At 44.1% G+C, this 144,179-nt stretch overlaps 1 protein-coding gene across 1 annotated transcript; it reads left to right on the top strand.

The window, feature by feature from the left end:
- Nucleotides 1-60,053: 60,053 nt before the first annotated feature.
- On the top strand, nt 60,054-136,534 carry EDN3 (endothelin 3). Its single transcript, XM_033962788.1, has 4 exons — nt 60,054-60,281; nt 61,403-61,754; nt 119,731-119,901; nt 132,969-136,534. Exons 1-4 carry the CDS (start codon nt 60,230-60,232, stop codon nt 132,982-132,984), a joined length of 591 nt encoding a protein of 196 aa, XP_033818679.1. The 5' UTR covers nt 60,054-60,229; the 3' UTR covers nt 132,985-136,534.
- Nucleotides 136,535-144,179: the final 7,645 nt, after the last annotated feature.

Below are 144,179 nucleotides of genomic sequence, written 5' to 3'. Positions count from 1 at the left end.
TAAAGGGAAGCAACCAGCTAGAGAGGAAGTGGGACCGCTAGACGACGGAGACAGGAAGGGAGTGGTGAAGGAGGAGAAGGTAGTGGCAGAAAGGCTTAACATGTTCTTCTCGTCTGTATTTACTAACGAAAACACGTCCAACATGCCGGAACCTGAGCAATTCTTCAACGGAAGTCAAGCAGAAAAATTAACATTCATAGAAGTGAGCATTGAGGACGTTCGCAGGCAGATAGAAAACCTAAAAACTGACAAATCCCCGGGTCCGGATGGCATACATCCAAGGGTTCTGAAGGAATTAAAGGAGGAGATAGCGGAACTACTGAAGCAAATTTGCAACTTATCCCTGAAAACAGGCGAGATCCCGGAGGATTGGAAGATAGCCAACGTTATGCCCATCTTTAAAAAGGGATCAAGAGGTGATCCGGGAAACTACAGGCCAGTGAGCCTGACTTCAGTTCCTGGGAAAATGGCAGAAGCACTGATAAAAGAAAGCATTGATCAACATTTTGAAAAGCACGAACTTCTGATAGCCAGCCAGCATGGTTTCTGCAAGGGACGATCGTGCCAAACAAACTTATTGCACTTCTTTGAAGGGATTAACAAACAGATGGACAAAGGAGACCCCATTGACATCATATATCTAGATTTCCAAAAAGCCTTTGACAAGGTGCCCCATGAACGCCTATTCCGGAAACTAAAGAACCATGGGGTGGAAGGAGACGTACATAGATGGATCAGAAACTGGTTGGAGGGTAGAAAACAAAGGGTAGGAGTGAAGGGCCACTACTCCGACTGGAGGAGGGTCACGAGTGGTGTCCCGCAGGGCTCGTTGCTCGGGCCGCTACTATTTAATATCTTCATAAATGATCTAGAAACAGGGACGAAGTGCGAGATAATAAAATTTGCGGACGACACTAAACTATTTAATGGAGCTCAGACTACAGAGGAATGTGAAGAATTGCAAAGGGACTTGAACAAACTAGAAGATTGGGCGACGAGATGGCAGATGAAGTTCAACGTTGAGAAATGTAAGGTATTACATGTGGGGAGCAGAAACTCGAGGTACAACTATACAATGGGAGGGATATTATTGAATAAGAGTACCCAGGAAAGGGACTTGGGGGGTATTGGTGGACATGACAATGAAGCCGACGGCACAGTGTGCAGCGGCCGCTAAGAGAGCGAATAGAATGCTTGGTATAATCAAAAAGGGTATTACAGCCAGAACGAAAGAGGTTATCCTGCCGTTGTATCGGGCAATGGTGCGCCTGCATTTGGAGTACTGTGTCCAATATTGGTCGCCGTACCTTAAGAAGGATATGGCATTAGTCGAGAGGGTTCAGAGGAGAGCGACGCGTCTGATAAAAGGGATGGAAAACCTGTCATATGCTGAGAGATTGGAGAAGCTGGGTCTCTTTTCCCTGGAGAAGAGGAGACTTAGAGGGGATATGAAAGAGACTTATAAGATCATGAAGGGCATAGAGAGAGTAGAGAGGGACAGATTCTTCAAACTTTCAAATAATAAAAGAACAAGAGGGCACTCGGAAAAGTTAATAGGAGACAGATTCAAAACAAATACTAGGAAGTTCTTTTTTACCCAACGTGTGGTGGACACCTGGAATGCGCTTCCAGAGGACGTGATTGGGCAGAGTATGGTACTGGGGTTCAAGAAAGGATTAGACAAATTCCTACTGGAAAAGAGGATAGAGGGGTATAGATAGATTACTGCACAGGTCCTGGACCTGCTGGGCCACCGCGTGAGCGGACTGCTGGGCACGATGGACCTAGGGTCTGACCCAGCAGAGGCATTTCTTATGTTCTTATGAAAAACTAAACTTATTTAGCAGGTTAAACCAAAATCTCCACACATATATGATGACAGCCAGCATTTTGAGCCAGGTGAGGCATTGGCTAAGGGCATCAAAAAACCTACTTGACCAGCTCAGCTTTCACAGAGGCGAGACCATGTTTTGCTTTCAACACTGTATTCTCTTCTCTACAAGGCCACTGACACCGCTACAGGTTTACATGTGAGAACAGGTACTTTTTGTTCTGGCATTTAAACCTGGGGCTGTGCTGGTGACCAGACGTGGAGGGCAAAAACACTGATAAAAGATCCGAAGTACACACCTCACCACCTAGTTCTAACAAGGACACGAGGCCAGTCTTGATATTCAACTTATATCCCCAAAGCATTATGGTACTTGCAGTCCTTGAGTCTAACTACTGAAAGTCTCATAATGCATCAGGACGGGGTTGCCAGAAATCTGGGTCTGGTCTAAAAATCTCCCTCCTGGAATTAGGTAACTTGGTAAATAAGAAATTAATTATTAATCAGAAAAAGCCCCCTGCATTTCATTTAATTTACATGAGATGAAAAAATAGGTATTTCTCAATTTTTGGTTAATTGGTGCTTTTTAACTAGATTTTCAGAGCCAGGAATTTTTTTTTCTGACCGAGACACATTGATGTGAATAGCAAGAGTGAATGAGTGTTTCCAACTTTGGCAGCGAACTAGTACAACAGGAAAATCAGAGCCCTGTAATGCAGAAAAAATGTTCTGAAATAGAATCCTGTGTCCTGGGAACAGAATCTCTTCCAAAGCAGGAGCTATGGGAATATTCTACCCCTTCACCCCATAAAATCAGAGCCAAAATTTGTTTTAAAAAATTATTCTTTCACAATTACAAAGTGTTAGTATTGGAAAGGTCAGGACTTACAGAAATAGGCAAAATTCAAAATTTGTTGATGTGATGCCTCAAATTGTAAGAGGAAAAGCTGATCAAGCACTGATTTCAAGAAACACTGAGGGCCAGACAGGGGTTTCTGGTAAAGGTGATGTGTATATACAGAATATGTCATCGACTTGTGTTTCAATCCTAGGGACTTGAACATCATTAAGTTTTCATGGCAGAATGCAGAAGTACATTGCTGTGCTTTTCTTCTGCGCAGTACACATTCAATGTTTGTCTCTGTTGTCGCATCAAACATGATCTTCCACCTCCAACACTGCCCATCTGCTGCTGCCCAGATGGGTGGTACATGGTTAGTCTGACATCTTCGCTGAAACCTGTCTGCCTTGGGAGGCCCTGCTGGTAGTGAAACTACCAACGGCATAGTTTTCAGCTTCTCAGACGCCTACAAGTCCTAGTGGCATGACAAGTCCATGTATCATGACTGGAGTATATGGTACATTGTACTCTGGCATTAAGCGGTGGACTGAGAGCCAAGAAAGTCAGGGTTCAAATGCCCTGCTAATCCATATGACCTTGGACAAGTTAGTTAACCTTGACCCTCCATTGCTTCTGGTACAAACATAGACTGTGAGGAAATATCTAGTATACCTGAATGTAACTCACCTACCAAAAAAAATGGTGTGGCTAAATTAGTGATACCGGATGTCCGGATTTCCTTAGACATGTTCGGGGGTTCGGATGGCTTTTCAAAACCCAGCACTTTGTCCGGGTTTTGAAAAGCTTCCCTCGGGAAGGGGCATCCGCCCCTGGGAGCAGGGCTGGGGGGTGGAACAGGGCATGACACAGGCAGAATGGGGCGGAACTTGCTGGGCTTGGGGGTGTGGCCATGGGTCCGGATTTTCCTTCGGGGGAAATCTGGTAAGCTTCAAGTTTATTAAAATTTTGATTAAACGCAAATCAAGATTTCTAAGCGTTATACAAGTTATATTAAAAGGAGGGAGACATAATTTGACAGATTTCCACTGAACAAACATTTGACTAACAGAAACAGGTAGGAAAGGTGGGAGAACTACAAATTTAAAGAAAAGAATACAAAAAAGGGAGACCACAATGGGAAAGGGAGGCATTTAGAATTATCAAAGAAATTTGGCTATATTTAAGATCTGTTTAGGAGCCATATGCATCCTGGAAGAGGTAAGTGTTTAAATTTCCCTTAAATCTGGCTAAATTTTTCTCCTCCCTGATATATAGAGGTAAGGAGTTCCACAACGTAGGAGCAGTAATTGCGAAGGAAGTAGCCCGACGTGAGCCAATAATTTTCAATGATGGTATATAGAGGAGGTACTGCGAGGAGGATCATAAGACTCGTGTAGGTTCATGCGGGATAAGGAGTTTATGAATAAAGGCTGGGTCTTTAGTATCTAAAGATTTAAAGGAGAGAAGTGCTATCTTGTAAATGCTACGGTGTGGGACTAGTGGTGTCAGGTCAAAAGCGCGCCGGGACAAAGGCGCACGCAGACAATTGAGCACAGTGCGGAGGCACGTGCCGCAGAAAATTACTGTTTTTAGGGCTCCGACGGGGGACGTGGGGAGGGTACCCCCCCACTTTACTTAATAGAGATTGCACCGTGTTGTGGGGGGTTTGGGGGGTTGTAACCCCCCACATATTACTGAAAACTTCACTTTTTCCCTCTTTTTAGGGAAAAAGTTAAGTTTACAGTAAAATGTGGAGGGTTACAACCCCCCAAACCCCCCACAACGCCGGCGCGATCTCTATTAAGTAAACTGGGGGGGCTCCCCTACAAAAACCCCCGTCGGAGCCCCTAAAAACTGTAATTTTCTTCGGCGCGCGCCTCCGTCTTGCGCTCAGTTGTTGGCGTGCGCCTTTGTCTTACGCGGGGTTGTCTATGAACCGGGACTGGTAGCCAATGAGCGGATTTTAGCAGTGGAGTGACATGATCAAATTTTTTTCTTCTTTGCAATAATTTTTCTGGCTGTATTTTGTATCAATTGTAACTGGCGGATCTCTCTTTGACAGATACCCTTGTATAGTGCATTACAATAGTCAAGTTTGGATATGATGAGGGAATGAATTAAAATATTGAGAGATGGGGGGGTCCAGGATATTTGCCTAATCCACAGCAGAATGTTGCTTCTTCTCCTATGGCTCTTTAATTTTCTCAGGAGTCTCTCATAAGAAACTTAGTTGAAAGCTTTCTGAAAGACTAGATACACTATGGGGCTCATTTTCAAAAAAGATAAATGTCCAAAACGTGGCATAAAGGGGCAGATGGACATTTTTCTCACCAATCTTTCCAATTTACTGTTTTCAAAACCCATTTTATAGATGGATTTCTATGGTGGCTGTCTGCAGCGCATCTAAATCTCAAGGGGGCATATTAGTGACTTGGTTTGGGTGGAAATAGGGCGGACTTATGACTTGGATGTTTTTCTGCAGTAATCAAACATTTTTAACAATGTCCAGGGCTAGACCTCTTTTAACAATGAATAAGCGGCAAAAAGGTGGCCAGATGACACGAGGGATGAAGGCACGACCCCCCCCAAAGATGTGAATGAAACAGTACATACCTGCCTGTATGATAGCTTCAGATGTTATGTCCAGTCCTGGTAAAGCCGTAAGCAGGTTCCTGGAATAGCCTAGTGAGCAGTGTAGAGATGGGGAATCAGGCCCATAGTCCACTCTAAGTGCTGCACTGGTGGACTATGTGAGCCTTCCAAGACTCACCCAGATCCCATTGTAACTATGCATAGGTGACACCTGAAGCATAAGGGCTATTGGTGTGGTATTCAGTAATGTTCAGTAGATTTTGCATGGGTTTTGGAGGTCTCACCATAAATTATAAGGGGGTTATGGCAAGACGTGTAGTTCAGTGCTGTGTCTCGTAAGGTTTCCTAGTGCTCTGCTGGGATGTCTGTGTGGGTAGTCTACTACATATGTTAAACCCCTCTTTCATTTCAATGGCTTTTTTCTCAGAGTTTCCACAACTGGCATTGTGCTTTCTGCAGGTTTCCGGGTCTCGCTGCAACCTGAGAGCTCCTGATAAGCTCTCTCTTACCAGGTTACTAGCCCTGGGAGTCTTGTTTTCTAACCCCTTTTCTTCTCGGGTGAGTAGCGAGCTGCCAGGTATCTCTTCCTGAGTTTTAAACCCATGCAGTCTTCTGATAGCAGCTTCCTATGACAGATTCCTTCTTCAGGTTTGAGAATCTTGGTGACGGGGAGTATATCCTGACACAACCCCCCAACCCATGTGGCTGGAGGAGTGAGCAGATCGACCCAGGATGGAGCACCTACTTGGGACAGATTGTCTTGCCCACACAGGTCAGAGGAGCATGGCAGTGGCAGCGATGGAACACAGTGCAGTCAGGCTGGGATAATGAGTGTTGGGGCTGGACAGGGAGGGGGGGGGGGCACAGAACTGTTAATTACTTTGCAACATTTCATATTTAGCAATAATGAGGGCTGACTGCACTTTCACGTGGTGATGCTATAGCATAAACCAGTGTCTTTTAAACTTTCTCAAACTGGGGCACACTAAAAGTAGTGACCATGGCTTGAGGCATCCAGAAGTGCATGGACATCGCCGTGATGATATCATGCATATGTGTGACATCATCATGTCGACGTCCGCACATGTGCAGAAGCCCTCCAGATGGGCCCTGAGACGCCAGTAGGGGGTGCCTGCAGGGAAGAGGGCCGGAGAGAAGGAAAGGCACTGGTGCCAGCTGATTGCCTACAGCAGAGTTTCTCAGCTACTTCAAGCTAAGTACCCTCTAAGTCTAACAAATATCAACTGAGTACCCCAACCACAGACCTCCTTAGGCCCAACCAAGCTATGCCCCAGATCTCATCCCCTTTACTAATTGTAATGCAATTTTTTACATTCATTTTTCATATACATACAATATTCACAGCAGATATAAATTCTCAAAACTGACACATTGCAATCACTATATTGAAAATAAAATCATTTTACCTACCGGCAATCCTCTGCAAGCTGCTGTAATTAGCTTTAAAGGTGAGACTGGGAGGCCAGAGGGGAAGTCGGAGGACACTAGAGAGAAAGGGGAAGCATGCAGGCCTTCAGTGAATCGGGCAGCACTGGCGCTGTACCGTGTAGGGAAGTCAGCTGGCAGGCACCTCTCTTCCTCCTCAGTGTGCCATGGCACACTTGAAATCTCAGGAGGCACACAGTTTAGAGCAGGAGTAGGGAACTCCAGTCCTCAAGAGCCGTATTCCAGTCAGGTTTTCAGAATTTCCCCAATGAATATGCATGAGATCTATTTGCATGCACCGCTTTCAATGCATATTCATTGGGAAAATCCTGAAAACCCGACTGGAATACAGCTCTCAAGGACTGGAGTTCCCTATCCCTGGTTTAGAGTATGACGGCAGAAAAGGGTCGACGGCCCAACAAGTCTGTCACTCAAGAACCCTCCCTCCCAACTGTCTGCCTACTCAAGAACCCTTCCTCCCTGGAGCATCTATCGTTTGAGAATAACTGTAGTACTCCCACCTGTTTGTCCCATCGACTCTTGAAGTCGAGCACGCTACTGGTCTCGACCACCTGGCGTGGAAGATCATTCCATCAATCAATCACCCATTCGGTGAAGAAGTATTTCCTGGTGTAACCGTGAAATCTTCCTCCCTTAAGTTTTAGTGGATGCCCTCGTGTCGCTGTGGGACCCTTTAGAAAAAAGATTTCCTCCTCCACTTTGATGTGACCCGTGATGTATTCGAATGTTTCTATCATGTCCCCCCTTTCTCTGCGCTCCTCGAGAGAATATAAGCGCAGTCTGATCAGACGTTCTTCATATGGGATGTCTTTAAATCCTGAGACCATCCTAGTGGCCATTCTCTGTATCGACTCCAATCTCTTCACATCCTTTCGATAATGTGGCCTCCAAAATTGGACACAGTACTCCAGGTGAGGTCTCACCATGGATCTGTATAACGGTAGTATGACTTCCGGCTTGCGGCTTGAGATACACTGGCATAAACAGTTCTGAAGGGTTTACCTAGTTGGACAACTACTTTGAAAAATTGTGAGCCATGGAATCGAGGGTGAAATACTCATGTGGATTAAAAACTGGTTGGTGGATAGGAAGCAGAGAGTGGGGGGTAAATGGACAATACTCGGACTGGAAAAGATGAGTAGAGTGCCGCAGGGTTTGGTGCTTGGATCCGTGCTCTTCAACATATTTATAAATCACATGGAAATTGGTACGATGAATGAGGTGATAAAATTTGCAGACGATATGAAGTTATTCAGAGTAGTGAAGACGCAGAAGGATTGCAAAGACCTGCAATGTGACATAAACATGCTCGAGAAATGGGCCGCTACATGGCAAATGAGGTTTACCATGGATAAGTGCATGTCTGTAACAAAAATCTTATACACGAATACAGGATGTCCAGTGCAGTACTCGGAGAGACCCCCCAGCGATGGAGCAGTCCGCTCAATGCGCGGCGGTGGCAAAAAGGGCAAACAGGATGCTAGGAACGATTAAGAAGGGAATCACGAACAGATCGGAGAAGGTTATCATGCCATTGTATCGGGCCATGGTATGACCCCCACCTGGAATACTGCTTCCAGCACTGGTCGCCATACTTGAAGAAGGACATAGTATTACTAGAAAGGGTCCAGAGAAGAGCGACTAAAATGGTTAAGGGGCTGGAGGAGTTGCTGTACAGTGAGAGATTAGAGAAACTGGGCCTCTTCTCCCTTGAAAAGAGGAGACTGAGAGGGGACAAGATTGAAATATTCAAGATAATGAAGGGAATAGACTTAGTAGATAAAGACATGTTGCTCACCGTCTCCAAGGTAGAGAGAACGAGAGGGCACTCTCTAAAGTTAAAGGGAATAGATTCCATACAAACGTAAGGAAGTTCTTCACCCAGAGAGTGGTAGAAATCTGGAATGCTCTTCTGGAGTCTGTCGTAGGGGAAAACACCCTCCAGGGATTCAAGACAAAGTTAGACAAGTTCCTGCTGAACCTGAACTTATGCAGATAAGGCTAGTCTCAGGGCACTGGTCTTTGACCTAAGGGTTGCCGCGTGAGCGGACTGCTGGGCACGATGGACCACTGGTTTGACCCAGCAACGGTAATTCTTATGTTCTTATGTTTTATAGGTTTAGGGACCCTTTTACTAAAACAGTATGTTTTTGTGCTAATTGTGCCGTAAAAGCAAAGTCACTAGTAGGGTATGTACAGCATGTCCACTGTTGTTACTGCACTGAAATGTCCTTTATTACATGTTAAAACTATTCACAATTAACAGGGATGCAGTTCACATCTGCTCTTGAGGTGTCAGTACATACCTGCGCAAACTGCACAAGTAGAGTTCATGCCTGTTCTTTGGCCCAGACCCAGTGGCGTAGCGAGGAGGGCAGTCTACCTTGGGTGCCATGATGGTGGGGTCACGACACCACCTCTTCCCATTCCTCCCCTCCACAAGTGCACCTCCCTTCCCTTCCCCCATGCCTCTAGATGAAGTTGTTCTTTGCAGCGGTCAGCAGCGTGCTCTTTGTGACCCTGTCGGCTCTCCCGCTGACGTCACTTCTGGGTGCCGTGTATAGGAAGTGACATAAGAGGGAGAACCGATGGGGTAACGAGAAGCATGTTGCTGACCGCCGCGAGCAACAACTTCAACTAGAAGTACGGGGGGGAAGAGAAGGGAAGGCTAGTCGTTTTCACTGGGGGGGGGGAAGGGTTCCTTGCTGTGGCTGCTAAACTGATTGCAGCAGAGAGATTCCCTTGCTACAATCAGCTCAGCAGCAACACGTTTCTCTAACTGGCACCTATTACATGGATGAGGGTTAGAGAATCGTGGTGGTTAGGCATCTCTCCATCAGGACGCCCTTGTGCGATTCTCAAAAACTGCTTAGGCGGCTGCTGAACCCAGACATCCTATACAGAATCCGGCCCTTAGTGTCTACGCAGGATTCCTCTAACCTTAGTCTTCGATTTTTACAAACTTGTCTAGATTCCATAAATGATTGGTTAAAGGAGAATCAGTTGAATCTTAATCCTACAAAATCGTCTGCTCTTTGGGTTTCTGGTTCCAGTAGTTCCCATTATCCGTTCTATGCCCATTAAATTGGGCCAACACTATGCATTATTTGGGTGTTCTTTTTGATAAAGCGTTTATGTTTGCTCCACAAATCTCTTCTGTTGTAAAATCATGTTTCTATTCACTTAGAGTTATCTGGCCTATTCAGTCGTACATAGATGACTCTTCCTGTGCAACATTACTTTATGCTTTGGTTACTTCAAAACTTTGACTACTGCAACGTTGCCTATGAAGGTCTTTCTTTGCTTTCCCTCAAAAAATTTCAAACTATTCAGCATACCTCAATCAGGCTTACTAACTCATGCACGGCATTTTGACCCTGTTGAAAGAACACCACTAGTTTCCACTAAAACATCGCATTGAGCACAAAATTCTTACACTGGCTTTTAAGACATTACACATTGGACTTCCTTCATATTTGGCCTCTTTCATCATCCCTACTGGCCAGTACGTTCACTGCAATCTGCTTCATCACACACAATTAACTATACCTCCAGTACACATGACTAAACCTACTTTTACACGTCACTCTTCTTTCTTTACTTTGGTTCCATCATTCTGGAACTCTCTTCTCTCTAACCAATTGCCTGCCCAGATAAGATCACAAGACTCGCTGATAATTCACCTCTTCAATTAAACAGCCCCCTTGGATCGCCTTCTCTGTGCTCCTAGCTCCCCTTCCTAACTCACGCTCTCCTGCTCTCTCCCCTCCCCCTCCCTCTTTGCTCCCCCTCCTCCTCACCCCTACGTCTCTCCTCCTGTCTTTCTACGACTGCCTATAAACTTTATCCTATAATTTTATTGTGAATGTCAATTGTAACCCGTTCTGAGCTCCCAGGAGAACGGGACAGAAATCTAAATAAATAAATAAACATTGTTTGGAATTGTCTTACCCTAAATTCCGTGCCCTCCTTAAAAGTTCTCTTTTTACTCAGGCATTTGGTCAGGATGGCTGAGTATGCTGCCGTGTAATTCTATGCTGGATAGAAATTTTTTTTTCCGTACTTTCTCCTATCTTTTATTTTTTAATTTTATTAGTTTATTCAGTTATTACAACAAATAACAACTTCAGGTAATTACAAAAAAAGGTACAAAATAGAAATAACAACCTTAAAAGTATATATCAAGTCTACATTATTAGGGCTGATTATCTCCTGAAGGAGTCCCACAATTAATAAGAAAATAGGTAAATCATAAATATCATAAACTTCTCATGTCAGGCAAAAATATATTTTAAATGGCTCACTCATTCTCAACCTCTGCATTAGTTACAGGTAATATATCTAATTTAGGTTTATCTTGAAGAAATATTTCTAATTGAGCTGGATCAACAAAAACATACTTGCTATTCTGATAAGTCACCAAACATTTACATGGAAACTTCAGAAAAAATAAAGCTCCCACAGCCAAGACACAAATCTTAAGTTGTAAGAACTGTTTCCTCCTGAACTGTGTCGTTTAGAGACATCTGGAAATATATATAGCTGTTGCCCACAAAACAGTGCATTTTTATTAGCAAAATATCATTTAAGAATAGCTTGTTTTTCTATTTCAGTACTAAACTTAACCAACAATGTTGCCCTTTTGGCTATATAGTCTTTAGATGACTCTAAGAATTGGAAAATATTTAAACTATCAGGTGATCCTAATTGATCTATTCCCCCCTCTTCTGATAATTTTCTTTCTTCTATCTTTTAATGGATTTTGCTTTGATATGTTTAATTTGTAAACCACCTTGATGGTTGCCGAAGGGCAGTCTATAAAAATTTTAATAAACATAAACATAATTGATACTAATTGGCCCTAATTAGAAGATACACACACAGCTTGGTAGGTGCGCTCTATAAAATGGGGAGTGTCAGTTCTAGCTCATGAATTTCAAAAGGGGGCATGACCAGGGAAGGAGGATGGGCAGATCATGGACATTCCTAAAAATTACATGCACTGTTATAGAATATGCCCACTCTGTGTACAACTTATGTGCAGGTATCTAGGCCTGGTTTTGCGTGGTCTAAATGGGTGCACCTAAATGTTATGCCGTTTATAGCCACTAAGCGTAATTCTATGGGGTCTTTTACTAAAGCGCACCAGCTGATGTAGCGCCCGCGCTAAACGCTAACACGCCCATTATATTCTATGGATGCGTTAGCATTTAGCGCGCTAAATCGGCTAGCGCACCTTAGTAAAAGACCCCCCTATATATGGCACGTGCCTTTTATAGAATCGCACTAAGCGCCATTATGATTGGTGCTGATTTTTGAGGTGCTGTGTATAGAATCATGATCGAAACATTCAAGGTACTGAAGGGGATAGACTTAGTAGATAAGGACAGGTTGTTCACCCTCTCCAAGTTTAAGAGAACGAGAGGACACTCTCTAAAATTGAAAGGGAATAGATTCCGTACGAACGTAAGGAAGTTCTTCACCCAGAGAGTGGTGGAAAACTGGAACGCTCTTCCGGAGTCTGTCATAGGGAAAAACACCCTCCAGGGATTCAAGACAAAGTTAGATAAGTTCCTTCTGAACTGGAATGCACGCAGGTAAGCCTAGTCTCAGTTAGGGCGCTGGTCTTTGACCTAGGGACCGCCGCGTGAGCGGACTGCTGGGCAGGATGGACCACTGGTCTGACCCAGCAGCGGCAACTCTTATGTTCTTAAACATTTCTGTGGTTACAATCAAAGTGGTTTACACATTATATACAGGTACTTATTTTGTACCTAGCGCAAAGAGGTTAAGAGCCACCAGAAGTTGCAGAAGAAATTGAACCCGGTTCCCCTAGTTCATAGACCACCACACTAACCATTAAGCTGCTCCACCATTCCAGTAAACAATTGTTCCCTCCACTTCTATCATATCTCTTTCAGCTATTTCTTCTCCAAGCTGAAGAGCCCTAACCTCCTTAGTCTTTACTCACATGGGAGTTCTTCCTTCCCCTTTATCATTCTGGTTGTCCTTCTCTGTATCTTTTCTAGTTCTTTGAGATTGGATGACCAGACCTTCATCCAATATTTGAGGGAGAAATACTTGAGTGCCTGAATGTAAACCACTTAGGCCAGGGGTGCCTGTTACCCGATGGCGGCGGCAGCTTGGAGGCCTGTTCCCCGAAGGTGGCAGCAGTGGCTTGGTGGAGGGCAGGGAGAAAGAAAGAAAGAAAGGGGGCAGGCAGGGAGACAGAAGGAAAGAAGGGAAACAGAATAAAAAGAAAGGGAGGCAGGGAGAAAGAAAGGGCAGGGAGAGAGGAAGAAAAGTTGGGGGAGGGAATGAGGTCTGGAGGAGAGGAAGCATACAGGTTGAAAGAAGGGAAGAAAGATTTGATGCACAGTCAGAGGAAGAAAGTGCAACCAGAGTCTTATAAAATCACCAGACAACAAGGTAGGAAAAATGGTTTTATTTTAAATTTAGTGATTAAAATGTGTCTGAATTTTGTCACAAACCCTCTGCAGCGGCGGGCTGTCGTATGACAAACACAAGGATTCTGGCGTGTCCCCTCTAACCAGGGGTACCTTCAGGACTTTTCAGGTGGCTCTAGGCGACCGCCTAGGCCTATGAGAGACAAGGCAAGCAAAGAGTTTCCAAATATCACCAGTGAAACCAAGTTCTTCAAATAGGAATATGATGTTTATTCTGACCCAGAGGTCAAAAAGATGCAGCATAAAACAAAAATCACTTTTGCATTTCATTCAAAAATAAAGTCAATTGTAAAATAAAGATATCACAAAACAGCAATCTCCTGTAGTTGATTATTCCTGAGGTCATGTGCTCTGACTCAGGATTGCTTTACACTGGTGTTCACTCATAGTTCAAACTTTCTCTCAGCATTAATATCAAAGGCATGTAACAGCAGATTTCAGCAGCCAAATAAAGTTTGAAATAAACCTTTGCTGTAAATCCAAATTAAACCAAAACTCTTTAGGCAATATAGCTCTTGCAAATGGATCAGCTTTTCCCTCAGCTCCCTGTGCAGGCAAAAAAAAAAACAGCTGACGGAGATAAGCTAATTAGCTCTTCAGGAACGGGAGCCACAGCAGGATTTCTAAAGTTCAAAACACAAACTTAAAATGTTCTATCTTGAGCTTCTTGTTTCCAAACTTGACTAAATCACTTCCATAGTTTAGGATTCAGGTAAGTGTTATTCTTAACCCAAAAATACTCATAAAGTCCAAACCTATCTCACATTCTTCAGGCTTGTTTGCACAGCAGAAAAACATAGGCAAAAGGGAAAAAAAACCACAAACCACTAATGGTTTCCCAGTTACTCACTTTCTTCATTCAGTTTCCATACATTCTGTCTGGCTCTCTAGCATAGGGCCAGCTACTTGTACCTCCATGCTTTCCACACGGTCTGGAATCTGGAAGTTTGAAGTGGGAAGGATTTCTTCCAAATCCTGCATGGGCCAATCTGGCACGGTTGTCTCTCCTGCTCTGCTCCACAGCTCCTCACCTGCCTTAGGCTGTGGGAGTGACTCACCCTGGTCACTCGCTCCTCCTCCTGCTGCTTGTCTCAGCCTGCTTTTAAACAGCTCAGAGCCAATCCCCTTCAGCCTGTAGCGGGGGATGGGCTTTGGCTCTAAAGCAGCTTTTCTCTGCTTTTCTCTTTTTTCTTTTTATCTAATGCAGCTATATTCCTTGTGGCTTCTCTAACTGCCCTAAAGCCCGGAGGCTGCTGTTGCCAGTCTGCCTGCCTCTGCTCCAGATCACTACTGCTCTGATCATAGGGGCAAGAGAGGTCAGCCTCAAGTTGAGCGCCAGAATCAATCTGATCAGCTCTTCTGCACCCGATCCTATTAGGGACCGAACTAGTGCTGGTGCTGGGTTTGTCACAATTTATATCTGCTGTCTATATTTTACACTATGGTCCCCTTTTACTAAATCGCAATAGTGGTTTTTAGCGCAGGGAGCCTATGAGCGTCAAGAGCAGCGCTGGGCATTCAGCGCAGCTCCCTGCGCTAAAAACAGCTATTGTGGTTTAGTAAAAAGGGAGGGGGGTATATTTGTTTATTTTTGTATGGTTGTTACTGAGGTGACAGTGCATAGAGTTATCTGCCTTGACCTCTTTGAAAAACCCCCGGAATAGGAATAATAATTAACATTTTCTATGCGTACGGTATGCTTTGTGTTTTTTTTAAATTTTATTGTTGGTAGATCATTTTGACTTGGTTATTTTAAAAGTAGCTCAGAAGCTCAAAAAGTGTGGGCACCCCTGACTTAGGCTATAAGTGGTCTATAAATACTAAAATAAATAAATTAAACGAATGTACTTGCAGCATGGGTCAATAAAGAGACAATGTAATTTATGATCCGTTTATAAATGTTACAAATAATCTGTCCCAGTACAGAATCATGGGAAACCTCACTACGGGGTCCTTTTACTAAGGCGCGTTAACTGATTTAGCGCGCACTAAAGATTAGCGCACGCTAAATGCTAAGAACATAAGATTTGCCGCTACTGGGTCAGACCAGTGGTCCATCGTGCCCAGCAGTCCGCTCACGCGGCGGCCCTTAGGTCAAAGACCAGAGCCCTACTAGAGTCTAACCTTACCTGCCTATGTTCTGGTCCAGCAGGAACTTTTCCAATCTTTTCTTGAATCCCTGAAGGGTGTTTCCCCCTATAACAACCTCTGGAAGAGCGTTCCAGATTTCTAATGGGCGCCTTAGCGTTTAGCGTGCTCTAAATCAATTAGCGCGTCATGGTAAAAGGACCCCTATTTTCCTTTCTCCACTACGAAAGCTGATCATTTAGCTCTAGTCTGTTTCTTACCTTTTAATCGGTTCCCAGTTCCAAGTAGGCATTGCCTTCTGTGGTGACGGGATAATCGCGCGCCAGACGCCAGCACGCCAACAATCCAGCGCCAACAATTCGGCGCAAGACAGAAGCGCATGGGGGAAAAAATAATTTTTAAAGAGCTCCGACTGGGGGTTTGGGGTGGCAACTCCCCCACTTTATTGGTTAGTGTTCGCGCTGCTGTTGCGGGGGGGGGTGGGGGGTGAAACCCCCCACATTATAGAGAAAATGGAACTTTTCCCGAAAAAAATCAGAAAAAGTTCCGTTTTCGCTTTAATGGAGGTTTCCAACCCCCCGAACCCCCTTCCAACAGCAGCGCGAACACTAACCAATAAAGTGAGGGGGGTTGCCACCCCAAACCCCCCGTCGGAGCTCTTTAAAAATTACTTTTTCCCCCGCACGCTTCTGTCTTGCGCCGAATTGTCGGCGCTGGATTGTCAGCGTGCTGGCGTCTTGCGTGCCACTGACTATGAACTGCCTTCTATTCCATGACTCTTTAATGTCCTTAGAAGTCTCTTATGAGGAGCTATATCAAATGCCATCTGAGAACAGCTCCTCTTTCTTTGCAATTTTTCCATCCATGTGAGCTGAATACATTTTTGTATGAACATAAGACCTCTATCCTGGGCGTCTGCACCATTTTCCTCTGACTCAGATTTGTTGAAAGAAGGTATTGCTTACTGGTGTCTCAAGAGAGATGGTTTCCTCTTAGGGCTATCCTGGGATATGTAATACTTAACGAAGTACTTGAGCAGGAAGCCTCTTGTGTCAAATTAGCAAAACTGATTACTTACAAGTGATGTGTCTAGGTGTTGACCAGCACTACGTCTGAGGTTATTCAAGAGGTTTCGTTCTAATCTATTCAAAATAGTATTCTGGGACCAGGGCAGGATTAATTTATCGAGGGCCCCTAGGCACCCAAATACACTGGGCCCCCTTCCCCACCCACCCCACCATGCGTCCAGGCGGAAACAGGAAGCTGCGTCAGATGGAAACTTTGGACAAGCAGCACTGCTTGCACAATTACAGTTCCCGTTGCCTTTCTTACCCGTGCTGCTTGCTTGTTTTACTTTCTGTCGATTGGGGGGGAAGGGGCGCGTTGCCGATCGGGGTGAGGCCCATATTGCCGATCAGGGGAGGGGAGCCCGCATTGCCGATCGATACTGGAGGGGCCCATCGCCGTTTGGAAAAAACAATGTTGATGACCTTCTTCATCGGGCCCCCCTGACCATTTCGGTCCCTAGGCACGTGCCTACTTGGCCTATTGGTTAATCCTGCCCTGTCTGGGACTATATTAATATGCCACATAAGTTTGTCAGTTAAGAATCTGTAGCAGAGAAAGGGTTGTACTAATGAAAACTGGTAAGGAAACAAATGGTTGCTTATGAAGATTCATGTGGAGGGCAAACCTAATTTGTCAAATTGATCTGTTTAAGTAATAAAAAAGGTCCATTCTCTTAGTATCTTTCATCTTCAAGCAACAGGCACTTGTTTACCTCAGTCTGAAAGCCAAAGGGCGAAAGAAAGGTCGGGAAATCAGCCGCGTCAGCTCTGCACATAGATGGATGTGGCTCAGCTGTTGATCCCTGGAAAAGGTGAGGCTGGAGAAGCCTGCAGCCCCAACTCAACGCAAGGCAAGAGGCAACATCAAAAAGACATTTGGGGCCAGGAGGATATATAGGTCAGCTTTGAAATGCGTTTTGTGGGTTTAACTTTTGTTCTTGTTTATCATGCATTCTGAACGCCTGTACCTTAAATATATGGACTGACACCTCCGGGTCTCGTGACTTGTGCATGCTATTTTCTAGAAATGCTATTTAATTCTTACTGCTCTGTGTACTTATTAACACACTGTCATTTTATTTTCATAAACATCCCGTTTTTTGTACTATTTATCCCCCAATAAACTATTGTCATGAACAAGAATCGTCATATGACCTTAAATCAATCTTTAATGTTTTCCTGTTCATTCCACTCCCCACCCCCACCCCCTTTTTCCTAAGCCACGGTAGAGGTTTCTACCGCAGCCTGGCATGCTAAATGTTCTGACCCTGGTCTGACGTTCATAGAATTCCTATGAGTATCAGAGCATTTAGCGCCCTGGGCTGAGGTAGAAACCTCTACCGTGGCTTAGGAAAAGAGGGGCCCTAATATACAGCCTGCAAAACCACAGCAAACCCGGATGGTAGGTACAAATTATGGAGCAGTAATTAATAAAGGATGGAAAGACAAAATGCCCCTTCATAGTTCCTTGCAGCATTGACTGGATTCCATTAATCGAATTAATAGCCTTTTTTTAGACTGATTCTGTATGACTGTTGCAGATTGAAGAATGTTTCTATGACTCCTTGTATAAGCCTTTTTGACTTTTATTTTAGAGTGGTGTCCTGAGGATTATTTGTTTATATCTGTTTGATTTTATTTTTTACAGTTTTTGTATAAGTAAAATTATGTAAACCGTTTAGGTCTAAACGGTATAGAAATTTTTTAAATAAATACATTTCTCATTAATCAAGCAAACCACACTACACTGCAAGTTAAACATGACACTGAAAATATTGTTTACAAGTCAAATCGGCAATATAGTAGCGCAAATCCTTTGCAATGTTTTCCAGCTCGCCTCTGTAAATGCCAGAATGGATTTTGTTTATCGAAATGTTCCTGGAAGCAGATAAAAATGATCCCAGAAGCAGACTACATGGCAGTAAAGTAAAACAAATATCAATTTGGAAGCACGTGTAGAGAAACTGTATTTGTTGAGATCTTAATACAGGTTCATTACATGTGAAGGCCCATTTATATGGAACATTGAAGATTGGAATTGAGGTGTCCAGTGCTTAGTTCTGCTGGTATTTTACAAATGGTTATGCTGAAATCAGAGCATTTTGTAAAATATTTACAATACTAGTCTTTAAGCCCGTTACATTAACGGGTGCTAGAATATATGTCTGCCTTTCTTTCTGTCTCTCTCCCTCCCGCTGTCTTTCTTTCTGTCTGTCTCACTCCCTGGCCCCCTTTGTCTGTCTTTCTGTCTCTCTCCCTACCCCTGTGTTTTTCTTCCTTTCTTTCTGTCTCCCTCCCTACTTCCCTGTGCAGTAGCCGAAGCAGCATTCCCTCCCCCCCCCACTTCCCTGTGCAGAAGCCGAAGCAGCATTCCCTCCCCCTCCATTTCCCTCCCCCTCTATGTCCTTGTGCAGCAGCATTTCCCTCCCCCCCCCACTTCCCTGTGCAAAAGCTGAAGCAGCATTCCCTCCCCCTCCATTTCCCTGTGCAGCAGCATTTTTTTCCCTCCCCCTCACTTCCCTGTGCAGGAGCCACAGCATTCCCTCTCCCTCCATTTCCCTGTGCAGCAGCAGGATTTCTTCATCCCCCCTACACTTCCCGTGGTCTGGCCGGCTCCTTTGCCAGAGTTATTTTTAAGTTTAAAGGTGCCGTGGCGGCTCCTCTAACGATCCCCTGCATCGGAAGTGTTCTCTGACCCAGGTGCAGCTCGTGAGAGGAGCCGCGGTGGCACCTGTAAACTGAAAAATAACTCCGGCAAGGAAGCTGGCCAACTGGCAGTTCAATGAGAGCAACAACTTCAAAACGGAGCCCTTTGTCGGACACTCTCCTACCACTGCAACCGCCACTCTCCTGCCAGTCCTCTAAGCCGACCGCCATTGACAGAGCTGCATGCTCATACGCCTCCAGCCACCGCATGCGCCTCCAGCTAGCGCAGGTGCCATGAGGACTGGCACCGAAGCACACCTCACGGTGCCAGGAATCACAAACTTTCAACAGCGCATGCGCACTCTAGGGTTTTATTATTATAGATAAAGAAGTACACTGATGACTATACATTATGAGAAAACCAGGCCTTCAGTTATCTCAGTGGCAGGAGTATTATTATGGAACAATTTCACAGGCCCCTTTGATTGCTGTCTGGCTTACTGAAATTTAAGAAGGTTTTGCAGAGGCTTTTGATTGGCTGTCATATGAACAAGGATGTGCATTTGTTTGAAATGACATAGAAAATGCCAGTTTGGTTTTTGGAGTTTATTCTTTTTATTTATTTATATCCTGCCCTTACCCAGGGTGGCCTACAAACTTACATACAAAAATACAAAATGACATACAAAAATACATACAAGATCGCCAATAAATACACCCACAAAACAGAGCAAAAATACAAACAGTAAAATTTATAGCCCCTTACTGTCATCCTCTTTTCCTCATTAGCCACACAGTCTCATACCCTGTATTTCATCTGGCAAAAAAAGATGCCATTTAAGCAGTCTTTTAAAGTTCTGAATGTTCTATTGCCGACGAATGTACTCAGGGAGATTATTCCATTCCCTAGGCCCTATACAATGGAATATACAATCCCTCGACCTTGTTAGCCTCAGCTCTTTTACACGTGGAATTTGCAGCTCTAATTCTGCAGATCGAAGTGGACGAGACAAAACACATGGCAGAATGCTCTCCACAAGAAGTTTGGGAGCCAAGTTGTGCAAACACAAATAAACAGTTATCATGGTTACAAGCCCTTATTGATGAGGAAAACCGAGATCATAGAAACATAGAAATAGACGGCAGATAAGGGCCACGGCCCATCTAGTCTGCCCATCTAGACCCTTCCCCACCTAACTCAGTGAATAGATCCCACGTATCTATCCCATTTGGCCTTAAAATCAGGCACGCTGCTGGCCTCAGTGACCTGAAGTGGAAGATTCCAGCGGCCAACCACTCTTTCAGTGAAAAAGAATTTCCTGGTGTCACTGTGCAATTTCCCTCCCCTGATTTTCCACGGGTGCCCCCTGGTTGCCGTGGGACCCTTGAGAAGGAAGATATCTTCTTCCACTTCGATGCGACCTGTGAGATATTTGAACGGGACTCTCTCTGCGTTCCTCGAGTGAGTAGAGCTGTAACTTATCCAGCCTTTCCTCGTAAGGGAGATCCTTGAGACCCGCGATCATCCGGGTTGCCATTCTCTGGACCGACTCTAGTCTCAGCACATCTTTTCGGTAATGCGGCCTCCAAAATTGCACACAGTACTCCAGGTGTGGTCTCACCATGGATCTATACAATGGCATAATGACTTCAGGCTTACAGCTGACGAAACTCCTGCGTATGCAACCTATGATTTGCCTTGCTTTGGAGGAAGCTTGCTCCACTTGATTGGCAGCCTTCATGTCCTCACTGACGATCACCCCTAGGTCACGCTCTGCTTCAGTTCTTGTTAGGATCTCGCCATTTAGGGTGTAAGTCTTGCACCCAGCCAAGATCAGGTTGCATAGTAAATCTGCCCTTATCCAGTCCTTATGCACCCTCAGTTCTAGAGAGGCATTATAAAGGCCAGCCAGTGGAGCCGCCAGAACTTCCTTAAGTTTCTTTAGTACCCTCGGATAAACACCATCTAGCCCAGAGGTGTCAAAGTCCCTCCTCGAGGGCCGCAATCCAGTCTGGTTTTCAGGATTTCTCCAATGAATATGCATGAGATCTATTAGCATACCATGGAAGCAGTGCATCCTAATATATCTCATGCATATTCATTGGGAAAATCCTGAAAACCCGACTGGATTGCAGCCCTCGAGGAGGGACTTTGACACCCCTGATCTTGCCCCATTGCTTTGTCCACCTTCAGTTTAGCTAGCTCCTCATGAACACAATCCTCTGAAAATCGATCAAGGTCTATCTCACCTCCATCCCTACTTGCATTTGTCTTCTGCGGTCCCACTCCAAGCACTTCAGCTATTTGATAAGCAATTCAACCTTTTCTTTATCAGCTTCTACATATTTATCCCCTTCATCTTTGCGTCTCACAGTGCTACTTTTGCACTTCTTCTTATCACTAATATACCTAAAAAATGTTGTCTCCCCCTCCCCATTTTACTGTGTCAGATATTTTTTCTTCCATTTGCATCTTTACTTGCCTGATTACTCAATCAGCTTCTCTTAACCTTTCCACCGAATTAAAAAAATCAAGGAAGAACTACTACGGCAACAAAATCTGCAGCTCCAACAACCAAAGTAACACTTTGTTCAATATTTGGCATTCCATATCCTCTAAACACGATTCCTCCTCACTCCCCTCTTCTCCATCTGCTAACGATCTTGCAAAATTCTTCAATGAGAAAGTGACTACCTTACGATGCTCCTTTCCCCCAACCCCCGCCTACAACTCTCTGGTGCTCACTACCTCCACACTGTGACAGGGAAGTGCCTGTCAGCAGTGTAAACCCGGTTTTAAACCCTGCCTTGCAAAGGGCTGTCCCTATTCCTAAGCCCAGGAAACTGCCTAGTATCCCTGTGCCTATCACTAAGAGCCAACAGGCAGGGCAAGGCAGAGAGGCAAGGACAGAAACCATAACATCTAGTTTAGGGCACTATAATTCCTTTTATGATCCCTTGGGCAAAGCTCTGACAAAACCTCTGAGAAAGAAAACCAGCACAGGCATGGTTAATGAGGGGTGTGTGGCTAGCAAGCAGGACGAACCCAGAGGGAGAGTGAGATTAGGCTTGCAGCATAAAATGAGCCCAGGTGGAAACAATAGGAGGAGGGCTGAGGAGATTACGAACTCTGTGGAGAATACTGGAGAGAAGACTGGAAGGAGGAATGCAGGGAAGAGCCAGGCTGCACTAAGCAGGATAGAGCCTGCCAAGAGGTCTCTGTCCCAGACCTTAGCCAAATCACAGCTGGTCTTACAACCCTCCCGAGTGGCCAGACTTCTAACTCCTCAACAGCAGTGCAGGGAAGTAGCGAGACTTCCAGGACAGGGCTGTTCGTTAGCTGGCCCTGAAGGGAGTTCTTACCCTGGCTCAGAGAATGGTGATTCCCTAATGGAATTAGAAAGGGCGTTATCTGAGAGCAGTGACATGGAATGCAATCTTGCAGCATGGGATCTCCAGGAGAGTCACAGATAACGAGGTATGAATGGGGGAGGGGAATGAAAGTGAATGTTTGGAAGTAGCGTTCTTTCTCCCTTAGTCTGACTGTGAACTAGTATGAATAAATTACTTAGAGCCCGAGAGGAAAGCCTGTGAAGATAAGGAAGGAGGTGAGAAGGTTAGTAATTAACCTTCTCAGAAAGCTTGCATGGAACTTAGAGTCCCGATAGTTCTTAACCCTGAAGCAGGAACTTTGGGAGGGGACTAACAGCAGTCTGAAACGGTTGGGTGATAAAGTTCCCTAGCCCTACCCTGAGAGCTTGGGGTAGTGGGGGCATTGGGCTTCAGGTGGGACAGTGCTAAAGCTTCCTAACGATTTTTCAAACAGAAAAAGCAAAATCAGGAGAAAACGTTTTGGTTTTATTTTTGGCTTTTCTGCCTGGACATCAGGCTGGACTGTATGAAAGTATGTTTTGTTTAAGTCTCCTCAACACAGAGGGACTGCTGGAACCCTAGTGCTGTAAACTGAGGGAAATAAAAGAAAAGCTGAACTTTACCACTAACGCAGCCTCCATTAATTATTTCACTGTTTCCCAGCGGAAGTCCTCCTGGGAGCGCTTGGTCCTTACGCCTGGGGCGGGAGCTGGGTTGCCAGCGCTAGGCTTACCCCCGGCCCCGCCACAACACCTAATCTAACCGAGGCCAACCATATCCCAGCCGACAGATCCTGGACCGCCTTTGAGCTCGTTTCCGACTCCCAAGTCTCTAAACTCTGCCTCAAGTTAAAATCTTGCAACTGCACCTTAGATCCTTTCCCCTCCTACTTATACGAGAACATTCCAGCTCAGGCCATCTCATCTCTCACCAAACTCTTAAACTCCGCCCTGCTCTCAGGCCTATTTTCGACAGAAATGGGACGCATCTCCTTATCCCCTCTCTTGAAAAAAGCTGATCTGGACCCCTCCACTCCTTCCAGCTATTGCCCAATAGCCAACATTCCTCTCCTGACCAAAATGCTGGAATCTATCATAGCCACCCAACTCTCATCCTATCTTGAAAGATTCTCCATTCTTCTACCCTACCAACATGGATTCAGACCCAACTACAGCACTGAATCTCTCTTAGCCTCTTTGATCTCAAAGGTCCAACAACTCCACTCCTGCAACAAGTTCGCTGTCCTTCTTCAATTCGACCTCTCTGCAGCTTTCGACGTTGTCCACCACGACATACTAATCCTCCAACTCTCCGAAATTGGCATAAACTCCACAGTCCTAGATTGGTTCTCAAAATTCTTACGTTCCCGCTCCTACTTCGTTAACATGAATGGTACCTCATCCTCCCCTTGGAAGCCGCTCTGCGGAGTCCCCCAGGGTTCACCTCTATCCCCGATTCTTTTCAATGTTTATATGTCCTCCCTGAAACTCCTCCATCTATCTACCTCTGAGACATTTTACACCTACGCCGACGACATCCTTGTCCTTCTCGAAACTGACTCTAACCTCACCAACCTCTCTGACAACATCTCAACTTGCATAACAAATCTCCAATCCAGGGCTCTCACCGTCCAAATGAAACTAAATGAGACTAAAACAAAACTTCTTTGGCTTGGCCCGAAATTGGATCAGCTACCCTCCCTCATCCCACTTCCCTCTGGCACCACTCTGCAGCTTGAGCACTCTAGCAAAGTTCTGGGCATTATCATTGACTCTTCATTGTCCTTTAACGAACACATCAACTCCCTAGTAAAAAAATGCTTTTTCAGTCTTCATATGCTAAGGAAAGTCAGATCCTGCTTCCACCAGCAACATTTCGCTGTCCTTGTCCAATCCATCATTCTTTCCAGACTGGATTACTGCAACTCCATCTACCTAAGCCTAACAAAGAAAAGTCTTACCAGACTTCAACGGATTCAAAACACCGCAGCTAAACTAATCTTCGCAAAAGGCAAATTCGACCATGTCTCCCCTCTTCTGTCTAAGTTTCACTGGCTCCCAGTCTTCCTCAGGGTTCGCTACAAATGCGCCTGTCTTACCTTCAAATCTCTTCATGGCATCCTTCCTCCCCTCTTTCCTCTATCTTGGCTCTCGAGTACTCATTCCACCAGATCCACTCAGAAATTCAAACTATCCTTCCCTTCGCTAAATGGCATTTCCCACACAGGAAAACTTGGAACGTCCCTCCTCTTCAGGATCACCGAACTGTGGAACAGCTTTACTGCCCATCTTCGGAGTTCTGAACACTTCAGAAAACATCTGAAAACCTGGCTCTTCTCCAAAATGTAACTTCCCCCTCCCTCCCCCCCTCTCCTTCCTGTTTACCAAGCCCTCCTTACCTCCATTGGAGCTCCTTTCTTTGTTTTTAATTCCTGTAAACCGTGTCGAGCTCCACTTCTGTGGAGATGACGCGGTATATAAACTTAAGGTTTAGTTTAGTTTAGTTTAGATAGTAAATGAGAGCAGATAAAGACCTGAACGGCCCATCCAGTCTGCCCTATAATTACATGCTTTACAACAGGGGTGCCCAATACGTCGATCGCGATCGACAGGTCACTCGCTCAGGCGACCCCAGTCGATCGCAGAGCGGGTTCCCTTCTTCCCTTCTCTTTTTTCCTCTCCTGACTGGCCCGCTCCTGAATTCTGCTTCTGCCGCCGCTGCTCAACATTAAAAAAAATATGGCTTGGAGAACTTATGCTCCGGGGGCTAACGTGTGCTTGTACCGGCTTCCCTTCTCTTCCCTCTGAAACTGGAAGTTATGTCGGGGAGGGGGGGGAGAGAAGGGAAGCCGGCACGCACATGTTAGAGCCCCATTCGCGGACTAAAGCGGGAGACAGGTCAGTGAAGCTTGCGATTTGCTCTTCTTGCTGCCAGGTCCTGCTTACTTTCTGTTTCCTCAAAGGCAGGACCCAGCAGCATTTCTCCCAATAGGTCGATCTTGGGCCGATCAGCCTTCCTCTCCCCGACGTCAATTCTGCCGTCGGAGAGGAAGTTCTGGCCAGCGGAACTTCCTCTCCGATGGCAGAATTGACGTTGGGGAGAGGAATGCTGGTGGGCCCGAAGCAGGGAGAGCTTGGCCGGCGGCGGGCGGCTTTGGGGGCCTATTATCCGATGGCAGCGGCAGTGGCAGTGGCTTGGGGGAGGGCAGGGAGGGAGAAAGAGGGCAGGCAGGGAGACAGAAGGAAAGAAGAGAAACAGAAAAAAAGAAAGGGGGCATGAAGAGAGAAAGAGAGGGCAGGGAGAGAGGAAGAAAACGTTGGGGGGGGGAATGAGGTCAGGAGGAGAGGAAGCATACAGGCTAAAAGAAGGGAAGAAAGATTGGATGCACAGTCAGAAGAAGAAAGTGCAACCAGAGACTCATGAAATCACCAGCCAAGGTAGGAAAAATGATTTTATTTTAAATTTAGTGATCAAAATGTATCTGAATTTATATCTGCTGTCTTATTTTTACACTATGGTCCCCTTTTACTAAACCGCAATAGAGGTTTTTAGCGCAGGGAGCCTAAGAGTTTCGAGAGCAGCGCTGGGCATTCAGCACAGCTCCCTGCGCTAAAAACTGCTATCGTGGTTTAGTAAAAAGGGAGGGGGGTATTTGTCTGTTTTTGTATGGTTGTTAGTGAGGTGACAGTGCATAGAGTCATCTGCTTTGACCTCTTTGAAAAACCCTGGAATAGGAATGATGATTAATATTTTCTATGCGTACAGTGTGCTTTGTGTTTTTTTTTTATTTTATTGTTGGTAGATCATTTTGACTTGGTCATTTTAAAAGTAGCTTGCAAGCCAAAAAGTGTGGGCACCCCTGCTTTACAATTTCATGATTAAAGTGTCTCTTTTCTTTGTTATTTCTGGGCATCCCTCCTGCCGGGAAAGATTGCGGGAGGGGGGGGAGGAAGGGAGTTTTGGGGATGTCTGGCAGGAGGGACTGGGCATCTCTCCTGCCAGGGAAGGTTGTGGGAGATCAAGGCAGGAGGGATTGGGCATCCCTCCTGCCGTGATTATTGCTGGAGGGGAGGTGGAACAGTTCCATGATTCTCTAACTAGTGTTTATGATAGACACCGGTTAGAGAATCATGGGTTTAGGCAAAGGACTGGTCCCTCCCATGCCTAAAAGGTCTTGTTTTAGGCGTTTGAGACTGGGCAAATTTTTTTTCAGGAATAGGGCTTAAAGAAAGACGTACTTTCGTTCTGGGCGATTAAATGCCTGAACGTACAGGTAGGCCATTCTAAAAAAAACCAACACATTTTGGATGTTTTTTTTGAGAATGGACATTTCCCAACTGCCTACTTTGGGCGCCTAGGGCCTTAGGCCAAAAAAAGGGACTTAGATGTTTTTTTTCCTTATTATTCCTTTATAGGTGTATATGTGATATTATTTATCCTTTCCTATTTGAATTTGGTAATTAAAATCACCCATTATTATACTGTTGCCCAATTCACCAGCTTTCCTAATCTCTGAAAACATTTCATCTGTCTGCTCATTTTGTCCTGGGGGATGGTAATATAACTCTGCCTTTATATTCCTTCCCTTCACACATTTAATTTCTATCCATATTGATTCCACACTGCTATCTATGCCATGCAGAATGTTTATTTTATTTGATTCAATTCCCTCTTTTAACATATAGTGCAACCCTCCCTCCAATTTGATCTACTCAATCCTTATCTATCATTAGTGCCAACATGGATGAGTAGCATTGGATAATAGTCTTTAGGCTTGAGGAGTCTCGACAAGCTCTCCCATAACATTTTGGATTTTGGCATCAGGCAGACAGCTTATCTCCCAGGACATCATGTCTGTTCTGCAGATAGACACTTCTGTACCCCTCAAAAGGGAATCTCCAACCACCACTACCTTATGCATCCTGGTGGTCACGGATCCAGTAATTTTAGTGATTTCAATCTTTGGTCCTTCCTCTCCCTGGGATGCTCACATATCCTTCACTTCCAGGGTTCTTCAGTTCAAGGGTGGGTGAAGTCACAGTACCAATCTTCTAGGTTTCTTTAATCTGAGTCCAGCTGTCTTCCCTCAGCACAGCCTCTTCTTCCCCACTGCTAGAAATCTTTGACGCCTCATGAACCATTTCATTGATGTACCTCTCATTCTCATGAATGCTTCTCAGTCTTGCCACCTCATCTTTCAGTTCCTTTACTTCTTTAATGAGGGATTGAAGCTGAAGACAGATTGCACTTGGAACCACTCCCTCTGCTTAGGTAACTTTTTCTGCACAGAGACAGAAGCTGTAATCTAAGCAACAGCTTTGATGACATGATGTTTCCCAACCATACTGTGGTTGCAGAAGTGCTTGCACCTTTTCCCAAGTTTGAATATCAGCAGGTGAGATATTCCAAAATGGAGTTTTTCTTCCCTTTAGCAGATCCTAGCTCAGCACCTCTTCAGTACAATGCTTAATGTTAGTGCGTAAATGCTGGGTATGCCTCTGCTCTGACTCACCTATGCCCCTATATCTGCACACCCTGGCAATTGTGCTAAAGTGGGAGAGGAAGGATCCTTCTCTTGAGTTTCTATTATTCTTCAAATTTTATGGTGTAGGCAGTTAAACTCAGAGTAATTTGTTGGTGAGAGTCCAGGGCCATGAATTCTGGGCAACCAACATCTACTCCATTCTCTCTCATGAAGCAACCACAATAGAGATCATCTCTTTGGCGCTGCTTCCAGTTTCTATAATAGAATTTGCTCTACCACACCCACCCCATGCTGAGGTCTGTGATACTGGAAGCAATAATTTCTGGTCATGCTAAATCACATTATCCCCCCTCCCCCATCTCTGTTTCTTTATCAGAAACTATGCCAAGAAGATTCCAGCACTGTCCAAACTGAGCAGGAGTCGGTGAAGCCAGGAATGGTATCTTTTGCCTTCCACAAAATAGGACATTTTTTGTAACACTAATATCTCCAATAATCATTCATAGAAAAAATTCACACAGCCCTGAGTCTACTTTTTCAGTAATATGACACAGATTTCACATATGGCATACATGTGTTATGGGAGAATGTATGTACAATTAGCTGGGCAGGCAGAAACCACTTTAATACTGTGTTGACCTAAAAACATGTCTTTTGGGGCTATAGAATGCTCTCCAACTGAATTATAGGTTTGTTGTTTATTGTAAGATTCTATTGTTTTGTCTTATAAAATAACAAGGAAAACATATCTGTCTGCCATGGAAGCTACCTAACAATAGCTTGAACTGAGGCTTTGAGTCATAGAAGCCAACTTCAAAATGAATATGGGGAGGGGGAGAGGGGCCTAAACTCATAACATATTGCTCCTCATTGCACAAAGTAAAGGAATTTGCTCAATATTGGCAATGCTCGAGCACTCACAGAACTGAGACATATTGGGGCTCATTTTCAGACAAGAAAACCATCCAAAAAGTGGCCTATAGATGGTGTTTATTTTGTAAAACCCTTCCAATTTGTTATGTTTGAATTCTATATTCTAGATTTAGAAGGATATCTATGCAGTTGATCAGTGGTTTGCCTAAATCTCAAAGGGCATGGTGTGGGCGGGACTAGGGCAGGCTTATGACTTGGACATTTTTCTGCCATAATCAAACATTTAAGAATGTATCCAGGCTACAGTTTGGACATTTAGGACTAGAACTGTTTTAATAACGAATAAGTGTCAAAAAGAAACCCAAACTGACCAGATAATAATAATAATAATAATTTTATTTCTTATATACAGCTAAACCATAAGTTCAAAGTGGTTTACAACAAGTTACATACAATGAGAGTAAGAGATGTTTACAACAGGAAGTAAGAGATGTTTACAACAAGATACATACAATGAGTGTATAAGATGTAAGGGGAACAGAAAAAGTACTTTCTGGGATACAAATTGCAAATGGAAGAGAACCAAGATGGTTTGAATCAAAAGGAAGTATCTAGTCAGATTGGGATGCAGGGGAAAACAATTTGGGTGGAATACAATTACAAATGGGAAGAGCATGAGTTAATCTAAAATCAAGAGAATTGGGGATTGGGATGAGGATAGATGAGGGGGATTGGGCAAGAATTGGGAATTAGAATTTGTTAAAGAGACGGGTCTTCAGTGATTTTCTGAAGTCGGTGTAAGAAGTGGCCTCGAGAATGGGATGACCACTGGAGGGATGTAAACATGATTCCCCCCTCCACCAGTGGTCAATGACCCTCTACCGCCCCCCCCCCAAAAAAAAAAGACGTAAATGAAACAGTACATACCAGCCTGTATGAAAGCTTCAGATATTATGGCCAGTCCTAGTAGAGCAGCAAACAGGACCCAGGAGTAGCCTAGTGAGCAGTATAGTCAACCATAGAGATGGGGACTCAGGCCCATACCCCACGATAACTACTACACTCATGGTGGACTATGTGAGCACTCGAAAACCCACCCAAATCCCACTGGACCCACATATAGATTATATGCAGGCATGAGGGTTATTGGTATGGTGCACAGTTGGGTCCAGTAGGTTTTGGGTGGGTTTTAGAGGACTTACCATACAATATAAGGGGGCCATGGTGAGATGTGTACCTGGGACCTTTTATGTGAATTTCATTATTGTGCCCTCTAAGGTTCCCCACTGCTCATTTGGGTTGTCTGTGTGGCCATTCTACTAAAAATGCTGGCCCCTCCTACATCCCAATGACTTTTTCTATGCACTGAGCACCAACATATCCATTAAAAAAAAACCCGACAACAGACAACCCAAGATAGATTGCTTGCAGTTTTAAAAATGGCCATGTGTGGTACTGGATTTTTGTGCGTGTTCTGCAAAACATCTAAACTCGGATTTAGACGTCATATCAAAAATGGCCCTAATTGTCAAGGAGGTTTTTCATTCCAGCAACACCGATAATAATAGATGAGAGCAGATGCATATCAAATTCGCCCCTCTTTTGGCAACTGTACGTATAAATTGCCATATGCGATCCAATACCAGTTGCTTTGCCTCAGTGTTTTTTATCCAGTCTCTCAATCCTCTTTCTGCCATGCCTCCATATCTGCCCACATACACTTGTTGCTTTTTTTTAAGCAATACTGGCTATTTCACATTTAATTCTTTATCTTATTTACAGTGCTTGATATATTGCAAAATATCAATCAATGACATCTATGTGGTTTTTACAATGATTACATAGTAACATAGTAGATGACAGCAGATAAAGACCTGAATGGTCCATCCAGTCTGCCCAACCTGATTCATTTTAAATTAAAATTTTTTTTTTCTTAGCTATTTCTGGGCAAGCTCTACCCGGTACTGTGCTTGGGTTCCAACTGCCGAAATCTCCATTAAAACCTACTCCAGCCCATCTACACCCTCCCAGCCACTGAAGCCCTCCCCAGCCCATCCCCCACCAAACGGCCATACACAGACACAGACCGTGCAAGTCTGCCCAGTACTGGCCTTAGTTCAATATTTAATATTATTTTCTGATTCTAGATCCTGTGTTCATCCCATGCTTCTTTGAATTCAGTCACAGTTTTACTCTCCACCACCTCTCTCGGGAGCGCATTCCAGGCATCCACCACCGTCTCTGTAAAGTAGAATTTCCTAACACACCTTTGCAGGGCCACATTTTGGATTTGTAGGTACTTGGAGTGCCTCGGAAAAAAATAGTTAATGTCTTATTAAAGAGTTTGAGACCACTGAGTTAAGGGGAACGGTTAATCTGCTGGCTGGGTTGGAGGGCAGAGGGGAGAACAGGACAATCAAGCCATTGTGACATCACTGATGAGGTTGGCTCTTATTGGTGGAATGAGGCATTATGACATCACAATCTCAGCTCTGCTTCCCAAAGACAAATAGGATGTCATGGTTACAGTTAGCCAGTGGTTTCAAACTCAAACCCTCTGCAGGGCCACATTTTGGATTTGTAGGTACTTGGAGGGTCTCAGAAAAAATAGTTAATGTCTTATTAAAGAAATGACAATTTTGCATGAGGTAAAACTCTTTATAGTTTATAAATCTTTCCTTTTCCTTTTGGCTAAAGGCTCCTTTTACTAAGCTGTTCTATACTTTGCTCACTTCTGCTATTGTGGTGCAGTGGTTAAAGCTACAGCTTCAGCACCCTGTGCTGCTTCCTGTGACCCTGGGGAAGTCACTTAATCCTCCACTGACTGCCTCAGGTACATTAGACAGATAGCGAAAATGCTTCTGCATGTAAACCGCTTTGAGTGTGGTTGTAAAACCACAAAAAGGCAGTACACAAGTCCCAATCCCTTTATTTATCAGGATTTATTTACTGCCTTTTTGAAGGAATTCACTCAAAGCAGTGTATATAGCTTGAAGCCCTCTACTGCCAAAGAACATTAATCCAAACTGTTTTAAATTATATTATATGGATTTTTCAGCCCCTTTTATCAAACTGTGGTAGATAAGAGCATTTTACCATGGGCTGGCAAGGTAAATGAACATCAGAGCTGGGAGAGTGTGGTGCAGTGGTTGAAGCTACAGCTTCAGCACCCTGAGGTTGTGGGTTCAAGCCCATGCTGCTCCTTGTGACCTTGGGCAAGTCACTTAAGGGCAAATTCTATAAGAAGCACCTAATTCGGCACTGTTCAGTGCAATTCAAGTAAAATTGGGGCCCAAATTCTGTAACCAGCGCCTAAAGGTAGGCACCTATTTCGGAGGCGCCCAACTAGATAGGCACCTATCTAAATTTAGGAGTAATCATCAGTGCAGACATGAAAACTGCCAATCAAGTGGAGAAGGCTTCATCTTTGGGTTGTATCAATAGAAGTTTCGCCAGCCGAAAGCCTGAAGTCATAATGCCGTTGTACAGGGCCATGGTGAGACCTCATCTGGAGTACTGTGTGCAATTCTGGAGGCCACATTACAGTAAAGATGTGCGCAGAATTGAATCAGTTCAGCGGACGGCCACCAGGATGATCTTGGGGCTCAAGGGTCTCTCGTACGAAGAGAGACTGAACAAATTGCAGCTCTACACTCTCGAGGAACATAGGGAGAGGGGAGACATGATCGAAACATTTAAGTACCTCACGGGACGTGTTGAAGTGGAAGATGATATTTTCTTTCTCAAGGGACCCTCGGCCACAAGAGGGCACCCGCTCAAACTCAGGGGCGGAAAATTTCATGGCGACACCAGAAAGTATTTCTTCACAGAGAGAGTGGTTGATCATTGGAACAAGCTTCCAGTGCAGGTGATCGAGGCAGACAGCGTGCCAGACTTTAAGAATAAATGGGATACCCATGTGGGATCCCTACGAGGGTCAAGATAAGGAAATTGGGTCATTAGGGCATAGACAGGGGGTGGGTAAGCAGAGTGGGCAGACTTGATGGGCTGTAGCCCTTTTCTGCCGTCATCTTCTATGTTTCTATGTTTCTAAATTGATTAACAAGCTCAATTAAGCTTTTTAATCAGCACTGATTGAAACATAGGCGCCTAACATGAAAGCACGATTCTGTAACAAGGCACCTCTAAAAATTTAGGCAACCTTCAAAAAAAAAATAGGCGCTATGCATGTTAGGCGTGGGCGTGGCTACATGTTAGGCACCTTGTTGCAGAATCACTGCTCTTAAGCGTGTTTAAGTGCTCAACTAGGCGCTTAACTTTTAGTTGTGCCTGGAGCTGGCCTATTTCTTGGGCACCTCCAAAATAGGTACCGCTCAGCGTGATTCATTATGTTGAATCAATTTTTATTATCAAAATATACAAAAACACCAACCAACAAACACGAATCACAATTACAAAGAATAATCAGATACAAGAGATCGGATTCAACACCCCTCCCACCCCACCCCCACCCCAAACCCCCTGATCTGAAAAATAGCAGAACCCTAGTGCAGTAGGCTTGGACTCAGATAACCCACTGCCAACGAGAAAAGCTAAACTCCAACACTGAGAAGAGATAAAAAAAATAAAAAAAAAAAAAAAAAAAATAAAAATAAAAACAATAAAAAAAAAGGGGGGGGGAAGGGGGGGGGAAAAGAAATAGAAGGTGCCCTGGTGCCCGCACAAAAATACAACAAGCTCGGGGCCCAGAGAGAATTACAATAAATTCAGGATGTCACTTCGAGCACGTGGTGCTAATGAAAAAAGATAAGAATCCCAGATCCGCAGAAATTGGCGTTTTCTTCGCAGGCTAAAAGACGCATCCTTCCGCTCCAACAGCAGCAGAGCATGCAAACGATTCCTCCAAGCCCAAAAGGAGGGCAAGGTATCTCCAATCCAAACAGCCAGAATCACCTTCTTCCCCAGGACACCCACCCGTCTCATAAACTGCCGCTGACCCGAATCAGACAAACAAAAGGCCTCATATTTATCCAGCAGGAGACCAGCAGCAGAAAGGGGGAGTGCTTTACCAAAAATGCGCTCCACATAAGATAAAACCCGTCTCCAGAAGAGTTTAATTTTCACACAGGACCAAAAGGCATGAATAAACGAGTGGGGTTGCTGGAGACACTTGGGACACAACGGAGAATCCGTATAACCTGAATAATATAACTGACTTTTCGTAAAATAGCCGCGATGAATCACCCTAAATTGACACTCCCGGAGATCTGCATTAACAGACACTCCTGGAATTCTGGAAATTAAGGAAGGGAGATCCAAAGCGTCCTGAGCCATCCCCAAATCTTGACACCAGCGAGCTTGGAGTGCAGCACGATCAGCCGGACCTAACCAACGCTGGAGATCTTTATAAAGACCTGAAACCGTAAACCCAGTCTCCAAATAGGGATCCAGTAGTGTCGCAAATCTATCCTCAATCGGAAACGCCAAAGCGGCTCGGGGGAGAGATTGGATATAATGATGAAGTTGCCGAAACGCAAAGAAGTCACCCACAGAAAAAATTCCAGACCGGACTAGAACATCCCAAGATTTTAAAGAGCCATCAGCCTGTAGAACATGAGCAAGCAGCGTATAATCCCGAGATGCCAGTTTACGAAAACAAGCATTCTCACTACCAGGGCTAAATTGCAGATTCCCCTGAATAGGTAAGTATCTGGTAGTCGAGGGAGTACCCTTCCAGGAATGCAATACATAAGACCAGATGATGCGTAGAGAGTGTAACAACACACTTCCCCTAAATGGCACCGGTAAGGCAGAACGAGGCGACTGCACCAAGGACAAAATATGCCAAGGGGCAAAAAAATCCTTCTCATAAGGTTTCGGAGTAAAATCCTGGCGATCCGAAAGCCACTCCCCCAGGTAACGCAACAAACAGGCCGCATTGTATAACCGGAACTGCGGTAACCCCAGTCCCCCGCTTCCCCACGAGCCAAACAGGTAACGCAACGCCACCCGTGGTCGTCGACCCCCCCAGCAGAATCTAGAAAGCATAGAATGCAATTTAGTAATGTCCCGTTTCAAAAGCCACAAAGGAAGTAATTGCAAAGTATAAAGCCATTTTGGAAAAAGGATCATGTTAAACAAATGGATCCTGCCTAATAAAGACAGTGGAAGAGGAGACCAACGAGCAAAACACGCAGTCGAGGAACAGAACAAAGAATCAATGTTGACGCAATATAACGTCGAAGTGCAAGGCGTCAACAAGATCCCTAAGTAACGAAACGAAGAGGAAGCCCATTGAAGCGGGAAGGGCCCAGGCCAAGAGTCCCGTAACGACGAGGACGTGGCCAACGCTAAAGATTTGTCAAGATTAAGCTTAAAACCAGAATAATCGCCATATTCCTGAAAAGTGGCCATCAGATTGGAAAGAGATACAATGGGATCTGAAATATGAACCAAGAGATCATCCGCAAAAGCTGAGATCTTGAATTCGGAAGAACCAATTCGAATGCCTGAAATAGCTCTATTAAGCTGAATATCACGGATCAAGGGGTCTAACGACAGAGCAAAGAGCAATGGAGAAAGGGGACAGCCCTGACGCGTACCACGACGGATGGGGAACAGAGGAGAACTATGGCCATTGACCCAAACGAAGGCTGTAGGTGAATGATAAAGCACCCGAATCGCATCCTGAAAAAACCCTGTTATGCCATACCGAGTTAAGACCGCAAATAAAAAGTTCCAAGAAACACGGTCAAAGGCTTTTTCCGCATCAAAGCTGACCAATAGGGAAGGAAGCCGGGTCCTCTCCACAAATTCCAAGGAAGCCAGTATGGATCTAATGTTTTTCACACTAGTACGCCCCTGCACAAATCCCACCTGAGGGGAAGCAATCAAATCAGGAAGAACACAAGCCAATCGATTAGCCAAAACCTTGGCAAACATCTTGGCCTCCACATTCAACAGTGAGATAGGACGGTAAGAAGAAGAAAGGGCAGCATCCCTATTAGGCTTCAACAGCACGATTATTTGAGCAGAGGAGAGAGAATCCGGAAGGGTACCCCGCTGGACAGCGGCCGTGAAGGTCTCAGCCAGTACAGGTGCTATGGTGGGATGGAGGAGTTTATAGAATTCCATCCGGAAACCATCCGGCCCGGGGGCCTTCAGCAACGACCCATTCTGTATTACTCCTGCTACCTCCTCAGCCGTGATAGGGGCATTAAGACGCAGCACTGCCTGAGCAGACAGGCCCGGAAGGGAAAGGCCATCTAAATAGGCCGTGCCATCCATTAAATCAGATTGTGGTGAATAAAGTTGTCTATAGTAGTCATAGAACACCGCGTTGATCTCGGCATCCGTCCGGACCATGGCCCCCCCATCTGAGCGAAGTTGGAGGACAGGAGTACGACCCGCTGACCGACGGACCACCCTTGCCAAGAGCGTCCCACGTTGGTTCCCATGGCGAAAAAGTTGATACCTATAATAAGCAAGCGACTTGACCGTTCTAGCATGCAACAATTCCTGAAGCTTGCACTGGGAGGCCAAGAGCTGAGAACGCAAAGAGGAAGTGTGAGAATGACCGTAAAGCCGACGTAGGTCACCTACCCTACGTTCCAAGTGTAAAATCTCCCTATCTCGAGCACGTCTTTGATGGCTGGAATATGACATGATCTCACCGCGCAGCACCGCTTTCGCAGCCTCCCAGAAGAGAGTAGAGTCAGCCCGATGTTCCATATTATGATGTTGATAGGCAGACCATTTCCGAAGCAGAAACTCCTGAAACTTCGGATCCTTATACAAACGGAGCGGAAATCGCCAGCGGAAGGAGCCCGGGGAAGAGACATCCAAATGCAAGGTCAACAAAATCATGGTGTGATCAGAGACATCAAAGGAACCAATCGTGGCCGACTCAATCTGAGAAAACAAAGAGCTAGAAGTCAACCAGTAATCAATCCGGGATAAAGAGGCATGAGCCCTAGAAATGTGAGTATAATCACGCTCACCTGGATGAAGCGTCCGCCAGACATCAAGAACATCCAATGATGAGCAAAGTAAAGAAATACCCCTAGTAGGATGCACCCTATCTTGGGGAGTAGGAAGCGATTTATCCAACAAAGGGTCATGAACGCAATTGAAGTCCCCTCCCACCAATAAAGGAATATCCGAATGTTGACCAAGAAGGCGAATAAGCGAGGAGAAAAACCGAGAGTCATAGCTGTTAGGAGCGTAAACATTACAAAGAATCACAGGCTGACGATGAAGAAGCGCCTTAGCAATGATATACCGTCCCCCAGGATCCACCCACTGCTGTTGAAGGACAAAGGGCAACCCCTTCCGAATCAAAATCAGAACTCTCGCCTTACGGTTGTTCGCCGGTGCGCCCAAATGTTGACCAACCCACCAAGTCTGGAGTTTTGCATGCTCTGCCGCTGACAAATGCGTCTCCTGCAAGAAGACAAGATCAGCTCTCTGACGGTTCAAGGCTCTCAAAATTTTTTGTCGTTTAATAGGTGAAGTGACCCCATTTATATTCCAGGAAATACATCTAAGAGGCTTCATAAATGAAATTAGAAAGACAAAGGACAGGCAAAAATCCAAAAAGAGAACCGAGAGCAAGGCCGTCCCAGCCAGCGACCAGCTCCCAGGACCTCAATCCAGACCCGAGCTTCCACCACCAGACAAAAAGCCAACTGTAGGGCACCAGGAACACACAAAAATAAACAAAAGAAAAGGGAAGAAAAAAGAGAAAAAGAAAATAAAAAAAAGAAGTAGAAAGAGAAAAACAAAAAGAAAACCCCACATACCCTCCCACCCACCCGCCCCGTCCTCCCACCATCCCCCCCCCATCCCTCTTGTGACCCACTAGTGGTCCAAGGGCCCTGTGAAGTAGCTCCCAACCCCCCCCCCTAGCAGACCATATGTTCAAGAAACAACCCTCGCCGAGTCAAAGCAACCCCAGCCATAGGCAGTCAAAAAAAGTGCAATGCACCCCAGTATCCACCCCAAACAACACAGAAACAATCCCAACCACCCCTCGCCCGCCCGATGCCCCATAACAGACTAGGCATTAAAGTTGGGCAACCACCAATCAGGAAACAATGCAATAGAAATCAACAAGCAAATGCTCAACGGAGCCACCATAGGTACCATCAACCCCCACTACCCAACACTCAAATATTCCCTCCCCGTCTTACCCAGCCACGCTAATCCCTCAATCATACAGTCACTCGGGAAGGGAGAAGCGCTCCCTATATACAAAACACTCCATCCAACTCAACAGAAACATGCACTCCCCTCCCAATCATCCACCCAGTCCAGGCAGGATAAGAAAAAATATTGTCCGAAGGAAGTCCAGATCGGTCCATCGCGCCTGCACCACATCAAGGTCTGCCAGCCCTCAAAATAAGTACTGCCCAGAGCAGACCACCACGGGAGCTGGCCATCTGGCATCAAGGCTTCCAGGACACATCAGACAGAGGAGGCATATAACGATCAGTGGAACTCCAGCTGAAAAGAACCAATGGGCTATCAAGGAGCAGGGTCTGGGGCCTGCAAGGATTGCACGAAGCGAAGCGCCTCAGCCGCCACCACAAAGAAGTGAGTCTGACCAGCATGTCGGATCCGCAGACGTGCAGGATACAGCAAGGCAAAAGATATTTTCATCTGAAACAGCTGGGAGCAGATGGGAGTAAACTCCTTCCGTTTGGCTTGTAGAGCTGGGGAATAGTCCTGGAAACATAACACCCTGGAGTTGTCATACAGCAGAGGGCCCGAGGTGCGAATGGCTCGCAGAATCTCTTGTTTATGGGCAGAGTTCAATAACTTAAGGATGACAGTTCGAGCTCGCGAGCCTGGTGCTCCCAGCGGGCCCAAACGATGAGCGCGTTCAATTCTCAGGGGACCATGTGCTTCAGATAAGGTTAAAGAGCGCTGCAGCCAAGATTCCAGAAAGGAATGGAGCTCACCATCCTTCACTGATTCAGGTAAGCCTACCAGTCGCAGATTCCCCCGACGGGACCTATTCTCAAGGTCCTCCACCTTTGCTTCCATAGCGGCCAGCTGAGCTCGCAGTTGTTGATGGTCCCCCTCACGTTGCTGAACTCTATCCTCCAACGTGGTGAGACGCTGCTGATAGGAGGAAAACTCTCCCTGCAGCGTCTCCAGCCGAGTGTCCACAGAATCTAATTTGTCCCCGATCGGTTGCAGTTTCGTGGTCAGGGATCCCTCCAGCAGCAGTTTCACTTCGGCCACTATTTCAGACACCCACGCGGTCGGCGCCGGGAGCGGCGGAGGAGACTCGCGGTCGGCCATCTTGGACTCACCCGCGCGACCGCGATCCCTCTCCCGGCGCGGCAGCTTGCTGGTCATAAAGCCCCGATGGCAGGAAAACACTGGGAGAGAGTCACACCACCTCCAGCGCCAAAATCTGCGGCGAAATCGCGGCGTTCCGGGGTCAAGAATCGCCGATGGTGGGAACGGGATCGGGAGCTAACCCCACCGACGTCTGCTCAGCAGCTCGACATCACGTGACCCCCCAGCGTGATTCATTAAACAGCACCCAATTTTACTTGAATTGCGCTGAAAGGTGCCTAATTAGGCGCCTAACTTTTGGGCGCTTTTAGCATTTGCGCATGCTCAAAGCCTTCTGGTCTCGCTCTCAATCTCGGAGAGAGTGAGACCAGAAGGCTTTGAGCATGTGCAAATGCTCAAAGCCAGTCCAGCCCAGCCCAGCCCAGAAGAGGGAGGATCTCGAACGCACCGCCCAGCCCAGGCTGCGCCAGAAGAGGGACGATCTTCGGGCACTGGCACTGGTGCCAAGTCGGGTAAAGGAAGTGTCATTGACATGCTCGGGGGGGGGGGGGTGTAAGTAGGATCGCGGTGGAGGGGGAGGCAATGCGAGTTGGGGGAGGATGCTGGTTTGCAGGGAGGGGGAAGCCGGATCGCTGAAAGGGGTTTGGAACAGCGTCGGATTCCTCAAGGGGGGTGGGTGGGGAGAATGGAGCAGCGCCGGTAGCTTCGGGGGGGGGGGGGGGGGGAGGAGGTGGAACCAATCAAAGCAGTTTCCCTTACTTCCTATGGGGAAACTTGCTTTGATATACGAGCAATTTCGTTTATGAGCATGCTTCTGGAACGAATTATGCTCGTAAACCAAGGTTCCACTGTATTTTGATTTCTAGAGTGGTGCAGTGGTTAAAGCTACGGTTTCAGCATCCTGAGGTTGTGGGTTCAAACCCACGCTGCTCTTTGTGACCCTTGGCAAGTCACTTAATTCCCCATTGCCCCTGGTACATTAGATAGATTGTGAGCCCACTGGGACAGACAGGGAAAAATGCTTGAGTACCTGAATAAATTCATGTAAACCATTCTGAGCTCCCCTGGGAGAACAGTATAGAAAACTAACTAACTAATTAAATTTACCTTGCTGACCCATGGTAAAATACTCTACCACGGTTTGATAAAAAGGGGCCTTAGTCAAGAGGAAGACCATGAGTCTCCAGCTTAAATTCAGTGGCAGTACAAATGAAGATGAATTGCTTCAAAGTGAATTTAATGTCAATACAGATAAAAGTGAATTGCTATCAAAGAAATATAATTTTAAGAAAAGGATTAAAAATAATAATTTTAAAAAGGCAGACAAAAAATGGAATCTGAGCAGATCAAGCTGTCTTACAATTCCATTTCCTTTTGGTTTTATTTTGTGGAAACATGGAGAAGAACAATAAACTGATGAGAAGCCTAGTGCTAGTACCGTGGGCTAAGAACCTAGAGAATTGGGTTCGATTCCCAGCGCAGCTCTTGTGATACTAAGCAAGTGACAACTCTCCATTACTGTAAACCCACTGGGAACAGAGAAAGTAAGCCACTTTGTACCAGAGAAAGGTGGTCTATCAAATCCTATTGCAGTCACCCTTTCTATAAGGGCGTCCTTGTAACTCAAACATAACTTAGCTATAACAGCAGCAGCTGCAATAGCACCTTTTTAGTAAGATGAGTTTCTCTGTATTGCAGTGATACACACATTATAGCATCCATTTGTAATTTTGAAAGCAGACCCTTGGAATTGGACACCGCCCTGTTTTGTTGTGCAGTGGTTTGGCTGGCGGGGTTGCATCTCTTTTGTCTGCTATAATAAATCTGTTCAGTTGATGCTCAGATTCTGCTTGGTAAAAATCTCTGAAGACTTTGGATGAGTTTTTCAGGAGCTGGCTTGATTACAAAATTCTCTTGAAATCCTGAAAGAATCATTGTTTGAATTGCAGTGAAATAACTTTTCTCAGACAGTTATAATACGTCCTGTACATATTCTTTGGTTATTTAAATCACTGTATAAAAAAGAGACCATGAAATTATCCATCTGCGACTACTCAGTCACTTCCAGTTAAGATTCATTCTACCAGTTAAAATCTCCTTCCTTGGACAATGGTTATATCTTGTTCTTCAGAATTGCATTTTTAAGATATCGTATCAGGCAACAGGCTTCTCACTAGACATCAAGAATAATCCTTTTGGTTTGATTAGTTGTATTCCAGTGCCATCTACTGGGCTGCTTTCACACCCCCCTGAAGAAGGCTACCTTAGCCGAAACGCAGACCTTGTTGTGGTCCAGTATGAAAAGGGATTGAAGGATCTATTTTTATGCCTGCTTCATTTTATGTATATGCTATATGTGTATTATTGATTTGTAATGTTCTAATAAATTGATTGTCCCTACAGTTGTTTGATTGTGTCCTTTCCCCACTTCTTTTTTTTTTGTTCTATACCTCTTTCTATGCAGTCTAGCATCTTTCTGGCTACAGCCACTGCCTTGTTGCATTGTTTTATTACAAGCCCCTTTTAACATGCTCTTGGCTTCTTTGCTGGCATGACAGCTTATCCCAGTGGTCTTCAAAAGGTGACCTCAGATCCATACATAGCCCCCCAAATCCTCCATTGTGGCTCTCAAACAGTTGTCTGAAATGCTCTTCAAATCCTGTAAATGTGTTAATTTTAATCGTGTGTATTTGATATAGTAACTGCAAAAAGTCTCTTGTGTTACTCAGTTATCTCATTTATGGAATTGGATAATCAAAAATAAAGTGAATTTTGAAAATATATAATTGAAGTGTTGTAGAATCAATATTAGTATTGATTTTGTAATGTTTCATCCAAGCAGGTCAAGGTGGTTTACAAAATTAGTAGTATGTGTAAGCTTGAAATTAGAGAATGACATAGGGACAAATTTTTCCCCGTCCCCATAGGAAATCATTTTCCCATCCCATCCCGATGAGTTCTTTTCCTGTTTCTGCCCCATTCCTGCAAGCTCCACCCTCATCTGCACAAGCCTCAAACACTTTAAAATCATAAGTGTTTGAAGCTTGTGCAGTTAAGGCAGAGCTTACAGGAATGGGGCAGGGACAGGGAAATTGAGTTCCTGTGGGGACGGCGATAAATTTGTCTCCATGTCATGCTCTTCTTCAGGGTACTATAAAGCAGTGTTTCTCAATTCGGTCCTGGAGTACCCCCTTGCCAGTCAGGTTTTCAGGATATTCACAATGAATATGCATGAAAGAAATTTGCATATGATGGCAGTGTATGCAAATTAAGTTTATGCAAATTCAGTGTGGATATCCTGAAAACCTGACTGGCAAGGGGGTACTCCAGGACTGAGTTGAGAAACACTGCTATAAAGTACTTACACGGCTCTCATAACACAGGCCAACAGCAACAAAAAAGTTCTTGGTGCTTTGGGGTTTTTGACCTGTTCCTGGGGTTATTTGGGGCACTGATTCAGAAAATTACATTGGATAGATTGCATCAGCTCTAGTTTCTTAGATATGGTGGTTACACAAAGTATCCTTGCTTTTTATGCCTTTAGGATAATAGAGCCAAACATGAACATTGGGCAAAAAAAGATTGGTGGTTGGAGGACAAAATGTAATCAATGAACCTTTGGTAGCACGAGATAGAATCATACTGCCACCATTACATATAAAGCTAGGCCTGATGAAACAGTTTGTAAAGGCTTTGAATAAAGACAGTTCGTGCATTGAATACATAGCGCATATGTTACCTGGACACCATGGAAAAACTGAAGGCAGGAATTTTCGATGGTCTACAGATCAGGCAACTTATAAATGACCCATATTTAATGTGACCATTTATTTTTTTCATCAAAACGGGACATCTATTAATATTCAGTCCCACCCCAAATCCCGCCCTAGCCCCACCTCCACCCCCGCCCTAGCCCTGCCCCCAATTTCTTCCATTCATTTTCTTGTACACGCAATATCTTATTAATTCATAATTGTAAACATAAAATATAAAAAAAACCCACAATGCACACTGTACGCAGAGAAAATATTAATTATCATTTACGAGTTTCAGGGTTTTTTCCAAAGATGTCAAGGCAGATTACTTTAAAATATGCAATGTCACCTCAGTAACTATAGAAAAATAGACAAATATAGTGCAAAATATAGACAGCAGATATAAATTCTCAAAACAGACACATTTTGATCATTAAATTAATAATAAAATCATTTTTCCTACCTTTGTTGTCTGGTGATTTCATGAGTCTCTGGTTGCACTTCCTTCTGACTGTGCATCCAATCTTTCTTTCTTTTGCATTCAACATTTCTTTCAGAATCCAGCCCCATCCCCTTTGGGTCCAGGTCTCTCTCTCTTTTCCCTCTGTTACCCTCCCCAGATTCAGTGTCAGTTCTCCTTTCTACCTTTGTTCCAGGTCTCCCTCTCTCTCCCCCTCTGTTTGAACCTCCCAAAGTCCTGCATCTGCCTCCTGTCTTTCCACTTTCATCAAAGCCTTTTTCTCTGTAGTCGTTCTAATGTGCTTACAACCCCCCCTTTCTCTGCCTCTTTCTCTCCTTCTTTCCTTCCTCCTTCCCAGCAGATTTTAGTATATCTCTTTCCTCCTTTTTGTCCCTCGGATCTAGTATCTGTCTCCTTCCTCTTTTCCTCCTCCCAGGTCTGGTATCTGTCTCCTCTCCTTCCCCCCTGCTCTGGCATCTCTCTCTCCGCACCCTTCCTCCTGTTCTTCCCTGGTCTTCCTTCTCAATTTATTTTCTGCCTCTCTCTAAATTCTTTTTTACTATTCAGTCCTCAATTTCCCTCTTTCACTGTGTCTACCTATAGCTTGCCACCTCTTTCCCTCACCCTTCCAGTAACTAACTCTATCCTCTTCCCTCAATCCTGCATATGCCCTTTTTTCTTTCTCCTCCCCACATCCTTCCAGTGTCTGCTCCCCCTGTCCCTCACACTTTCATTCAGCGGCTGTCCCTTCTCTCCCCCACAATTCCATTCAGTGTCTGTTTCCCTCTCTCTATCCCTTCCATCTACTGTTCACTCTCTATCTCGCCCCTTCCATCCACTGCCCTCTGTGCTCTTTCCATCCAGTGTCCGCCCTCTCTCTCTTTCTCTCTCTTCCATATGGCATCTTCCCTCTTTCTATGCTCCTTCCATAAACTATCTATCCCGTGCCCCTTGTCTCCTTTGTACATGATTGATTTCAGCTCTGTCACCTCTCTGTTTTTCTCTCTCTGTCACCACCCCTTCCCCTATGCTCTGGCATCTCTCTCTTCTCCTTTCTTTCCTTCCCCCATGGTCTGGCATCATCCCTTCCCTGATTCCCGGCATCTCTCTCCTTTCCTTTTCTTCCATCTCTCCCTCCCCCTCCATGCTCTGACATCTCCTCCTTCCTTTTCCCTTGGTCTGGCATACCTTCTTCCCTCCAAGCCCTGGCATTTCCTTTCATTCCCTCCCTCATCTTCCTTCAACACTCTCCCAAATTCTCTCCCCCTCTGCTCCCTTTCCTCCTTGTCACCCAAGGCCTGGTGTCCTGAACTTCATCGGGCAGTAGCAGCATTCACAATTCACTGCTGTTGCCGGCTTCAGGCCTTCCTCTTTGTCGGGTCCTGTCTTCATGAAAACAGGAAGTGGGCAGGATCCAACAGAGAGCAAGGCCTGAAGCCGGCAACAGCAGCAAATTGTAAACGCCACTGCTGCCCGAAGAAGGTAATGGAGCACTGAGGCAGACCGCTTCTCCCCCCTCCCAGTCGAACCCTCGCTGACCCTCCTATCTCTCCCTCCCGACCCTCCCAGCGAGTTGACAACCTCCCTCCAGTAGCATTGGCAGCCGCAGCAAGCTAAACAGGCTGCTTTGCGGCTTTCTCCTGCCCGCGAATCCCTCTGCAACGTCACCAATGACATCATCAGTGATGCTTCGCCGGCAGGAGAAAGCCGCGAAGCATCCTGTTTAGCTTGCTGCGGCTGCCGATGCTACTGGAAGGAGGTTGTCAACTCGCTGGGAGGGAGTGATAGGAGGGTCAGCGGGGCCTGAATCCAGGCTGCGATCCCCTGTCCCGTTGTCCCCACTCACAGCTTTGGGACTCCCTCTCTGAAAACGGGACATTTCGGGCGTCCTGAAGCTGTGAGTGGGGACAACGGGACAGGGGATGTGAAAAAGGGACTGTCCCATTCAAAACGGGACGTATGGTCACCTTACCCATATTTCATAGCATCAATGAATGAAACTGAATCATCTACCTGGTCTTCATTTGTTCTTGTGAAAAACTTTCATGGCAACAAGAAGGCAGACAACTACACACAATTAGTAGAGGATATGCTTTTTAATTTCAACAGGCTTGGCTGTAACATGAGTGTTAAAGTCCATTATCTGCATAGTCACTTAGATCAGTGTTTTTCAACCTTTTTACACCCGTGGATCGGCAGAAATAAAAGAATTATTTTGTGGACTGGCAAACTACTAAGACTGAAATTTTTAAAAAAACATTTCCTCCCCATCTCCGTGAGCTCAGTCCCCGCAAACCATCTGATCCCATCTGCACAAGCCTCAATTATGATTTTATATTGAACGTATTTTATTAAAATATAAAAAGAAACAATATTCTGTACAATTGTCATTTTATAAATACAAATATACAGAGCAAGGACCAACAAAACCCCTGTCTCGCCTCCCCTTCACATATATCCCTTCTACTATCAAGAAAACTGAACAAGCCAAGTTATTACGGAATGCTACACAGAAATATGCTAACAGAATACTGCAGTCACACATGACAGGAATAGTGTTAGGGGAGAACCCCTTGGTCAGAGAGAGCCCTAAACCAGCTGGAAGCTAAAGAACCACTGCCTGGGCTTTGCAGTCCCCAGTTATGTCTCTAGCAGGATATATATTTCAAATCTGATATATTCTGACAAAATAGAAATAAAATGATTTTTTTCTACCTTTTGTTGTCTCTGGTTTCTGCTTTCATCTTCTTTTCACTCTTTTCCTTCCAGCATCTGCCCTGTCTCTTCAATCCAGCATCTGCCCATTCCATCCACTGTCTGCCCCTTCTAGAAACTGTCTGTCTCCCCCTGCCATCTCTCCTCTAGACACCCCCCCTTTGGTCTGGCATCCATACGGTGACCATTTATTTTTTTTCATCAAAAGGGGACATCTATTAATTCTCAGTCCCACCCCCAATCCCGCCCTAGCCCCACCCCAATCCCACCCTAGCCCCGCCCAACCCTTCCCTAGCCACGCCCCCAATCCCGCCCCCAATTTCTTCTATTCATTTTTCATGTACACATAATATCTTCATATTAATTCATAATGGTAACCTTAAAATAAAAAAAAAACTACAAGGCATTTAAACTAGAAGGTGGGGGTGGTGTATGTACGAAGGACAATTATAGAGACCACCCCCGGCAAAAGAAAAGATGTGATAGTAGTAAAGGCTGCAACATAAGCAATATCAGCAACTCATTTCTTAGTATTGCAACGGAAAGTGAAACGACACAAAAATCCATACGAAAAAGGAGATTATTGCTGAAAAATAGCTGGAAAGCGATGACCACAAATGCTCGCAGTCTAAGCAACAAAGTTCATGATCTGCAAGCCCTGATATTAGAGGCAGATCTAGATATTGTTGCTATCACAGAGACATGGTTCAGTGAATCACATGGATGGGATGCAAACATACCAGGATATAATCTTTTTAGGAAGGACAGAGATGGTCATAAAGGTGGAGGAGTAGCTCTCTATGTAAAGATCAATATCCAAGCGACCGAAATGCAAGGGACCTGGGGAGAGGAAGAAGCGATATGGATTGCTCTGAAAAGAGAAGATGGAACTTCTATCTACGTGGGTGTAGTCTACAGACCTCTGACTCAATCGCAGCAAATTGATAAGGATCTGATTGTGGATATCCAAAAGTTTGGAAGGAAAGAGGAGGTTCTGCTGTTGGGAGATTTCAACCTGCCGGATGTGGACTGGAATGTTCCGTCTGCGGAATCGGAAAGAAGTAGGGAGATTGTGGATGCCTTTCAAGAGGCTCTGCTCAGACAAATGGTGACGGAACCCACAAGGGAAAAAGCGATATTGGATCTGGTCCTCACAAATGGAGAGAGTATCTCTAATGTTCGAGTGGGTGCTCACCTGGGTAGTAGCGATCATCAAACGGTTTGGTTTGATATAACGGCTAAAGTGGAGAGCGGCCGCACGATACTTAAAGTCCTAGATTTCAAACGTACGGACTTTAATGCAATGGGAAAGTACCTGAAGAAAGAGCTGTTAGGATGGGAGGACATAAGAGAAGTGGAAAGACAGTGGTCTAAGCTGAAAGGAGCGATAAAAATGGCTACGGACCTTTATGTGAAGAAAATCAATAAAAACAAGAGAAAAAGGAAGCCGATATGGTTCTCCAACCTAATGGCTGAGAAAATAAAGGCGAAAGAGTTGGCGTTCATGAAATATAAAAAAACCCAAGAAGAGGAGAGCAGAAAGGACTATAGGGTGAAATTGAAAGAAGCCAAGAGAGAGATACGTTTGGCGAAGGCACAGGCGGAAGAACAAATGGCTAAAAATGTAAAAAAGGGAGATAAAAATTTTTTCAGATATATTAGTGAAAGGAGGAAGATAAAAAATGGAATTGCTAGGCTAAAAGATGCTGGGAACAAATATGTGGAGAGTGATGAGGAGAAAGCAAATGTGCTAAACAAATACTTCTGTTCTGTGTTCACAGAAGAAAATCCTGGAGAAGGACCGAGATTGTCTGGCAAAGTTACACGAGAAAATGGAGTAGATTCTGCGCCGTTCACGGAGGAGGGTGTTTATGAGCAACTTGAAAAACTGAAGGTGGACAAAGCGATGGGACCAGACGGGATCCATCCCAGGATACTAAGGGAGCTCAGAGAGGTTCTGGCGAGTCCTATTAAAGACTTATTCAACAAATCTCTGGAGACGGGAGTGATTCCTGGGGATTGGAGGAGAGCGGATGTGGTCCCTATTCATAAAAGTGGTCACAGGGATGAAGCAGGAAACTACAGGCCGGTGAGCCTCACTTCAGTTGTTGGAAAAATAATGGAAGTGTTGCTGAAAGAAAGGATAGTGTATTTCCTTTAATCTAATGGGTTACAGGATCCGAGGCAACATGGCTTTACAAAAGGTAAATCGTGCCAAACGAACCTGATTGAATTTTTTGATTGGGTGACCAGAGAGCTGGATCGAGGACATATGCTAGAAGTAATTTACTTGGATTTCAGCAAAGCCTTTGATACAGTTCCTCATAGGAGGCTGTTGAACAAACTTGAAGGGCTGAAGTTAGGACCCAAAGTGGTGAACTGGGTCAGAAACTGGCTGTCGGACAGACGCCAGAGGGTGGTGGTTAATGGAAGTCGCTCGAAGGAAGGAAAGGTGACTAGTGGAGTCCCTCAGGGTTCGGTGCTGGGGCCAATCCTGTTCAATATGTATGTAAGTGACATTGCTGAAGGGTTAGAAGGAAAAGTGTGCCTTTTTGCAGATGATACCAAGATTTGTAACAGAGTAGACACCGAAGAGGGAGTGGAAAATATGAAAAAGGATCTGCAAAAGTTAGAGGAATGATCTAATGCCTGGCAACTAAAATTCAATAAAGACTCACAAATTCCCACTCTCTCAGAAAAAGTGCACACACTACTACTAACTAACTAGAGGGGCCTCAGTTAAGGAGCCTACGCAAGTCATAGACTCTGACCGCACTAGTCTGCGTAGATTTCCAACTCCTTTGCTCCAATCATCGGCACCCTCTAGTTCCTACCTACCACTCAAATTAAACTTTAAATTTTATTGTATATATATTCTTAAAAATTTTTTAATTCTCCTACAAAATTGTTGTTACTGTTATGTAAAATCTAAATTTAAATTCAATTGCACTGTTTCTTTAAAGTGAGACTAAATTTTAACGTTAATTGTTTATAGTTGAATTTAAAGGTACTTAGCTCTACACTCAATGTATTTTCACAGCGAATTGCTTCAAAACATGCCAACGTGGCCAACGTTTCGTGGGAAATCATTAAATCCACTGCTTCAGGGCCGGTTAGTAGAGCATGCTGTAGAAAATAGAGCAAAATTAACCAGGAAAAAGTCAGTAATCGTTATTCTATACTAATCAGCTAAGGAACCACACTTGCCTGCTGGAATGTCTCTACACAGGAAAAGTCTCAGTATAGCAAAAAAATGGCGACAGCCTCTTTTTCAAGGGAATAGTTGGCGTACTGACGTCATACATGGGATCAAATTACATTAAAGTCACACAAGCCATGGGAAAAAAACGGGAAAACCATTGATACAGTTGAAAAAGAATATCAATAAAAATGTTGCCATTCTATATGTTTATTAAGGCCATCTGGACATAAACATTGTAAACGGGTAATCCAGCGTTGCTCATGTTGAGCGAGCCTACGCCGAAAATTCCCGCCCCTTTTATCTGGTTTCACTATTTCTATAACGATGACCTTTAAAGAGGAAAAGTCGTGTTTCTTATCTATGCAGTGTTTTGCTAAAGGGGCATTTCTATTTAAATTCTTGATGTTGCTTTTATGTTCGGTCAAACGAACATTTAATTTACGCGAGGTTTGACCGACATAGAGAAGATCACACGGACATCTCAAGATATAGACAACCCCTGAAGTCTTGCAATCTGAATAATGCTGCAGTACATATTTCCTATTATCTTTTGGATTTTTAAAGAAATCACTACAATCCATTAGGGGACACATTTGACAATTCCCACATATATGGTGCCCTACATTTCCAGAAATACAGGTGTCTCTACATTCTCTCAACATGGAAGGGCATAGTATTTCTTTAAGGTTCCTATTCCTGCGGTACGCTATCCTCAGGGAATAATCTTTAAATGTCCCTGCTATTTTGAGGATTTCCCAATGTTTTCTTAAGCTATTAGCAATAAGATAACTATTCTTGGAATAAGTAAGTACGCAGGTCATGATTTTTTCATGTGAGTCAGAGCTCTCAGCAATTTTATCAGATAGCAGATGTTCGCGGTGGTTATAGTACGCTCGCTTATAGGCAGTGTTAACAATCTTCGGCGGATAGCCACGTCGTAAGAATTTATCTTTCAGGCGATTAGCCTGAGATCTGAATTCACTGTTTGACGTACAAATTCTCCGAATTCGCAAAAATTGGGAGAAAGGGAGGCTCTTTTTGAGATGTCCAGGATGAGCACTAGAAAAGTGCAAAATAGAGTTGCAATCAGTAGGTTTAGTATACACTGACATTACAAATTCATCTTGCAACTTCGTGACTAAAACATCCAGAAAAGAAATACTTCTAGCACTAACGGTATGTGTAAATTTGACTTTAGGATGACAGTTGTTAATATAAGTCAAGAAAACTTCCAATTCAGCAAGTTCTCCATTCCAGATGAGAAAAATGTCATCTATATACCTAGTCCATAATTTCACTTTAGCAAAAAACCGGGATGAGTAGATCCAACGTTGTTCGAAACAGTCCATGAAAAGGTTAGCTATGGATGGGGCCACTGTAATACCCATCGCTATCCCTGAAGTTTGTTGAAAAAGTTCATTCTCAAACATAAAAAAGCTGTCCTGAAGTACTATAACAGCAAGTTGATAAAGAAACTCAGTAGGTACTTTTGGATTCAGTCTGGATTCTAAGGTAGTACGAACAATTTCCAAAGCCTCAATTTGAGGAATGATTGTATATAAGGAGCATACATCAATGGTAACCATGATTGACTGAGGATCAGGTTTAATATGCTCCATTTTTCTCAAAAAAGCAGAAGTGTCCTGTAGATACGACGAAGTCTTCTTAACAAATTCTTGAAGAAATTTATCCAAGTATATTGAAGAGGCCTCCAGTGTATACTAAACCTACTGATTGCAACTCTATTTTGCACTTTTCTAGTGCTCATCCTGGACATCTCAAAAAGAGCCTCCCTTTCTCCCAATTTTTGCGAATTCGGAGAATTTGTACGTCAAACAGTGAATTCAGATCTCAGGCTAATCGCCTGAAAGATAAATTCTTACGACGTGGCTATCCGCCGAAGATTGTTAACACTGCCTATAAGCGAGCGTACTATAACCACCGCGAACATCTGCTATCTGATAAAATTGCTGAGAGCTCTGACTCACATGAAAAAATCATGACCTGCGTACTTACTTATTCCAAGAATAGTTATCTTATTGCTAATAGCTTAAGAAAACATTGGGAAATCCTCAAAATAGCAGGGACATTTAAAGATTATTCCCTGAGGATAGCGTACCGCAGGAATAGGAACCTTAAAGAAATACTATGCCCTTCCATGTTGAGAGAATGTAGAGACACCTGTATTTCTGGAAATGTAGGGCACCATATATGTGGGAATTGTCAAATGTGTCCCCTAATGGATTGTAGTGATTTCTTTAAAAATCCAAAAGATAATAGGAAATATGTACTGCAGCATTATTCAGATTGCAAGACTTCAGGGGTTGTCTATATCTTGAGATGTCCGTGTGATCTTCTCTATGTCGGTCAAACCTCGCGTAAATTAAATGTTCGTTTGACCGAACATAAAAGCAACATCAAGAATTTAAATAGAAATGCCCCTTTAGCAAAACACTGCATAGATAAGAAACACGACTTTTCCTCTTTAAAGGTCATCGTTATAGAAATAGTGAAACCAGATAAAAGGGGCGGGAATTTTCGGCGTAGGCTCGCTCAACATGAGCAACGCTGGATTACCCGTTTACAATGTTTATGTCCAGATGGCCTTAATAAACATATAGAATGGCAACATTTTTATTGATATTCTTTTTCAACTGTATCAATGGTTTTCCCGTTTTTTTCCCATGGCTTGTGTGACTTTAATGTAATTTGATCCCATGTATGACGTCAGTACGCCAACTATTCCCTTGAAAAAGAGGCTGTCGCCATTTTTTTGCTATACTGAGACTTTTCCTGTGTAGAGACATTCCAGCAGGCAAGTGTGGTTCCTTAGCTGATTAGTATAGAATAACGATTACTGACTTTTTCCTGGTTAATTTTGCTCTATTTTCTACAGCATGCTCTACTAACCGGCCCTGAAGCAGTGGATTTAATGATTTCCCACGAAACGTTGGCCACGTTGGCATGTTTTGAAGCAATTCGCTGTGAAAATACATTGAGTGTAGAGCTAAGTACCTTTAAATTCAACTATAAACAATTAACGTTAAAATTTAGTCTCACTTTAAAGAAACAGTGCAATTGAATTTAAATTTAGATTTTACATAACAGTAACAACAATTTTGTAGGAGAATTAAAAATTTTTTAAGAATATATATACAATAAAATTTAAAGTTTAATTTGAGTGGTAGGTAGGAACTAGAGGGTGCCGATGATTGGAGCAAAGGAGTTGGAAATCTACGCAGACTAGTGCGGTCAGAGTCTATGACTTGCGTAGGCTCCTTAACTGAGGCCCCTCTAGTTAGTTAGTAGTAGTGTGTGCACTTTTTCTGAGAGAGTGGGAATTTGTGAGTCTTTATTATTATTTTTTCCCACTACGGGTTCTAGAATATAGTGTGTGAACTAAAATTCAATGCAAAGAAATGCAGAGTAATGCATTTGGGGATTAATAATAGGAAGGAACCGTATATGCTGGGAGGAGAGACGCTGATATGCACGGACAGGGAGAGGGACCTTGGGGTGATAGTGTCCGAAGATCTAAAGGCGAAAAAACAGTGTGACAAGGCAGTGGCTGCTGCCAGAAGGATTCTGGGCTGTATAAAGAGAGGCGTAGTCAGTAGAAGGAAGAAGGTGTTGATGCCCCTGTACAGGTCATTGGTGAGGCCCCACTTGGAGTATTGTGTTCAGTTTTGGAGACTGTATCTGGCGAAAGACGTAAGAAGACTTGAGGCGGTCCAGAGGAGGGCGACGAAAATGATAGGAGGCTTGCGCCAGAAGACGTATGAGGAGAGACTGGAAGCCCTGAATATGTATACCCTAGAGGAAAGGAGAGACAGGGGAGATATGATTCAGATGTTCAAATACTTAAAGGGTATTAACGTAGAACAAAATCTTTTCCAGAGAAAGGAAAATGGTAAAACCAGAGGACATAATTTGAGGTTGAGGGGTGGTAGATTCAGGGGCAATGTTAGGAAATTCTACTTTACGGAGAGGGTGGTGGATGCCTGGAATGCGCTCCCGAGAGAGGTGGTGGAGAGTAAAACTGTGACTGAGTTCAAAGAAGCGTGGGATGAACACAGAAGATTTAGAATCAGAAAATAATATTAAAGATTGAACTAGGCCAGTTACTGGGCAGACTTGTACGGTCTGTGTCTGTGCATGGCCGTTTGGAGGAGGATGGGCAGGGGAGGGCTTCAATGGCTGGGAGGGTGTAGATGGGCTGGAGTAAGTCTTAACAGAGATTTCAGCAGTTGGAACCCAAGCACAGTACCGGGTAAAGCTTTGGATTCTCGCCCAGAAATAGCTAAGAAGAAAAAAAAAAAAAAAATTTAAATTGAATCAGATTGAGCAGACTGGATGGAACATTCGGGTCTTTATCTGCCATCATCTACTATGTTAAAGCACACTACCGTATTTTCACGCATATAACACGCGCGTTATATGCGTTTTTACCTACCGCGCATACCCCTCGCGCGTTATACGCGTGAGCGCGGTATGCAAAATTTTTTTTACATAGTTCCCACCCTGCCCGACGCCCGATTCACCCCCCCCAGCAGGACCGCTCGCACCCCCACCCCGAACGACCGCTCGCACGCGCTCCCACCCGCACCCGCATCCACGATCGGAGCAAGAGGGAGCCCAAGCCCTCTTGCCCGGCCGACTCCCCAACTCCCCGACAATATCGGGCCAGGAGGGAGCCCAAACCCTCCTGGCCACGGCGACCCCCTACCCCCACCCCGCACTACATTACGGGCAGGAGGGATCCCAGGCCCTCCTGCCCTCGACGCAAACCCCCCTCCCTCCAACGACCGCCCCCCCCCAAGAACCTCTGACCGCCCCCCCAGCCGACCCGCGACCCCCCTGGCCGACCCCCATGACACCCCCACCCCCCTTCCCCGTACCTTTGGTAGTTGGCCGGACAGACGGGAGCCAAACCCGCCTGTCCGGCAGGCAGCCAACGACGGAATGAGGCCGGATTGGCCCATCCGTCCCAAAGCTCCGCCTACTGGTGGGGCCTAAGGCGCGTGGGCCAATCAGAATAGGCCCTGGAGCCTTAGATCCCACCTGGGGGCGTGGCCTGAGGCACATGGGCCCAACCCGACCATTACAAATTACAAGGCCAGATAGAGGGGGGCCACAGCCACGTGGTGAAAAGCACACCACCAGAAAAACAGCCTTGGTGAAAACTAAGCGGCAAGCATGCTCAGACCATTGCGCATGCTTACAGAGCTGGGAGCAGGGCAGGGCGGGTGAAAGGAGAGTCGGGACAGCGCACGGAGAGGCGGGGCAGTGCACGGAAAGTCAGGGCGGGTGAACGGAGAGTCGGGACAGTGCACGGAGAGGCGGGGCAGTGCACGGAAAGTCAGGGAGGGTGAACGGAGAGTCGGGACAGCGCACGGAGAGTCGGGGCAGTGCACGGAAAGTCAGGGAGGGTGAACGGAGAGTCGGGACAGCGCACGGAGAGGCGGGGCAGTGCACGGAAAGTCAGGGAGGGTGAACGGATAGTCGGGACAGCGCACGGAGAGTCGGGGAGGGCGAAAGGAGAGTCGGGGTGGCCAGAGGAGAGTCGGGGCGGGCGAAAGGACTGTCGGGCTGCATGCGCGGTATACCCGTGAGCGCGGTACACAAAAGTTTTTGTACATAAAATCGTGGTTTCTGCGCGCTATACCCGTGTGCGCGTTTTACACGGGTGCGCGTTATCTGCGTGAAAATACGGTATACGCAGAGAAAATGTTAATTATCATTTATATTGGGGGGTTTCAAAGATGTCAAGGCAAATGACTTTAAAATATGCAATGTCACCTCAGTAACTATAGAAAAATAGATAAATATTGTGCAAAATATAGACAGCAGATATAAATTCTCAAAACTGACATGTTTTGATCACTAAATTAAAAATAAAATAATTTTTCCTACTTTTGCTGTCTGGTGATTTCATGAGTCTCTGGTTGTGTTTCCTTCTGACTGTGTATCCTTTCTCTCATTTTTTTCTTTCTGCACTCAGGCCCAACAATTGTCCCTTTCTATTTCCTCCTTCCTTCCTTCCTTCCTATGTCCTTAGTGCCCCCAGTGCCTGTCCAGTGTCCTTAGTGTCCCCAGTGCCTCTTTCCCATGTCCATAGTGCCCTAGTGCCTCCTTCCCATGTCCCTAGTGCCCCCAGTTCCTGTCCTGTGTCCCTAGTGCCCCAGTGCCTCTGTCCTGTGTCCTTAGTGCCCCCAATGTCTCTGTTCAGTGTCCTTAGTGCCCCAGTGCCTCCTTCCCATGTCCATAGTGCCCCAGTGCCTCCTTCCTATGTCCATAGTGTCCCCAGTGCCTCTGTCCTGTGTCCCTAGTGCCCCCAGTGCCTCTGTCCTGTGTCCCTAGTGTCCCCAGTGCCTCTTCCCCGTGTCCCTAGTGCCCCCAATGCCTCTGTCCTGTGTCCCTAGTGCCCCCAATGCCTCCTTCCCATGTCCATAGTGCTCCCCAGTGCCTCTTCCCATGTCCATAGTGCCCCCAATGCCTGTCCTGTGTCCCTAGTGCCCCCAGTGCCTTCTTCCCATGTCCCTAGTTCCCCCAGTGCCTGTCCTGTGTCCCTAGTGCCCCAGTGCCTCCTTCCCATGCCCATAGTGCTCCCAGTGCCTCCTTCCTATGTCTTCCCTTGCCTTTGTCCCTCCTCCGAAGCCAGCCTGCCTGCCTACCTCCTTCCCTCCCTCCAGTGCCTGATTCAAACCCCCCCCCCGCGATTCACCCCCCATGGATTCAACCCCCGCCCAGATTCAAACCGCCCTTCCGTCCACCCGTGTACCACCGCTGCCTCCCTGCAGCGCCGATTCAAACCCTGGGCCACCGCCGCTGCTTCTTCCTTTCTTCCCGACGTCAATTTTGACGTCGGAGAGGACGTTCGGGCTAGCCAGGCAGTGATTGGCTGGCCCGGAACATCCTCTCCGACATCAAAACGGGACATATGGTCACCTTAGGCATCCATCATTTTCCCTCTGTTCCCTCATGGTCTGGCATCTTTCTCCTTTCATCTCTCTTTCCCTCTCCCCTGTGGTTTTTAGCTTCTCTCTCTTCTCATTTCCTCCGCTCAGACCTGATATCTCTGTCTCCTTACCCGTTCTCTGGCATCTCTCTCTCCTCTCTCTCTTCCCTTCCCTTCTCTGGTCTTCCTTCTTTATTTTCTGCCTCCATCTAAATTAAATTTTTTCTTACTATGCAGTCCTCAGTTTCCCTCTTTTCACTGTGTCTACCCACAGCATGCCACCCTTTTCCTTCACCCCTCCACTATCTCACTAACTCTATCTTCTTCCCCCATCCAGCATATGTCCTTTTTCTTTATCCCTCCTTCCATTCAGTATGTGTTCTCTTACTCCACTTCCATTCAGCATTTGCTCTCCCTTCTCCCCACTTCCATCATCTGCCCTCTTCTCTCTCCCCATTCTCCCCACTTCCATCATCTGCCCTCTTCTCTCTCCTCACTTCCATCATCCGCCCCTTCTCCCCACTTCCATCATCTGCCCTCTTTTTTCTCCCCCTTCTCCCCACTTCCATCATCTGCCCTTCTTTCTCTTTCCCTCCACTTTCATCATCTGCCCCCTTCTCTCAATATCTCCATCCACCACAGGCCCATCTCTCTCCCTTCCTCTCACCTTTCTTTCCAATTTTGGCAGCAAGATCAGCAACGCCCCCCCCCCCCGCGATGACACTCAAGATCGGCAACGGGCCTCCTTCTCCCCCCGGCATCAACAGCACTTCAGATCGGCAATGCGGTGCTCAATCCAAAGCTTCCCTCTGACTCGAACTGCCTGGGCGGAAACAGGAAGCTGAGTCAGAGGGAAGCTTTGGATTGAGCACCGCATTGCCGATCTGAAGTGCTGTTGATGCCGGGGGGAAGAGGCCCGTTGCCAATCTTGAGTGCCGGGGGGGGGGGGGAGTGCTGTTGCCAATCTTGAATTGCGTCAAGGGGGGCGCCAATGCCGCTCATCGCCTTTGCATCCCAGATGCTGCAGATGGCCCCAATCCCATCGCCGGCCCTGTGCAGACCGGCAGGAATTTTCCGCGGACCGGTGATTGAAGAACACTGACTTAGATCGCTTTCCAGAGAACCTTGGTGACTTAAGCAAAGAAAAAAGTGAAAAATTTTGCCAAGACATTTCACCAAGACATAAAAACAATGGAAGCCAGACCAAGGAAGATGGGATGCACACATGATGGCAGACTATTGTTGGAATCTTAAGCAGGATTTTCCTGGCAGATCCCGTTCTCGGAAATCTTCTTGTGTGTCGAATGACTGGAAAGTTTGTATCATAAACTTGTGCTTTTGGTATGAAATAATTAGATTTTCATGTTGTACACTTTTCTTTTAATTTTTAATATGTTTCCTTCATGCTTAAAAGATATTAATTTAAGCACTACATTAAAATATCCTGATTTTTTTAAATGGGTGAGCAGAATGAAGAGTGGTATGTGGCACATGTTCTGTCTCTCAAAAACTAGGGTTGATAGGAGAAAACTGGTGCCATTTTTTTTGGAATCAGCAGGTTAAATATACCCAGAAACAGGTCTAACATTTGAGGGACCAAAATGAGTGCTGGCCAGTGTAATCTGTCTTCGGTTTCAGGATGTGTACAATGACTGTTCATAAGATTAGTTTACATACACTGAGTCTTCATTGCATATAAACAGATCTCATGAGCATCCATTGCGGATGTTCTGAAAGCCAGACTAGCTGTGGGGGGATGCCTAGGACAGGTTTAAGAAGCTCTGATCTGGAACTTGAACATTAGCTTAAGCTGCACTAAAAATCAGAAATTTATGTGAGCATTTAAAGCCATCCCCATTATGAATAGCAGGTGAAGAGAATGTGGTCACCTTTGATGTCAGGTCAAAAACGCGCCGGGACAAAGGCGCGCGCAGATAACTGAGCGCAATGCGGAGGTGCGCGCTGAAGAAAATGACTGTTTTAAAGAGCTCTGACGGGGGGCATGGGGGGGAACCCCCCCACTTTACTTTATACAGATCGCACCGCATTGTGGGGGCGTTGTGGGGGATTTGGGGGGTTGTAACCCCCCACATTTTACTGAAAACTTCACTTTTTCCCTAAAAAACAGGGAAACAGTTAGTTTCTAGTTTAATAAGGGCAGTTACAACCCACAAACCCCTCACAACTCCGCCGCGATCTGTATTAAGTAAAGTGGGGGGGGGTGGTTTCCCCAACAAAACCCCCCGGAGCCCCTAAAAACACTCTTTTTCTTCGGCGCACGCTTCCGTCTTGCGCTCAGTTGTCGGCGCGCGCCTTTGTCTTCGCCAGTTTTTGTCTATGAACCATCACCTGTACAATTCTAGCGAACATTGATGGGTTTAAAAAAAAGGTTTGGACAAGTTCCTGGTCCATAGTTTGCTATGGAGACAGACATGGGAAAGCCACTGCTTGCGCTGGGATTGGCAGCATGGAATGTTGCTACTATTTGGGTTTCTGCCAGGTATTTGTGCCCAGGATTAGCCACTGTGAAAACAGGATACTGGACTAGATGGACCACTGGTCTGACCTTCTTATGAAAACTACCTTTTCAAAATTAATAGAACAACGTTGCAGGGAAGGGGTAAAACGCGGACCTCACGGACCTGACAGACCTCGCAGATCTAAAACTGCACATCCTTAAAAATCTGAGGTCCGTGCCACTTGTAGTTAGTCTCTGGCTCTGACAAACCTCGATGACAATTTAGCGCTGTAGGATCCGTCTCAGCATAGGGAGGGAAAAGTATTAGGATCCGTCAGAGCTAAATTGTCATTGAGGTCTGTCAGAGCCAGAGACTAAAAGTGCCGTGGCTACTTTGCTGGCAATAATTGAATGTTTATAGAGCCCGGACGGTTGGGCCAGGTCCCTGCCACTGGTATCTTTTGCAGGAGAGATTTTCTGCAAAAGTTCATTAAGGGGAATGGTTTTAGTCTCTGGCTCTGACAGACCTCGATGACATTTTAGCGCTGACGGATCCTAATACTTTTCCCTCCCTATGCTGAGACGGATCCGTCAGTGCTAAATTGTCATCGAGGTCTGTCAGAGCCAGAGACTAACTACAAGTGGCACGGACCTCAGATTTTTAGATCTGCGAGGTCCGTCAGGTCCGCGTTTTACCCCTTCCCAACGTTGCACTCTCAAAGCTCCATTTCAAATGAAACAGGATATTTTAAGCAGTCTCACCTTTCCCTTAGTTCTCAAAATGAAAGAAAAAGGAAATAAACTTACTTTTGTTTCTTTTAAAAAGGTAGCCCTTCCCCCCAACTTCAATATTTTCCCCAGGGGGGCTGGCCAGTGATTTCCACTGGCTTCTGCTATCGCTTGAACAGAAATCACGAGGCGTTGGACTGGGAAAGGGAGTTTTGTAGCAGCATGACATGTTTTTGTTTCATTAATCCAAATATTTATTTTGAAATAAAATGAAACAGCAAACCGAAAAACATTTAAATAGCCCACTAATTAGGGAACACATTTTGTTTCAGCCTATCAGATATCGTATGCGCTCTTTGCACAACGGGGATTTAAAGAACGCGCTGCAAAAGAGCGTTAAAAAGCTGCGGTTAACGCAGTTTAGTTACTAGGCTGCTTAGGCTGAGCGACTTCAGAGTTTGAGCATGCATTTCAACTTCTTACTACGAAAAGGCTTCCAAAAATGCACTACCTTATATAATCCCGAGAAAGACCAGAGGCAGGAGGATATTTATGCCAGGATCAGATCTGTTCAGGCACTGTTTCCCTTTAAATAAACCTTCTAGTCTGTCACCCCAGTAGCCCCAGTAGTGGCTGACCACCCCTCCCCCAACTGTGCTACAGCAGAGGCAGTGATGCAAGTGCCCTGTGGGAGGCGTCTGGAGCTCCAGCCTTAAATAAATCCAGAGCTGCCGCTTCTGCTCCCAGTTAGAGCTGCAAAAATCTTTGTGGAGTTTCAAGCCCCCTTTCCAAGACATCTGCTGGGAGAAGGGGGGGGGGGGGGGGAGAGCAGGCCGGCTGAAAATCCCACCGCACCGATCTTGCATGTTAAGTGGCCCAAGGGTGGAAAGTGACCTTTCGGCGGTCTGAGGCTTCCTAGGAGGGAAGCTGAGCCTCTCGCCGAAGTCCGTGTTCATGGAGCTGCAGTTACTGCTGCTATTGGGACTTACAATTACCTCGAACACAGGTAAACGATTCCTTTGCTTTGGATGAGCTCTTGGGCTGCCTTTCTTCAAGCTGCGTAAGGTATGAATCGCGCTGAACAAGTGGAGATACAGTTCAGTCTCTCCTTATTTGTGCATTAACGACCAGAGAAAGTGGATTTAATAGAGCGCCGGTAGGATGAAAAGATGCGGAGCGAGGTGGCTCTGCCAAGTTCGAGCTCAGACTTTTGGGTTTGTTTGGGTGTTTTTTTTTCTCGCTTTTACTCTGTTTTGGAAATCCAGTTCTGATTTATTTAGTTAGTTCTCCCAGGAGAGCTCAGAATGGTTTACATGAGTTTATTCAGGTATTCAAGAATTTTTCCCTGTCTGTCCCTGCGGGCTCACAATCTATCTAATGTACCAGGGGCAACTGGGGGATTAAGTGACTTGCCCAGGGTCACAAGGAGCAATGTGGGTTTAAACCCACAACCCCAGGGTGCTGAGGCTGTAGCTTTAACCACTGCACCACTCTAGAAATCAAAATGTAGTAAAAGTGAGCCAAGTACAGGACAATCAAGCCATTGTGACATCACTGATGAGGTTGGCTCTTAGGCATTGGTGGAATGAGGCATTATGATGTCACAATACCAGCTCTGGTTATCAGAGGCTGAAGCTTTTCACACTATTTATTTATTCAATTTTCTATACTGTTCTCCCAGGGGAGCTCAGAATGGTTTACATGAATTTATTCAGGTATTCAAGCATTTTTCCGTGTCTGTCCTGGTGGACTCACAATCTATCTAATGTACCTGGGGCAATGGGGGGGGGGGTTTGAGTGACTTGCCCAGGGTCACAAGGAGCAGCGTGGGATTGAACCTACAACCTCAGGGTGCTGAGGTTGTAGCTTTAACCACTGCACCACACTCAATTCTCTTAAACTGTTTCTCTCTTTAAAAACATATTTATTTTATATTTTTGCAGGGTTTTGTTTTGGTTTTTTTTTTTTTAGATTATTAAAACAATTAAAAAGTCAAGAAATATTTGAAATCTCTCCACCCTAACTTTAAGTATGAGACCTTTGATGAATATTAAAAAAAAAAAACAACAAACAAACAATTTAGTTTGTCAACTTCGGCACGTTTTTCTTTTATCTCCTAAACTACAGGCTTCTCGCTGGCAGTGTCTCTTGCCCAGGCATCAGGTGAGAGCAGGCTGATCCCTCAGTTCAGAGAAGGGGCAAAGAAGGGGGGTAGAGAGGAGCAGGAGACGGGACCTACCCTTCCCAAGTTGGAGGGGGAGCTGTTGCTGGCCCCCACACCCCTGGCCCCCATCCGGAGCTCTCTTGTCCCTGGCAGGATTCAAGGACAGACTGGGTTCCAGGTGTATACATCTCAGACCCAGAGCCCCAGAGATCCAGAGCGGCACAGAAAGGTGAAACGTTGCACGTGCAATACATATAAAGACAAGGAATGTGTCTACTATTGTCATTTGGACATTATATGGATTAATACACCAGAGTAAGTCTTGCTGTGAATCTTTACCTTGAGCAATTTTGTTTTTGGTGTGTAGGTCTGTATTTATTTATTCATTTTTATAGTCCGTCCTCCCCAGGAGCCTAGAATGGGTTACAAGGATACATACACAAAGTTTTCAGGAACAGAGATACGTACTTTACAGAGTCAATAACATGCTACAGGATCAAACACACAGCTGTAGAATCAGTAACTTACCACTTATAGAGAATGTGACTAAGAACACATGCTTTGCAGAATCTAAGAAAATAAATCATAGAGTCACGAATGGGTATTAACATATCTGCAGTGAATGGTAGAAGAACTGGTTAGCAGGCATAGGTGTTCTGAAGGTAAGGTACGTTGAAGCAAGGTCTTTTGACGTTTGAGACTAAAATTGACCCGGTTCATGAAAAGAAGCGTCTTTACTGCTTTCCGGAAGGTCAGTAGGTTATCAATTGCCCTAATGGCAGGAGGGAGTTGATTCCATAATTTAGTATGCTATAGGAATATGATCGCTTTCGGGCTGTCTCCCAGTGAAGGCTGTTTGCTGGAGGGTTGGAAAGTCTGAGTTCCCGTTGCGAACGGAGGGACCACTGAGAGTGGTATATTGGAAGTTTCTTTGCTACCTACTCAGGTGTCATGTATTCTATTTCAAGCTTTTAATGTGGCAACTAGGAGTATAGTAACATAGTAGATGATGGCAGATAAAGACCTGTACAGTCCATCCAGTCTGCCCAACAAGATAAACTCATAAGAACATAAGAATAGCCTTACTGGGTCAGACCAATGGTCCATCGTGCCCAATAGCCTATTCTCATGGTGGCCAATCCAGGTCACTAGTACCTGGCCAAAACCCAAAGAGTAGCAACATTCCATGCTACCGATTCAGGGCAAGCAGTGGCTTCCCCCATGTCTTTCTCAATAACAGACTATGGACTTTTCCTCCAGGAACTTGTCCAAACCTTTCTCAAAACCAGCTACGTTATCCGCTCTTACCACAACCTCTGGCAATGCATTCCAGAGCTTAACTATTCTCCGAGTGAAAAAAAAATTTCCTCTTATTGGTTTTAAAAGTATTTCTGTGTAACTTTATCGAGTGTCCCCTAGTCTTTGTGATTTTTGACAGAGTGAAAAATCAATCCACTTGTACCTGTTCTACTCCACTCAGGATTTTGTAAACTTCAATCATATCTCCCCTCAGCCATCTCTTTTCCAAGCTGAAGAGCCCTAACCGTTTTAGTCTTTCCTCATATGAGAGGAGTTCTATCCTTTTTACCATCCTGGTTGTTCTTCTTTGAACTTTTTCTAGCGCCACTATATCTTCCTTGAGATAAGGAGACCAGAATTGAATGCGATACTCCAGATGAGGTCGCACCATAGAGCGATACAGGGGCATTATAACATTTTTAGTCTTGTTAACCATCCCTGTTTTAATAATTCCTAGCATCCTGTTTGCTTTTTTGGCCATCGCTGCACATTGAGCAGAAGGTTTCATCGTATTGTCCAATAAAAGTGTATGATTTTTATACACTCTTCATCTGACCTCATATAACCATTCTTCCCCCACGATCCTCAGAAGTACCACCTATGACTCAAAAAATTTCATAGTCCCAGGCTTTAAGGACTACTTCCTCACCGGATCCTACTATTGCACTATTAATAAATACTTGATTTATCCTTGCCCTTAGCAGGTCACAAATCGTAGAAGTCTGCCCGACCCTGACCTTATTTTCCCAAATACTGGAGTTGCCATTGAAGCCCCACTTCAGCCCATCCAAATCTGACTAGCCAAGATCAGGGCACGGACCATAGGAGTCTGCTTGGCACTGGTTTTGCTTCCCAATTGCTGGAGTTGCAATCTAAGCACTGTTGAGTTTGTTTGGTTACATTCTCTTTCCATACAGTGTTTATCCCATGCAATTTTGAATTCCATTACTGTTTTCATTTCCACTGCCTCTTGTAGGAGGCCATTCCAGGTTCCCACCCTTTCCGTGAAAAAGTATTTCCTAATGTTATTTCTGAGTTGACCCCCCCTCCCCCCCATAACCTCAGTTCATGTCTACTAGTTCTTCTACCTTTCATTACAGAAGAATTAACATTGCATTAAAAAGAGTAACTCTATTGAAATGTTCTGGATTGTCAACTTGAGCTTTTGATATTATGGGATGAGGTGCAATCAGCTTGACCTTATCTGGTGGAATTGCGCTGGATGGAGACTCTAGGCCTTGCAGCCCCTCCTCTCCTGTTGCTCCTGTCCCTGGCCTACCCATCCCCTTTCCAAGCTCAACAGTTCTGCTTCATGTTTGTCTGTAAATTAAACTTTATATCTAGCTTTCTCTATATGTTTTCTTTTGAGGGTTTTTATTCTGTTGTTGTTGTAAGGAGGCTATGCATCAAGAGAGACTTATTTAATCCTGGTTGAATTATCCTCTGGTCAGCAGACTCCTTTTTCTGTTCTGTAGAAGGTTCTTTCTTGTTTGTTTGGAATTGTCTTTCTGTTGTTCTGGGGATGGTATTTACCTTCCAATTCCTTAGAAAGTTTGCAGTCTTTCGCTTCCTCTTTGCCCTGTGTTTATCCTCTTATAGAACTGCAGGGAGGCAGTGTGAGAACATTGTCCCTGTTTAGGCCTCCGATTGTGATGATCTGCAGAACAAGATTCTTCCAGAGTTAGATGGCTAGCAGTAATGGGGAGTGATGGGCGAGACTTGGTTGTCAGTTGAATCAACAGTCGGAAGTTGTGTATTCCAGTGAATTGACAGGTGAAGCTTCAGCTGTGAATTTCTTAGGGATGTGCTGACAAAAATTATTTATTTTTATTTGGTTTTATGTGTTTCATTCTTTACATGTTTATTAAAGAAAGTAAAAACAATATTTTCTGCTTTCACCCCCCAAAAGGAAGAACGAACCCACACATGGCAAACTACCCTGATCCCCATCCGTGATCCCCCCCTCCCCTCAGCCTTGGTGCTGTACTGGGAACAGGAATGAGCCCCATTTTCTCCTGCTCATTACCATGCTGGGTTCAAGATGATGCCTTTGACCCCTCCCCTATTATTACAGTTCTTACTATTCAGAGGAGCTGGAGTACTTAACAGGTCCCTAGGCTAGTTCTAGAAAAAGTATCTTGGATTGTGTAGCACAAATACCTGCGAACCAAAGGGTAAAATCATTTTCCTCTCAAATAATCCATTTCCCTGAAATTTGTGTTCAGCAGAGCCTTTAGTATGGAGGGAATGCAAATGTTCTGAGCTGGATATTACATTTCCCATGTTGCGCTCATATGCAATGTGAGCCTTCACTTATACTGGAAGCAGTCTGAGGCAGTTGAAAGCACATCAAAGCTGGAAGTGTAAACAGATAGCTATGTGAAAATACTTATCTCCCAAGTGACTATGTGCAAACCAGAGTTGCACGAGGACAGAAATTTTACCCATCCCCAATGGAATCTAATCCATAAGATCCATTCCATCTCCACAATTTATTTCCTTCATCCCTAACCACACCTACAGGAGTCAATAATATTATTTTACTTTCTCGCAGCCATCTGTTTCCTCCTAACCCTAACGTCTTCCAGTGGGGTTTTTTTGGACGGCATTCACCATTCAACCAGTGAGTGTTCCAAGCCTCACTCTTATGTTCTAGTTGTCTTTCTGTGCATTCCAAGCCTTGTTCTGGTATTTCAATTGCCTCTATGGACATTCCAAGCCTCATTCTGGTGTACACAGGTTGATATGTTTTTAAGTTCAGCTAATATTTTAAAATTTGATCTGTTGACTTAGAGCCTGTTCTGATTTCAAATATGTTTATTTGGATTTTCAAAAAGCAAATAACAAACAGTATAGAACAATAACAGAAATGATGTAACCATGCCAGAGAAGGACAGGTCGACAACGCAACATACAACATAAAGGAATAATCAATGTCAAATTACAAGAATGCGCTGAGTAGTCCTTACAAAGGCAGTATAGCAATCTGGAGAGGAGAAGAAAGGGGAAATCGAGGAGGGAAGAACCCCTCCATCTAAACAGTAAAGACTATTATTAAGAAGAATGTGAGAGTGAAAATCTATGATTCAGAACAGGGCGAGCATCCATACTACAAAGTAAAAGAAAGAAAGACATCAAAAGGCAAGAATTGCGATGAAAAAGAAAAGAGATATAGGAACTATCAACGGTTATAGAGAAAAATGTTGAATAGGATCCCAAATCTTGGAGACAGTGGGTAGTCTATTGGAAAATTCTGCCGCTTTCGATTCGTAAGAGTGTATAAGAAGGATTGTGTTCCACCAGAAAGTGATGTTGAGAGAATCCGCAGATTTCCAATTATGTAAAATCATCTGGATAGTTAGAGCAATGAGGATATTGAGCAGAGATCGATGAGAAGCGGAGAGGGCATCATGAATAGCCAATGCTCTGAATAGAAGGATGTCCATAGAGAAGTCTGAGCGTATCGGTAGAATAGCTTTAATAGTATTCCAAACTTTGGACCAAAAAGCGAAAACAATAGGGCAAGCGTATATCATATGTTGGATATCCCCTATATCGGAAAGGCAGTGCCAACAGAAATTAGAATCGCGTAAACCCGCACGGAACAATTTATTAGGGGTCCAAAAAACCTTATAATTTAAGAAATACAAGGACTGAGACAAGCTAGAGGAGGCAGTAGGATGAATAATTTTAGTAAAATAGAAGTCCCAGTCCTTGTCAGTGCCACTCCACGAAGACTCCGTGGACCAGATATTCGTAGATCTCTTAGATCGAGGAAATTGGTGATAATGTTACCAAACATTATCTAAAACCCATAATTATCCCTTAAAATTTTATCTCATCGTTTATTCTATTACTTCAAAGTTGAAATGTAATTCTTGTTTTTAGTTTGGATGTAATCCGCCTTGAACCGCAAGGTAATGGTGGAATAGAAATCACTAATGTAATGTAATCTAAGTTCCTTGTAAAAACGAGAAGTGGAGTGGCTTAGAGAGACACTCAGTTGAGAGAGTGATCAGAGCAGAGAAGTGTGAGAGTACTGAAAGACAGATGGAGAACATTTCTTTAGGCAATGAGATAGTTGGAGCCAAACTTAGAGCCTGTTCTAAAATACATAGTGAAATGGATGTTTATCTGAAAACGTGGCTATTTTCAAAAATGTAAATTCCGCTGCTCTCAATATAATCACTAATTATATTTTCCTTTCTTTAAAACTCTTGCAAACCATGCCGAGCTCTATCTTTATAGAGAAGATCCGGTATATAAGCTTAAGGTTTAGTTTAGTTATATTACTCAGAAGCATCCATTGTGGAATCTAAAATATGCAAACAATTCAAAAAATTGGGAACTTTCTATATCAGACACCCTTGAATCCAAATGCTCAAAACTAGTGTCTGTTCAATAAAAAGCCATACTTAACCATAAAAATGAAAATGAAAACCTAAATAAGAGGTCCTTTGGGGCTTTGGGAGACTGACTTATGTTCCAAATGCGATGGGGCGAAGGGGTCTTTTTTGCATTCCTTTTTGGAGTGTCCCACCCTTGCTTTGTGGAACCAGTCTTTTGCGCAGCTTCACTTGGTCTTGCAGGTGGAGGTGGAATGGGATTATAGGACGCTGCTTTTAGGGGACCAGACCTTGCTTGAGGATCAGGGTCTTACACTGCCCCAGCGGCGCTTTATATACTTGATGTTTTTGGCTGTCAAGCGCACTATATTGCATTACTGGACCCAGGCTGGGGATGTTCCTCTTGAGAGCTGGTTGGGACAGATGTCTGAATTGGCTCGTTTTGAGCTTACCTATTACAAATGCTCACTTAATCTTGAGGTGCTGGCATATCTGGCTCTCTGGCAGGCGTTTCTGCAGTTGCCCTTGGTCGCACGTTCTAGGGGAGGGTTGGGGGGTGTATGAATGGGGTGAATGTTTTGTGTTTTTGATTGTGGTGTGTATGTTTGTTGGCATGTATGTCTCTGGGGTTGTTGAGACTGGGTGCGTGTGCTTTCTTATTAAAAAATGTAGAGGGTTGGCGGGGTACCTGGGTTCGCCTTTTGTATTTTCTCTTTTCTTTGTTCTTTCTTTTTGGCATTTCTTTATGGGGGTGTTGCTCATCCCTATTTTGCTCTTTGCTCTTTGGTGGTTTATGTTTTTTGCTGCTGCTTGCTCACTATCTGCTCTCCTTATGGATTTGGTGTATTGCAGCTGTGGCTACATAATTTTCTGTACTATTGTACTTTTCTTATCTCTTTGTACATGAACATTGTTTTTTTTTTTTTTCTTTGTATGGTCAGTTGCCTTGTTGTACCCTTTATTATAATAAAAATATTTCAAAAAAAAAAAAAAAAAGAGGTCCTTTTACTTAAGTGCGCTAACCGATACGCGCTAATCGATTTAGCATGCGCTAAAGATTAGCACGTGCTAAATGCTAAAGTGACCATTATATTCTGTGGGCGCCTTAGCATTTAGCGTGCCTTAGTAAAACGATCCCTAAAGGAGGTTTTAGGAATAAAGAAAAACAATATTGCTGTCTAATGATGGCCTGGAATTTGAACCCCAAACCTGTGCACCAGGGGCCAGGACTCTAACCCCTAAGCCAACTGCACTCAATGCATATGAAAAAATATATTTTTTTAATATCATGAGCGTGCTCAGTACTCCAACTTAAAGGTCATATAGTAAAGACCAGTGGATTCAGGAACCATCACTGCATCACTACATTCCCACCGTTATTCATACACTTCTCCCTCCGTATCCAAAGGGGTTAGGTGCAGAGCCAGACCGCGAAGTGTGAAAAACTGCAAATAACTTTTCAGCCGGCTCTGACCCACCCCCGCCTCCTTCTGGACCTTCCCGCCTCCCTCCCGGTATCCCAGACTTTACCTGGTGGTCTAGCGGGCTTTCGAGGCAGGAGCGATCTTCCTAAGCTCCTACCCCGTGCAGATTACTCATAGCAAATGCCTGCCATGAGTTCCTTTAGTTTCTCAAGACCATGACGGGAACTCACAGCAGCCATTTTCTATGAGCGATCTGCATGGGGCAGGAGCATAGGAAGATTGCTCCTGCCCCGAAAGCCCGCTAGACCACCAGGTAAGGTCTGGGATGCCGGGAGGGAGGCAGGGAAGGTCTGGAATTAGCTTTAAAAAAAAAAAAATTGCGAATAACCGAATCCGCGGATACTGAAACCATGGATTTAGGGGGAGAAGTGTATTTCAACACTAAAGCTGGATAAAATGGCATTACCAATACCTCAAAAGACACCCAAAGGAGCAGAAAAAGTCACTTAAAGCAAAATGAACAAACAAAACCAATGACAACTTTCAAAAATATAATTAACGTGAGAGGTGTACCCTCAGTGTGAGGAGTTAGCGAAGTGGAGAAAATTCCCCAGCGATTAACTAAATTGGTAAGTGAGCTCGCATTACTCGCTACACCTGCAAACCATCACTGGGTACACCACGTGTGCATTAAACAATTAGTGATCAGTGTATAACTGAAAGTGATATTTACTAATTTAATATGCTTTAAAAGTGCAATAAGGCAAAGCCCCCACTATGAGAACCCCCCCCCCCAGCTGTACCCCAGGAAAAAAATTCCACCCTTAGCTTATCAGTCTTCATCTGGGGAACCTAATTAAAGTTGAGGCATTTGAAATCATAACGACCCCATTGAAAGGTCCTCTCATTGTGAGAACCCATTAACTTTTTCTGCTCCTTGGGATGTCTTTTGAGTTTCTAAAGCAGAATTTTGGGGAGATTTTTCAGCAGCATTACCAATACCTCAACAACAAAAATCGATTTGCATTCTGATCCTGATCAGCATAAAAAACTACTGCTTATCTGAAACTTGTTCCAGTGTCCCTGGAGGTTGCCTCATTTGCGTCTGTATCATGTATCTGAATCTAAAATATGACCATGTTTATTTATTGGGATTTAGGATATATTAACTGCCTTTATGAAGATATTCACCCAAGGCGGTGTACAGTAAGTAGAGTCCAACATAAAGCTTACAATTTTAACAGCATAACAGTAGTAAAAAGACCAAATGTAAGCATAAATACAATTAATGAAGTACAGTACCCACGGATTCGGTTATTCGTAATTTTTTTTTATTTTTTTTTTAAAGAAACGCTGCATCCTGGACCTTCCCTAGACCTTACCTGGTGGTCTAGCGGCGATTGCGGGGCAGGATCGATCGTCCTACGCTCCTGCCCCTTGCAGAGCTGTCATCAAAATGGCTGCCGCAAGTTCCCGTTGTAGTCTCGAGATTACAATGGGAACTCACGGCAGCCATTTTGATGACTGCTCTGCATGGGGCAGGAGCATAGGATGATTGATCCTGCCCCGTGTCACCACTAGATTACCAGGTAAGATTAGGGGAAGGTCAGAGAAGCAGGGGGGAGGCTGGAGTGGGTTAGAGTCGGCCCTAAAAATTATCCGCGGTTTTTCAATATTCACAGGCCGGCTCTGCCCTTAACCCCCACAAATATTGAGGGTCTGCTGTATAGTCAATCACCCTCTGTATTAACATGCTAACATGGGTACATGAATGTTTTCTGGTATGATATAAAAATATTTATTTACCAGAACATAAATGTTTGTCAGCCATATTAGAAAGTTTGTCAGCCATATTAGAAACACCAACCTTTATTTTTCCTGAAGTTGTCACAGAGCATGCTTTCCTTGCCAGTTTTACTTTTGGGATGGGGGTGAGGGACATCAACAACTGGGTAATTAAGTGAGTGACCTTCCTTAATTGCTCTAGTGGAGTGCTGCTCAGTAACGGCACTCTTTTTTTCTTCTGAAACTTGATTGTCCTGTTTGAACATAAGAACTGCCATCTCCGGATCAGACCTTCGGTCCATCAAGTCCAGCGATCCGCACACACGGAGGCCCAGCTAGGTGTACACCTGGCGTAATTTTAGTCAACTGACAAGTTTCTGGAATACAATCGTAATGGCTAATAAATATATGTCAAACACGTATTGTAGGTAGTAGTTAGTAGCAGGGAATCATTCAGGCCACATAAACACGAATTGCTGACATAACACACACTGTATGAAAAATCATAATATAACGGAGAAAAATAAACCTCAATTGTGGAAGGCTGGGACTACACAAGTGCCCAAACCTAAGCACATCATCATGGGTTTATAAAAAAACTCCGTATACATGTAAATAAATAAATAAATAAATCACTTCCATTCATACAGAATCAAATTTCTTCAGGAGCTTTTTGTAGTGACAGCAATGTGCACAAAATTCAATGTATTATTCGTGTCCGAAAAATAGTGACCAGAATCCCAAACTTAACTAAATTATTAGCGAGGGCTACAGCTCAATTTCACTTATGTAAACGGTTGTGGAGGTGTGGAGCAAACAGTCACAATCAAGGAAAAATACACTCATCTGAAGGTGTAGAACTTCAAAAGAGGCTTTAAACTCCTAGTAATTTTAGTCACCCATATCCCTCTATGCCACTCATAAGGAAATGTACATCTAACTTACTCTTAAATCCTAGAACGGTGGATTCCGCAATTACCTCCTCTGGGAGAGCATTCCAGGTGTGCACCACCTGCTGCGTGAAGCAGAACTTCCTGATATTCGTCCTGGACTTGTCCCCCCTCAGCTTCAGTCCATGTCCTCTTGTCCGTGTCACATTGGACATTGTAAATAATTTTTATAATTTTTTTTCCTGCTCTATTTTGTCGATTCCTTTCAGTATTTTGAAAGTCTCGATCATATCTCCTCTTCTCAAGGGAGAACAATCCCAGTCTCTTAAGTCGTTCCTCGTATTCCAAGTTCTCCATACCTTTTATTAGCTTTTTTTAAGATATAGGGCTTCTTTTACTAAGCTGTGCTAGCGGTTTTAGTGCACGCTGCAATGCTGCACACGCTAGATGCTAATGCCTCCATTGAGCTGGCGTTAGTTTCCCCGCATAGCGTGGGGGGCAGCTCGCACTAATCTGCAGCTCGCGCTAAAAATGAACTTCCGCTTCAGGTGATTCAGGCCAGCAGCGTGCCGGATTTTAAAAAGGAAATGGGATACACATGTGGGATCTCTAGGGGGGGTAAATTCAATGGGGTGGGTTGTTAGAGTGGGCAGACTTGATGGGCTATGGCCCTTTTCTGCCGTCATCTTCTATGTTTCTATGTTTACCGCAGCTTAGTAAAAGGAGCCCACAGACACACATTCGCCTTCTGAAATGGGGAATACGTATACAGTGGTGCCTCGCATAACGGCCGCCTCGCACAGCGAACGCTGCGCACAACGAACTTCTTGTCTTGATCCGTACAACGGACTTCGTTTCACACAACGAAGTCGCCCGAGCTGCATCGCAAACCTCCCCCCGCCGCCACCGCATAGTTTTAAACCTCCCCCCGCCGCCACCGCATAGTTTTAAACCTCCCCCCGCCGCCACCGCATAGTTTTAAACCTCCCCCCCGCCGCCTGGGCCTGCGCTGATCTCTGAATGGCTGCAGTCAGCTCTCGCGGGACTCACAAGAACTAACTGCAGCCAGCTCTTGCGGGACTCACAAGAACTAACTGCAGCCATTCGGAGATCGGCATGGGCCCACACAGGCGTGCAGAGGAATTGCTCCTGATCTCTGCGCTTCTGGCCTGTACGCCACTGGCTGGGAAAGATGGGAGGAATTAAAAAAGGTACTGGGGGGTATGTGGGGGGTGATTATAATACACAGCAAGGATCAACAAAACCCCTGTCTCCCCTCCCCTTCACATATATCCCCTCTATATCATGCTAACAGCTCTAACAAGGTAAATTTATCTTTTTTTATGTCATCTTAGCATATTTTATGCTACAGAACGAATTATTTTTTTTTACATGTATTGTTATGGGAAAACGCGTTTCACATAACGAACTTTTCGCATAACAAACTTGCTCCTGGAACGAATTAAGTTCGTTGTGTGAGGCACCACTGTATATATATTTTTTGGCCTGTCCTAGTCCTGCCTGGGGCTCACTCAAATTATGCTCCTTTGCCAAATGCACATCTTAGAATCTTAGACTTATATATTGCAACTTAGGGCTCCTTTTATCAAGCCGCGCTAGCGTTTAACGCACATAATAGCGCGCATTAAACCGCCGGCCACGCTAACCGCTACCGCCTCCTCTTGAGCAGGCGGTAGTTTTTGGCCAGCGCAGGGGTTAACGCGCTTGACTTTTCATCACACGCTAACCCCTGCGCTGGCCAAAAACTACCGCCTGCTCAAGAAGCAGCGGTAGCGGCTAGCGCGGCCGGTGGTTTAACGCGCGTTAAACCGCTAGCGCGGCTTGATAAAAGGAACCTTTAGATGTTTATGGAAACTAAATGGCTAAATGACGGTTTATGCATGTTTAAAACCTGATCAGTGCTTCTGAAGTAAATACCTCTGTATTTAAGTTGTTACCCACCTAGCCTTTTTTAAAAGTGCAGGCTAAAAATGTTTTATAATAGAAAAACGTTAGGTTTAATGTGTTTTTATGGTAAAAGCCATTTATGAGTATTAGGGCTAGATGCACTAAAGTCAGTGATCGTCGCTGAACCTTGTTTTCGCATCTTTAGCGACGATCGCTTTTATTGATGCACAAAACGGCCAACTGCATGTTTTTCCCCTCAATTGTCCGTTTTACAATCTGGTCATCCAAATTAGCTAAAACCCCATGCAAAGTAGCCAAGTGATTGATGCACTAACATCGCTTGACTATCCCCCCCCAAATGGGGTTTTAGCGATCGGAAAACCCGACAGGTCTTTCTATTGTTGGTTTTTTTTTTTTATCAATGGCACAGTTATTTTGCTTGTGTTACACATGCAAAATATCTGTCCCATTAAAAACAAAAAAGAATAAAAGTCCCCCACCGCCGATGAGGGTCCTCCCCAACAACCCCTGACAAATACGACACGAGAGAAAATTGGCAAGAGGGATGCCCACTCCCTCCTGCCACACATAACACCCCTGTGCCATGGGCCTCCCCCACCCCCCTTCATGACAGGCACTCCTGAGCCACTGTCCCCCTCTGAATCCAAAAAATGGTCAGGAAGGATGTCCACTCCTCCTGTCACCGGACGCTCCCCCACCTCCCCCCTAAACCTCCCCTGTACATTTAAAAAAAGTTGGAAGCAGGAAGCCTGCTCTGAGACTCCTGTTTCAGGCTCGCAAATTCTTAATAACGGGCCTTCCCCTCCCTGGTTCATCAGGTGATGTACAGGGAGGGGGCCAAAGGCCCTGATTGGTTCAGTCACCTGAGGCCCCTCCCTAGAGGAGGGGACTTATGCGTCTGAGTCAATCAGGCCTTAAGCACCTCCATCTGTATCCAGGATACTGAGGGAGAAGCCTAAGGGGGCATCTGGTGGCATTGTTTTTTGGTTCGGAGGGACGGTGGTTCAGGGGTGCCTGGTACGGGGGTGTTTTGCGTGGCAAGAGGGAGTTGACATCCCTCCTGCCTATTTTTGGGGAAGGAGAGGGGATTGATTCAGGGGAGTCAGTGGTGCAGGGGAGGGGGGACAAGACGGAGGGGCATGGTGCGGGGGTATTCGGCCACACAGGAAGGAGTCGGCATTTTTGCTGCTGTTTTGTGGGAGAGTGGGGAGGGCCATCAGTGCAGAAGGGGGGCTTTTTTCTTTAAATGGGGCAGATTGTGTACGTGTAATGCCAGTAAAAAAAAAAAAAAAAAGAAGCCCTGCACATGGGTCATTGAGCGATTGATCTGTCTGGTTTGCATGCACATGATTTGCACCTCTGTGCGATCCAGTCAGTCCAGGCCTTTAGTGTGTTAACTAAGGAGCTCATTTAGTAAAAGGTGCTAAGTAAAGTCCTTAACGCATGATTAGTGCTTGCCGACAGGATACCGCAGAGATGCATTAAAAATGTTTTCTGGTGTTTGCTTGTGTGAGGGTGCTAATCTGTTGTGTTTTAAAAATATGTGCGGGAAGAATGTCGTGGGTGGAGAGTGGGCATTCCCATGTTAACCAGCTAGCGTATTATGATTAGTGCCTCTACGTCAGGGGTGTCCAATGTCGGTCCTCGAGGGCCACAATCCAGTCGGGTTTTCAGGATTTCCCCAATGAATATGCATGAGATCTATGTGCATGCACTGCTTTCAATGCATATTCATTGGGGAAATCCTGAAAACCCGACTGGATTGCGGCCCTCGAGGACCGACATTGGACACCCCTGCTCTACGTAGATAAAAATTAACACAAGGGCACCGGTGCCTCTTAAGTGGGCATTAACTGCAAATAGTATAAAATTAAAAATTAAAAAAAAAAAAAAAAAATATATATATATATATATATGTGCAGGGGTCTCAAAGTCACTCCTTGAGGGTTGCAATCCAGTCGGGTTTTCAGGATTTCCCCAATGAATATGAATGAGATCTATGTGCATGCACTGCTTTCAATGCATATTCATTGGGGAAATCCTGAAAACCCGAATGGATTGCAGCCCTCAAGGAGGGACTTTGAGATCCCTGGCTTAGTGCATGGAAAAGACCTGCATAAAAACGAGTTAAGCCTAGATGTTACTGCACTTGGGCCCCTAAATGCTTTAGTGAATACGTGGGTGGCATTTGAATAGAGATGAATTCCTGATAACTCTTGTTTCCTGTATGATATTTAAGTCACAGCCTGTTCTGCATTTTAGGGAATATTATTTATTGCTTTTGCTCTTAGTGTCATGCCCTAAGAATGACACTGGTTGTTGGTGTCTAATTCTGAAGAGGTCTGCTTTATCTGTTGCTATGCAGTGCAGTTCTGGATCTGTGGTGATGGCTTTAGTTGTAAGGTTTATCTTGAAGGAAAGGACAGCTGTCTCCTAATTTATAGAAATCTGTAGCTATGCTGTTGGCACAGAAGTGAAGCAGAGCATAGAAGGACGTGGAAATCTGATTAATTGTCTTGATTGTGGTTAGTTTACTTCAAAAATCTAACACTTTTGCTTTAAGATTATTCTATTGTGTGCTAGCATTGTTATGGAAAAGATCATTGTGTAAGACTAATTTCCAGAAACATCTTTATGGTGTTAAAACATCTCTGGAGACCATCCTGGGTCTGACTTCACAGAGCTGTATAAGTTTTTGCCGGTTACAGCTGTTTCTTAGAAGTCTTTGCTGTATTTTCAGTACATGGTCTGTTTTTAGCCTGAGAAAATAACATTTTATCCCTCTGGTTGTCTCACATTATGGGCCAGATTCTGTAAATGGAGCTCATAGATGTTTACTTAAATATGCACATTAAGCTAGTATTCTATAAAGGGCACTCTGCGTGGAATGACCTTGACAGAATACTAGCTTGGCGCACCTTTCATGCCTAACTTTGGGCTTGAGCATTTTTGCCTGTGGATTAAAAACTGGCTGGATCATAGGAAACAGCAAGTGGGGGTAAATGGACAATACTCAGACTGGAAGAGTGTCACCAGCGGGGTGCCACAGGGCTCTGTGCTTGGACCCGTGCTCTTCAACATCTTTATAAATGATCAGGACATTGGTACGATGAGTGAGGTGATTAAATTTGCGGACGATATGAAGTTATTCAGAGTAGTGAAGACACAGGGGGATTGCGAAGATCTGGAACATAACATAATCAAGCTCGACAAATGGGCATCGACATGGCAAATGAGGTTCAACATGGATAAGTGCAAAGTGATGCATGTCGGTAACAAAAATCTCATGCATGAATACAGGATGTCCGGGGCGGTACTTGGAGAGACCTCCCAGGAAAGAGACTTGGTAGTTCTCATCGACAAGTCGATGAAGCCGTCTGCACAATGTGCTGCGGCGGCAAAAAGGGTGAACAGAATGCTAGGAATGATAAAGAAGGGGATCACGAACAGATCGGAGAAGGTTATCATGCTGCTATACTGGGCCATGATGCGCCCTCACCTGGAGTACTGCGTCTAGCACTTGTTGCCGTACATGATGGAAACGGTTCTACTCGAAAGGGTCCAGAGAAGAGCAACTAAAATGGTTAAGGGGCTGGAGAAGTTGCCGTACAGTGAGAGATTGGAGAAACTGGACCTCTTTCTCCCTTCAAGAGAGGAGACAGAGGGGACATGATCGAAACATTCAAAATACTGAAGGGAATAGACTTAGTAGACAAAGACAGACTTTTACACTCTCCAAGGTAGGGAGAACGAGAGGGTGCACTCTAAAATTGAAAGGGGATATATTCTGTACAAACGTAAGGAAGTTCTTCTTCACCCAGAGAGTGGTGGAGAGCTGGAACCCTCTTCCGGAGTCTGTTGTAGGGGGAAACACCCTCCAGGGTTTCAAGACAAGCTGGACAAGTTACTGCTAAACTGGGACGTACGCAGGTGAGGCTGGACTCATTTAGAGCACTGGTCTTTGACCTGGGGGCCGCCGACCTGGGGGAGCAGATTGCTGGGCAGTTTGGACCACTAGTCTGACTCAGCAGCGGCAATTCTTATGTTCTTAAAGGATGGCGTAAATGCTGACACGCAACTGATAGAAGTCAGGCATGCAAATACAGATATTCTATAACATCATATTTAATTTCTGGGAACACCCCGGACCCACTCCCTCCCATGGTCAGGTCCCCATTGAAGTTGCATGCTTTGAAACTTAGGTGCCCACATTGTAGAACAGGGAAACAGACAGATCCATGCACAACTCCTAATTATTATCTATCAAGTGTTTTAACACTATTATTTATCACCTTATTATCTAAACTAGTCTTTAAGCCCGTTACATTAACGGGCGCTAGAGATGTCTGTCTGTCTGTCTGGGTTTTTTCTTTGTCTCTCTCTTCCTCCTCTGTTATGATCTTCCATCTCTCTGTTCTTCCTCAGGGCCCCACGCGGAGCCTGGTTACGGCGGCGAAGCCCTTTTATTTGTGTTTACTAAGCGGCGGACTTGGCCGCGCCACAGCGCTCACGCTAACTGAGAGGCTGAGATGGGAAGACGCAGCCCGTCGCGAGCGCCGAATCCCCCAGTGGAGACAAAACTTTTTTATCCTTCTTGCCTTGGGAGGACGATTGAGCCAGGAGGGAGGAGTCGCTGGCACACGCGCCTCCAGCTAGCGCAGGCGCCGTGAGGACTGGCACAGAAGCACACCTCACGGCGCCAGGAATCACGAAGCTCTAGAGTTTTATTATTATTATTATTCATGGAGTTCTGTGATCCACACCCAACATTTGATGATATATATAGAATCTGGAGGTCTGTGTGTTCTTGTACTTTTTTTTTTTTTTTAATAATTTTTACAATAGCAAAAGATTCTTGGGATACTTAATCCTCTACAATGAGGCACCTGTGTGTTTACATTTTGATTGTGATTTTGTATGAATATATAGCGACAGTGATATTCTAGAATTCAGTTAGAAACATAGAAACATGATGGCAGATAAAGGCCAAATGGCCCATCCAGTCTGCCCATCCGCAGTAACCATTATCTCTTCCTCTCTCTAAGAGATCTCAAGTGCCTATCCCAGGCTTTCTTGAATTCAAACACAGTCTCTTCTCTCTCCACCACTTCTTCCGGGAGACTGTTCCACGCATCTACCACCCTTTCTGTAAAAAAGCATTTCCTTAGATTACTCCTGAGCCTGTATCGCCTCTTAACTTCATCCTATGCCTTCTCATTCCAGAGCTTCCTTTTAAATGAAAGAGACTCGTCTCATGCGCATTTACATCAAGTAGGTATATAAATGTCTCTATCATATCTCCCTTCTCCTGCCTTTCCTCCAAAGTATACAGTACATATTGAGATTTTTAAGACTGTCCCCATATGTCTTATGACATAGACCATGTACCATTTTAGTAGCCTTCCTCTGCACCGACTCCATCCTTTTTATGCAAGAAAAACCACATGAAGAGCCTAGAGAAGTGATTTAGTAAAGACATTCTTCATTCATGTCTACAAAGTGTCCACATACAGGTATATCCTCAAATTCTATATATAGCGCTTTGAATTGTGCGCACAAGTTAACTGAATAACAAGCCAAATCGTGCTGATAATTGAGCCCTAACAATCGTTATTGGTGCTAATTGGCTCTAAAATTTAGGCGTGTAAATATTAATTAAAGCCAATTAGCACCAATAAGGGGCATGGCCAGGAGATGGTCATGGACTGATCAGGGGTGTTTTAGAATGACAGGGATCCGTGCGTAATTTGGACATGAGGATTTACATCAGTTGGTGCGAATGCTGGTTCTTTAACTTAGTTGCGGGTGCTGGCTAGAGAGTGATACAGGAATGGTTAACCATGGGGAAGGGACGGGATCAGAGCCTGCAGGGATGGGACGGGGACAGGGACAAATGTCCCCGTGTTATTCTCTAAAAACGTGATATGTGGAAACGCATCTTAGATAATTGTCAACCAAATTCAATCATAAAATCCACCCCCCCCACACCAGCAGAAGCTGCTTTTGGATTTAAATGAACTACTGTTAAATGACATCATTTGTGACTTGTCTGCCTTTGATGTGGCAGCAAGAATCTTGTCTGCTGATCAGACTGCTACCATCTACAAGGTCCTTCCATCATGTGTCCAGCTGCTCCGCCATCGTAGCTAGCCTCAAGGAGCGTTTCCAACATTTACTGGACACTTTATTTTCCTGTTCATCCTCTAAGCAGTTTTGGTTCTCTTCTACACCCAAGTCTGAAAGACAATCCCATTTACTGTCCCAGAAATACAGACTTCGGCAACTGAAACTTTGGGAAGGTTGTGCCAAAACCAGATCGAAATGGAAGGTTCTATTTATAAACAGTTGTACAGAATATTGTCCCTTTCTATACTTGTAATAAAAAGATTTAAATATGAAACCATAAGTGTTTTGAGGCTTGTGCAAATGTCCCCGTGCCATTCTCTAGTCCCAGTGTAAGCACTCTTATGCCTATCTTTGAGCACCATTTATAGAATAGATTTAAGCACTATTTCTTTTGATGCTACTTTTTTTTAGCAGCCATTTATAGAATTTGGTCCACAGAGAACAAGTGTAGGGAAACCTCCCCCCCCCCCCTCAACTGATCAATAACACTTACTAATTTGCCTTTTTAAAACTATTGCATTACTGGTGGATTGGTGGAACCAGTGTTAAGGATTATATTATAAAGCTGTTCTTAAAACTGATACTATGACAAGTGATTACAGGAGTCATTTAAAATAATATTTTAAAAAGAAAACATATCTCCCTTTATAGGTTAAAATAAAAAGATGAATACTATCTAATAAGATGATACACAATGTGAACAGCAATTTCTTGACTCCATATGGAGAACATTAGGCATTTATAAACTGTTATTCAGGGTTCTGGTTTTTTTTATGTGTCCCCTACTTGTCTTCTCTGCTTGATTTTGGATTGTTTAAAGGTTTTTCCTTATAGCAGCTGGCACAAACTGAATCAGCTGCAGAAAGTGCACAAAATTCAATCTGATGGAATATTCTCTCAATAACAACATGCAAAATCATTTAAGAGGTTCAGTGTGGCCTAAATGAATCCTAAGCTGAGTGTACGCATAGACCACCTAAGAGCTAACATTCGCTCTGGCAAAGTTATATCGCCAAAATATAAACATGAAAGCAAATAGCTAATTTTTGAAAACGTTGTATGGAAAAGCTGTCCTATCTTTTATGCAAGAAAAGATGAAGGTACAAAGGGGGGGGGGGGGAGTGGTGGTCTTTAAAACATAACGAGTGCTATCTTTGAAGGTGCACTTCTGCCTGTGGGCTCTGGGAGAGCTTCCATTCATCCTCTATTGCAGGGCATTGTTAACCAGTTGTTGCGCAGAATGTTGCATTTGAAATGCTTGAACCTGCTATCATCCGGTCCACCCGAGATTTTTGGTATATACTTGCTTTATTTGGGACAAGATTTCACTTTCTCAAAAGAAAAGTGCTGCTCTGGTTAATTTTTAGATATTCTCTAGATTCTACTAAGGATGTGGTGTTTGATGTTCAGGAGGACAGAGTTTGCATAGCTAATGGTCATATTAAAATATGAAAAAGAGTCGTGCAGCCTCTCAGGCCACATTGAAAATGGGAAACCTTTGTTCTGCTTCTGAACTTGCTCACTGATGAATGGCATGTTTTGTACTTTTAATGGCTTTTAACCATGTTTTTAATTTGTGCTGTTCTTTTATGCTTTTCTATTTGATAAGCATCCTGGTAATTTAATTTGACATAATGCTGCACTTTCAAACGGTATTTCAAAGCACTTTCTGTTTACTGCACTTCAGAAGTCTACATGTATTCTCTTCCAGGACAGATCCTATAAGCATCTACATTTTTCACAAACTCTACTGCTTTGTAATCCCAGAAAGCACAAATTAGAACACAATTCTACCCAGAAGAAGAAGAAGCAGTGCTGGGCAATCATTCAACAATTGAAATGATTAATTTCTTCCTCTGGCTCCTAATTTATTGAAATTGGATTAAAAAAAAAAAAAAATCTGTTTGGGGGGCAAATGCTTCAGTGGTTTGTATTTCAAGTGTTATTCTGATTTGATATACTGCCCATCATGGGGACATCTAAGCGGTTTACAGTAATACTTCTAAGGAGAAAAAAATGAGAGAGAAATTGAAAAACATAAATCAAAGAAATAAAAGGGAAGGGTAAAGAGAGAGGAGGAAGAGGAACTACAATAATTTACAGTAAAGTTGGGGCGGGGGGGGGGAGGGGAATACAAAAATGTCATAGGTGTTGGCAGAGATTGTCCTGAATGAAAGTGACAACAAAAGGAAAAAGGGCTGGAGGTTAATTATAAGCATCATTAAAAAGAAAAGTTTTCAGAGTACATAAGAACATAAGAATTGCCATCTCCAGATCAGACCTTGGGTCCATCAAGTCCGGTGATCCGCACACGCTCCGCCAGGTGTGCCCTGGCATGGATTAAGTCCCCATGTCACTGTATGTTTCTCAAGGGAGATGTGCACCTAATATACCCTTACCCGTGTCACTCTATGCCACTCTTAAGGAGATGTGCATCTAGTTTACCCTTAAACCCTAGAATTTGAATTTGTCTAACATGGGTTTATAACGTGGGTGTGGAGGCAAAGCATTCCAGAGTGTGGGTTCCATAACTGAAAAGATAGTGATGAAACTCAAACACAGTCGACTCCGCATAAGCGCAAGCCCTTTGCCACGTGCGCTTAATTGGAGTGCCATGTGAAGTGAGTCGAGCACCGTCATTTTTCTCGCGAGATCAGCAGCTCGGGGGCAGGATTCCGTGCTTGCATCGATCACTGCCATCACATATCTTAGGACGAGTGACCTGTAATCGCGTTTGAAGTTTGCGATTGTCCCTTGGTTTTTGTTGCTTTTAAATTCAACAGGCAGGCACCTTGAAGCCAACAGCTTTGCTGTTTGAAAGTGGTGTATAGGTCTCTCTGGCTTTAATTGGGAGAACATACATGAGCAACTGCAGAAGGACCTGGAGTACACTGCTCTCAGGGGACAGGCCCTTCCAATTTATGTTCAAGTACTGTAATAACGCTTAAGCGGCGTCTGACATCAGCATGGTGGACACATTCCACCAAAGACAATGATGTTAGTCCACGTGATGCCAAGGTGCAGTTCCAAAAGTTCAAACAGGCCTAGACTGTTGTTCCGAAACACATAGCTCATCTACACGATTGCTTTTAACCGGAGTGAATGTTACGTGAAAGAATACAGGTGGGACCTATGACATCAGTGCGCATAAGCGGATTGTGTGCTTATCAGAATTGCAATTTTCCGGAGTTTACGTCCATTGACTTTAATGTAAAAAAAATTTGGACCATGGTGATAGGCTGCAGATAACCGAAGCGTGCGCTTAACCGACGTGCACTTAGGTAGAGTCGACTGTAATTACAATCCCTAAATCTGTAACATTTCGAGTACTATGTGAAACATACTAATGGTATACATGATATGCAGATCTGGCAGCGGTGGTTCTAGTACTATATCAATGTATAGAGAGCCTGATTCTATACACTGTGCCCAAAAAAATCAATGTCAACTAGAATGGCACTTATCGCACTTCTATGAAAGATGCGGGTCACTTGTAGAATCGCGTTTAGCAGCCATACACATCACTAACATTTAGTGCACCCATTTAGGTCAAGAAGAATCAGTCATAAATACCTGTACCTCAAGGGTGTCAAAGTCCCTCATTGAGGGCCACAATCCAGTCGGGTTTTCAGGATTTCCCCCAATGAATATGCATGAGATCTATTAGCATACAATGAAAGCAGTGCATGCAAATAGATCTCATGCATATTCATTGGGGAAATCCTGAAATCCCAACTGGATTGCAGCCCTCGAGGAGAGACTTTGACAGCCCTGAGGTACATAAACTCTGTGTGGATCGGGTGTATTCTATTCCATTCCTTAGAAACTAATTTGATCTGGTGGTAGAGTCGCTGCCTCTATACCCAAAGGTTGTGATGTCAAACCCCCAGCAGGTCACTTAACCCTTCACTACTATCCACTATGAACAGGGAACCACAAGAATATAATACATAAATCCCGTTCCCTCTTCCTACTACAACTATGGCAAAGAAACCTGCAGACCTTACAATAGACTGTTCCTGATCTTCCTCACCCCATCTATCTTTTGGTACCCTTCTCCTCGCCTGCCAATTCCCATAACCATCCCTTCTAACTTGCTGCGCTGCATGCCTAGATCAAGCTGCCTGGCTCATTATGTCAGACTCCATCTCTGGCAGTGTTAAAATCCAAGCTGAAAGCCCACATACCGTATTTTTCGTTCTATAAAGACACACCCATCCATAAGAAGCACCCCCCTGTAGAGGAGGAAAAACCAAGGAAAAAAAAAATTTCCTTCTCTACAGGGGTGTGTGTCTGGTGCTGGGAAGCCCGAAGCAGACCGCCCGCAGCCGAAGGAGCCTACCCGCAGACTGAAGCAGCCCACAGCCGAAGCAGCCCGCCTGTAGCCCACAGTCCTCCTGATACCTTTTTAAAGTTGCCAATTACTGAGCGATGTAGGACCAGGCAGGAAGCGCAAAGGTCACGCTCTGCTACCAAAGCCAGAGAGAGAGAATGAGAGAGAGAAAGAATGAGAATTTGGGGGGAGAGTTTTGGTTTTAAAGTGTGTAAACTGGCTTTCTGAAACTGCCCTACCTTGAAGTAGATCAGTGGTTCCCAAACCTATCCTGGGGGATCCCCCAGCCAGTCAGGGTTTCGGGATATCCACAATGGATTTTCATGAGAGAGATCTGCATGTAGCAGAGGAGCTGCACAAATATTTATTATGCATATCCTGAAAACCTAACTAGCTGGAGGCTCCCCCAGGACATGTTTGAGAACCAGTTGTAAGTTGTATCGTGATGTGCCGCTTCTCAGTGTAATTAGGTTATCAGGGATTCGGAAGACTGTGTTCACAGTGCAGGGGCTGGTTTGTTGGAATATGCTGGCACTGGAAGTGAGACACGCACTGGGTATTTTGCAGTTCAGGAAAATGTTGAAAACAGTGTTATTTGAACGTTCTTATGCTAAATGAGTTTGGAAGTTGAACTCTGCTTTTTTAATGTAACAAGCTGACTGGTTTTTGTTTTGTGTGGTGGTGGTGTGTGTGTGTGTGGGGGGGTGTTTGGGTTGCAATCCATGTCATGTTATGATTGTTTTTTTAAGAGTTTGTATGATGCTGTGTAGTGTTGTTTTTAACATGATTTTAAAGTGTATTTTTATGTTTGTTTCTTTGTTACTTGGATATGTGGGATATAGATTTTTAAATCAATCAATCACCAAATGTAGCTAAAGACATGTGAGGTGTTCCATAATGCCTGTACTTTTAGCTCATTTAAGAAGTGGGATACAAAAGGGCACATCCAGATTGCATTTTGAACCACATGCATGTTTTTTTTCTTTGAAAGAGTACCAACAAGAAAGAAATTCAAATGTTGCAGGTAATTTGCACCTGTATCAATTTTCAAAGTGATGTACAGGCTTATGTTTCTCTTTGAAAATTGGAGTAAAGTCTCTGTAGGCTTTGTCCTAAAATGGACCATTGGCTCCTTAGTAAATATGTAACTGATCATTGGTATGAATTTATAAAATTTCATACATCCTATCAGTCCCCAATACTTTTTAAAATTAGATGTTTCAGATGCATACATGCAGTCAGCCATTTTCTAAGCAAATGGGTTACAGTTTCCAACTTACCAATTTCCAGTAGAAGCATTTCAGGGCAGCCCTGGATTTCTGACGACCCTAAGGAGCCAGAAACATTGTATTCTGGGACTACAAAGACCACACTGCACTGGGGATGTAAATTACAAACCAGGACTGGCCTAGTGTGTGCTAGTGGAATTGGGCAAATTGGCAGCTATTATGGTTTTGGCAATACACTTCAGCGGGGATAGTTTCCAAAAGGAATAAGAGGAAAAGAAACAGTGTGTCAGTGTTGTGTTTTTGTTAATGCCCAATTAATGTTGGTTAGACTGAAGCAGATGGAGACAGAGTGATTTACCCTGGCAACGAGGAGTGGGTTAGCTGTAGAAGCTGGAATCTAAGCTCTTCTGATGTCAAGTGTGCTGTCAGATGGGCTCAGCTCAGAACATCTATTATATTCAGACACACATAAATTTAATGTATACCACATAGTTGGTTTTTTTTAAAAATATAGATGTACTGAGCTGAGACCACTTACCAAAAAAATGGGCATGTTACTTGGCTGTCTAAGTAAAAATTCAAGAATTTCCAGTTATTCTTGCTGTTTACCTTATTCGATGAATTTTCAGTACATAAATTTTATAAAATAAGTGTTTCAAGCTTATTCTGGAAGCAGAGTCCTGAAAATTTCCCTCTTGGAGCTTATAACCTGATCAGCTTCTTTGACTGGGTGACGAGGAAGCTGGATGTTGGGGAGTCCCTGGATATCGTATACCTGGACTTCAGTAAAGCATTCGATAGCGTACCACACTGCAGGTTGCTGAGCAAGATGAGTTCTATAGGATTGGGCGACACATTGACGAAATGGATTGGGAACTGGCTTGGAGGTAGGCTTCAGAGGATAGTGGTGAACGGCACCCCCTCTGAAATTACGGAGGTAATCAGTGGAGTGCCGCAGGGCTCGGTCCTGGGCCCGATCCTATTCAACATGTTTATAAGAGACTTGGCAGAAGGGCTGCGAGGTAAAATAACATTATTCGCCAATGACCCCAAACTAAGCAATGTAGTGGGCAAAAGCACAACAGACATAAATTCAATGATCGACAACATGATGCATGACCTACTCCTACTGGAGCGCTGGTCTAGGTCCTGGCAACTCAGCTTCAATGCCAAAAAATGCAAAGTCATGCACCTGGGCAGCCAAAATCCATGTAAGACTTACACCCTTAATGGCAAGATCCTAACAAGAACTGAAGCAGAACGAGACTTAGGGGTGATCGTCAGTGAGAACATGAAGACTGCCAATCAAGTGGAGCAAGCTTCATCCATGGCAAGGCAAATCATAGGTTGCAAACGCAGGGGTTTTGTCAGCCGTAAGCCTGAAGTCATTATGCCATTGTATAGATCCATGGTGAGGCCCCACCTGGAATACTGTGTGCAATTCTGGAGGCCGCATTACCGTAAGGATGTGCTGAGACTGGAGTCGGTCCAGAGAATGGCCACCCAGATGGTCTCAGGACTCAAGGATCTCCCGTACGAGGAACGGCTGGATAAGTTGCAGCTGTACTCACTCGAGGAACGCAGAGAGAGGGGTGACATGATCGAGACATTCAAGTATCTCACGGGCCGCATCGAGGTGGAAGAAGATATCTTCTTTTTCAAGGGTCCCGTGGCAACAAGGGGGCATCTGTGGAAAATCAGCGGCGGGAAACTGCACGGGGACACCAGGAAATTCTTTTTCACTGAAAGGGTGGTTGATCGCTGAAATAGTCTTCCACTTCAGGTTATTGAGGCCAGCAGCGTGCCTGATTTTAAGGCCAAATGGGATAGACACGTGGGATCTATTCACAGAGAAAGGTAGGGGAGGGTCATTGGGGTGGGCAGACTAGATGGGCCATGGCCCTTATCTGCCGTCTATTTCTATGTTTCTATAACAAAATTCAAATTTATTTCTTTACAATAATTACCAGCTTTGCAAAAAGTGATGTTAACTAGAGTTATTTTTGCTACATTAGATCGGTGTATCGCAAACTGTGTGCTGCGGCACACTACTATGCCTTTTGAGATTTTAAGTGTGCCGTGGCTCACTGGGCAGGAAGAGAGGCTCCAGTGCCTGTGTCAGCTGACTTTTCCTACTCTCGCGTCGATCGTATCTGCCGGGACGCCTGCCTTCCGCATCTCCGTGTCCCCGGATCAGCAATGGCATCTGTGTGCTTTTAACTTCGGCACACAGCTGCCCCTAGCAGTAGTTTACCCCTGGTATCATCAGGCATCCTTGGGGCCTTTACTAGGCTGGCCCACTTCGATGATGTGATGCGGACTGGCCTAGAAAAGGCCCTGAGGCTGCCTGATGAAACCGGGGGTAAACTACTGCTAGGAGCAGTTGTGTGCCAAAGTTAAAAGCACACAGTGAGCTGCCGCTAGGCTAGACAAGAGAGGTATTGCTGGACAGGGAAGGGAGAAGAAGTACTGCTGAACATGGGGAGCAGGGAAGGGAGAAGTGGTACTGCTGGACAGGGGGGGGGAGAGGAGGGAAGAGAAGGAGAGAGATGTTGGACCACTGGGAAGGGAAGGAGAGAGATGTCAGACCATGGAAATAGGGAGGTAAGGATAGAGAGAGATAGGAAAGGAAGGGAAGACATGGAAAAGTAGATATTGAGAAGAAAGCAGAAAAAAAAATTGAAATATTTAATTTTAAGTTAATGCCAAAGATGGATGCAAAGCAGAAAGTGAAGACAGAGAGAAAAACAGACACTGGATAAGAAGGCCCTGGAAACATAGTTAAAAAAATAGTCACCAGACAACAAAGGTAGGTGAAATGAGTTTATTTTCAATATAGTGATTGAAATGTCAGTTTTGAGAATTTATATCCGCTGTGTACAGTATATTGTGTGTATATGAAAAATGAATGGAAAAAAAATTGCATTATAATTAGTAAAGGGGATGGGATCTGTGGAAGAGCTTGGGTGGGTCTAGGGTGGAGCTTGCATGAAGACACTTTGTGGATTGGTCGCCCGGGAAGATGGCCTTGGATCAGATCGCTCAGGTGAATATAGTGAATCTAGTCCCTAGACCCTTCTAAAACAGTTCTAGTTCCAAACGTATAAGTTCCATCCAGGATGTCTTGCAAAATGTTTGATTACCGCTGCAAGACATCCCTGTCTAACTTGCCCTTGAGACTGTCCAAAGCCCGCCCATAACATGCCTCTATCACGCCCACCTCGTGCTCCGAATGTACAGAGGCTGAAACACCTTGCTAGTCGTACAGAAAAACGATTTTGATTATTGGCACTAGGACGTCCTGGCGATTAGGATGTCCATGTGCTGATTTAAGATGTTTTTTGGACGTCTATGCCTTGATTATGGGGCTTCTTTGTGTTTGAGACGGAAATCAACAAAATTAGACAGTGCTCCAAAAGAGAGCCAATGCCCGTTACCATGGGATATCCAGGAGGGTTCAGCTCAGATTTATGAATTTTAGGAACAAAGGGGTCCTTTTTTTAAGGTGCACTAACTGACTTAGTGCGCACTAAATGCTAAGACATCCATAGGAATATAATGGATGTCTTAGCATTTAGCGCGTGCTAAATCAGTTAGTGCACCTTAATAAAAGGACCCCAAAATTAGATAACAGGACTCACTGGATGCTGTTGTAACAGAAGCTATTAGGGATATTGCCATAGAGCTTAGCATTTAAAACACCCCCTCTTTTACTAAGGTGCGTTAACCGATAAGCATGTGATAAACACAAAAGTGTCCATAGACTAACATGCATGCGTTAGCGTTTACTGCACGCTAAATCAATTAAAGCACGCTAAACAGTTAGTGCACCTTAGTAAAAGAAGGCCTATATGGTGATGTCTCTAATAGCTTCCCCTGATTTACTGAACTATTAGGTAGATCTGTGGACCAATAAACTAACAACCTGACCCTATTATTCCCAACTCTGAAAGATATAAAATACAAGACATCTCTTTTCCTGATTTTAACTGGAATTTTAACTGGAATTGCGGTTCAAATGATCACAAAAAACTGGAAAAGCCATGACAGATTAAATTATACGTTTAGGTGGGCAAATGTATGTAGTACATATAGATATGAGAGAGTGAACGCAGAATGTTTAGGGTTTAGTGTGTTATTTAACAAAATATGGAGTCCATTGGCTATATTTGCTGCTTCAAAGTAAAAGATAATGTATGGCCTGAGTTTTTTCACTACACATCTGGGATGGGATGGGGGGGTGTAAGGTAGGGAAAGGTACTAGAAAAATAAATGTTAAATTTTCATATTAAAGTAATAAAGATGTTTAGTATTATTAATATTAATAATTAATGGAAGGAGGCTGGGTATAGTTAATGATTCTATTTAGTATTTATTCGAAATAGTGTATTCTCTGTAATATTTTGCTATTTTCAATTAAATGTTTTACACTATTGTAATTTAATAAAATAATAAAAAAGTTAAAATAAAAAGACATCGTGCAGCAAAAATCATTCCACTACAAAGCGGCAAAATATCAGATTTGAAATGTGTATCCTGCCAGAGCTGGTGTTTGATATAGCTGGGGATCATAAAGCCCACCGCTAGGCTGTGCCTTCTTCAGTATCCAGCAGGCTTAGGGCTCTCTCTGGCCAGGGGGCAGTTGCTCTAGTTGCATTCCCCTAACACTATCCCTGCCATGTGTGATCTTTATGTTTTGCACAATATAGGAGGCAATGCCTATTTCTATTTCTTTGGTGTTATACTACATTGCAAGCTGTGGCCTTTTGGGATTTTGGTTTAATTTGTTTATCATTTTTGGTCAGCTATTATGGATTTTGCATTTGTGTTCTGTGTGTGTGATCGAGGAATTCTGTTACCATGTTTCTTCTACGCAGCATTTTATCGTAATTTGGCTTGTTCAGTTGTTTCAATAATGGAGGGAATATTTGTGAGGGGGGAAAGGGAGACAGGGGTTTTGTTGATCCTTGTTCTGTATTTGAGATTTATAAAATGACAGTTGTACAGAAAATTGTTTCTTTTTATATTTTAATAAAAATGATTTCAATATAAAATGACTATTCAAGGCTTCTGCAGATAGGATCAGACAGAGTTTGTGGGGATGGGGACAAATTTTGTCCCTATGTCATTCTCTAGATAGGAGTTAAAAGTGAGTAATGACATGTGATTCTAGCACTTGTAAGAATATAGCTGCAATCATATCTGATAGTTCCTGTATTGGATCATAAAGTAATTCCTTGTAATATGGTACTTAGCTTCAGCTACATATGCTTCCATATCTAAAGCAACTACTCCCCCCCTTATCAGCTGGATGGATGACCATGCTAACATTTTCTGAAAGAGATTTAAAAGCTTTTGTTTCCAATGTGGTTAGATTTCTCTTAACTACCGTATTTTCGCGGATATAACGCGCACCATTGTAAAACGCGCACAGGGGTATAGCGCGCAGAAATCACGATGATATGTACAAAAACTTTTCTATACCGCGCTCAGGCATATAACGCGCATGCTGCCCGACTCTCCTTTCGCCCGCCCTGACTTTCCGTGCGCTGTCCCGACTCTCCGTTCACCCCCCCTGACTTCCGTGCACTGTCCTCCCTTGAAGTCCTGTCCCCCCTTGAAGGTCTGTCCCCATCCTGAAAGCCTGATGCCCCCCCCGACGTCCGATACATCCCCCCCCGGCAGGACCACTCGCACCCTCACCCCGAAGGACCGCCGACTCCCCAACAATATCGGGCCAGGAGGGAGCCCAAGCCCTCCTGGCCACGGCGACCCCCTAACCCCACCCCGCACTACATTACGGGCAGGAGGGATCCCAGGCCCTCCTGCCCTCGACGCAAACCCCCTCCCCCCAACGACCGCCCCCCCCCAAGAACCTCCGCCCGTCCCCCAGCCGACCCGCGACCCCCCTGGCCGACCCCCACGACACCCCCACCCCCCTTCCCCGTACCTTTGGAAGTTGGCCGGACAGACGGGAGCCAAACCCGCCTGTCCGGCAGGCAGCCAACGAAGGAATGAGGCCGGATTGGCCCATCCGTCCTAAAGCTCCGCCTACTGGTGGGGCCTAAGGCGCGTGGGCCAATCAGAATAGGCCCTGGAGCCTTAGGTCCCACCTGGGGGCACGGCCTGAGGCACATGGGCCAAACCCGACCATGTGTCTCAGGCCGCGCCCCCAGGTGGGACCTAAGGCTCCAGGGCCTATTCTGATTGGCCCACGCGCCTTAGGCCCCACCAGTAGGCGGAGCTTTAGGACGGATGGGCCAATCCGGCCTCATTCCTTCGTTGGCTGCCTGCCGGACAGGCGGGTTTGGCTCCCGTCTGTCCGGCCAACTTCCAAAGGTACGGGGAAGGGGGGTGGGGGGGTCGTGGGGGTCGGCCAGGGGGGTCGCGGGTCGGCTGGGGGGGAGGGGGGTTTGCGTCGAGGGCAGGAGGGCCTGGGATCCCTCCTGCCCGTAATGTAGTGCGGGGTGGGGTTAGGGGGTCGCCGTGGCCAGGAGGGTTTGGGCTCCCTTCTGGCCCAACTACACAAAGGTACGGGGAAGGCGGGTGGGGGTGTCGTGGGGGTCGGCCAGGGGGGTCGCGGGTCGGCTGGGGGACGGGCGGAGGTTCTTGGGGGGGGGCGGTCGTTGGGGGGAGGGGGTTTGCGTCAAGGGCAGGAGGGCCTGGGATCCCTCCTGCCCGTAATGTAGTGCGGGGTGGGGTTAGGGGGTCGCCGTGGCCAGGAGGGCTTGGGCTCCCTCCTGGCCCGATATTGTTGGGGAGTCGGCGGTCCTTCGGGGTGAGGGTGCGAGTGGTCCTGCCGGGGGGGGATGTATCGGACGTCGGGGAGTCGGCTGGGCAAGAGGGCTTGGGCTCCCTCTTGCTCCGATCGTGGATGCGGGTGCGGGTGGGAGCGCGTGCGAGCGGTCGTTCGGGGTGGGGGTGCGAGCGGTCCTTCTGGGGGGGTGAATCGGGCGTCGGGCGGGGTGGGAACTATGTTTAAAAACTTTTGTATACCGCGCTCAGGCATATAACGCGCGAGGGGTATGCGCGGTACGTAAAATCACGTATAACGCGCGCGTTATATCCGCGAAAATACGGTAGTCATGTCTACAGTTCCAAAGATTCAATGGGGGGAGAGGGGTGCTATTTTAGATTTGGTCCTTAATGGAATGCAAGACACAGTACAGGAGTTAACTGTGTTGGGTCTGCTTGGAAACAGTTATCATAACGTGATCAAATTTGAGCTGATACTGGGAGTGGTGTCGAAAAAGAAATCTACTGTAGAGGCATTTAATTTTTGAAAGGGCGACTATGATAAAATGAGGAAAATGGTTAAAAAGAAGCTAAAAGGATCAATTGCAAAGGTTAGGACTGTAAACCAGGCGTGGATGGAAGCCCAGACCACATGTATTTCAACATATTAGCAAAGGTGGAAAGAAGAGGAAACGAGAGCCGGCATGGTTAAAAGGTGAAGTGAAAGATGCAATTGGAGCCAAAAAAATATCCTTTAAATAATGGAAAAAGGATCTGAATGAAGAAAATAAGAAGAGACACATGCACTGGCAAGTTAGATGCAAAGCATTGCTAAAGAAAGCTAAGAAAGAATATGACGAGAAACTTGCAAAAGAGGCAAAAACTCATAACAATTTTTTTTAGGTTACATCAAAAGCAGAAAACCAGTGAAGGGAATCTGTGGGACCATGGGATGATCGAGGAGCAAAAGGGGCGCCCAGGGAGAAAAAGGCCATAACGGAGAGACTGAATTATTTCCTCGGTCTTTACGGACGAAGATGTAAGAAATCTACCTGAACTGGAAATGGTTTTCAAGGGTGATGATGCGGAGGAACTGAAAGAAATTTCAGTGAATCTGGAAGATGTACTAAGCCAAATCAACAAGTTAAAAAGTGATAAATCACCTAGAAAGTTGTTTTGTGCCTGCCAGCTTTTGTTTTCTACTTTAGGTTCTGATTGGGCTTTTAGTTCAAGCTAAATAATGGTTCTCATGCCAAGCGTCTTCATTGACAGTTATCAGGGTACTTTTTAGTTCCCTCATTACAGCAGCAGCATTCCAATGAATCAGATACTTCATAACTACTTTATGGAGTTTGTCATTTTGAGGAAAGGCTAGGGCTCTGAAGTATGAGGGTAAGTCTGTAAAAAGCACAAACATTTAGGTACTCAAAATCTGTGCTCTAAGATTGGGTACCCACATTCTTATATGCACAACAGAATCTGATTCCATTATAAAAGAGCTTAAGTTGAAATTTGAGTACCAACATTTAGGCATCATCACTTACACTATTCATATGGAGGTGTGAGCGACCTTGAAAGAGACCTGGGAGTGATGGTAGACACAACATTGAAGGCGTCGGCGCAGTGTGCCACGGCCTCAAGGAAAGCAAACAGAATGTTGGGTATCATTAAGAAGGGTATCACGACCAGGGCAAAGGAAGTCATCCTGCCACTGTATCGTGCTATGGTGCGCCCGCACCTGGAGTACTGTGTTCAGTTCTGGTTGCCGTACCTCAAGAAGGACATGGAGGTACTTGAGAGGGTCCAGAGAAGAGCAACTAAGCTAATAAAGGGCATGGAGGACCTCTCATATACTGACAGACTGAAAAAGCTAGGGCTTTTCTCCCTGGAAAAGCGGAGACTTAGAGGAGACATGATAGAAACCTTCAAGATCATGAAGGGCATAGAAAAAATAGACAGGGACAGATTTTTCAAATTAAGGGGATCAATAAGTACATGTGGGCACTCAGAGAAATTGAAAGGGGAGAGGTTTAGAACAAATGCCAGGAAGTTCTTTTTCACACAGAGGGTGGTGGATACATGGAACGCGCTACCAGAGGATGTGATAAACAGGAGCACGCTACAGGGGTTCAAAGAAGCTTTGGATAGGTACTTGGAAGACAAAGGGATTGAGGGGTACAGATAAGAGTAGAGGGATGGGATTAGAGGTAAGTTACAAAATTAATCAGGGACCACTGTTCAGGCACTAGGCCTGATGGGCCGCCGCGGGAGCGGACCGCTGAGCAAGATGGACCTCTGGTCTGACTCAGCGGGGGCAACTTCTTATGTTCTTATGCAAATGTTGGCACCTATAAATTTGGGCACTAATTCATTAAAATGCAACTAACATTAGGCGCCTAGATTGATCTAGGTACCTAACTTTTCTATATTGATGTAAGCGGCGCTGATAATTGAAAGCACCGTTAAAAAACATTTAAAAAAAATATTAGCCAGTAGGTGCCTAATTTGGTAGGCAGCTACCACTTTGAGGTAGGCATCTACACTACACCGAGGCACCTACCAGCAAGTAGGCATGGTTAGGAGTGGATTCGGGGCAGATTTTGGATGTGGTTTCACTTAGGTGCACCTCTCTCGGAGAAACTGGAGATACTGCCTTCCCAGAACTTGGAAAGGAAGAGACGACAAAGAAGGTGACTTATTGGTGCTCAATCGTTTTTATTTTACAATAGGACTCAACACGATCTTGTTTCATTTGTGGGTGGACAGCAGCACACAAATTCGCAACCTGAGATTTGCGTTTTTCTGCTGTCAAGCATCATAACATTTCAGGGGAACATTTTATTGATAACTGCAACATCAAAAGACATAAGTCACCTCAAAAAGACATAAGTCACCTCAAACATCACAGGACAAGTATTGAAGACTTATGATTTTCTGTAATATTCAGTTTTCAATCGTACATATAGATTCCTGAAGCAGACCCTTTTGGAGCAAAACACGATCGTGTCGAGTCCTATTGTAAAATAAAAGCGATTGAACACCAATAAGTCATCTTCTTGTCATTTCTTGCTTCACTTAGGTGCACTCATTTAGGCCGAGAAAACCTTGGCCTATATGGCAGTGTGCCTACAGTTTTAACACGGGATGATGGGGGGGGGGGGGAGTAGGGGAGTAGGGGAGCCGGACATTGGGGAGTGGGCTGCGTCGGGGCAGGAGGGCCTGGGCTCCTTCCTGCCCTGATCATGTCAGGGAGGGTAAGGATTGTTTGGGCAGGAGGGCTTGGGCGCCCTCCTGCCCCGATCATTGCTGGAGGTAGGTGGGGGGGGGGGTAGATCATAGCAGGAGAGATGGCTCATCTCTCTTGCCATGATGGTGATCGCCCACCCCTCGAATAGAGGTCTGCACGCAGGCCTACCTAAATTCTGGCGATGCAGGCATGCAGCTTAAATACAAGTCCGGCGTCGCCATGCTGAGCAGTGAGCTCAGCACGTACATAGCTGAAAGCCTTGCTTGCTGATTGGTCCAGCAGCACGGCGGGGCAGGATCTTCCTCCTTTCTGCCCCCTCTGTCATCCCATCCATCATCCACCCTTCTTTCTCCCCTTTCATCCAGCATCTGCCCATCTTTCCCCTCTTTCAGCCCAGCATCGGTTTCATTTCTCTTTCTCCCCCTTCTATTCAGTGTCTGCCCCATCTTTCTCTTTCCTCCCTTCCATCCGTATCCTCCCCCTCTCCTCCTTTCCATTCAATGTCTTCCTCCCCTCTCCTTTTCTTTACATCCATCATCTGTCTTTTTCTCTCTCCCCAGGCATTCTAGCTTGTCTTATCTTTCCCCTTTCATCCAGTGTGTCTGATCCCTCCCCCTTTCTATCTACAGGTTGTCTCCTCTCACCTCCTACATCCAGTATCTACCCCCTCCCACCTGACACCTCAGCCGCCGCCAGACTGATGCAAAGCATTCCCTTCGATGTCAGCTCTGACTTCGGGGGAAGACTTCCGGGTCGGCTATATACGGCGTGCTGCAGGCTGCCTCCAACCCCTGCTGTTATCTGGACTCGAATGAAGTGGTGGAAGGGAGTGCATTTTTGGACACAGAAGTCATGAACAGGGGAGAGAGGAAGGGAGGGAAAAAGATGCTGAGGTGGGTGAGGGAATAGAAAGGGAGAATTGGGTGTAACTCAGGGACGCTACTGCTGCCTGCCAAGCTTGGCAAATGAGCGGGAATGAGTCAATGAGCGGGAATGTGTCAATGAGCGGGAAAGAGAGATGGTTGTGTACACATGGCAAATGAAAGAAAGAGGAGAATATTTGGTCGTAGGGAGGGAGGTACAGACTATGATAGGGAAGAAAAAGATGAGAGTAAGAAATGTGGCAAGGGAACAATGGGACAGATTGAAAGGGATGCAAGAGGGAGGAATGTTGGACAGTGGTGAAGGAAATGGAGGGAGAGATGTGGCATGGTGCTGGAGAGGGGTGATAGAAGGAGAAATGTTGGGCAAGGGGCTGGTGGGCAGCCACAAAAGATGAGAAATAGATAAATGCTGGACCATGTTAGGGGGAACCAATGGACAGCAACAGAAGAAATTACAGAAGATGGGAAAGCGGAAAAAAGAAACTGGGACCAACTTTATGGAAAAATAAAAAACGGAATTTATTGACTAAAATATGTTAGCTGTGGGAAATGTATATAGCAAATGTCTTTGTATTGTGTTCAAAAGAAAAGGAAATGCATTTCTGGTTTTATTTCTACAGTCTTGAAGTACTTGCTGACCCTTGCTATGACTGGTGGGGATCCCCAAGCACCGCCAGCAGAGGACCTCCTCTAGAGACGGCCAGAACTCCCCTCCACCAAGCACGGCGGTTGCTGGCAACATCCATGAGCCACTGAGGTGCTAGCATCTGTGACTCAGGGACGCTACTGTTGCCTGCCAAGCTTGGCAAAAGGGACCCCCGGCCAACTGCAAAGGAAGTCCTCAGCTGACAGCTTGGGGGTTCTCATCAGCTGAGTATTTATATTTTATATTTACATTAGAGGTTCTGGTAGAAACCCATTTACAAAGTATGTATTCTTCCCAATTAATATTTCCAAATTAATAAAGTCTCTTTGCTTATTTGTAAATGGGTCTCTACCAGAGCCTTTAATTCAGTAGCATAATTAAATAAAATAACTATTTCTGAAGTTTATAGGGATGGGTGGGGACGGAGGGGATTCCTCGCGGGGATGGGTGGGGACGGAGAGGATTCCTCGCGGGGACGGGTGAGGATGGAGGGATTCCTCGCGGGGACGGTTGGGGACGGGTGGGATTCCTCATGGGGATGGGTGGGGACGGATGGGATTTTGGCGGGGACGGGTGGGATTTCTGTACCCGCGCAACTCTCTACCCTCGAACCACGGCACTTCGGGATGAGGATCACAGCAGGAGAGATGCCCTGCCACAAAGTGCCGCGGTTTGGGGAGGTGAGCGATCACAATCGCAACAGGAGAGATGGGCCATCTCTTCTGCTGTGATCGTTGTGGTAGGGGGTAGGCAGGTTGCTAGGGCTGCTGAACTGATCGCAGCAGCCACGATCAGCTCAGTGGCCCCTTTTTCAGCACTTATAACTGTTTTGACTTGGTCTAAGTCAAAGCGTATAAGTGCCAGCTAGGCAACCTGTCTAAACCTTTGGTTATACCTGCTGTACGGCTATGTCTAGGTCAGCCCCCCTCCCGCCCTTTCTCCACCTCTAAAAACGCCTCTTTCGCTCTATGCATTTAGATGTAGGGGAAAAGCCTAAGCTGGTTTTAGATACGTCTAAAACCAGCTTTGGTTATGGGTACTTGGACAATCAGGCTTTTTGATCGTCCAAGTACCCATTTAGGCCACTTTTTAGATTTTTTTTGTTTTGATTATGAGCCCCATATTGTTTGTTTTTTCCCCTTTTATTTTCTTTAGGGTGGGGTGGGGGAGGAGTTGTTTACACACACAAGATTATTAAATTGAATGTCTAAATCCTTGAAAATTATTTAAATGTGTATGCAATCAATTTTGCACACGCTAACAAACCAAGTGCATGCTAATAGAGAATAAGACAAATAAATACACTATGGCCTGGATTCTCTAAATGGCATCGTTGTTGGCAGCTGCCTTAAGAGCGTCCGCTGATTGTGTGTCAATCATGCGATGTTGCCATTTACAGAATCGCGCCTCCGGCAAAGATAGGCACTGGAAATGTAGGCCGGGGTTTTCAAGGCCTACATTTCTGGCACATACCTTTTGACATGATTTGCGCCTAACTCTACTCCATTGTTAACCACGCCTCCAGTGATGTTAGGTGCTGTAAAATGCCTCTGGAGGTGCAATTTTGGCACTGTTTTTTTAGACACTGGTAGGTGCCTTGAAATTTCTTTCAAGCCCTCTTTTAAATGGCATTTTGGATTTATCTTAGGCACCGGTAGGGTGTCCACTGTTTAGAGAATATGGGCCAACGTAACAAATTTATTTATTTTTTTGTTCCTGGGTAATAAGTGTTCTTTCTTCATTGCCTATGCCACAAAAGTATAGAAAATGGCTATCATTCTCCTCAAATTTTGCTTTTATGACCAGGACACTGATATTTAGAAATTTACCTTTTCTGCAGAACATTCCAGAACGATTCCAAGCTGATTAAACTTAGGGGCCTTTTTACTAAGGTATGGTAGGGCAGTGTTCTTCAATCACCGGTCTCTAGACTGGTGTCGGTCCACAGAAATTTCCTGCCGGTCCACAGGGCCAGCACATGCATCAGGCCCAAAACAGTGTTCTTCAACCGCCGGTCCACGGTGCGATCGATGCGGCATTATCTTCAAGCCAGCTCCCTCTTCCTCACTTACCTGGTATTCATTGAACAAAGCCACAGGCAGTGGCTCCTACGCACGTCCTGCGCCTGAACCTGAAGCCTTCTCTCTGACGTTGCAACGTCAGAGGGAAGGCTTCCAGATGAGGCACGGGACGCACAAGGAGCTGCTGTCCGCAGCTGCATCAGTGAGGAAGAGGGAGCTGGCCTGAAGATAATACCAGGGGCGACATAAAATGGCCAGGCGGAAGCAGGTCAGAAGGTAAGGCATAGCATGGATGGAGGGAGACAACAAAGGTAGGGGGGAATGATTTTATTTTTGAATTTAGTGACTGAATTATGTCAATTTTGAAAATTTACATCTGCTGTCAGTGTGCTTTGTGTAATTTAATTTTGTGATTAACCATTATTTGTTGTTAAAAAGATTATATTGTATATCTGTGATAAATGAATGGAAAAAATAGTGTTACAATTAGTACTATTATGGGGGCAGGGTCTGCAGTGGAGATTGGGTAGAGATGGGTGGGGTCTGGCCCATGACTTAGCCCAGTGTTCTTCAACCGTCGGTCTACAAACCGATACCGGTCCACAGACCGATGCCGGTCCACAGAATAATTCTTTTATTTATGCCGGTCCATAGGTTTAAAAAGGCTGAAAAACATTGTGGTAGGGTATTGCTGTGCGGCAAACAATACCATAGGCACACCACCCTTGCTGCTGCGGTAATGCAGACAATAAGGCTTACCACAGCTGTGGGTAGAGATGGGCAGAGGTAGGGGCATGCTGTGTGTGTGCTTACCTACATTGCACTGGCATGCTGTGGCAAAGGTGTGCAGCGTTTCTTATTGCCAGGTTACCACAGGAGCCCTTACCACCTGTGTAAACGTAGGCAGTAAGGGCTTTTTAGAAGCGCTGTTAATGCACTGCGTGTGGGTGGAAACCTGCCTCTTGGCAGACACGTCTGAGCCGCGTTTTTTGACCGATTGTAATTTCTGAATTGCCACGGGCCAAAATCTGTGGTAGGTGCCTGTTGTGCTAATTTTGGCCCCTTAGAGTAACTTCAAGAACTTTCTAGAACATTCCATCAATATAAATAGTAGTACTATATAACTATACAAATCTTAAGCCCACCAGCTCAGTTCAGTTCCAACTGCCTAAGTGATAACATATCTTCATTGTTTTAGATGGCATCCAGAAGCTACAAACATCTGGCAGATGCATTTTGCTATGTATGTGGCCAATTTATGAAGACAAGAGGGAAAAAGTACTCCATAGAAGCATCTGCTAAGATGTGTGATATTTCAGCATGTCTGTTGGGGATTAAGACAAACTTTGGGCATCTCACTTCACATGTGAGCACTGCCACAAAACTCTGGAAGGTAAGAGTTTTGTTTGTAGGGTGGCGGAACTTCCTGCTATAAAATTTCTTAGAATATTTAATTTTTAAAAATATCTAAATTTTAAAATTTTCGATGTTATTTGAAAATATATCATATATGAAATATGTTGTGAGAATCTCATACACATTAGTCATAGGTGAAATAAATTAATTGTTTTCATTACCACAGTTTCATTTTGTTCTTCTACAGGATGGCACAGAGAGGAAAAGAGAGCCTTGAAGTTTGCTATTCCAAGGATTAGGCTGTAACCACTCAAGGAACTGCTACTTCCTAAATGCTGAACTGGCACGCATGCATTTGCAATCGCATATCCGGACATTCCTTCATCCATCGCCCCAGTGCCACATTGCCCTGAGCTCCCCATACCCACTCCCCCAGAGAGAGAGAGAGAGCAGCTGTTTTCAGAAGAGAGTAGCAAGTCAGAGAGTGAGGGAGATGTAGATCCAATTTACAATGTCAGTGGTGCAGCTGATGAAAGAAACCCATACCATCCAAACCAAAATGACCTCAATGACTTGATCAGAGATCCTGGTGTCACAAAGTTCAATGCTGAGCTTTTGACTTCTAGGCTCAAACAGTGGAATTTGTTGGAAGAAAGTCTGCAAGTCACAGATCAGAGTAAGTGTCGCTAAGTTTTTTCTACTTTCACCTATCAAGATGGGCTCTGCTTTTTTCACAATGTGACCAATCTGTTCAAAGCAATTGGAATTGACTGTAACTCAGAGTGGTGCCTCTTCATTGACAGCTCATTCAGGAGTATTAAAAGCCATGCTGCTCCATAATGGGAACAAGTACTCGTCTCTTCCACTGGCTCACTCAGTGTACCTCAAAGAGGATTACAACAGCATCGAGACTTTAGTAGGTGCCTTGAAGTATGATGAGTACAGCTGGGAGGTCATCAGAGACTTCAAAATGATGGCATTCCTAATGGGTCTCGAAGGCGGTTTTACCAAGCTTCCCTATTAGCTCTGCCTTTGGGATTGCAGGGATACAAAGGCGCACTACCAAAGGTGGGACTGGCCACAGTGGACCGAGCGCTCTGTGGGGAGAAATGTCATTAAATGGGTACCACTGGTGGACCCCCTGGAAGGTTCTGATGCTACCACTGCACATCAGTTTGGGCCTACTAAAACAATTTGTCAAAGTTTTAACTAAGGAGTCGGCAGCCTTCAATACATCTTCTCTAATCTTTCTGAGGCAAAGGTCAAAGCTGGTGACTTTGTTGGACCAGAGATAAAGAAGATCCTAGAATGTAAGGAGTTCCCCAAGAGCTAACTAGGAAGGAGAAAGCGGCTTGGAACATGCAGTGGTTTGGAGCTTCCTGGGCAACCACAAGGTCGAAAATTATGTGGAGTTGATGAGAATCTGGTGAAGAATTACACTAAAATGGGCTGTAGGATGTCTCTGAAAGTCCATGTCCTTGATGTTCCTCTTGAGGCTTTCAAGGAGGACATGGGAGCATACTCAGAGGAGTAAGGCGAGCATTTCCACCAGGTTATACTAGACTTCAAATGATGCTACCAAGGACAATATAATGAGAACATGATGGGAAACTACATCTGGGAGCTGATTCGTGAAAGTAACTTAAAATATGATCACAAATCTCAAAAAAACTACTCACTTCTAAATCTTCTGTGGTCATCTTTGTATAATGTCAATATAAAGACATGTTAACTGTGATTCATATGTTGCTTTTTATGACTTTATAATTGTGAAAAGATGAAAATTAAGCGTTTTCACATTTTAAATAAATTAATTGCAAAGCAAAGTTTTATGGCAGTTCTAGGCATTTTCTATACTTTTTAGGCATGAGCAATTAGAAAATTACACTTAGCGCCCAGGAACAAAAATTGTGATACATAGTGATATCATAATGTCTCATGATGACACCACACCTTGAGTATTGTGTGCAATCCTGGTTGCCACTTATCAGAAAAGATATAGGGCTCCTTTTACGTTAGGGCCTTAATGTGTGGAATTACGTGTGCTAGCCGCAACCACCTCCTCTTGAGCAGGCGGTAGTTTTTTAGCTAGCGCACCTTCGTAAAAGGAGCCCATAACGTAACTAGAAGCAGCAGTAGCATAACCACTGGTGGGCCCAGGCCCACCCAGTAGCAGCACATCTATATGTAGCTGGTTCCACCAGCTAAAAACTCCCGAAATCTCTCCTGCCAAGTACCTTTTAGAGAGCCGATCTTCGCCGACAGTGAACACCTTCCTTGTGACGCAACTTCCTGTTCCGCATAGGCGGAGTACATCAGAAGGAAGGCTGTGGGGTCGGCGCATGCACTCAAGAGTGGGTGAAAGAGGGGAAAGAGGTGCCTGCTGAGGTTTGGAAGTTCTCTTATTTCCCTCCTTTTTCTCCCATGCATTCATGTGATGACTCTGCTTCTGTTAGGTTACTCATTATTGCACCAGCAATGAATTCTATTAGGAAGGCTGTAATGGTGTGAATGATGCTTCACAGTGGTGAAATGCTGAGGTGTATTATTTTCCTCCATGATAGGCAGGGTTGCTCACAAGGTATTTAAATCATGCGTGCAAAGGGAATTTAAAATTCTTTCGTACTTTTTTTTTTAATACATACACTTAATCCTTTTCTGTTGTAGCAACATAGGAAAACTCACACCCCATTCTCATACCCCCCAATTAAGGAGGTCAAACGGAAAAAAACTATATGATGGCTTCCTGGCCACTCAAGCAGCCAAACTAGACAACCAAATCGCCAATCTACTGACGGCATCCCTCTACTACAAGACTTTTAGAAAAGAAATAAAGACCATACTCTTCAAGAAAACTCTGAAAAAAGAAATAATACCGCAAGTCTCAAACTCCACCTCTCACTAAAGCCAACTACCCCAAACAAATAACCTTACCCATTTCTTACTCTTTTTGAAAATGACCAATATTTTTTTTTTTTGTAAGCTCTTGTTGTAATACATCTTGGATAATTCTTTTGTAATCCGCCTTGAACTGCAAGGTAATGGCGGAATAGAAATCCCTAATGTAATGTAATGTAATTTTAGAAATAACTTCTTGTACTCTTTGACAATATATTTTTCCACCGTTACTCAATTGATTATTATTTTCTTTCATCTCATTTCCCTGTCTTAATTTCTATGGAGCTGAGCTGATGAGTACTTGGAACTTCTGATAACTGAAGTGTGGGCAAGCACTTGCAGCTTCTTGGCTGTGATTCCAGCTGATAGCATGTTTGGGAGCATTTTTCTCCAGTGTGGGTGGTATCATTAGAGTGAGTGCATAACCCAAAGAGGGATAATGAGCCATTTTAATGAAGCTGATAATGCGGAGCAGAGGCCGTCTTCAGTGTGTGTGCAAAGAAGGGTTATTTGATTTTTCTGAGGCTTTGAACACCTCTGAGCCATTAAAAAAAAAAAAAAAAAAAAATTATATGAAGTAAAAGATGATATTTCTATTTATTTACAAAAGGCATTATATCAGAGCAGTTTACAGTCCAGGTCAAAGCTCAGTGGCAGTATAAAACAAATTGCAAAAAACACAATACATTGCATGCAGGCTACAGAAAGGGAAAAGAAATGGGGACTTGTATACTGCCTTTTTGTGGCTTTGGCATTTCAAAGCTGACATTCAAAGCAGTGGGCACTGGAGGATTAAGTGACTTACCCAGGGTCACAAGGAGCAGCTCTGGGATTTGATTTCACAACCTCTGGGTGTCGAGGCAGCAGCTCTACCCGTGAGCGACACCTTCCCACCTAGAGGGAAGGTAGATGCAGAACAATTTAAAAACCATAGGTATGACATTACAGACAACAGGCAGAGATTGCATTTGGAAACCTCAAAGAAACAGATTGGTCAGATTAAAGGCGGATCACAGGTTTTAATACCAGCTTTAAAATTTTTGGAATAAATGCTTCTCTCGAAGTTAAACAGGCAAGGGGTTCCAAAAACTGTGGAACAGAGAGGAGAAGCAAGCCACTAGATCAGTGTGTCGCAAACTGTGTGCCTCCTGAGATTTCAGGTGTACCGTGAGGTTCCGGGGAGAAGAGGCGTGGCTGACTGCCTAAGGGATGTGCCGCTCCCGGTAAGAGGCACATCCTGTAGGCCAGTGTTCTTCAACCACCGGTCCATGGACCAGTGCCGGTCCACAGAAATTTCCTGCCGGTCCACAGGGCCAGCAGGTGCATCAGGCCCAAAACAGTGTTCTTCAACCGCCAGTCCACGGTCTTATCGATGCGGCGTTATCTTCGAGCCAGCTCCCTCTTCCTAACTGATTCAGTGCACAAAGCCATGGACAGTTGCTCTTACAGGCATCCTGCGCCTGAACTGGAAGCCTTCTCTCTGACGTTGCAACGTCAGAGGGAAGACTTCCAGATGAGGCATGGGACGCGCAAGGTGCAATTAGTACTATTATGGGGGCGGGGTCTGAGGTGGAGATTGGGTGGAGATGGGCGGGGTCTGGCCCATGAGTTAGCCCAGTGTTCTTCAACTGCCGGTCCACGGATCAATGCTGGCCCACAGAATAATTATTTATTTCTGCCGGTCCATAGGTGTAAAAAGGTTGAAAAACACTGCTGTAGGCAATCAACTGGCGCCAGCACTTCTCCTTCTCGCCATGTATCTTTCCTTCCGGCACCCATCTGTAGGGCCTTCGCACATGCACGGACGTCAACGTGATGATGTCACGCATGCACTTGGCATCATCACGTCGACGTACGCACACTTCCAGAAACCTCGAGCCGCGGCCACCATGTTTAGTGTGCCGCAGTGTGACAAAGTTTACAAGACACTGCCTTAGATGGTGAATATTTTTCAACAGGAGATGTCCTGAATGTGGACAAATGACACCTACTGGAGGAGATTTCTCTCCTATCAATGTCTGGCTATTCTTTAGGTAAAATATATATTACACTACTCCCTCTGTATTCGGGGGGGTTAGGGGATTAACATGACCACGAATACTGGAAAACCGTGAATAACAATCTCGCGTCCTGGTAGCTCAACCTTATTCCAACCTTACTTCATCCCCACTCCCCCTCTGACGCAACCACTTTCCCTGTGCCGCGTCCCGCCTCCCCTCTTGACTCAACCTCCTGTTTCTGGCGGGACGGGACGCAGCGGAGGAAAAGCTCCAGGGCCGCTGCAGGCAACCCCATGTAAACTACCGCCGCTGCCGGCAACCTGAGACAAGTTTGAAGGTAGAACCAGTGGGGTTTGAGAATGAGCAAGAGATTCCAGACCTCAGTCGCAGTAGGAGTGTGGAGGGAAACATACCGGACCGGTGGAGGGGGGGGGAGGGGGAGGCAGGCATGCTGACTGGGAGAGCGCAAATGCGTGTGACTTGGTCTCTTTTGACTGATTCTTGAAAAGAGGCTGGTAATCTGTGATTTTTTTTTTCTGTGCACCCTGTGAATCGGTGCATGGAAAAACGCGGCAAAATTTTTCTCTGCAACCAAGGACGACCTAATTCGGGTGGGAGGAGTCAGAAGTAAAAAAAACTGCGAATAATCAAAACCGCAATTGTGGAAACCACGAATACGGAGGGAGAAGTGTATGGTGAAATATTCATTTGAACCTCAGCTTAGGAGGCAGAGGAGTGTTTTTGTCAAGTGTGAAGAACTGATGATCTGTAAAGTATTACAAAATGTTTTGCCCTTATATTTTTCTGAAACCTGTTATCTGTTTAAATCAGAAAATGAAAGGCCATTTCCCAGGAGGTAAAATAACAGCATTTTCATACATTAAGGGAACTGTTTATATCAGGTTAGATAAGTGCTTTATCCAGTTCCACACCCTCCCCCCCCCACCCCAACAACAGAAAAATTGAAATGCATACCATGTTATGGATCGGAATGCATTCGCAGGGTGCTCAAGGAATGAAGCTTGCTTTGTCAATTTCCACACTATACAATTTAAGCACAGAGAGGGAGACTGTAAAGGTGTTTCTTAATTAAATGTCGCTACCGAAGCAGGAAAAAGCTCAAGTGCCAGTATCTTTCGGAAAAGTCTGCATGCCTGCCCCTGCTCGAGGGCATTTTCAGCTACATCAGAGAATGCTTCACACCAGCACATGTTCTGAAACAGCATATTGAGTTTGGCTTACAAATTCCTGGAATGTTTGGTTAGGGTTATCTTTGATATTAAAGTGGTTATAGTGTATATATTTATAAGTAGGGCAACATTTCGATCTAAAATTTGTGATTAATTGTATAGTTAAAGGTATTTTGTTTGTTTCCCACTGTAGCTGCCTGTGACTCTGAGCAAGTCACCTCACCCTCCACCACCCCAGGTTCAAAATATGTACCTGTATGTAACATGTAAACTGCTTTGATTATAACTACAGAAAGGCAGGATATCAAATACCATCCCCCTTTCCCTAAAGGAATGACGATTTCTTTCTCTTCCCCAGATCAAGAATCTCTCCCTCTCCTCTTCCCCTGGATCCATTATCTCTTTCTTTCCTGGGGTCCATTAATTTTTTTGGTCCTTTTTATAGAATTCTCTCAAGGCGGTGTACATAAGAACAGCCATCCTGGGTCAGACAAATGGTCTGTCTAATAGTGCTGCCCGATTCAGGGAAAAAAAAGTTTGATTTGGCCTACTGAACTGATATTTCAATTTGATTCGGTTCACTTTTCCTGCCCAATAAGGCTATTTTTTTCCAAACTTCCTGGCTTTGGTTTATTTTGTAGCCTCTTCACCCATCCCACCCCCCTTTGCCCTCTCCAGCCCCATGCCGGCACTGTAATATAAACAAAATAAAGAAAAAAACACTTTTCCTCTCTCTGTTAGGTCCTAGCTCACACTCACTGTCTCTTCCTTTAAGTAGTTCGTGTTGTGGTCAATGATACACAGTAACAATTTTTCAGTAACGTTGCAGGTAAAACCATGCTAACGCCTATGGGATTTCAGACCAACCCCCCTCCCCCCCCCCCGAGTATCGTAACTCACTGGGGTTCAATTCCTTATTCTTTTCAACATGGCAAAAGGCATACTATATTTTATGTTTAATTTAATTTAATTTAGTTTTCTTAACCGGTTTACTTATTTCATAGTTTAAATAATTTATAAATAGTTTTCAAATAAATAACGTGGACGGGTATAATTAAAAAAAAAAAAAAGTCTAAGTCCCCTTTTGGCCTAAGGCCTTAAACGTTAAAAGTAGAAGCAGGGAAAATGTCCATTATCAAAATAACATCCAAAAGGAGGGTTTTTAAAAAAAATAATGGCCTGCCTCTATGTTCAGCTGTTTAAATGCCCAGACCACCACTACATCTACACTAACAACATATCATCAAGCTAAAAAAAGCCTAAGTCCCAAACGCCCAACACAAGAGCTTTTAGGCAAAGGAGGAGCCAGTCCTTCGCCTAAAAGCTGGATTCTGTAACAGGTGTCTGTCAAAAATAACACCGGTTACAAAATCCACCCCCACCCCCCGACAACATCAGGCCAGGAAAGAGCCCAAACCCTATTGCCCCGCCAGCCGCGACCCTCCCTGACAAAGATTGGGGCAAGAGGGAGCCCAAGCCCTCCTGCTCCGTCGAACCGCAACCCTCCCCCCACCGACATCAGGGCAAGAGGGAGCCTAAGCCCTCCTGCCCTGTCGAACTGCTGCCCCTGCCGACATCTAGCCAGGAGGGAGCCCAAGTCCTCCTGGCCAGGCGAGCTCCCTACCCCCCACCCCCACTAAGATATGGGCAGGAGGGATCCCAGGCCCTCATTCCCTCGACGCACCTCCCCTCCCACGATCTTCCCCCAGAACCTCCAATCGACCTCCCCACCCGCCGACCCATAAAACCCCCCACCGACCCCTCGACCCCCCCCACCCCCAATTCCTCTCCCCGTACCTGCAAAATTCATTGGCCAGACGGACGAGTGCCAAGTCCGTCCATCCGTCAGGCCAGCCATCCCTCGAATGGCTGGCCTTAGGGCCTGATTGGCCCAGGCAGCTCAAACCCCGCCCACAGTTGGGGCCTGAGGCACCTGGGCCAACTGGGGGGATTCAGGGGGAGGCAGGAGAGATTGGGCATCTCTCCTGCTGCGGGTCGCGGCAGTTCGGATAGAGGGGTGATCGCATCGCGGCAGGGGAGATGAGCCATCTCTCCTGCCACGATTGTTGCAGTAGGTGGTAGGTAGGTTGCCGGCCTGCTGAGCTGATCGTGCCAGCTGCCATCAGCTTAGCAGGCCCTTTTTCGGCACTTATACCTGTTTTGACTTGGTCTAAGTCAAAATGTATAAGTGCCGAATAGGCAACCTTTCAAAATCTTTGGTTATACCTGCTGTATGCCTAGGTCTAGGTCGGCCCATCTCCTGCCCTTTTCCCTCCTCTAAAAATGCCTCTTTTTGCTCTATGCATTTAGAGGCAGGGGAAAGGCCTTAGCTGGTTTTAGATATGTCTAAAACCAGCTTTGATTATGGGTACTTGGACGATCAGGCTTTTTGATAGTCCAAGTACCCATTTAGGCCACTTTTTAGACGTTTTTGTTTTTTTTAAATTATGAGCTCCCTAGCTTTTTTCAGCTTTTCAGCATGTCGACAAACTTTCTCCCCTTTACCAATGCATTTCGCTGTATCTTTATCAAGGTCAGGGAAACTAAGTGTAACTTTATCTTATTACTTGTGCTGCCAGCATCCAAAGGTATCCAAAGCACCTTTATGGTATTTTTTATTTTGTTTTTTTATTTTGACTTGTGGAGTATTTAATATTGTGACACTTTAACACAAGCTTTGAATTATTGAACTCCTTATTGGATTGTGGTACCACGTAATAATATAACAGCTATCCAATCTACTTAAGAATTGCCATAGTGGGTCAGACCAAAGATCTATCAAGCCCAGTATCCTGTTTCCATCAGTGGCTAGTCCAGATCACAAGTATCTGGCAGAATCCCAGGGATAAATAGTAGCTTTCCCCAAGACTATCTTAATATTTTAGGGACTCTTCCTCCAGGAACCTGACCAAATTTTTTTTATACTGCTTTTATCACTTCAGCAATGAGGTGTAGAATTAACTATGCGTTGAGTGAAAAAATATTTTTTTCCTATTTGTTTTAAATATGCTTTTATTACTTTAAGGAGTATTCTCCTAGTCTTTGTACTTTGTTTCTATGTTTCTAATTAATTTATGTATACCTGTTCTACATTCTTCAGGATTTTATAGATCTCTATCTCTATCATATTTCCCCTCAGCCGTCTCTTGTTCAAGCTGAAGAGCTCTAAATTCTTTAGCCTTTCGTCATATAAGAATAATTTATTTCCATTAAATCATTCTTGTTTCCCTTTCGGTAACTTTTCCAGTTCACTACATACATCTTTTTTGAGATGTGGCAGCCGGAATGGCACACAGTTCTAAAGGAGCAGTCACACCATGAAGAGACATACTAAAATGCTGTCTTTTCAGTATTTGAGGGATACTGTTAATATGTGATTGAGCTGTAATTGAAAATGTCTTTTATATATTTTGTCTGGAATGTTTTATTGTGAACCACTTAGGGATAAGCAGTACAGTGGTGCCTCACACAACGAACTTAATTCGTTCCAGGAGCAAGTTTGTTATGCAAAAAGTTCGTTATGTGAAACGCGTTAAGCGCAGTGACTAACGACTGCCTGCAGTGCCTGCGCGGAAGGATGCAATACATCGGCAGCGATCGTGGAAGCTCGGGCGACTTCGTTGTGTGAAACGAAGTTCGTTGTATGAATCATGACATGAAGTTCGTTGTGTGCAGTGTTCGCTGTGCGAGGCGTTCTTTATGCGAGGCACCACTGTATATAAATTTTAGAAATTAAAAAAAAAAGAAACATAGTAGCATTATGTGACCCTCCCCCCCCCCCACACCTCTCAGACTTGGTTGATCCTAAGTTCATTTGCCAAGTCTGAGTACAAAAAGGGGACTCTAATGGCTGAGGGAGTTGGGATAGAGAGGAAACATTTGTGATAGTTGATTGTTTCTATCTTCAAACAAGTTAATAAACTGTTCAATTCATTCCAGTTTACATCTTGGTTTCCTGCCTGTCCTTTATCCCAAGGGACAGGGGAGACCGAGTGAGTGATTGGAGTACCGGGATCTGCATTTCTTTTGGACTACTGGACTTGTCCAGCCCCAGTCTATGCCCAAGCCCTGGAGGAACTGTGACGGTGAAAGTGACCAAGACTGAGTCCAAATTTAAACATTTATGGGCCCTGGTGTGGGGAGGGTGAATCCTCTGAACACGAAGAGCTGGCTGGAGCGTGCCGTGAGGCACAGGACACTAGGGCTACCATTCTAATATTCTATATTTAATTTTTTATTACATTTCTAATAATTCTTAACTAGTGAGACTTTTGCCAATCATCTGGCTTCTCATTTTTTTCTGGATGGTACCAGGCCATCATTAATCTGCCAGCATTGAAGCAATTGCTTTGTAGGGAGCTGGAGCTTGCTGGTTCCATTATGGCTACTCTATGGAATACAGCATTGCTAGGCTGTGCTTCCTTTCTCTTATATGAACATAAGAATAGCCCCACTGGGTCAGGTCAATGGTCACTGGGTCAGACCAATGGCCAATCCAGGTCACTAGTACCTGGCCAAAACCCAAGGTGTAGCAATATTCCATGCTACCGATATAGGGCAAGCAGTGGCTTCCCCCATGTCTTCCTCAATAACAGACTATGGACTTTTCCTCCAGGAACTTCCTCACCATCTCTTCGGATTTCTCTTTTCCCCAAGAGTTGAGGACTGGATCATGTGCAATACTGCAACATTCTGACTGCTTTTACTACCTTCCCTGGAATCATCTACCAACAGAGCTGGTAGAAACCAGAATATAAAAGAGCTCAGGACACTCTTGCAGCTTATCAATTTATGTGATCGTATCCAATCATGATATTTTGCCATCTTAATTCAAAGCCTCTTATTTCTTGTTGTATCTTGTCACTTTTCAGTGGCTCACACCTTTTTTTGTAGTTTCTTCTGAATTGTGACCATTCTCTCAATGTCCTCAAGAAGGTTCAGCCTTTAGAACTGAACATTACATTTTTGCTTACACCTTTTTGAGAAATATCTCAGTGAATTATATTCAAGTACAGTAGGCCAATTTCCTGTCCCTGGGAGGGGGATGTGGGGAGGCTTACAATCCAAGGTTGAACCTGAGGTAATGGACGGTTAAGTGATTTGCCCAGATCACAAGAAGCCGCAGTAGGATCTGAACCTGATTGCCAGTCTACTCCTCTAACCATTAGGCCGCTACTACACTCCATTAATCAATGAGGTAGGGTTACCAGACATCTAGGGTCCCAGACGAACTTTCCCCAGTCCTGGAAATTTGGGTTTTGGAAAGCCCCAACCAGCTCCAGCCACTTCAGGAGGGCATCTGAGCATGCACAGATGCCACACACATCTGTTTGTAATTTTTGCATTTTCCACAGATGATAAAAACAGGAATACCGACTCCAGAATATTTTGGGATGAGCGTCTGAAAGCTCAAAATCGGTTTGATGGCTCATAATTATCAGCAAAGCGGCCTCAAGGAAAGCAAATAGAATGTTGGGTATCATCAAGAAGGGTGTTACAACCAGAACGAAGGAAGTTATCTTGCCGCTGTATCGAGCGATGGTGCGCCCGCATCTGGAGTACTGTGTCCAGTACTGGTCGCCGTACCTGAAGAAGGATATGGCGATACTTGAGAGGGTCCAGAGAAGAGCTACACGTATGATAAAGGGTATGGAAAACCTTTCATCCGCAGACAGGCTAGAGAAACTGGGGCTCTTCTACCTGGAGAAGCGGAGACTCAGAGGAGACATGATAGAGACATATAAGATCATGAAGGGCATTGAGAATGTGGAGAGGGACAGATTCTTCAGCCTATGGGGAACTGCAATGACAAGAGGGCACTCGGAGAAACTAAAAGGGGACAGGTTTAGAACCAATGCTAGGAAGTACTTCTTCACTCAGAGGGTGGTGGATACCTGGAATGCGCTTCCAGAGGGTGTGATAGGACAGAGTTCTTTACAGGGTTTCAAAGAGAAATTGGATAAATTCTTGAAAGAAAAAGTTATTGACGGATATAGATAGGGAAGATATAGGATAAAGAAGGGTACAGTCAGAAGGATATAGATAAGGAAGGATAAAAGGGATTGAAGGATATAAAGGATCACTTACAGGTCATGGACCTGATGGGCCGCGGCGGGAGCGGACTGCTGGGCGCGATGGACCTATGGTCTGACCCAGCGGAGGCAAATCTTATGTTCTTATCCGTTTTCTTGTGCCTGTGGATAGATCTATCCTCAATTTGCAGTGAGAATGACCCATAGCAGCCAGCCAGTGATATAAATTCCACATGAGCAGATGGGGGAAGGGGGCAAACACGCATGGACAGGACCTAACTCCTGCTCTAAGTCTCTTTTTTTTAAAAGTGTTTTTATTAAAGGAACATTGCACAGAAGAAAATACAGAATCCAACTCGGCCCTTGCGCATGGCGTGGTGTTGGTGGCGGTCTTCTCTGGGGAAAGCGGTGGGCCCTTCACCCTTTTTGGAGTTTGTGGGTAACCTCAGGTTCCCTGCTGGCTCGTCCCATGCCTTCTTTTCGTCAGCCTGGAGGTCAGGTTGTCGGTTTGTAGGGCAGGTTGCTGAGCTGGGTTTGGGGGTGGTCCCCTCTTTCGAAGCCTGTCAGGATGGACTGAGGGGTCGATGCTAGCTTATCTTTAGCTTCGCAGTTATTGCTTGGTGCTCTAATTCTAAGCTAGATCTCCCACAGCTTTGAGGGGCTCTTAATCTGAACTTCTACCATTGCAAATAAGTGAAGGGTGATGGGGTTTTACGTATATATAGGGAAGATTATAAAATTTGTTGCCTGTTTGTATGAAAGGGTGTGATGCCTTAATATTGTGCTTTTTGAAGTCAGAATTTTCCAACTTGTATTGTGCATTAGAGTCGGTGGCGAAAGCTCAGCCTTTAGGTTCCTGAGACAAATGACACTTTGAAAGCAGATTGATATAGTTTAATCTTCTAAGGGTTAAACCCAGTGCACATCTGCTAGTTTTAAAACTATTGGAAAAATCAATTATTTGACTTCATTACATGTTTTTATTATTTTTTTTCCATGCAAAAATGAACCAGAGTCTTTGGTTTTTAAACAGAAGCAAACAAATTTGTATTTACAAATTAAATGGGACATAATATAAAATGATGATGTCTTGAGGTGCCTGGCTCCTTATCTAGGCTGGAGCATGTGCTGACGTGAAACGAGGAAACTTTAGTTTGTTAGAATGACACATCCACAGATTACAAAACCTTCAAGAAAGAAATTAAAACCATACTCTTCAAAAAGCACATTAAACGTATCCAGCACAACAATCCTAACCCAAAATCCAACACTCTATAAACCCTTAGTACTCTCTAATTTTTCTAGTTACCAAACATTATCTAAAACCCATAATTCTCCCTTAAAATTTTATCTCATCGTTTAATCTATTACTTCAAGTTGAAATGTAATTCTTGTTTTAGTTTGGATGTAATCCGCCTTAAACCGCAAGGTAATGGCAGAATATAAATCACTAATGTAATGTAATGACGCATAACAGCGCTAAAAATTACATGTGCAAATTTGGGCACATGACCATTTACTTGAGCAAGTCAATTAGCGCCAATTGGGATTTTAATGAGCAATTATTGGCACTCATTGGTTTTAATTAAAATATAAAATGATTGAGAACAAAACTAATATCAAGTGGAATTATATGCCAGACCTCAAACACCCAAGGCACTACTAATCAACTTTTTTCGTGCCCTTGCTGGGGTGTTATCATCTCTGGTCTTAGCAAAGTGACTTGTGCAAAAAAAAATCTTTTTCATCATGGAACACCCTTCCGGAGGCCGTGATAGGAAATAGCACAGTACAGGGTTTCAAGGAAGACCTGGATAGGTTCCTGGAAGACAAAGGGATTGAGGGGTACAGATAAGACCAGTGGAAGGTTTAGAGATAACTGTAGAGGTAGGAAATAAAATTAGTCAGGGACCGCTGACCAGGCAATATGCCTGATGGGCCGCCGCGTGAGCGGACCGCTGGGCTGGATGGACCTCTGGTCTGCCCCGGCGGAGGCGACTACTTATGTACTTATGTACTTATGTACTTAATTAATTGTAAACAGGCTCTATGTAATTAATAAAGTGCATGAACGGCTGTAAAGGAAAGGCACTTATATTTTATGCCCGACGGCTGTCCAACCGTACACAGGCAGAGTGCAGGGCTGAGAGTAACGCAGTTTTTTTGGCTTTTAGTGAGGGCCTTTTGTTACCGCAAAATTGGTGTCTATATTCAAGGAGGCATAGCCTCTGATGAAACCTTGATATTAGTTTTATTCTCAATTATTTTGTATTTGGAATTGATATATTGGACATTTCTGGATTTTCTTATTTTGTTGGTTTGTTTAATTAAAATACAGACATGTTAATTTAGGCGTAGTATCAGAATAAATTTTACATGAATCAAAAAAGGGAGTACGGAAATGGGAGGGTCATGAGTAGATTGGGGGCATTCTTCCAAGTTACGCACCTAGTTATAGAATAAGGGGGATCCACACCTAATTTAGGTGTGAGGATTTGCATCACGTTTCAGTTGGTGCACATGGCCAAGCCTAGAATTAGTCATGGTTGCCAGTGGTAAATGCTATTCTATAAATGACACCTGTGAGTATTATTTATAAAAATATCGTCGAGTGTTATTTTTTTCAGCACCAATTTTTTGAGGTGCCATTTATATATATAGAGCAGTGGATTGAGAGCCAGAGAAGCCAAAATTCAAATCTTACTGCAGCTCCTTGTGATCTTGGGCAAATCCTTTATCTCTCCATTGCTTTAGGTCCAAGCTTAGGCCCCGATATTTAAAATTATTTAAGTGGACAGGGGAGGCTCGGAGGCAGTTAAATCCAATTCAATGGATGAGCCTCAGACTTTCAAAGTAATGAGGCTGCGGCATTGTACAGGGGTGAAGTCTGGGTGTATATGTATATATATCCTATATAATAAAACGCTAGCCGCGCATGCGCACTCAGACCTGCGTGATCTGTAATCCCTGATCCGTAGGTCCGTAGCCAGAGTGCGTATGCGGCGGCCAGATCGGGAAAGCACAGCACAGCCGGCGACTACCCCCTCCCGCCCTCACTCACTGCCAAAACCACCACCTCCTCCTTCTCGCCGGCTCACCCGCGTTTAAATGGAGAGAAAAGCGCTGCACCGCTGTTTTCCTTCTGATTTGGTTTCCTTGCTGACTCGGACTGCTGCTTCTTCACGTCATCACCAGTGTTGCTGTCACTATCAATGTCCTGCCCTTTTTCCATCTGTTCTCCGGAACTGCCACACGTGCCATAAACTGCCACAGGCTCCACCACTGTACGCATCGCAGAAGCAGCATTGAGAGAAAAGCGCTGCACCGCGCTACCACTGGCTTCGGCGTCTTCTGTCCACTGCGGCCAACCCTAGTGGAAACAGGAAGTAGTCAGAGAGGGCGGGCCGCAGTGGACAGAAGACGGCAAAGCCAGCAGTAGGGCGGTGCAGCGCTTTTCTCTCAATGCTGCTTCTGCGATGCGTACAGTGGTGGAGCCTGTGGCAGTTTATGGCACGTGTGGCAGTTCCGGAGAACAGATGGAAAAAGGGCAGGACAGTGAGAGTGACAGCCACACTGGTGATGACAGACAGACAGACAGACAGTGGCCAAGGAGAGTGAGAGAGAGAGACAGAAAGAAAGAAAGAAAGAAAGAAAAACAGACAGACAGTGGCCAAGGAGAGATAGAGAAAGAAAGACAGAAGGCGACCAAGAATAGAGACAGAAAGAAAGAAAGAAAGACAGACAGCAGCCAAGGAGAGAGACAGAAAGAAAGACAGACACATCTATTCTAGCACCCGTTAATGTAACGGGTTTAAAAACTAGTATATATATATATATATATATATATAAGGGATATACCGAAAGTAATGCAAAAAGTGGGCATAGATTTTTATTAACTGACATAGGTTGTTGAAATGCACATGTTGGTAGAGTAACTTCCTCTATACACGGTTTACAACAAGAATGCGGCAAAGTTATATCAAGAGTAAACAAATTGGCGTGTAACATAATTATATATATATAGGCGGCCCTATGCATCTCCATAGTAGAGCGGGAGACATGTAGGGCCACCTAGGAGGGGCCTTAGGCGCCTGGGCCAATCAAGCCCTAGGATCCTGTGGGTTGGACAGGGGAGGGGCGGGCCTGCCTCATTTGGATGGAGGCGGGCCTGCTGGCCGGACGGTGCAAGGACCCATCTGGCCAACTTGCGGGTAAGCCCAAGGGGGGGTTCCGGGGTGTGGGTTTCATTGGGGGTGGTCCGGGAAGGGGGGGGGGGCGTTTTGATGGGGGGACTGATGGAGGGGTCTGGCAGGAGGGATTGGATACCCTCCTGTTAGCGAACTTCGAGGGTGGGGTGGGAGGGGGGTCTACCGGCATGAAGAGTTCTGTGGGTAGGAGGGGGTGGGCACCCTCCTGCCGCGCTTGTTGGGAGGGGGAGGGGAAACTGGCGGCTGTATACTGATCACTGCAGGGAGATCCCTTGCTGCGATTAAGTATAGCGGCCACGTCTAAACAAACCCGATTCTGTAACTGGTGTCTGCAACATGGACGTCGGTAACAGAATCGGGTTTAGTTTGAGCGGGTGTAGTGCATCCTATAAAGAATCCGGGCCTTAGTGTCCAATAGCATTTCATTACACTAAACTTTAAGTTTTAAATCGTCATGGGATCAAAATTTATTAAGTATATCTAAATAAATAATTTTAAATATTTCTTAAATAGTTTTTGTTAGTAAAATTTTAGATTAGTAATCTTTTCTCAATTCTCCAACATATTTCATTTATATGATATAGTATGTATAATATGTATTAGCTGTTACTTAGCTTTTTCTTGTGGTCTGAATCAGGGACATGAAATTCACCGACATGTTTCTCTTTCTAGCTTTCTCAGGGTGAAGTCCCTCCTAATCTAGACCACTTTCTCCAGGTATAGGCAAGCTATAAATGTAATAAATGAGCAAAACAGTACTTCTATAAAAATTCCATCTGTACATAAGAGTAAAACCAGGGGCAGGATTGGGAACTGTGCGTATTTGTACTTGGAGAAAATATCCAACCAGATTAGCAAGTGTAAATGTGTAGGGGTACTGTTCCTGAAATATATTTCAAAGTGAAAACTATTGTAATTCTGCAAAAGTTCAGAGATTGCAAGCAAGTAGGTTTTTCGAACAGGTGTGGGTAGTTATAAACAGAGGGAGATTTTCAAATGAGTTTCCTGGGATATCAACAGTTATGCAGGTAAAATCCTCCGTTGAAAATGTGCCCATTCTCTTCTTCACATACAGCCACAAGATTGGGATTTATTAACCGCCTTTTCCCAAAGTGGTTCACAATAGAGAATGACACGGTGACAAAATTCATCACCGTTCCCGTCCCCATGGATAACCGCGGGAAACCATCTTCATGTCATTCTTTAAGGAGAGAGGGAAGAATCAGAGTATGAATGGCCACAACCACTGACCCACAAGCTTTGCTTTGAAGAATGCTGGTGTAGAAGGACTGAAGTTGAAATAAACACTAGAAAATGACATGGGATTATTTCCCGCGGTTATCCGCGGGGACGGGAACGGTGATGAATTTTGTCACCGTGTCATTCTCTAGTTCACAATACATTGAATAGTAAAAGCAGGTACTCTTTTACATATGATTTACATATGAGGGCTTATACTCAGCCGGAAGCTTTGATCACCCTAGTTTAAAGCACTCTTCAGTAGATTAGCCAGCCTGCTGCCAAAGACACTTCTTCCCTATCATGTGTCCCGGATGACAGGACATTCCCAAAAATGTCGTTGCCATCATATGTCCCATGGCATGGGACATACAGTACACCTTCTACCTATCATTTGTCCTATCTATTGGGCCATTATGTTTATAATAGCCATAAATGATAACGGTGAATAATACAAAACTTTGCTAACATAATTACGATTAGAACCAGCGTAACGTAAAATTTATTACGATAGGAAAAGGTTAAGTATTTTTTGTACATTGTTGTGACCAGGCTTAAGTGCAAGTATTACCAAGAACCCTCCTGATACAAAGACGAGGGTTAGGGGTGAATAGAGATGGAAGATGTGTGGAAATTTAATTTTGAAACCCAAAAAAGGAAATGCCCTATGAAATTTAATTTACAGGGACTGGTGTGTGTGCAAATAGTAGAGCTAATTTAAAATGCGCCTTGATATTAATGAGAAAAACTATAGGGCTAATATTTAATATGATTTACGTAGGCAGGAGCCTCTCCTGCCCGCTTACACCACTTCCTGCTGCCTAAGTAGGGATATTCAGTGGCGCTTAACCAGAAACTGCCCACCAACCACATAACCAAAAAGTGGGCAGGTAAGGGGTGGTGCTGGGGCCAGTATCGGGGAGAAGCCTGAGGTTATGTGGGTGCTAGCAATATTCAGTGTCGGCAACCACACAGCTAAGTGGCCCAATTAAGGACAGCTTAGGGGGGGGGGGTCCATTTTAAAATTAAAAATGAATTATGCGGGTCTCGGTATGATATTCAGTTAGAGCCACACAAACTCTGGTGCCCAGTCCACCCACTTCAGTATTCAGTGCTGATGCCTGGACAAGGTCTGGCACTGAATATTGGGGGGTTTATTTTACTTTTCATACACAACAGGTTGTTGTTACTTGCTCATGCCCCTTCTACTACAAATAAAATACAATCATAGCACTATAGCAGTGTTTACTTTTAGGTTTCAAATATCATGCAAAATTTGAACACTCATATTGTTCCTGGAGAAAATGGGATTCAGGGCAAATTCAGTCCTTTAATTGGACCAACATAATCCAAAGATTCTCTTGTATGAGTATATGAGCCTTCCAGACCCCCTACCCTGACCCATTCTTCAGATCTTGTACTGAAATTCTGTGGAAGAAAGTAGAGGTAATAGGTATAGATTGAGGCCCTACATAATATGTCACTATTTTTACCACCATATCTTCACATCCTTTTTTTTTTTTTTTTTTAATCACATCACACATTCACTATGCATAGGCATTCCACCATTATGTCATTATTTTATTTATTTATTTATTTATTTATTTGGATTTCTATCCCGTCCTCCCAGTAGCTCAGAACGGTCTACAATGAACATACATAGTGGAGAGTAAATAGACATATAAGTAATACAATAGGTTTAGTAATTGGATTTATAGATTTTGGAGAGAATTAAATACAGGGAGAGTATAGCAGAAAGAGAGAAGGGGGAAATACAGTAGTTTAGTTTAAGGAAAGTTATATGCGTTTAGATACAATTATACTTCTGTTACACATGATATGTCACATTCTTCATTTGTTCACACATGTTTTGTTCACATCTGTATCCATTTCTCATCATTTTCACTGTTATGTTTATTTCCATTTATTTCTATACTATATTCATATTATCTATATTTAGATTCTGGTTTGTTTTATACTTATATTTATTTTTATATTTAACCTTCGGGCCCTTGAAAAAGGCTTGTTAGCTGAAACACGGCCCGTATCGGGTCACGGTAGTCTTTTACATGATTGATATGATCTTATTTTACCATTGTTCGGAAATATTTTGAAGAAATAAAGGAAAGTCAAGAACATTGTGTTTATCCACAGTTTTTCTTTCGGATTGCTCCTTTTTCTGTGGAACATTTGGGTCTTCTTGTTTTGCGCTTTACAGTTTGATAGACTGAGGAGTGACATAAGAGATTTTCATAGAATTGTAGGGGCTAGAATAAGCACAGAGGATCCTGAGTCCAGGAGATTAAGCAGACTCGCTGACTCTAATGATGCCACTAGATTTTTGTGTTTTTACTGTACATTTCTGTGGAGGCTTCAGTAATTTTCTTAGCAGATCCTGATATCTGTGTATGGGGTTTTTTTTTTAAATTTATTTGCTTTGATTTACTCTGACTGTGACTTGCTTACTTCTACAGGCGGACTGTGCCATATGGACTATCCAACTTCCGACGTAGCTTCAGAGGCAAGCGAGCTGTAGCCAGCCTTTCTAGGAGCCCCCAGAGAGGGCTTTTATTACGCTGCTTCTGCTTAGACAGGAATGATGAACAGTGCTTGGGTTTCTGCACATGGAATCGGGACAACAGAAGGTGAGGAATGCTATCATGTTAACTGCTTTAAGACTAGGCAATTGACTATTTTGCTCACATATGGTCTTTTTACTAAAAGGCATTAGAATCTGGGCTTAGCACATCTTAATTTGAACTTTCCCACGCTCTAAGTCTAGATTCAATGTGGCACAATTTAAGGCATTTTTGAATATATTCTTTTTCCAGATTGTATGCTAATGTTTACATTACTTAGAAACCAGATGACAGATAAAGGCCAAATGGCCCATCTAGTCTGCCCATCCGTAGTAAGCATTATCTCTTCCTCTCTCTAAGAGATCACACATGCCTATCCCACGCCTTCTTGAATTCAGATACAGTCTGTCTCCACCACTTCTTACAGGAGACAGTTCCACGCATTTACCACCCTTTCTATAAAAAAGTATTTCCTTAGATTACTCCAGAGCCTATCACCTCTTAACTTTATCCTATGCCCTCTCACTGCAGAGCTTTCTATCAAATGAAAGACTCGATTCTTGTGCATTTACACCATGTAGGCATTTAAATGTCTATCATATGTCTGCCTTTTCTTTATCAGCTTCTACATATTCCTCCCCTTCACTTTTGCATTTCACAATGCCACTTTTGCACTTCTTCCTATTACTGATATATCTAAAAAAGTCTTGTCTCCCCATTTTACCGTGCCAGCTATTTTTTCTTCCATTTGTATCTTTGCTTTCCTGACTACTCGACTAGTCTCTCTTAACTTTTCCAGATATTTTTGCCTGTCTTCTTCTTTCTGCGATCTTTTGTAGTTTGTGAAAGCTAATCTCTTATTCCTTACCTTCTCAGCTACTATCTTTTGAGAACCAAAGCGGCCTTCTTTTCCTCTTACTTGCCTCACAAAAAGATTTGTCGCCGTCTGCATTTCTACTCCTTCCAGACATTCCTATCCAGACAATTCCTTGACGTAATCCCTCATCCGATCAAAGTTAGATTTTTTTTTAAAGTCTAGAACCTTTACTTTTGAATGAGCCCTCTCTATACCCATCTTGATATTAAACTGTACCATGCAGTGAACACTGGATGCCAGATGATCACTCACTGTAACATCAGAAACACTTTCCCTGTTTGTAACCACTAAGTCCAGTATGACCCCCATACTTCGAGCATTAGTATATACTACTTTATAGACATTGCCCCCTTTTCCCATCTGTATAGAGGTATTCAGTGATTTACTTATGAGGGCTTATACTCACCCGGAAGCTTTGATCACTCTAGTTTAAAGCCCTTTTCAGTAGATTAGCCAGCCTGCTGCCAAAGACACTTCTTCCCTTCTTTGATAGATGTATACCATTCCTGCTCAGCAGCCTTTGGAAAATCATCCAATGGTACAGGAGTCAAAATACTCTCTAGGACACCATCCATATAGCCATGCATTCATCTCCAGGATGCGTGCTTCTCTGACCTGGCGGATGGATGAGAATACCACCTGCGCACCTGACTGCTTCACCTTCTCTCCCAGAGCCACAAAGTCACTTTTGATATGTTCGCAGAGGTACCTGGCAGTATCATTAGTGCCAATGTGGATGAGCAACATCGGATAATAGTCATCAGGTTTGATGAGTCTTAGCAGTCTCTCTGTAACATCTTGGATTTTGGCACCAGGCAGACAGCATACCTCATAGGACATAATGTCTGGTCTGCAGAAGGAGATTTCTGTAACCCTCAGAAGGGAATTGCCAACCACCACTACCTTATGCCTCCTAGTGGTCATGGATCCAGCAATTTTTGGGATTTCAAACTTTGGTCCTTCCTCTCCCTGGGATGGTCTCATCTCCTCCACTTCCAGGGCAGCATATCAGTTTTTCAGTTCAAGGGCGGGAGGAGTCACAGTACCAATTTTGCAGGGTTCTGTAATCTGAGTTCAGCTGTCTTAACTCAGCACAACCTCTTCTTCCCCACTTCTGGAAATCTTTGATGCCTTATGAATCATTTCATCAATGTACCTCTCAATCTCAAGGATGCTTCTCAGTCTTGCCACGTCCTCTCTGTTCATTTACTTACTTCATGTGGGATTCAAGATAAAAACAGCTTGTACATGGAACCATTCCCTCTGCCTGGGTAACATTTTCTATCTGCACTGAGATAGAAGCTGTAACCTCAGCAGCAGCTTTGATGACACAATGTTTCCCAGCCATACTGTGGTTGCAGAAGTACTTACACCTGGATGAAAAAATAAAAACCAGAAAATCCTATCAAAGCACTGCACTGTTCCTGGTTGGCTTAAGAGCCAAAAAAGCTCCACCTTGGAGTGGGCTGGAGTGAATTAACTTCAAGAGTCACTCATGGAGTCTGATCTTTAAGAAAGTTCTCAGAGTTCAGTTTCAAACTAAGAGGCAGAAACCAACCAGAGGTCTCTCCTCAAGGAGCACTTTTCAGTTAGGGTGAGAGGATTCACCCCCCCCCCCCCCCCATGAAATATAGTGTGCTTGGCCTGACTTAAGAGATTTCCAGGCCACCTTCCCACTTAAGTACTCCAAGTTTCAAAAACAGATCCAAAGAAGCCCTTTAGTCAACAGCTCTCTCTCCTCAGGTAAATATATGCAAATTATATATGCCATCCACAGGTTGCTGTGAAAACTATCTTTAATGCTGAGTCTGTACAACCTCTCTCGTAGAACCAGGCTTACTACTGTTCAACGGCTCCCCCTTCTGCTTCTATTCCTTTCTCTCCTCTCTTCTACCTTCCAAAGTATTTAGATCAATGCTGTCTTGTTAAAATGTTTATTTTATTTTTATTTTTCCTCTAACTCTACTTTTCACTTCTCTATTACCCTCCAGGTACTTTAGTTAGATTGTGAGCCTTCGGGACAGTAAGGGAATTTTTCAAGTACGTTTCTTATTTCTAATCTTAATGTATATTTTCTGTAAACCGCTTAGAACCTAACGGATGTAGCGGTATATAAGAAATAAATTACATTACATTACATTACATTACATTACTAAGGGTTAGGCACTAGGCCAGTATTCCTCATCTCAAGGGTCACCTGTTCAGTCTGATCTCTGAGAAAGTCCTCAGAGTTACCTGTAAAAAATTAACATGGGAGCCTGTGCCACTTCCTTTTTAGGAGGTGCTAAGAGCTCCCGTGGTAACTTGGCTTTTGCCAGTTAGTTCATGCTAATGTGAACGCACTATTTGGTTAGTGATTCCATGTCTATTTTCTGCCCACAGCATGCTGCCACCTAAAAAATATTTTATAAATAGCTAATGTGAATTAGTGCACATTAATAGGCAAAATACTGTAAAATGTTTGTGATAGCTTGATTTTCACACTCTAAGCATGGGTTAGGTCTTAATACCCTTTAACAAAATGGTCCAATAATTCAGAACTTCATCATGAAAGAAGGCTGAAAATATAGTTCACAGAAAGGACAGTCATTTAGGTCCAACAGACAGGCATGTGTGGTGGTGAGTGATATAAGATGTGTTAACTAATAAAGGGATTTTGTTGTTCAAAATAATGCAATCAAAAAAACCTAGTCAATTCACAAAAAATAAGACACTTATTTCTATTGTAATTTATTTAAAATTGTTGTCGCACACTATGGGCTCCTTTTACGAAGGTGCGATAGCAGTTTAACGCATGTAATAGCATGCGCAAACCGCCAGACGCGCTAGCCGCTACCGCCTCCTCTTGAGCAGGTGGTAGTTTTTCGGCTAGCGCGGGGGTTAGTGAGTGATTAACAGGTGCGTGCGTTAAAGCTGCTACCGTGGCTTTGTAAAAGGAGCCCTACATTGCTGAAGGCACTCAGGGCAAAGTTGATAACCTATAACTCATATTTGTAACAATCCTACTACTACTGCTACTACTATTAATTACAGTGGTGCCTCGCATAACGGACGCCTCGTACAGCGAACGCTGCGCATAACGAACTTTTTGTCTTGCTCCCTATAACGAACTTCGTTTCACACAACGAAGTCGCCCGAGGGGCCCGGGGGGGGGGCGGAACTACTCTCGCCGCTTCCTAATGTGAGCCGGGAACAGCAGCACCCTCCTGTCTGAATGCAGTGTTCCATCATCTCCCTCCACCTTACCTTAGATGCCGAGTTTTCCGGCTTTTTTTTTCGGCCAGCCACACACTTTCAAAGAGCAGCACATGCGCGCATGCTCTGTTGTTCAATCTTCTCCTCTGACGCAACCGGAAACCGGAAGTTGCAGGAGAGGAGAACATTGATCAACCAGCAGCTGCGCGTGCACAGCTTTTTGAAAGCGTGCGGCTGGGTGAAAAAGAAAGCTGGCAAACTCTGCTTATAAGGTGAGGTGGAGGGAGGGAAATGTAGGGCTGCAGAACGAATTATTTTGTTTTACATGTATTCTTATGGGAAAACAGGGCTGCAGAACGAATTATTTTGTTTTACATGTATTCTTATGGGAAAACGCGTTTCACACAACGAACGTTTCACATAACAAACTTGCTCCTGGAACGGATTAAGTTCGTTGTGTGAGGCACCACTGTATTTCTAGAGCACTACCAGATGTACAGAGTTACAAAGGAATAGGCAGTGACACTTTCACTCTGATTGATGCATAAATGCTAAGTTCAATGATAGCAAAACAGCACACGCTCTGCAATAAATCCAAATTGAAGGAAAAAGCCTCAGACAAGGGCCCTCCCACCTCCACTAAAAAGTGGGGTTACTTAAAGTGGTTGAGTGATTACCTCATTGGCAAAAAACCTTCATTAGAATTAAAACAAGATAGATGAAAATGATATCAACTTATCGTCAGCTGATTGGTACACCGACGGTGGCCAGCGTTTCACAAATCTGCTGCCTCAGGGTGTGACACGACCGATCAGACTAGAACAAAAACAAAAATAACAAAATGTTAAAATTGTTTCTTAATGTTCCAATCGTTGTCCTCATAGCTCAAATAAAGCCCACAAGACATACCTTCAAAAACGGGACGCTGAACGCATCTTCTGCATCCTAAGATGGCTCCTCACACATTTACACTGGATTTAAACACTCCTGGTATGATGACATCATAACTGGAAGTGGCAACACATCAAATACTAAGACGCTGTTGCTCTTTAACATGATTTGTTATGATTTTGATAGCAGACTAGAAGGAATTTCATCTAGTGGTAAAGTGCAAAATAGTGCAGTGTAACAAAGGAGACAGTGCCTGCTCAAATGAGCTTACAATCTAAACAAACAGGATGCCAGGGTAGAGGTTACAGTTAGAGGGGATGGTTAAACTGATGCTTAGGGTGGTGAGCAGAGAGGTGTAAGGTTATGAGTTGAAGGCTGTCTCAAATAGAAACTCATCTACTTCAGTCTCATGAATCGTAAATTGTTGCGAGAGGCATTGGCTACTCTGAATGTGGTAGATTGTTGGAGGTGGTTACATCCATCAGTTAGGGACTATACTTATTTTTCGGGACTACATTCCTCCTACTCTAGAATCGATTATGTTTTTGTGGAGCGGGGACTACTCCGTCGGGTGGAGTCAGCGGGGATTGAGTCCCTTACGTGGTCGGATCATGCCCCGGTTTGGTTGCGGTTAAAGGGGCGGGTGGTGGCTCGGGACAGAAATTCTGGCGTTTTAATGATAGTCTCCTTGACGACCCGGAGGTGGGAGAACAGATTGAGGGGTGGATACAGGACTATTTGGATGTGAATGTGGAGTGTGGAGCTTCGTTGGAAGAGGTTTGGGAGGGGTTAAAGGCTACCCTTAGGGGCAGATTGATTGCCCTGGCCTCGGCCCGGCAGCATAAGAGACGGGAAGATGCGGCGGCTTTGTTGATTCTGATTGGTCGGTTGGAGAGCTTGCATAAGCGTAGCCCTTGGGATGTAGAATTGCATGGGCGATTGTTTCAAGTGCGCCGGGATTTCCAAGCTTTAGATTTAGAGCGATTACACCATAATTTGCAACTTCTTCAACAGAGATACTTTGAGTTTTCTAATAAAGCTAGTCGACTGGTTGCCCATCGTCTGAAAGTGCGGCAGACGCGCAATCAGATTCTCTCGCTTCGGGCGGCCTCAGGTGAGCTGTTGCAGAAAGAGGATGCTATTCGTGCCCGCTTTGTGGAGTACTACTCCCATCTATACACTCCGGAAGCTCCTGGGCCCTTGCAGGACCTGGATACTTATCTAACTTCGACGGCGTTGCCCCGGATTGCACATGATGATGTAATGCGGTTGGACCGTCCTCTCACGCTGATCGAGGCTCGTGGAGCGCTGCGTTCTATGAAACTTGGTAAGTCGCCTGGGTTGGATGGTTTTACCGTTCGGTACTATAAACGTTTTCAGGATCTTTTGCTACCTCCTTTGTTGCGCTTCCTTAACTCTCTGCAAGAGAATAGTGCCCTTCCCTTCTTCATGCGACTGGCGGGTGTAACGGTGTTGGCCAAGGAGGGGAAGGACCCCCTTCAATGTGCTTCCTATAGACCGATCTCGCTTTTGGGGGTTGACACTAAGATTTTCACGCGAATTTTGGCGGACAGAATGATGAGCTGGATTCCCCGGCTGATCCATCCGGATCAGTCGGGCTTTGTAGCGGGACGTCAGGTGGGCGATAATACTCGTCGGGTTTATAATCTGTTTGAACGGGCCAGGGAGGGTGTGCGGGAAACGGTGTTTCTATCTATCGATGCTGAGAAAGCGTTTGATAGGGTCTCCTGGCCTTTCTTGTTTCGGGTCTTGGAGTCGGTGGGTTTGGGTCCGCGCATGCGGGATTGGATACGGGTCCTTTACACTTGTCCTCTTGGTTGTATTAAGGTGAATGGGGGTTACTCGGAGACTTTTTCTTTAGCACGGGGAACACGTCAGGGGTGTCCTCTTTCCCCGCTCCTCTTTGCTTTGTCGGTGGAGCCCCTGGCGCAGCGGGTGCGGATGAATCGGGATATTAAGGGAGTTACGGTGCCGGGAGGGGATTATAAATTGGCTTTGTTTGCGGATGATATTTTGTTCACGGTGGAGGATCCTGAAAGTTCCTTACCTGCTATATTACGGGAGTTGGATGATTTTGGTAAGGTATCGGGCTTTCGAGTCAATGTTAGAAAATCTGAGCTCCTTAATATTAACCTGCCTGACGACCGAGTGTCTTACCTCCGAGACCGGTTTACGTTTCGGTGGGTTCAGCATTCACTGCGATACCTTGGGGTTTGTTTCAGACCGCCGGGAGTGGATCTCTATGATCTGAATTTTCCTCCGCTCTTTCGCCGCATTCGACAAGACTTGCTTAGTTGGAAAGATCAGTATTTTTCTTGGTTGGGTAGGGTGGCAATTGTGAAGATGATGATTATACCTCGTCTTTTGTTCTTATTCCGGGTATTGCCGCTCTGGGTGGGCAGGGGAGCGTTGGAGGGGGTCCAAAGGCATATCTTCAATTTTATTTGGGCCGGTCGGAGACCTAGAGTGAGTAGGAAGGTCTTATGTATGGGGAGGAGTGATGGGGGATTGGGGGTTCCCAATGTGGTAAAATATTACCAGGCTGCCCAGTTGCGCACCCTTTTAGAGTGGCAGACGCAGACACCGAAGCCGTGGGTGGTGATAGAGCAAAGTTTAAGTGATGGGGTGCCTTTGTTACATTGGCCATGGTTACCTGGCAGGGTGCGGTTGGTGGGTGGCCTGTCCTCGGTTGGAACTTCTTTGAGGGTATGGAACCAAACCCGAGGTGGTTTATTGTTGGGTAGGCGCCATTCCTGGTATATCCCGTTGAGACATAATCCAGACTTTCCACCGGGAAGGGGTGGGGGAGTGTTTACTGATTGGGAATCTAGGGGCTTAGTTTGTGTGGGACAATTGTGGGATCCGGTCTTGGGTCGTATTAGACCCTTTGCAGAGCTCCGGGGCCAGTTTGACTTTGGGGTCCGGGATCTGTTTCCCTATCTACAAGTTGTTCACTATATCCGGACCTTGGGTCTACTGGGGGATTTGAGGGGTGGCAAGACTCCCTTTGAGCTGTTGCTGGGTCCGGTGCTCCGGAAGGGAGCTCTGTCTGCTGTATATCGGTGCCTTAATTGTCGGGGAGCCCAGCATCCCTACATGAGGGCCTGGGCGGGTGATTGGGGCTCTGCTATTTCCTGGGACACTTGGGAGGACATCTGGTCAGAGATTTCCTCGGCAGGTATAGCTGCTTTGTTGATAGAGAATGGATATAAGGTCCTCTTTCGTTGGTACTATACCCCTCAGGTTGTGGCACGTTGGCAGGGGTATGTGAGTGTTCTTTGCTGGAGGGGCTGTTGGGAGGTGGGTACCTACTTCCATATATGGTGGCAATGTGGGAGGGTGTGTGGGTTCTGGACTGGGGTTTTCTCTCGAGTGTCCCAGATCCTGGATATCCGGATTCCGGTTGATTGGCGTCATGCCTTGTTGTTCTGGCATCAATTAGATCTAGCTTGGGGAGATTCTCTGTTTTGCAAGTTGGCATTCACTGCTGCTAGACTGGCAATAGCCTCCTTGTGGAATCAACCGCACCCTCCCACATGGGACATGGTGGAGCAACGCTTGCTTAATTGGCAGCTTCTTTACCATTTAACGGCCCTACGGCATGGCAAACTCCATGGCTATGCTCACATTTGGCGTAGATTTCGGGCTTCTGTGGGGGTTTGTGGCAGGGGTGGCTTGGGGCTTTGAGTTGAGCTTGGGGCTGGACTGGAAAGACTGGGATTAGGGGGACCCTATCATCATCTTTCTCTTCCATTCTTTGTTTACGTATAAAATCGGATGATTCTCAACCTTTTGGGTGCTGTAGGTATTGTGTTTTGTCCCTGGGGGGAGGGGGAGGGGGGTATTGGCTGCATTCTGTTGGGTGTTTTTGTTTGTTTTTGTTGGACTGTAGGGATTGCACATGTCTTTGCTCTTGGCTACACTTCGGGCGTTTTCTGGAGTGTGGTGTATTGCTTGTTGTTGCATCTCCTATGTATATGTAATGCTTGGTGTGTTTATTTTAATAAAAGCTTTTATTTAAAAAAAAAAAAAAGGCTGTCTCAAATAGGGTGAGTTTTCAGCTTACTTTTGAACAACGGAAGGGAAGAGGTATGGCAGATGGACGCGGGTAGCTTATTCCAGGCATTTGGGGTGGCAAGATGAAAAGAACAAAGTCGGAGGGAGTAGAAGGGTCGAGAGGGTGGGACCGGGCATGTGGAGGTGGGTCAGGAGAGGGAGGATGTGCGGATTCCTCCTGAGTTGTTTGGGTGAAGGAAGAAGGAATGGTGGGAGCTGGAATGTCAGGAGAATGGATGGTGAAAAGGGAAGAAGGATGTGATTTTGCAGCAAATTTAAGGGTGATCCAATTGAATATAAATCAAAATAGTACTACCATAAAAAATATCTAATCCACAATAGCTCAACATATATCATGCATCTATATGCAAACAATAAAATAGTGTCATATAATCATTAAAAAAGTCTAGATGCTTTTCTCACTATGAGCCATTACATTCAGTAAGCTTCTTAGGATACACTAATGTGCATCTGGACTCTGCTCCACAGTCGACTAGATTGACGTCTTCCCAAGAGTTTGACATTTCAGTGCAAATTCTATAACACGGCACCTAGAATTAGGTATCCTGGTTCTTTTTCTCCTTTGTATATGAACTTGTAGACTTCAGAAGAGACAAAGAGCATACAAGAAATACAAAGGCAACCGAGTAATATACAGGCATAGAAGTACAATCAACGGGGAATAATATAAAAAACTGCAAATCTACTTGCTTTCAATAAAAAAAAGAAGCTTTTAACTGGTATAAAGTTCTACAAGAACGAAAAACCCAGAGACCTAATACAGAAAACACATGGAATTCAGAAATCGGTCAGTCTCTAGATACTACTGAATGGCAAAACATATGGTCTTAACCCTACAAAATTTCCTGTTCTGCTGCTACGACCCAATCTGCCTATTTTCTATTGCATAGAGCCTGTTGGACACTGCTAAAGTTATTTAAATTAAAGAATGGCAACAACATTATTTGTTGGTTGTGCCGATCAACAACTGGCTCCTTTAAGCATATGATATTTGACCGTTCACTGTTAAAGGAATATTGGGATCACATATGGACTTCTATATCAACTATATTAAGTATCTCTGTACCACTTTCATATTCTGTGCTCATAGCAAGTACAACTCACAATCAGTTGTCCTCCTTATGAGACCACGTAAAACTTCTATACCTGTTACTGCTCATGCGATCCTATCCAACTGTAAAGACTTTACCAACATTAACTATAACGAATGGTGGAATATTACTGCGAAATATGGAATAGCAGCTGAGCGAAAAAAATGCATTGAAGACATTCAGAAATATGTAGCGCTCCACTTATTGGTTTGCCAATAATTTCAAACTGTGGCTAAATCTCATTTAGTGAACTATAATTTTCCCGAAATTGTCACTAATATTTCCTTAATTTCGGATATCCTTGTACTGTCTCTCTGTAAACACTCACGACTGATACAGGTAATTGTTATAGTAACATAACATAGGGCTCCTTTTTACAAAGGCGCGTTAGTGGTTTAACGTACGTAATAGCGCGCGCTAAACCGCCGGCGCGCTAGCCGCTACCGCCTACTCTTGAGCAGGCAGTAGTTTTTCGGCTAGCGCGGGGGTTAGCGTGTGATGAAAAGTCACGCGCGTTAAACCCGCTAACGTGCCTTCGTAAAAGAGCCCATAGTAGCATAGTAGATGATGGCAGATAAAGACCCCAAATGTCCATCCAGTCTGCCCAATCTGATTCAATCTAAAAATTTGTTGGGGTTTTTTTTTTTTCTACTTCTTAGCTATTTCTGGGCAAGAATCCAAAGCTTTGCCCGGTACTGTTCTTAGGTTCTGGTTTATTATTGTTTTGTTAACCATTTGTACATTGACCTTGTAAATCTTTCTAAGATGAATATATCTAGAATCTGTCAATATTACTTTGTTTGTTGTAAATTCAAATAAATATCATTGAACTTAACCCCTCCCCCCAAACCCCTTCAAATCCCAGCATGCAATGCGGCTAAATCCCAGACTGGCATAGCATGCCCCTGATGACTAGAAGCCACCTGATACCCTACTCAAATATAAGACTACACTATTCCTAGATCAAATATCCAAAATATTTATCTAACTAACCAGGAAGCTGAGAGATGACCCTTTCTTCCTCAGATACTGAAAGAAGTGCAGGGGGTCTGACAAGAATGCAGATTCCTGGGAGTTCTTGTTGAAATGTGCATCTGCATTATTAGTAGCTTTCGGTGTATGAGCTATCAAAACCCCCCCATAATCCTTTATCTTCTCTCCACATAAATATCACAGTCGGTCTTGCGCAGACTCCTGCAGCACCCTCTTATGAAACTTAGTGCATATTGAATTGAGTACAAAATTCTTAAACATGGTTTAAAACAAGAGTCAAGATCGGGCTCTTACTACTGGCTGGAGTAGTGGACCTTAGAACCAGGGGAACTGGATTCAATTCCATTGTAGCTCCTTGTGACCCTGGCCAAGTCACTTAATCCTCCATTGCTCCAGGTACAGAACCTTAGTGAGCTCCCTAGCAATAAAGAAAGTATATATAATAAAATTGTAAACCACTTTGGTTCAGAAAGGAAGTATATGAAATCCATAACCCCTTTGGAGGGTGGACATTCAGATTCTGAGTATCAGCTTGCCTCCTTTTCTATGTGTTACCATCTAATAACACATTTAATTGAGAGCTCCTTGTCCATATAGTTCTTTTCTCCTCTGTTTCTGATGATTAGATACAATTTTATTGTAAACAGCTTTGCTATATGTAATGAAAGATGTTATATCAAATTAGTAACTAAAATAATATGCCAGACACAGGTAGTTTATCTTGATGAAGTGAAGTAATTCTTTCCTAAACGCATCTTTTTCTGGTAGTAAGAGATTCACTGGAAGAGTCACAGAGAAACAATACAAGGCAAATAGCCACAGTATAAGGCAAAGCCAACAGATCCATTGGATTTCACTAACTCTACTGTCAAGAGGTCGTATGAGACCATAAGAAAGTGCAGTTGAAAATGAGTCTTGGTGATTAATCATAGGGAGAAGGCTGGCATTTTGACTTAGTCAAGCTGAGTCAGAATGAGGCCTGTCAAGTTTAATTTCCTGTCTGACAATGGCCAGTCCAGGTCACAGGTTCCCAGCAGATCCCTTTTCCTCTAGTTAATTTGCAGTGATGAACAATGGCTCTCAAGTCTACCTGGTTAATAATTTTTTTTTCATGGACTCTTTCTCCAGGAACTTGTGCAAACCCTTTTGAACCTTGCTGTGACCACACATCTTCCAACAACAGATTCCACAACTTAATTAACAGCTGCACAAAAAAAACCCTTTCTAGATCTGTTTTCAATTGCAGGTCATGCCCAAGATGTCACAGTGATTATGTCCTGTTCTAAAAAGTCTGAGACAGCATACATAAATGTAAAATTAATTGCATTCAGCTGTAAAATCAGTGTTTGATAATGTTAGTAAAAAGATTAGAGCAAAGAGAATGAGGCACATTGCAAGGGGTATAAAAACACCCACCAAATTAGGCTTTTTGATTTAAAACATATAATAAAACAATGTTAGTTACTGCAAGGACCATATCAAATATTTGGATTCAATTTGGATTTGGACTCGAATATTAGCCTGAACACATTATTTGTATTTGGCTAAATAGTGAGTTAAATTCAAATATGAATAATCTGGGACTCTGCTGTGATAAATCCTACTGAAATAAATACTCGATATCTGATTTCATGTTGCTTCTTTTATTATTTATGTTAAAGCTCAATGCCCATTATTCATATTTGGCCGAATAGTAAAATATGGCATTTGGTACATTTGGTACTGCATTGGGCCATGTGCCAAAGAGGGAAGGAAATAGGAGGGAACAGAGCTTTTTTTGATTTTAATTTAGGGCCAAGCTATCTTGTTTTTAAAAAAAATTCATCTCATTTCATTGACAAGAATGAAAGGATACAAAATTCTTCTAATTTACCCATTCCCCATCTGCCATTTAGAAAGATGGTCTTAGGGAGAACAGGTCATTACAAATACTTCTATACTGTAAAGCTGGCAGAGAAGGTTAAACACTGTCTTTTTTTATTTTGTAGGTTGGAAGCTCATTAATTGCTCTGATTAAGATGCAAGCACTTGAGCAAGTGGAAACTAATGTGAAGGAGAAAATGGCTTCCAGTGGGTGGACTAATGGATCATTCAGCCATTACTGCACTTTGTTCTGCATTAATTCTAATATGAGGGCATAAGAACCTGTATGAAGAACTTTGCATCCTACCAAAAGACTCAACATTGGACAGCTTAGTGGACCGATGCTCTTTTCCATGTTTTGATGGGGGGTGGGGGGAAAAGACAATCTTGGAAAAAGGCACAAGTGAAAGGCCAGACTTTCAGCAAACAGAAATGTTACAAAATATGGACCCTGTTACTCTCAACTGAAAGGTGAACTGAGATTTCACTAATTAATAAGAATATATTTTGGATACTAGGTCATGCCTCTTGATCTACTTAATGCATAATACTTGTGTGACATTTTATCAACTTATTCTACGCAGGCCATTGTATTCAAAGAATTAGTGTCAGAAGGTTGCATTACTGGAACTGACAAAAAAATGATGAGGCATGCTCACCAAGGGACTCCCTGGTACCATCTTAGTCAGGTCTATAAAATTTATCATGGCTATGCTATATACAATCTACTGAATACCAGCACTGCTCACTCCCAGAATAGCCATAGGGGTAAGTTTCAGCATAAATTGAGGAAAAATTAAATATGATCAGCAACTATTATTGATGTCAAAAAAGGCCAGATGAACTAAACGTTTTGCTCTTTAAGCATATCTGATCCAAAATGTAGTACAGCTATACAGAACTTTAGAAAGCGTAATCTGTATTTTACAGATGTCCTAATTTTAGGCCTTACATTAGAGTTAAGGAACTTGGCTCCACTGTAGAATGACACAGGCTGCTGGTACCTTACAGACTAACAGATTTATTAAGGCATAAGTTTTCGATGTCACGTTTACTTCTGTTGCTGATAAAGTGTACTTTGCTTTCACATGCTTATGCATCAACAAATTTGCTAGTTTTGTCCTCAAAAGCCTACTTCTCCGTGCTATATTTTCCTATTAATGCAGCCCCTTCAAAGTTTTAGCTGGAGCAGAAACCAGAGTTAACTGGAGAAGAAAACTTCAGCTCTGTAATTCCCAAAAAACTGTCCTGGAATATCATAGGAATAGTTCATTCTAGAGATATTTCTAAATAACAATTATGAAAACTCAAATGGAATGATAACCAAGACTTCATTATTCTGCAGTCTTCATGTTTCAGAGAATGGAACAAACTTTGGGATAACAACCATCTGGAACAAGTCTTTTAGCATTAGCAACGAAGGTTCGCATTAGTCTGGGCTGAGCATCTTGTCAGCCCATGCAACTTGTTCTTTGAAGGTTTGTTAGCAATTGAGATGATGAACATTTGTAAATTTGTGTACATTTATTCATGAATGATACTGATATAAAACAGCAAAAGGACGACTTGTGGCATTATCCACTTTTTAAATTCCTTTTTGTGAGACTTTGTAGAAAGCTTTCTCTTTAAATATGTTTTTACACTGCAACCAGCCAAAACTGTGAGTTCTTTATATTTGTAAGTTATATTTTATCTGGCGCTTTTTGAAGAGACAGACTAACTGCCGAGCACATAAAATGGAAGTTTTGGGGCCTAATTTTCAGAAGATTGATGTAGATTTTAATGGTTTATAACAATAATTAATTCTGATCGCGAAAAAGGCACCTAGTAGAAAATTCCTCTCCTAAAGCCAGAGCAATTTCAGCAGAGAAGACAATCACTTTGGAAAAGGAAACTAGAGGACAGACATTTAGAACTTTTAACTTGATCTTATACCCATAAACTTAAAAAATTAAGCAGGCACATATGACTTAAAACTTTATACAAAAGTAGAAATTATTTCAGAGAAATCAAGTATTTTGATTTGTTAGAAAACAGCTTGAGACTTGGGCTCCTTTTACTAAGCTGCGATAGCGTTTTTAGCACACGCTAAACCCACGCTACGTGGATAGAACTAATGCCAGGTCAATGCTGGCGTTAGGGTCTAGCGCGTGCTAAAACCACTATCGCAGCTTGGTAAAAGGAGCCCTTTGTCAGCTGTCTTTCATAGCCTGTTAACACAATGTAAACAATATTGGGACCAGCGGCTTTTCATTGCCTGACAATGGCCTTTGCTGTAAAGTGTTTTTAATCTTAAAAAGGAAATAATCACTATTTAATTCTGTGTCCTAGAATATATTATACAGTCAAGCTTAACATACACCCTGATGTGCATTGCTGCTTGGTAGAACATAATATAATAAATACCGAGGCCAATACCAGACAGACTTATATGGTCTGTGTCCTGTATGTGGTGAAAGACAAAGAAGAGTGGCCAAATCCAGAATGGGGGAACAGAGCTTGATGCCGAACTGACTTGTACGGTCTATGTCCTGCATGTGGTAAGGGACAGGTGAAGGTTCGACAGCTACAGTATATTTTTCATTTTATTGTAGTATACTGCGAGTGGGGACACTGTAGCTTAAGAGGGATGGGAAGGTATCTTGATTGGTAAGTTGAATACTGTGAACAATATACAATGTATCATCCCCATCATGTTTGGCTGCCTATATGGTTGGCATAGTGGTGACTTTACAGCCAGCATTTAAACATAGGTGATCTGGTCCTACATAGAGTGGTGGGCGAGGCTCTAGTTATCTTGTTGGGCAGACTGGATGGTGAGGGTCTCTTTCTGCTGTAATTTACTGTGTGATATATTATTCTGCAAGTTTGAAGATAAGGTTTGTCATAACACAAATATTGTCTTCTATTGCCAACTGCTAACATGACTGTGCACTATGGTGAAATTATGTCTTACCTGATAATTTCCTTTCCTTTAGTCAGCTGTGCTGTTCTGAACAAGTAGGTGTTATCCCTTCCTACCAAGAGATGAAGGTAGAGAAAACAGATTTTTTCCAGTGAATTTACCAGTATAACTCGCTGGTGCTCAGTGGAAAACACACCTAAATATATCTGCCAAAGCAGCAGAAGGTGCTATGTGCCCCAACAACCACTGCAGTTGCAATGTTCATTTAAGTGAGTATAAAGTCTGACCTGTGTACTTATTACCCTGCATATAAAAACATTTCTCTGGTTTTATTTTTCTCCCTCAAATTATAAGGGAAAGAGCAGAGTGCCCCAAGAGTGGGTTTCAAAACAATATGGCTGACTAGAGGAAAGGAAATTAGCAGGTAAAACAATGTCACCTTTCTTGTTGGTTGGCTATACCGTACAAGCAGGATGTATCCATAAAGACAAAGCCCCTTTTAATGACTGCTCTTCAAAGTTTGAGCAGACTCTGGCCAGCAAATGTATAGAGTAGGGGGACCCTACAGCGAAGGAATGCTTGAAAGTTCTCAGCCCAACCAAGAAGGGAATGACATGAAGCCATGAAACGTAAAAGTTATTCCACATATTCACCTCCAAGTTCAACAAACCTGGCACATCATGTCTAAAGTTTCTGTAACCCTTCCATAAAATACTCTGATATCTCAAACTGTCACCTTTCAAACTTTTTTAAGATTTGGAAACAGAAAAGTCAGAAGGAGCAAGATCTGGTGAGTAGGTTGGATGGTCCATGCACTGAAACCCCAAATGTGTCAAAACATCCATCGTTTTGCCAGCCTTGTGAGCAGGTGAACTGTCTTACAAAAAGAGAATTCCTCTCTGCAGCTTCCCTCTCCTTTTTTCTTTCAATGCCTCCTTTAATGAGCACAGCAAGTTACAGTAGTATTCCGTATTAACTGTTTGGCCCCTTGAAAGATAGTCATTACAACATCTTTCTGATCCCAAAACACTGTGGTCATGTCCTCCTTTCCTGCAGATTTTTGGGTCTTGAATTTCCTTGGCCTTGGAGAACCTGATTGCCGCCATTGCATGGATTGTTGTCTTTGTCTCAGGATCATAGTGGTGTAGCCATGTTTCATCAGTAGTAACTAGTCGTTCCAAAAAGTTGGCACCAGTTCGCTGAAAATGCTGCAAAATCAACTTAGAAGTGTACACGCAACATTATTTCTCATCAGCATTCAAACATTTAGGCACCCAATTGGCTGACAGCTTCTGTATATCCAAGCTGCTCCTGGATTCCCTGGATATCTGTAGTGTCGTCTCAGCAATTGTTTTAGCCTATATTCACCGATCTACCAAAATCAGGTCAAGGACATGGTCAACAAGCTCAGGAGCTGACATTGTTTGAGGCCTTCCAGACATTGCTGCATCTTTAGTCTCAAAATCTCCAAGCTGAAAGTTTGCGCATCACTTCTTCACTGTGGTCTATGATATGCAATTGTCACTGAATGTTTGCATCATACATTCATGGATTTCCTGTGGAGTTTTCTGCAGGAATAGGAACTTCATGACAGCTTGGAGTTCCACACTTGAAAATTCCACAGTTTGTTAACATGGTTAATGATTAATGTCAAAACATAGCATTATGATTCTGCAAATTGACACTTTGCAAAATAAAATCACACTCTCTTCATTTACATTGGCAAAATAAGTTGGTTGGGCTGAGAACGTTTCAGCTCACTGGAATGTGCTCTTCATTTTCTTCTTAAGACATTTTATTATATTCAGTTAGTTTTATTCCTATGTAGAAGGGATATATGGGGAGAGGGGGGAATCCTGCAGGACCGAGCCAAAGCTTCTTCTAGTGGATGTTAAAAAGTTCAACTTGGGCTGCGAAGCTATGCTCTGCAAGTAACCAGGAACCTAGGAGCGGCTGTTAAACTTCCTGTGCAGTTGCAGCCAGTGGAGCAGGGAACCAGGCCAGCGACCAGAACACCAGCCTGAATCTACCATCTGCTAGAGGTTGAAAAAATACTGGAGTTTTCCACTAAGCATCAGCAAGTTATATCGGTGAGTTCATGGGAAAAAAAAATCAGTTTTCTTTACCTCCATCTGCTGGTAGGAGGGGATAACACTCACTTGCTGTATAGCCAGACAACAGAGAAGCAAATTTTAATACTATAACATGATGGAAACCAAAGAACTAGCAAGTGACATGACTAACAGCCAGGCCTACAGAGCAGCTCTTCAACCTTATCAACTGAAAAATTGTCCATGTGCATGGTTTTCAAAATCTGTCCTTGTGGATCGCGCACAGGGCTGTTTTTTTAGGATAACCCAAACATGGATACTAACCTGGATCTTAGCCAAATGCTTGCCATTCTGTCTCATGTATATTCCTAGTGGATGTCCTGATCAAGGAAGATCAGAATTGAAAAACCATTGAACTTTGTTCCGAGTGTAATACATTAAGGGGAGAAGTTATCAATGTGGACTAATTGTGCTATTTTAGCACAGCATCTCACTGCTAAAACAGCACAATTTGGGATAAGCCTGTCTTAACAATAGCTTACATTGATAATGTCTCCTCTATCCCTTTTTAACTTTGTTGAAGACCTATGTAGATGAAGACACAGGCTCTATGAGGACAGGAAAGAGGAGAGGGCTATGAAACATCACAGCAATAGAGATTGCTCTATGCCAAAGCTTTCTTTAAACATCTTAAAGTTATTTTCCAATTTTATGGCAGTAGAATACAGCAAGTCACAGGGCATATTCTGTCTAACTTCATTTTTGATCTGCCTGTTTGTCCTCAAAGTACTTCCAAAAAATGTATATTCTATAGATATATTTCATAAGTAAATTATTACAGTAATAAAAATAAATATCTTTATATACTATCATAGAAAATTATATCCATTTTCCTCTCTGCTGGCATGATCTTTGTACATTGAGGCCCTCCTTTACAAAGCCGTGCTAGCATTTTTAGTGCCGGCCGCGGTGGTAAGAATTCCAATGCTCACAGGAATTCTATGAATGTCCAAGTTCTTACTGCCGTGGCCGGCGCTAAAAACACTAGCTCGGCTTTGTAAATGAGGAGGTTAGAAAAGTAGATTATTTATTGTGTATGACACTTCAGATGTGGCTTTTGGTGAAAAATTTATATCAAGAAAAAAATCACGCATACCTAATTAAATAAAAAATCTTAACTTTTGTTATGAAGCAGCAATATTTGTAATGCAATGAAACACGGTTGCTGAATGACCGAATGATTGAGATGGTGTGTTCTCATTAGAGAATGACACAGGGATAGGGACCCATGGTAAACTGCAGTAAATCCTTGGGAATTGTAAAAAAAAAAATAAAAAAATAAAATATATATATATAGCACATTTACTGTGGGTGCTGGAGCAAAACTTCTTACTGTCCTGCAGGAGTTGTAAAAACCCTTGCTCACATGGTAAAAAAAAATACAACCTACAATTACCATGTCCATGGGTCGGCATCTCTATGCTTTCCTCACCTCGCTGCCTATCTGTACCTTAAAAGCCTCAGTCACAGACAAAAATATTCACAGGCCTGCTCTGGGGAATGTAGGGTGGTATTGGACCTATGTGGGGGAAAAGCTGGAGGGAAGGGAGAGGTGTTAGATTTAAGGCTGGAGGGAAGGTTGAGAGGCATTTAACTCATGGGGAAGGGCTGGAGGGCAGGGACAGAAATGCTGGATCCTTGGGGGGGGGGGTGCGCCAAGGGAAGGGATAAAGGTGCTGGCCTGCAGGAAAAGCTAGAGGGAAGGGAGAGAGGTGCTGGATCCTTGGAGGGTGCTGAGGGAAGAGAAAGAGGGAGAAGGAGAGAGGAGGGAAGAGAAAGAGAGATGCCAAATCAAGGGAATGGAGGAAGAGGGAGTGATACTGAACACAGTATAGGGGAAAGAGAGAAACAAGAGGCACATCGGTATAAGGGAGGAAGAGAGGAGAGAAGCTGGACATAGGGAGATATATGAAAAGAGGGGAGATGGTGGGCATGGATGGGAGCATAGAGACAGGGACACAAAGGGAAATGCTGCATGAGATGGTATATGGACACAAAGGGAAGATGCTAGTTGTGGGGGAGAATAGGAAGGTAGAAGAGAGATGATTGGCTTGAGGGACACAAAGACACAGAGCATAGGGACATAGAATGGTGATGATGATGAAGGCAGGGAGATGGACACAGGGGAAATACAGGAAAGTATAGGAGACACAGATAAGGGAGATACTGAATATGGGAAAAATTAGATATATGTATATACAAAGATAGAAGATGGATGGTGAGCATGGAGAAAGAAGAAATATCAAATGGGCAGGAGACCCTGGTGATTGAGTTAAGGGAAGACAGGGAAACAGAAACCAGAGCCTGAGACCAACATGATTTGAAAAATAAAATGACCAGACAACAAAAGATAGAAAAAATAATTTTGTTATATACTTAGTGATTAAAATACAAGTATATTAGATTTGAAATATGTATCCTGCCAGAGCTGGTGTTAGACATAGCTGGGATCACAAAGCCCATTACCAGGCTTTGCCTTCTTCAGCTTAGGGTTCTCTCTGGCCAGGGGACAGCTGCCCTAGTTGCACTTCCCTAACATCATCCCAGCCAAGTGTGATGCCCATTTCTATTTCTTTGGTCTTGTACTACATGTAAGGGGTGGCTTTTTGAAATTTTGGTTAAATTTATGTTTATCATTTTTGGTCAGTTATTATGTATTTGGCATGCGTGTTCTGTGTGTGTGACTGAGGTCATTTGTTAGCATGATTTTTCTATGTAACATTCTGTAGTAATTTGGCTTGCTCAGTTTTCCCGATAGTAGAGGAGATATTTGGGAGGGGGGAGGGGAGACAGGGTTTTGTTGATCCTTGTTCTGTACTGTTTGTGATTTATAAAACGATAGTTGTACAGAATATTGTTTCTTTTTATAATAAAACAATTTAAATATTAAATCATTTCTATTTGAGGCTTGTGTGGATGGGATCAGACTGAGCTCGCATGGACAGGTTGGAGCCAGCTCACAGCGATAGGGCCAAACTTTGGCCCTGTCATTCTCTTCTTACTTCTGGCAGAAATGGCATAGTTTGGTGGGTACTTGTAAATTTGGAAGACATGAGTAACAGCAGGGAACTACTCTTTTAGGGTTCCTTTGCTGACTTTAGGCAGATAAGCACTTTATCCTGCCTTCCATTTTAATAGAAATGCATAGAAACATGGCAGATAAAGGCCAAATGGCCCATCCACAGCGACCACTATCTCTTCCTCAGAGATTCCACGTGCCTGTTCCATGCTTTCTTAAATTCAGATAGTCTTTGTCTCCACCACCTCTACTGGGAGACTATTCCATGAATCCAAGCATCTACCACCCTTTCTGTAAAAAAAGTATTTCCTTAGATTACTTCTGAGCCTATCACCTCTTAACTTTATCCTATGCCCTCTCATTCCTGAGCTTCCTTTCAAATGAAAGACTCACCTCATGCGCATTTATGCCACCTAGGTATTTAAACATCTCTATCATATCTCCCCTCTCCTGCCTTTCCTCCAAAGTATACAGATTGAGATCTTTAAGTCTGTTCCCATAGGCCTTAAAATGAAGACCACCAACCATTTTAGAAGCCTTCCTCTGAACTGACTCCATCCTATTTATATCTTTTTGAAGGTGCAGCCTCCAGAATTGTACACAATATTCTAAATGAGGTCTCAAGAGTCAGGAGCATCAATACCTCCTTTTTCCTTTTGGCCATACCTCTCCCTATGCACCCAAGCATCCTCCTAGTTTTTGCTGTTGCAACAGAATTACCCGATGGCAATATGTATTTGTTATTCCAACCATCAAACCTTGTCGATATAAGAGATTTTTTGATAAAATGCTTGGTTTTCAGGCAGGTAAAATGGACCAATGGCTAAGTACTACTATTTCCAACTCTTATATGTCCTTTAGGAAATTACTAAAAACGGATCTAGTCAATAAATTCCAGAATACTGACAAGCAAATAGTATAGATCTTAAAGCCAGAAGGTTCTCGAGGTTTTTCACTGTATTTTAGCAAATTGTCTTATTTTACTGTATAATTATAGAATTTTATAGCATAATTTTAGTATTTTTATTGTATAATTTTAGTACTATTTAGAGTACTGTATTTTTAATCTTTGTTTGTATAAAGTTATTAACGTATGTAAACCACCTAGAACTTTGCGGTAGGGCAGTATATAAATAAATTATTATTATTATTTTCATACAAATAGAGCCTTTGTGGTTCTGGCACCAGAGGAACACTGGCAAAGCAGAAAGCACCGCTTGCTTGTTCCTTCTGTCCACAAGAGTGTGGTGGGGAGAGTAGACGAGCCCCTGTGGGCAGTGATGGCTCTGTTTCCCCTTCCGTTCTTTTTTCTACCACAATCTGCCTTGGAAGCCATTGAATTAGCATATCTAACAGGGCTTCTTCTAAACATTTGGGCCCTAGGAACATAGTTTGCCTATGCTTTAATCCTGCCGTGCATTGTGTGCAATATTCCTTCTAATTTTTCCAGTGTGTGTGTGTGGGTATATTAATGCAAGGGAAAATGGATTTCTAATTTATCATATTTAATATACCTGTAAATACTAACCCCGTTTTACTAAGGTGCACTATTTGAATTAGCACACGCTAAATGCTAACGCGTCCATAGACTAAAATGCATGCATGCGTTAGCATTTAGCGCATGCTAAATTGATTAGCGCACCTTAGTAAAGCAGGGCCTAAATGTACTTTAACAACACACCTGAACAAGTGACCTCAAACCAGAAATAAATAATGCAAACAAAAACTGAACTAGAAACCACAAGAAGCCAGACTCTGCATGAAATACGCCAATAAAGTAGAGACTGGAATAGTTCCTCCCCTAATGTGTTCAACAGAATGCAAAAAAAAAAAAAAAAAAAAAAGATGCATATTTTCCAATACTAACAAAGAAAATGAAAGATTACAACGGAATGGGCAGGAAAACTCTGTATAATCCTAGGGGAAAGAGATGATACACATTGTATCATGCCAGAATTCAGGGCCCAGGCACAGTTGGAATTGCATAGGACACTGCTCCTTGTGACCCTGGGCAAGTCACTTAATCCTCCATAGCCCCAGGTATGTTAGATAAATTGTGAGCCCACCGGGACAGATAGGGAAAATGCTTGAGTACCTGATTGTAAAACCGCTTAGATAACCTTGATAGGCGGTATATAAAATCCTAATAAACTTAACTTAACATAAATCCAATGGGAAAGGGCTACACTGAAAAAAAAAAAAAAATGCTGCCTTAAAGGGACACAGTGAACAGGCTAGTCAGACTATTTTTCTTTCTCCTAAGCCAGTGGTTCTCAAATGGTGTGCCGTGACACACTGGTGCACTGCAAACTGTGGTGGGTAAGTATCGAGGGTTGAGGAGGGTGTACGAGAGGTGTGGCGAGGCTTGGGAATGCATGAGTGAAAGAGCGGCGAGGCTGAGTAACATGTGCGAGGTGAGGATGCAGGAGTGAAGGGAAGCAGCACGTGAAAGGCAAATTGACGGGCAGATGTGTATGGCGGCACATGCCTGTTGGCTCCGGATCACCCTCTGCCACGTGGCAATGCCAGAGTGGGGCTCATGCAATGCACAGCAGTCATGCCCGGGAGCAGGGCCCACTTTCCCCAGTCTCTCTGGGATGAGACACCTCGCTGCAACAGTCACTCTTGAGTGCGCCCTTTGCCTGTTTCCTGAGTTTGCGTTTCTCTCAGTCGCTGTTTTCTTCTTGGTCCTCCCTGATGGGACACGCCTGTGTTTTCCTTCTGTGAGTGTTTCACTGTGAATTCAAGTTTATTAGGATTTTATATACCGCCTATCAAGGTTTATCTAAGCGGTTTTTACAATCAGGTACTCAAGTATTTTCCCTCTCTGTCCCGGTGGGCTCACAATCTATCTAACGTACCTGGGGCTATGGAGGATTAAGTGACTTGCCCAGGGTCACAAGGAGCAGCGCGGGGTTTGAACCCACAACCCCAGGGTGCTGAGGCTGTAGATCCAACCACTGCGCCACACACTCCCTAAATGACTGGACTTAGCTTTTCTTTTATTATTTTTTATGTCTAGCAACCTGTTTTCTACATTATACCTATGTGAATTAGGTATAATGTAGAAAATTAAATGCAAAAACGAGAAAGACTTCAGTGCATTGAAAATGAGATGTGGGTACATTTGTCCCATATACATCTCAACATTGAAAAGTTGCCAAAAACATCAAGTTCATGTTTCACGCAACCACACTTATGGCCCCTTTTATCAAACTGTGCTAGAGGTTTTTAGCGTGGGCCGACACAGTAAATGTTCCAACACTCAGAATTCCTATGAGCGTCGGAGCACTTACTTCGC

The sequence above is a fragment of the Geotrypetes seraphini genome, chromosome 11 (assembly GCF_902459505.1).
Source record: "Geotrypetes seraphini chromosome 11, aGeoSer1.1, whole genome shotgun sequence".
In the NCBI taxonomy this organism is placed as follows: domain Eukaryota; kingdom Metazoa; phylum Chordata; class Amphibia; order Gymnophiona; family Dermophiidae; genus Geotrypetes; species Geotrypetes seraphini.
The sequence above is the reverse complement of the archived record's forward strand: the minus strand, read 5'-3'. Positions and strand labels throughout refer to the sequence as shown.

Bases quoted from the DNA above. Each gene is read 5' to 3' on its own strand.
- EDN3 (XM_033962788.1), top strand. From the start codon at position 60,230: ATGGAGCTGCAGTTACTGCTGCTATTGGGACTTACAATTACCTCGAAC. The intron at 60,282-61,402 runs GTAAACGATTCC...CCTAAACTACAG, and splicing joins TACAATTACCTCGAACACAG to GCTTCTCGCTGGCAGTGTCT. The intron at 61,755-119,730 runs GTAAGTCTTGCT...TTACTTCTACAG, and splicing joins ATATGGATTAATACACCAGA to GCGGACTGTGCCATATGGAC.